The sequence below is a fragment of the Physcomitrium patens genome, chromosome 6 (genome assembly GCF_059467195.1).
Source record: "Physcomitrium patens ecotype Gransden chromosome 6, ASM5946719v1, whole genome shotgun sequence".
Taxonomy (NCBI): domain Eukaryota; kingdom Viridiplantae; phylum Streptophyta; class Bryopsida; order Funariales; family Funariaceae; genus Physcomitrium; species Physcomitrium patens.
The window spans coordinates 12680875-12825053 of NC_143415.1; the positions used below are offsets into that span (position 1 = coordinate 12680875).

Sequence of the window (144179 nt, forward strand, 5' to 3'; positions counted from 1 at the left end):
TGTTATCAGTTATCTTTAACTTTTTCTTTTTTGACGGTCACCGTTTATTTCTTATAATTTATTTCCGTCATTGTATTCTGTTCATCTGCATAGTGTTGCTCTATGAATAATTTTAGTGCGTCTATGTATTTTTGGGGTTGAATAGTTGATTTGGTGTGATTCTCCCCTGAATTGATGAATGAGATATTCTTTATTTATTTTTATTGTTATTTAAATGATATTGGTTTCTTACATGGTGATTTTTATCAACCTGATTTTTATCAACCTCCCACAAGAGTCTCAGAAATGATAATACTCGTCACTTGTCTATGATTTATTTATTTATTATGGTTATATATGTATATTGATGATAATTTTATTGCTTCCTTTAGAAAATATAAAATTATTTTTTTACATTAAATATAATCCATTTGCATTAATTATAATAAAAATTATTCTAAATATTCATGTCACTTATATATATATATATATATATATATATATTTATTTTAATAGTTATTTAGGTTATATGAAAAGATAAAAATAAATAAAAATATATTAATTTCATAATATTTTATAAAAGAAGCTTTCTAAAAGCTTTATAGACACAATTTCACCTTTATACATGTCTATAGGTGATTGATAGATTAAAAACTTGGCCAACAAATTAGCCAAGTGTTGCATGTATTGATAGGTTGTAGTACAAGCTAACCATGTGGCACACATACAAGAAACTTGTTTTTGTAAGTTAAGACATGTGTCTTGTAAATTAGATACATATTGGAGGTCCTGTAGAACATTGCCGCATACCTCTTAGATAGATGGTATATATAGAGGCAAAAGTAAAGCCTTCTTTATTCTTATCAATTCTTTTCTTGCTTCTAGTCTAATTTTCTTGTCTTTTAGCAGTAGTCATTCTAATTTTTTTTAATATACATAATTTTTTATTTCTATTTAGTCATCTTTCTTTGAGAATGGTCTCACTTTTTTTTATTTATATTCATGAAATTCTTATCTTTAATAAATTGACAAGAATATACTTATAATATCAAAGCTTTGTCTCTTTTTAATTAAAAGTAGATTATATATTTTTAATAAGACATAAGAATATTAAAAGGTACGGATTGTACATGTTTAAACTCATATTATTTAAAAAAAAAAAAAAAAAAAAAAAAAAAAAAATCTCTAATCCTTTCTTTTATTTATCTTGAGCAATATTAGACAATTTTTTTTTTCTATTACATAATTATGGTGGAGCTTGCTAAAATAAAGAATACAATCGCACAAATACAAGAGGAATTAAAGAAGTGTCATCGACATATACATGTAAACCAATAATTACCTATATGATCAGATAAAAGTACGTAAAAGTAAGTTAATTCTATAATATCTTCTATAAAAGCTTCTTAGATGCTTCATAGATACTTCTTTGACTTTATAAGTGTCTATAATTGACTTTTTAGGTTAAAAACGTAGTCAACAAGTTGGCCATATGCCACACATGCTGGTAGCTTGAAGAATAAGTTAACTATGTGGTCTACACATAGAACACTTGCTTTGTAAGCTAAAGCATATGTCCACGAAAGTCAATACATATTAGAGATTATATAGAATATTGCTATTGCTACGTAGCTCCTAGTTAGATAGTATATATAGAGGCAAGAGTGAAGCTTTCTACATTCTTCTCAACTCTTTTCTTGCTTCTACTCTAGATTTAAGAGTCTTTAGTTTTCTTGTCTTTTGGCAAAAACCATTCTAGTTTCCTTTTAATATACATATTACTTTATTGTTATTTTGTCATTTTTTTTTTAACATAAATTTTTTAAGTTTATACATCTTCTTCCAGTTCATATTTTTAAAAGATTGACAAGAGTACACTTATAATATTAGAGCTTTGTCTTCTCTTGATTAAGAGTGAATTACTCTTTTTTATTGATAAGACATAAGTGTATTAGAAGTTATAAATTACCCTCTTCTAAACTAATATTATTTTTAGTATCTTCTTTTTTTTTAATTCCCCTCTTCTGCTTGTCTTAAGCAATATTAGATATTTATTTTCTAATTATTATGATGGTAGAGCTTGTTGAAATAAAGAATGTAATAGCACAAATACAAGAGCAATTGAAGGAGTTAATGCTTGCAATGAATCAACTCAATTAACCACCTTAACGAGCAACAAGAATGGCAAGAAGTGAAGATATAGATATGATTGAAGCTCCTTCAACATCTGCATCCAATCATATCTCTTCTCCTACGATAAAACATCCTTCGAATATTAGAGAACTAAAAATTACCTTGCTTGAGAAGTTTGATGGTACAAGATCCAAGTTTTGAGGATTTATCAATCAAGTATAACTTGTGATTGAAGCTCAATTCCAAAGCTATCCAACTCCACGATCACAAGTTAGATTCATTGATACACCTCTTTTTGATTCAGTATTATCATAGTTTTCATGTTTTCTTAAACAACAAGATTCAATATTGGATAATTTGGAGGCTTTTTTAGCAAAGTTTTGATCCATGTATAGAGAACATGATACAACTCATGTTGTAACTAACAAGATTCATATTTTACGAGAAGACAATCGATCCATAATATTATATATTTTACAATTTCGATAATTTGTAACTAATATTATGTAGAATGATGCTACACTTATTAGCCAATTTCTTTATGAATTATAATATGATATAAAGAAATTGATGCTCAACTTACATAATCTTCAAACATTGAGTCAAGTAATTGATTTTGCTGTGAAGTGTGATAATTGACTTTTCAAATTTTGATTTGAGAGTTGGACAAGTGGGCCTCAACGTTACTATAGTTCAATGGCAACACCAATGCATCCTCAACAAATATATTCAGAAGTAGAAGATATGCAAATTGATATGATATGTTTCAAACTTCTTATTGAGCAAAAAAATATTCATTGCCATTAAGAAGATTTGTGCTTATATTGTAGAGAACCTGAGCACATTGCTCAATATTATCCAAAGAAGTGACACAATTATAAATGATGAGTATGAATGTCAAAAAAGACAATATATTGAAAAACAAGTTTGCTCAGTTATAATAAGAACCATGCAGTTGGAACCTTATACAATACCTAATGAAGGTCATATTCTCTCTTCAAAACCTTCTCCTTGTTTTACATTAAACATTATTTTAGAACTTATACATTACAAAGCCTCTGTCTTCTTAGATTCAAGAGCCTCAATATGTTTCTTAGATGAAGAATTTGCTAAAAAACTTAGCATATTTTTAGTGAGAAAAACTAAACTTGTTTATGTAGAAGTCATAGATAGTCATCCATTATCTTTTGGAGATGTTACTTACAAAATCCTTCCTATAAAAGTAATAATTAATGGTCATAATAGTTTTATGGTATTTAATATTATTAAATCTCCATCTAATTTAATCATTTTAGGCTTATCTTGATTAAAAAAATACAACCCTCAAGTACATTGGATTTCTTATATTCTCAACTTTTCTAAAAGTATAACTAAGAGTGTAGTTAATCAAATAAAAAATCACAAATCTAGTACAATTAAACCTATGTTTGTAAGTGCAAGAGCTTTCTTGCACGCTGCAAAAGAAAGATCACTTTATGTCATTTATGCCACACTCATCTTTAATGGTATAAAGACTTCAAGTGGCATTCTAAGCCAATATCAAGAATTTCAAGATGTATTTGAAAAAAAAAATGTGGATACTCAAGAAGGAGCACAACTGCTCAATTGATCTTCAAGAAAGAATACAACCACTGTCAAGGTAGAGAGAGTTTGCCTCAAGAAAAGGCTGGTCTTCTGGCTGTCACTAATTATTCGATCAAGCTTGAAAATAAGAAAAGCCCTAAATTTATATATAATTTTTCTCTTTTTGAGTAATTACACTAAGTACACAACCCTCAAGTAACCCACAACTTCCAAAATATAATAAAATCTTCTAAAACCTTGTTTATTCTTAAGTGGAGAATTTTCCAAACTTCAACACCTCATATCTCCTAATCCGACCGTCCAAACAAACTCAAATTTTACATGAGGTACTGATGTATTCTTATTAACTTTTACAACAATTTTCAACTGCAAATTCGTTGCAGATCTTGAGATATCTTGAAAATCCTAACAATCGCTTCAAACCCTTGTCTTTATATACCCGTGTGTAATTTTCTTCATATCTTACAAAATATAAGTTCAAATTCCACGAAATTTGTATGTATAGCTTCTTAACAAAAACATTTACATTTTCCAAAAAGTTTGAGCCAAAAATTCATCCAAACACTCAAGTTATGGCTCCAACCATTACTACAAACAAAACCGCTTACTTACTACCTTTGATTTGGAAGCGCCACCTTCAACTCCTTATAACTCCTTCATATAAACTCTAAAAGTAATAATTCTTTTATAAAAGATGTAGGCCTTGAAATCACCGTTCCAGTCGCACCTTTCGATCTTCAAAAGCTACTATAAAACTCCTTGTATCCTCAAATGAGGAACAAGATATCTTTAATTAACACCTTAACTTCAAATGGCTATAACTTCTTCACCCTAACTCCAAATCTTCTAATTTTTGCACAAAAATTGTATCTCAAACCCTAAACTTTATAGTCCTAGCTTCTAATCTGTAAATGCTCTCTTTGAAGTCGCCGAAACCCTTCTTAAGGTAGCCTCCTCAAAGCCCATTGGGCATGGTATTCGACCAATAGGGATGAAGTTCTCCATTCCTTGCCTTCATCCGACCAAGCCTTGCTTTCATCCCTTTCAATTAGCCTCCTACTAGTTTAGATTTTTATCCTTAGGTTTCCACCTTCTCCCAAGGCTTCATACTAAACATTTAGGTCCTATATATATATATATATATATATATATATTTTAATGTCAAAATCAAAAGAAGTAAAGAAACAAAGTAAAGTTTCTTATATCAACTCCTTTTAATTTAATCTACTAGCCACTCTAACATACATCTAGATTTATCAACATATAATATTTTTTAACTAATTTTTACATACTGTAAGTATTTACAGTATGACACTGCCATTTGGAACAATCTATAATTTATCACAAAATAAATTAGCTAAATTCAAGGAGTATATTAAAGAGAATCTAGCTAAAGACTTCATATGCCATTTCAAATCTCCATCTTGAGTCCCAATTCTATTTATGAAGAAAAAAGATGGATCATTGTAGATGTATATTGATTATTAAAGACTCAATAAGATCACCATCAAGAACATTCTTTTTTTCAGTTGAATCAAGCTAAAATCTATACAAAAATAGATCTACGAGGAACATTTAATCTGATACATATCAAAGAAAGAGATGAATAGAAGACTACATTTTGAACCAAGTACGGATATTTTGAACATAATATCATGCCTTTTGGACTTACACTTATACCATCAGCTCTTCAACATCTTATGAATGAGGTTTTTTGAGAGTTTTTAGATGATTTTGTTGTCTATTACCTAAACAACATCTTGATCTATTCTAAGAATATAAAAGAATATGAATTTCATATTTATTATGTATTGTAAAAATTAAGACATGTAGGACTCTATGCTAAGATAGAAAAGTATGCATTCTATATTAATCAAGTTAAATTTTTAAGTTACATCATTTCAAATGATGGACTTATGATGGATCCTAAGAAAATTCAAATTATTATGGATTGAAAGATCCTAAAAATGATCCAAGATGTTTAATATTTTTTAGGATTTTTTAACTACTATCAAATCTTTATCAAAGACCTTTCTTAAATTGTAGCTCTACTTACACATTTTACTTGTAAAGAAAAACTTCAATAGAATCAAGAAACAGAAGCAACATTTGAAGCTTTAAAAATAGTCTTTATTTTTGCATCAATTTTATATTGCGTTGACTTTTCTAAGGCATTCTTTACAGAAATAAATGCATTGGACTTTGCTTTAGGTGCTGTATTATCACAAATAAAAATAGATGATAAACTTCATCTGTAGCTTTTTATTCTACAAAATTTTTAGTAGTTGAGATTAATAATGAGATCCACAAAAAGAGCTTCTTGCAATTATGGATTCTTTTTAAGAAAGGTGTCATTATCTAAAAGGCACTTCTAATTCAGTCACCATATATATGGATTATAAAAATCTCAAATATTATATATTAGCTCGTGTTTTGAATTGTTATCAAGCTCATTGGACCATATCTTTATCAAGATTTGAATTCAGTATCACTTATTGGATAAAAAAATAACAACATTTGATCAATGCCTTTTTCAGATGTTCTTATCTTGTACCTAAAGAAAGAGATGCAGCTTTTGATCAACAAAAGATAATTTTATTAAATCCAAAATAATTTTATCTTTGAGCAATCAAATCAACATTGATTATTGATTCAATTTTTTTCAAACAAATTCAATCAATTATGTCCTTTCATCCTCATGTTCATAATATTAAGCATACTTCTTCTAAGTCTTGTGATACTTCTAAGTTTAAATTCAAAAATAACTTACTTTATTTTAAAAAATACTTATATGTGCCAAAAAGAGAAGTACATTTACATGTTTTTCAAATACGTCATGATTTTCCAGCAGCAAGACATTTTGGATACAATAAGACTTTAGAGCTAATATCCAAAGATTTATAGTAGCCGCAAATGTGGAAGGTTGTAAAAGTCTTTGTTCAATCATATGACAATTTTTCAAGGTCAAAAACTCCTCGACATCAACCTTATCAACTTCTTCAGCCATTATTTATTTCAGAACAATCATTGTGTTTTATTTCTATGGATTTTATTATGGAACTTTCAATCTCAAGATTGTATGATTCTATATTTGTGATAGTAGATTGTTTTATCAAAATGGCATATTTTGTATCATGCACAAAATCTATAATAGATGAAAAAATTGCCAAGCTTTTTCTTAAAAATATCTATCGATATGATGGATTGCTGAAAAATATTATATTGGATAGAAGAACTTAATTTGTACCATGATTTTGAAGAATTCTTTTTAAGATTCTAAAGATAGATATAAAGCTTTCTTCGGTCTCTCATCTTTAAATTGATGAACAAACAAAGTATATAAACCAATTTTTGGAGCAATACTTAAGGTGTGCCATCAATTATCAATAAAATGATTGGAGAATTTTCTTGCCATTAGTAGAGTTTTCTTATAATAATACAATGCATTCTTCTACACAACAAATACTTTTCTTTGTCAATTATGGTTATTATTCATAATTTGATATTTTTGACTTTTCAAATGTTGATAATCTTATAGCAAAAGATTTGGCAAATTATTTGTCAGAGGTACATGCAACAATGAAGGTGCAATTAAAGAAAGCTTAAGAATGACAAAAGATCAATGCTGATGCCTATCGAAAGGAACAACCACAATTTAATGTAGGTGATAAGATATGATTACTTCATCATAATATCAAGACTACTTATCCTTATGATAAGTTGAACTACTGCAGGCTTGTATCTTTTCTTATTTGTATACAAATGAATCTTATCAATTACATCTATCAAAGTCAATGAAAATCCATCTTGTCTTCTACATATCTCTTCTTGAACCATATAAGACTGTAAACATTTCTTTTATAGAAGTGGACAATAATGAAAAGTTTGAAGTAAAAGAAATTCTAGATTCAAGGCAATGCCAAAATAAATTGAAATGTCTTATCTATTAGTGTGGATATGATATTAGTGAATACTTATGGGAGCCAATAAAAAATCTAGAAAATACAACAAAGGCAATGGAAGCTTTTCATTGACAACATCTATCAAAATTAAGATGAAAAATAATAAATCTTTGCTATAAAAGAAATAAGGTCCAAAGAAGATTGCATTTTATTTTCTATCCTTGTTTAAGGTTTTTGTATATTTATGACATTAAAGAAATAGAGAATAAAAAACTAGCGGATTTAACTCAAGAGCCTTTGTTTGTTGATTTTTCAAAGGAAAAATCACAATTGTCACAACCTTCAAGATGATGCAATTGAAATGAAGATCCTCAAGAATGACATATTTTTTCTCAAATAGATGGCAAGATACAATGCATTTGATATTACGACCTTGGAAGGGACTCTCGATGTTCGGTGATTTTACATGAGGTAGGAATAATACTTGACAATGTTCCAAATATTTTATTTGAAGGAAGTTATGAAGGCCTCAACAACAATCAAATAATTGGGTGGTCTTCCCATCTAGACATGAGACACTATCAATGGTTGAGAGGTCTTATCAACCATCTTCAAAGAGAACAAAGATCACAATATGTAACAAATATAATTTGTCTTATTTTAGATTTCTTCAACACATGATGACTGCTCTTTATGGAACTTGTTTCTTGAAAGAAAGGTAATGTCACAGACATATACATGTAAATAAATAATTACCTATATGATTAGATAAAAGTATATAAAAGTAGATTAATTCCATAATATCTTCTATAGAAGCTTCTTAGAAGGTTTATAGATATTTTTTTTACTTCATAGTTATTTATAATTAACTTTTTAGATTAAAAACGTGGTCAACAAGTTGGCCATATGCCACACATGTTGGTAGCTTGAAAAATAAGTTAATTATATAGCCCTCATGTAGAAAACTTACCTTCTAAGCTAAAGCATGTATTGTGCAAAGTCAACACATATTAGAAGTCCTATAGAACATCATCACGTAGCTCCTAGTTAGATAGTATATATAGAGACAAGAATGAAACCTTCTTCACTGTTGTCAACTCTTTTCTTGCTTCTACTCTAGATTTAAGAGTCTCTAATTTCCTTGTCTTTTAGCAAAAGCCATTCTAGTTTCCTTTTAATATACATATTACTTTATTTTTATTTTTTCACTTTTCTTTTCACACAAATTTTTCAACTTTATACATCTTCTTTTAGTTCATGTCCTTGATAAGAAGTTAATGTTTTTTATGCATCAACTCAATTTACCACCACAAATAGTAACAAAATTGATAAGTAATTAAAATATAGAAATAATTGAAGCTCTTTTAATATCTATACCAAATGATGCTACTTCTCTTATATTGGAATACTATTTAAGCATTAAAAAATCAAAAATTGTATTATTCAAGAAGTTTGATGGTACAAGATCAAAATTTCAAGGACTCATCAATTAAATACAATTAGGAACTAAACTTCAATCTTTAATTTCTTTAACTCTAGGATTAGAAGTTAAGTTTATTGGTATACTTCTTTTAGGTTCTACAATGTCGAGATAGAAAAAGTTTGCCTCAAAAACACAATAGGCTTTTGGCTATCACTAATTATTCAATCAAATTTTAAAATAAGAAAATATTAAGTTTATATATAAAACAGTTCTTATAAAGGCAATTACATCAATATATAAGCCCTAAGTATCAAAGAACATCCAAAATGTCATAAAAATATTTTAAAAACTTATTTATCTTTAAAGAAATTATTTTTCAAACTTCAACAACTCATATCTCACAAATGGATCATTCAAAAAAATTCAAATTTTACATGAAGTAGTAATATACTTTAAAAAACTACCAAAACAAATTTCAACTACAAATTGATTATAAATCTTGAAATATTGCCAAAATCCTAACAATGGCTTCAAACCTTTTTTTACATAAATCTACATGCAACTTTCTTCATATTTCACAAAATAATCACTTAAATACCACAAAAAATTTTATGTAGCTTTTTAACCTAATAACTCATATTTTTAATAAATTTGATCTAAAAATTCATCTAAAAAATCAATATAAAGCTTCAATTATTACTATCAACAAAATAGTTCACTTATTGTCTTTGAATTACTTGTACTATCTTCAATTTCCTATAATTCCTTCATACAAACTTTAAATATACTAATTCTTTTATGAAAGATATAAATCTTAAAATTGCCTTTATAATTGCACCTTTTAATCTCTAAAATCTATTGTACAATTCTTTATATCTTTAAGCAAGTAATAATATGTCTTAAAAGATCTTTAACTTCAAATGGCTAGAATTTCTTCATCCTAACTCCAAATCCTCTAAATTTTGTATCCTCTAAATTTTATATTATAAATTATAGCTCAAATCCTGAATCTTATAATTTATGCTTTTTATCCTCAAATGCTCTTTTTGAAGTCATTGAAATCCTTATTATGGTTAAGGATAGCCTACTAAAAGCCTATTGGTCATAACCTTTGATCAATAGGAATGAAGACCTTCACTCTTTTTTTTCAACTATCTATACTTTGCTTTCAGCTTTCCAAATAAGCTTTTTAATAGTTTGGATCTTCATCTTTGAGCTCCAATTTCCTCTTAAAACTTTATACTAAATATCTAAATCTTATATAATTTAAACACTATAATCAAAATACGTAAATTTTAAATAAAATTATTTACATCAACTATCTTTAAATTAACCTATTAACCACTTTAATATACATCAAGACTTATAAATATATTATATATTCTAATTAAATTTAATATATTATAAATAATTATAATATGAAAATTTTATTATGATTTTTATCTTTTTTTGAATGATGTAATCTAGTATTGGATAATTTAAAGGTTTTTTTGGTAGAATTTTGATCCATATATGGAAAATATGATACAATTTATGCTGTAACAAATAAAATACGTATATTACAATAAGAAAATTGATCCATAATATTATATGCTTCACAAATTTAATAACTTGCAATTGATATTAAATAGAATAATACTATACTTATTAGCCAATTTTTTAATAAATTATAATATAAAATAAATAAATTGATTTTTAATTTACCTAATCTTCAAACATTAAGTCAAGCAATTGACTTTATTGTGAAGTGTGATAACCAAATTTTTGAATTTCAATCCAAAAGTTGCATAAAAAGGCCTTAATATTATTTCAATTCAATGGTAATATCAATGTCTTTTCAACATATACATTAAAAAATAGAAGATATATAAATTAATATAATATATTTTAAACCTCTCACTAAGTAAGAAAAGACTTGTTAATGTCAAAAAGGATTGTACTTATATTATAGAGAATCTAAGCACAATATTCAACATTATCCAAAGAAGCAATATAACTACAAAATGGAGACTATGGCTGTCAAATAAGATAATATGTTGGAAAATGAGTTTATCCAACTACAATAAGAAATATGTATCTGGAACCTTATACAATACCTAGTGAAGGTCTTATTCTCTTCTCAAAATCCTCTTCTTGTTTTACAATAGATATTAGCTTAGGACCTAAAAATTACAAAGCCTCTACCTTGCTAGATTCAAGAGTCTTATCTTGTTTCTTATATGAAGAACTTATTAAAAAATATAACATACTTTTAATACAAAAAACTAAATTTATTCATGTAAAAGTCATATATAATTGTCTATTGTCTTTTAGACATATTATCCATAAAATCTTTCCTATATAACTAGCAATTAATGGTTATAGTAGCTTTCTAATATTTAATACGAATAGATTTTTTTCTAATCTAATTATTTCAGATTTATTGTAGCCAAAAAAGTATAACCTTCAAATAGATTGGATTTTTCATAGTTTTGATTTTTTTAGGAATATAATTAAGAATATTTTTAACTAAATAGAAAGTCAAATACAACCAAATCCATATTTGTAGGTTTAAGAGCTTTCTTGTATGCTGTAAAAAAATAATTACCTTATATTATTTATGCTACTTATTTTTTTAAATGTAAAAAGCCTTCAAATGGCATTTTAAGCCAATATCAAGATTTTTAAGATGTTCTTGAAAAAAAGAATGTAAATATTCTTTTAAAATATTCAATTGATTTTTGAGAAGAAGCTCAATTACTATTTGGACTAATTTATAGTTTATCATAAAATAAGTTATTTTAATTTAAGAGCTACATTGAAAAAAATTTAGTTAAGAATTTCATATGCCACTTCAAATCTCCAACAAGAGCTTTAATTTTATTTATAAAGAAAAAATATTGATTATTATAGATGTATATTATTTATTCAGGATTCAGAAAGATTATCAAAAATATGTACCATTTACCTTTGATATCTAAATTTTTTAATCAATTAAATCAAGCTAAGATTTATAAAAAAATAGATCTATAGAGAGCATACAATTTGATATACACCAAAGAAGGAGATGAATGGAAGACTTCATTTTGCACTATGTATGGACATTTTGAATACAATGTCATGTCTTTTGAATTTACAAATACACTACCAACTTTTCAACATCTAATGAATGATATATTTTAAAAGTTTTTAAATAATTTTTTTGTTTATTATTTAAAAAAATTAATCTATTCTAAAAAGGCAAAAGAATATAAACTTTGTATTTGTTATGTATTTTAAAAAATTAGGAGATACAAGGCTCTATACTAAGATAAAAAAGTATATATTATACATTACTCAAAATGACTTTTTATGATTTATCATTATAAATAATGAACTCCTAATAGATCTTAAGAAAGATCAAATCATTATGAATTTATTACAAATATATACATTTATTCCAATAATTACTTATATGATTAAATAGAAATAAATATATATAGATTAATTTTATAATATCTTTGAAAAAAGCTTCGTACAAGCTTCATAGATGTTACTTTGACTTTACACATATTTATAATTAATTAATAGATTAAAAATTCGGTCAAAAAATTAGCCACATGTCACATATATTAATAGCTTCTAAAATAAATTAACTATGTAGTGTACATTGTTGTATGGCGTGATTTGCAATCTGAAAATATACAAGGTATTTAGCTATAGAGAGTTTAGTTTTAACTTATTGACTAAGATCTAATTAGTGATTTATTCTACCTTTAACTTATATACAAAGTCGTGGCTTCCTAGACCTCTTCACTTTATATAAAATGCCTAAATTTTAGCAAAGCCCTTCAAAACATATTTTTTCCATAAAAAAAAATTTCTTTCAAAAAATTTAAAAAATCATGTTTTTATATCCAACTATTCAATTTCTTTTAAATTATTAGATATTGTAGCACTTATTTTTAAGTTTTATCATAAAAAAATAAAAAAAAAAAAAAAAAAAACCATAAATTCACTATCAATCTTCTAGCATCTAAGAAATCTTAGAAGATATTGTAAACCCTAATCTACAAGCTTCCAAGTACTATTTTTTTTGTATCTTCAAAATCCAAAACTCAAATACTACAAAATTTATGCATTAAATTTAATAACATGATTATATACATTTTTAAAAATTTTGAACCAAAATCTTGTCAAATTTCTTAAGACATAATTCAAAATACAACCACTAGTAAATTGAGTTACTTATAATCTTTAGATTTGAAGTATTGAATTCAACCTCTAATATTTCTTTTATTCTAACTTGAAATTCATCAAAAAAATACAAAAAGTATAGTCAAGAAAGTGTTCTCTTCAACTCTAATTGCCGATCTTTCTTTGCTTTCAGTATGCATGCATTATATTCAAAAAAATGATAGTAAGTACAAAATCATCATCTTAACTTTGAGCATCCATATTTCTTTTATATAAACTCCAAATTACACAAAATATGTATCAAAATCATAGCCAAAATCCTAAACTTGTTGATCATAGCCTCTAAAGCTTAAATTACCTCAAAAGAGTAATCCTAATTCCTAATAAGGCTTCAAGCATTCTCTTTGAAGCCCATTGAGCATGATTTTTGGCCAATAGGAATAGAGATTTTTACCATCTATCTCCATGCATCCAGTATTAAGATTTTTAAAATATTTTTAAAAAGAAAAATGTAGATATTCTTTCAAAGCATCAATTATATGATTGTTCAATTGATTTGCAAGAAGGAGCTCAACCACCATTCAAACCAATCTACAAATTATTACAAAATAAATTAGTTATATTAAAAGCGTATATTGATGAGAACTTGGCTAAGAATTTCATATGTCATTTGAAATCTCCAATAAGAGCTCCTACCTTATTTTTAAAGAAAAATGATGGATTTCGATGGATGTGTATAGATTATCAAGGACTCAATAGGATTACCATCAAGAATATGCATTCTTTATCTTTGATTTTAAGATTTTATGACCAATTCAATCAAGTAAAGATCTATATAAAAATAGATCTATAAGAATCATACAACTTGATTTACATTAAAAAAAAAGATGAATAGAAGATTTTTTTTAAACTAAATTTAGATATTTCAAATATAATGTCATACATTTTGTATTTATAAATACACTAACCACCTTTCATCATCTCATAAATGATATTTTTTTTGAGTTTTTTTCATAATTTTGTTGTATAATAATTAAAAAATATTCTAATCTATTCTAAAAATATTAAAGAATATAAATTCATGTTTGATATGTATTACAAAAACTTAGAGATATAGGATTATAGGCCAAGATGAAAAAAGTATATATTCTACATAATTTAATTTGACTTTTTAGAATACATTATTTCCAATAAAAGATTAATAATAGATCCAAAGAAGATCCAAACTATCATAGATTGAATGATCTTAAAAAAAGTTAAAGATGTACAATATTTTTTGAGATTTATTAATTATTATAAGATCTTCATCAAGAAATTTTTTCAAGTTGTAGCTCTTCTTATATGCTTGACATGTAAAGATAAACTTTAGGTGGAGCAAAGAAGTTGAAGCATCTTTTGAAGCCATAAAGACATCATTTTTTTTTGCACCAATTTTGTATAGCATTAATTTTTTCAAGACATTTTTCATGGAAACAAAAACATCAAATTTTGCTATAATTATTATTTTTTTGCAAATGGGAGTAGATAACAAGCTCTATTCCATAGCTTTCTATTCAAAAAATATTTCAATAACCAAGATTAAGTATGAAATCTATAATACAAAGCTTCTTGCAATTCTCAATTCATTTCAAAAATAACATCATTCTTTAGAAGGTGCTTTTAGTCTAGTCATCATATTTATGGATTACAAGAACCTCAAGTATTTCATATTGACATGAATTTTGAATTGTTGCCAAACTTGTTAGATCATATTTTTATCAAGCTTTGATTTCAAGATCACTTATTGACTTAGAAAATAAGGTTTTTTAGACATCCTTTTTAGATTTTTTTATCTTATATTAAAAGAAGGAGATGCATCTATTGATCAACAAAGAATGATTTTCGAGAGGCCAATATATTTTCATCTTCAAGCAATAAAATCAATGTTGATTATTGATTCAACTTTTATCAAGAAAATTCAATCAAGTATGTCCTCTAATCTTCTTGTTCATAAAATCAAGAATAATTCATTTAAGTCTTATGATACTTTTAAATTTAGATTTAAAATAATCTATTCTATTTTGAATAATAGTTGTATATTTCAAAAAGTAAGGTACAAGTACATATTCTTCAAGCTTATCATGACTTTCTAACAACCGAACATTTTGGATACAACAAGATTTTAGAACTAATATTTAAAGATTTTCTGTGGCTTTAAATATGGAAGATACTCAAAGATTTTCTAAAATCATGTAATATTTGTTTAAGATCCAAAACTTTTCATCATTGATCTTACATACTTTTTTAGCCATTACTTATTTTAAAACAACCATTATCTATTATTTCTATAGATTTTATTACAAAACTTTGAATCTCAAATTTATATGTTTTTATATTTATGATGGTAATTTGTTTTACCAAAATGGCATATTTTGTACCATATACAAAATCTATCATAGGTAAAATAAAAAATTAAGTTTTTTCTTGATAATATCTATTGCTATCATGGATTATTCAAGGATATTATATTAGATAAGAAGATTTAATTTATATTAATTTTTTAAATATAGAGATAAAGCTTTCTTTGGCTTTTTATCTTCAAACTAATAAACAAATAAAACAAGTGAATCAAATTTTAGAGCAATATTTGAGGTATACCATCAATTATCATTGAAATGATTGGAGAATTTTTTTTATCATTGATATAGTTTTTGTACAATGATTTGGTATATTTTTATATTCAATAAATACCTTTCTTTATCAATTATGGTTATCATCCATAACTTGATACTTTTGACATTTCAAAAGCTGATAATCCTACAGCAAAAGATTTGATAAATTATTTATTAGAATTACATACAACAATGAAGATATAGTTAAAAGAAGCTCAATAATGATAAAAGATCAATAGAGATGCCTATTGCAAGGAACAATCAAAATTCACCATAGATAACAAGATATAGTTATTTTGTTATAATATCAAAGATATTCATTTTTATAATAAGTTGGACTATCATAGGCTTGAATCTTTTTCTATTTGTGAATAAGTCGATTCTATTACTTATTAATTACATCTATTGGAGTCTATGAAGATCCATCATGTATTCTACATGATTCTTTTTGAGCCATACAAGACAATGAATATCTCAAGAAGAAGACAAATGCCATCTCTTTTTATAGAAGTAGATAATAATCAAAAATTTGAAATGGAAGAAGTCTTAGATTTAAGGTGACACCAAAATAGATTGGATTATTTTGTTTATTAGTAAAAATATGATATTAATGAATGTACACGAGAGCCACCAAAAAATCTAATAAATATAGTAATGAAGGTTGACGCTTTTTATTGATGACATCTATCAAAATTAAAATGAAGAATAGAAAATCTTTGCTATAAAAGAAACAAGATCAATGAAAGATAGCATTCTACCTTCTACTCTTATTTAAAGCTTTTATATATTTGTGGTGCTAAGAAGATAGAAAACTTACAACCAATAGATTCAACTCAAGAGCTATTTTTTGATGATTTATTAGATGAAACATTACAATTGTCACAGACTTAAAGTTGATGTAATCAAGATGAAGATCCTTAAGAACAACATTTCTTTCTTCAAATAGATGACAAGATACAATATATTTGATATCACAATCTTAGAAGATATTTTTGATGCTTGGTAATTTTATTAGAAATAGGAACAATTCTTAATATTATTTCAAATGTTTTATTTGAATGTCAAGGATATATATATTTATTCTAATGATTACCTATATAATTAAGTAAAAGTAGATAAAATTAGGTTAATTTCATAATATCTTCTAGAGAAGCTTTTTAAAATCTTAATAGATGTTGTTTTGATTTTATATGTATTGTACTTAATTAGTAGGTTAAAAACTTGATTAACAAATTAGCCACGTATTATGCTCATTAATAGCTTATGAAATAAGCTAAGTATATGGCATACATAAAAAAAAAAAAACTTACATTTTAAGTTAAGACATGTATCTCACAAAGTCAACATGTGTTAGAGGTCTTATAGATTATTGCGACATAATTATTAATTCGAGAGTATATATGGAGGCAAGAGTAAAGCCTTCTTTACTCTTATCAATGTCTTTTTAGTCCTTAGTCTTATTTCAAGTCTTTCTATTCTTCTTATCTTTGGCAATAGCCATTTTATTTTAATATTATATCATCTTTAAGTGATTTTTTAGTCTTTTTGAATGATATAAGAATGTATTGACTTTTTAGTTCTTTGATGTTCATATCTTTGACATCCAATTGCTTATTAATTATATCAATTAAATTCTATGAAGATCCATCAAGCATTTTATGTGTCTCTATTTGAGCCATATAAGAAAAATAAATATCTTGAAAAGCAAACAAATACCACCGCCTCTTATAGAAATAGATAATTATTAAAAAATTGAAGTGAAAGAAGTCTTAAATTTAAGGTAGTGCCAAAATAGATTGAAATATTTCGTATATTGGCACAAATATAATATTAATAAATACATATGGAAGCTAATAAAAAATCTTGCAAATACAATAGAGAAGGTTAAAACTTTTTATTAATGACATCTTTCAAAATCAAGATAAAGAGTTAAGTAATTCTTTACTATAAAGTAAAATATGTTCAATGTAGATTGATTTCTATCTTCTATCTTTGATTGTGAATTTTTTATATTTTGTAATACTAACAAGATAGAAAATTTTAAATTAAAAAATTCAACTCAAGAACCATCATTTGCTAAGTTACCAAGCAAGATATTGTAATCATTACAACTTTCAAGACAACATAATTGAGATGAAGATTCTCAAGAATGACATGTTCTTTCTCAAATAAATGGCAAGAAATAATGCATATGGTATCACAACTTTGAAAGAGACTTCTAGTATTTGATAATATTATTAGAGGTAAGAATGATTCTTGATGATATAATAAATGTTTTGTTTGAAAGAAGTTATAAAGGCCTCAATAACAATCAAATAATAGAGTAATCTTCTTACCGTAGAATGAAATATTATTAATGGCTAAGAAGACCTATCAATTACCTTTAAAATAAACAAAGATGAAAGTATGTTGCAAATACAATTTATTGCATCTTGGACTTTATCAATACGTAATTACTATTCTTTATGAAAATCGGCTTTAGAAGAGAAAATAATATCATGAACATATATATTTATTCTAATAATTATTTAAGTAATATAAATAGGTAGAAATACATAAAAATAGATTAATTTCATAATATCTCTTTAAAAAGCTTTATAGATGCAATTTCTCTTTTATACATGTTTATAGGTGATTGGTAGATTAAAAACTTGGCCAACAAGTTAGCCACATGTTGTATGTATTGATAGCTTGTTGTTCAAATTAACCATGTGATGCATATATAAGAAACTTGCCTTATAAATTAAGATATGTGTCTTGTAAATTGGACACATATTGGAGATCTTTAGAATGTCACCAAATAATTCTAAGGTAGCTAGTTGTGAAGGTAAATTTTTCTCTCAATCTAAGGATATAAGAAACATGTAAATCCAAATTATTATAAGTATTTTATAAAATTTTAAAGATATGAAGTAAATAATTAAAAAATTAAGTAAAAATATTTTATATTGAGGATAATTTGCTTATAGATCATGGATTTGAGCCTCACCAAGGCTCACATATAATGCATATGGGGTATCAACAAAGGCCATAAGGCCTTAGTCTTATCTTCCTAACTCTATTCAAGGTGCTACAATCTATATGGAACTTGTACACCTCCTTTTTTACAAGGACTAGACTAGCTGTAAATCCTCCTATTTTTTACTAATAAAACTTATATTTTTTCATTTTTGACTTCACCACAGTGTTTAAGAATATCCAAACAGCCTACAAACCTTGTATGGCCTTCAAATCTTATTCTATTTTTTCATAATGGCTCCCAAAGAGATAAAACTTAATTTTATCAAAATCTTAAAATCTTCTCTAAAAATTCCTAAATAATTCTAAATAAATTCTAAACAAATCCTAAAAAACCTTATAATATTTATTTAAATTTATATTTTTTATATTGATGATTTTTTTATTAATAAAATAAATTTAAGTCTACTAAAAATTATATTTTTTATACGATTAACTAAAAAAAATGATTTTTATTTTATGCTTCTTTTAACTACTAACTAATCATTAATAGGATTTTTATAAGTAATATATGTAGTTAAGAGGCTATGAACCCCATATTCACCACTCATTAAATTGATGCCACACAACATGTTTAGAAGGTAGAATGGAGGGACTATCAATTGTGAAATTGTTGAATTAATTTAAATGAAGATGTTTGTAGTTCAATTCAAATTAATGCCTTCCAAGCAATGATTACCGATATTAAATTTAAATTTTAAATAAAATTTACTATACAAATATAATAAAAATAATTAACTAAGTTGTTACTATTAATTGACTATAAGAATAAAAACTTAAGTTTGAATTAAAAATTAAGTTAAAATTTAAAGTTAAAATTAAAGTTAAAAGTTAAATTTAAAAAATTAAGTTAAAATTTAAAATTAAAATTTTGAGTTAAAAGTTAAAATTAGAAGGTTAAGTTAAAAAGTTAAAATAAAAAATTAAATTTAAGAGTTAAAATTAAAAGCTAATTTTAAAAATTAAAGTTAAAAGTTAAAGTGAGAATATTAAAGGTTAAAATTTAAACTTAAAATTTATTAGCCAAAAGGTGAAATTTCGAGATTACAAGTCACTATGAAGATGATAGTAAAAATAAAGTAAGAGAAGTGAAAGCAAAGGTACCTTGACAACATGCAAGGATTGAAGGCAGCGACTCCCTTCTATTCCAAAATTTTCCAAAATTTTTAATCATCTTTGATTTGAATGGTTCTTAGCTTATTGCAAGACTAACTTAAAGGCGCTTCTGATCTAATAATTCTTGTTGCAATCTAATGATCCAATCGTAAGAATCCCTCCTTTAAAGTTGAGTGATCTAAACTACCATGGTGACCAACCCTCTTCACTTAGAAATTCACTAAAAATCCATATTGTCTTCAAATCCAACAAAACTTGTGCCTTTCAAAGCTTAGCTTATAAATCTCGATGTTTCCAAAAATTTCAAATAAAGCCAATTATCAGGCACTGAGAAGTACCTTTCCAAACTTGATTGATTCAAACTGCGAAGGTAGTCAACTCCCTCAAATTCGAGAATTCACCAAAAATTCCTTCTTACTCCAAATCAAATAAGTCTTATCTTGTCAAAAAGCTAACAACAAAAGCTACAACCATTTAGAATTTCACATTGAAATAAAAGAAATTGAGTAACTGATTGAGGAAAATCCGTGGCCCTTAAAACCCTTGGAATATTTGGAAGGCCGAGGAGCTATCTACCTCAATGAAGCATATTTTAAAACTTAATGACCATCCTTCATAATTCAAAATCCATACATACACAATCACAAGGTTCACAATGAGATTTAAAATCTAAATAAAATTAAGATTAGGATTTTGGCCAAATTTTGGCTTGGCTTCGCCCTTCACTCAAAAGAAATGAGAGTGAGGGCTTGGAAAACCAAGCCTCTCTTATATAATTGAGTGGAGGCTCATAGAAAGGTGGCTAAATCTCCACCCTTGATTTTTAAGATCCCTAATCTAGATCTACGGCCTTCATTCATCTAAGAACCAATCTCGTTATCAAGTTGATGGCTCTTGTAAGTAGTCAAGAAAGCATTTTTTTGGTTAATCTAACTTCACTATTGTGTTCAAAACACCTTTTTAAGCTAAAATCAACTACTCACATGCCTCAATCCATGCTCAATTATAATTTTCATGGAAGTTTTTACTTACAAGGATCTTGGCAATTTTTTATAAAATTCTTCAAAATGAGAATTTCATTGCTTCACTTGTATTTTAAAGGAGAGGATGCTGATCTTGTTTTCTTCACTCCACGGGATAAATCTGGTGCCACCATTGCATTAAAAAAACTTCTATTAATTAGAAGAACCACCATGCCACTTGAATTTGTCAAATTTGGAAGAAAACTCAAAATTATCATTGCTAACTTCCCTAAATCTTTTAGAGAATTATAAATCCAACTCCTACATCATGTGAATGATTATAGGTGCACTCATAGGCTTTTAATCAATCCTCATGGTAATGACTGATAACATCTAAATTATTAAACTAACTAAGTTGCTATTCTAATTTTTTTTAACTCTTATCACTTTAGTCCTAACTAACCTAATTCAAGGAATTATGCTATAATTTATACCATCAATGGTTGTAATCCTAAAAATTCTATAAAACTAAATTCCACTCATATAAATCCTAATCTAACATGCCTAATTATCATAAAATAGGAAAATAACAAAAATTTAGACTCTAAAGTATAATTGAGAGCTCACAGAGGCCAATAAAGATATTGGTCTCAATAATTAATCCTTAATACTTAACAATAAGTAAAAATACTAAATCAACTAAGATAATTGCTTCTACAACTTACTAAGATTCTATTTTTATAGCTTTTCTTTTAATAAGACTTTTGTAACTTATAAATACTTCTAATTATAATAAATACTTAAATAATCAAAAAAACTTTTTAATCTTAATATTTATATAATGAAATGATTTAAAACTATGCTTTTAACCAATTCATCAATTAAAGTGCATTGGTAGGACTCACATATGACAACCATCTGGGACTATTTGTAAGAATAGAGAAAATCCAACTCTTATTTTTAACTCGGTCTATAAAAAAGTAAATATATATATATATATATATATATATCTTTAGTATATTGTATATTGTATACTAAAGATATAAATAACTTATAGGTTTGATTTAGAACTACTAAAAAAAATGACAATATACATTAATATTGGAGCCAATGTTTATACCATGTATTTTTTAAAATGACTTCCATTAGTTTAAAATATTTAAACTAATTTGCTTGTGTGTTGTTTAAAATGTTTTGATTTAAGTACTTATTAATTTTCTTAAAATTAATGACAAAATTTCCTAGTTTTGCAAAATAATACAACTACAATATTACATTGCATTTAGAATTCATCCATTTCAAATGATTTCTTAACCTTAAACTTACTAAACGCATAGCACCATTTGCAATTGATCCCTTTCAAACAATTGTAAGCACAAACCTCTATTCCAAACCCCAAAACACTACTTTGTGGATTTGTGAAGTAATCCAAATCCACTCTTGACTAGTGCTTCATTCATCATCAAAATTCTTTGGTCAACCCTTCAATTCTTTCAGATGAGGCATGCCTTGCCCCTTGAGGTTTAGGGTTCATTGTTGGCAAATTTGTTGCAGTGTGAGTGTGCTTCCATCTGGTGCTGGTGTCTACAGATGGCCAGAGTCAGGGAGTCAGGCATTGCCCCAAAGAGAGTGAGCAACTGGGCATAAGTGAACATTGCAATGACAACTTTAGCAGTATTGCAAATAGCATACATCTATGGAAGCAAAGTTTTAGAAATAGCAGAGCTAACGTTCACCATTTACTTGGTTGGAAATTATGATCGAAGCACAACCTGATGATCTTAATAAACGTGATATCTAGAATAGACTAAGGTGTTTATCTCCCAATATGTGGACGGAGTAGTAGGTACATGAACAAAACATACAGGAAAACGTGATTTTCACCTGGTAACCTTTTCATTGACGTAGCGTTTATCACAAATCTTTGAGCAAGACTATTAGGATTAGATGAATAACTCCTGATGAGCTGAGCTTGATGCTCAACGACAACGGTCTGCTTTGAAGTGGTAGAAACAAGAAACACTGAACGAAAATGGGTCATGACTAAGTGAACTATATTGAGATAACATAGAGTGACTATCAAGCGGAAAGTCAGGTAGTCACTCTGAAAGGAGGATCGAATTCACCAATACATCCGATTCCTCATACATTCTCCTACAAATGCCTATCACAAGAGAAAAGCAACAGCCCAGGAACAGCTGACTGCCTAATAATTTCCATCCGGACAAGAAAATGTCTTCACGACAACTTAAGAAGACAATGAGTAGGTTGTCAAACAGAACAGACCGAGCGATTGTAAAAGTGGATCGTAAAGAAGAAAGAAAAAGAAAAGAAACTTCTAATTATAAATATATTAAGTGCATTTTCTGCGCACTAAGAGCAGTGAACAAAAGCGGCCACACTCTCCCCTGCTCCACCAGGAAGGAAGCTGGAAAAGGTCCAACTTCGTCCCAATTTGTTTTCCAAAATGGTACAGCGAATTATCCCTTCAAGATGGTTCTTCAGGAAACTGAAATGAGTGACACTACGCGTATGACATGTACAGCCAATATGCTACTTTCTACTCAGACCTAGCAGCAAAACGTTCAACCTTCTTGTTACTGAGATTGATACCCACCATTGCTTCACCAAGGTTTTCACTAACTTCCGCAAGGACATGAGCATCGTTGTAATGTGTAACAGCTTCCACAATAGCGCGCGCACGCTTCGCAGGATCGCCACTCTTAAAAATCCCTGAACCTACAAACACTCCATCACATCCGAGTTGCATCATCAAGGCTGCATCTGCAGGAGTAGCCACTCCTCCAGCGGCGAAGTTGACAACTGGTAATCTTCCAAGCTGCTTGGTCTGTCTCACAAGCTCATAAGGTGCAGCAATTTCCTTGGCGAAAGAGAAGACCTCATCATCGTCTAAGCTCTGCAATCGCCGGATCTCGCCCAACACTGACCTCGTGTGTCTTACAGCCTCCACAACATTACCAGTGCCAGCCTCTCCCTTGGTTCGGATCATGGCAGCACCCTCCGCAATGCGACGCAAGGCCTCTCCTAGATTGCGGCATCCACACACAAATGGGATCCTATAGTTGTGCTTGTTGATGTGGTTAACGTCATCAGCTGGTGTCAAGACTTCACTCTCGTCTATGTAATCCACACCGATTGCCTCAAGAATTTGAGCCTCCACAAAGTGCCCTGCTCAATAAATTACGTTTCAAGGTTAGAACTCATTTCCTAATTGAACGAAAGCAGCGTGTAAGAAGGTCGTCCTACTTTGGCAAGAAGCTAACCCCTGACTTCCAAGTAAACCCGATCGATTATGCAACTATTTCATTTCCAAACATTGGAGACCGCATGGACGAACCTCATCATGATAAAAGAACATTTCTTGAGGGCTTACAAAAGAGTTAAATTACCATCCCTCAAGAAAGTTACGAGATCGCACCGACCAGAAAACCAACGAAGTACAGATCACAGGATGCTAAACTAGATTTATGTGCATACATTCTGAAGAGACGCATCGGAAACTTCTAAGAAAATAGTTCTAACTAACACTGGTGCCGCAGCTAGACGAAAAAAATTATGTAACCCCTAAACCCTCACAAAGATTCGGGGCATAATCCCTAGAAAACAAGTACTAAAGACGATTCCAAACTACATAACGATTTAATACACATTATAGAAGCCATTAACGAGCTAAAAACTTGCATTACAGATAAACCCAAATGCAATGTAAGACCAGGCGAGCGAGTAGCTTACCAATTCGGGCCTTCGCCATAACGGGAATGGTAACGGCTTTCTTGATCTCCTTGATCATCGCGGGATCGCTCATGCGGGCAACGCCTCCCTCCGCACGAATATCTGCCGGCACGCGCTCCAACGCCATGACGGCCACCGCCCCAGCTTCCTCAGCAATCCTGGCCTGATTGGCGTCCACCACGTCCATGATCACACCACCACGCAGCATTTGCGCCAAACCAACCTTCACAGCATACGAGACTGACTTCTTGCTATTGTTGTTCTCCAACAACCCATTTCCATTGTTACGATAAATCGCAACAACGCCATTCCCCTCCATCTCTGCCTCCCTCTCGTCCTCCTCTCACCACTCCAAAATGCTCCAAACTCCTCGCCAATCCTCCCGTCTCTCGCACTTTCAGCTATAACCCACAAGCTACACCAAAAATCACTTCAAACCCAAAGCATTTTCCGACATTCAGAGCTCGTCAGGGCTCCGATCAGCACCTCGAAACCGGAAGAGAACTGCCTAAAGAGGCGTCGCAACGGATTGCGGCAGAAAGCTCTGGATCCTTCTCCAACAGTCTCGCCCATTCCGGTCAGTCTCGCCCCCCATAATTCCCAATTGGTGGGGTCGGGCAGTAGTTGACCGGAACATCAGGTTACGGGCAGGAAAGGGGCTCTGGGAAGAAACTATTGTGTTCAGCCACGGGTCTAGGATACTCGGTTACCGGCTATTCACGCGGGGATAGCAGGTGGCCGCCGTAGGCATCTCCACCACGATTCTATAACCGCACAGCTCTTCACAATAGTCATTGTGGAAGTGGGTTAGGTACGGCCATGGGGTTTGACCGTTCAACCCCCTGTGACCACACCCACCATAATCACTGTGGATAGCGGAGATAGCCAATGCCCGTGCCCCAAGCAAACTTTTCATGAATTTTGCAAATATATAATATTTAAGTAGTAGTAGCTAAGGTATAATTTTAAATAAAGGTAATTTAAAAAAAAAAAAAAAAAAAAAAAAAAAAAACTTTGTAAATCCATTTTCAAAGCATGGAACACTGTTCCAAAATGGGAACCTATGTCCTCATTTCATGATCGTGTGCATTAAAATTCTCAAAAGAATTCAATTTTTAAAAATTTACTAGTAGATATAATATTATTAAAGCTAAATTACAATTTATATTTATATATATATATATATATATATATATATAATACACCTAATATGTTTTGAAAAAAGATCATAATTCTTCAAAACAAATAAATTAAAAAAAATGTATATAAATATTTAGTTAATTAATCAATTAAAATATTTTAAAATATACATTAAGATATATATTTGAAAAGATAAAAACTCTAGATTCTAATCTTATAACATTTCAAAAAATAAAGATAATTTTTAATTAAAAAGCTATATAACTTTTTTTGAATTATTTAAAAAATACAAAAATTATTTTTATTTATTGATTATATAAATAAAACAATTCATAAATTTTTTGTTACAAATATTTTTATGTAAATTTATAATTCTTATTAATATTTTTTTGCATCCAACATATTTTTAGATGCAAAATTATTTGTCAAATGCAAAAATACTAATATTTTTATAAATCTATTCAAATCTATGCAATAAAAATATCTTCATGGACTTAATCTACTTTAAAAATGTAACTATCCTGCTATCTTTTTATTTAAAAAATTATTTTACTTTTATTTGTTATTATGAGATAATTTCTAAGATGATAGTTTAACTAAAAAGATCTCCTTTTAGCATTGTTTGCTATAAAGTTAGCAACTTTTAGGATTTAAAAGATTAAAATACCTCATCAAATAACTCATATGGCAAAATGACAATCAAAATTAGTTTTAAAGTTTTCAAAATAAATTCTAATATTTTAAAAAATCCATATAAATAAATAAATCTTCAATATAGTAGTATTTATAAAGTCTCATAATATTTTTTTATTTCAATTATTTTTTATTTTTTTATCTTTGTATGTGTATAAAATATATATATATATATATATATATATATAATGTTTCATATTTCTAATATGTTTATATCTTATTTATGTAAGTAAAAATTACATATTTTTATGGTTTTTGTATCAATATTATAAAGATATCACATTTCTAAATTTTAGAATGTCTTAAAAATATCTCATTTTAACTACTTAATATTCTTGGAGTACATTATATCACATTATTATTTTTAAAGTACATTCTTTAGTTAATCTAAAACTTCACTCTTATATTGATAAATCAATTATTTATTGATATTCTTGGTTTAAAGGAAATTAAGTTATTCAAGCTTATTTCTTTGTTGAAAAAAGATACTTTTAGTCTCAACTATCATTCCAAGATCTCTTTTGTTTGTTTGTTATTGTAATTTTTTTTTAATTTTATAATTTCATAATCTATGTTTTATACCAATATAATGACTTTATTTTTAAAATATTAGAATGACATTGAATAATAATTATTTAAAATAGTGATTTGAATTGGTTTTTAGATTTTATCTTTTTTTTGAAAGAATATGAAAATTTTTAATTTTTAATTTAATGTATCTTTTATTAAAAATATATAATTTATTTTTAAAAATTATTTATCCAATTCAGAAAGAAACTAAAAAATATATTATGTAAATTTATTATCCCAATAGATCTATCAGTTGAATATACTTACTTCTTATCAAATAATAGTGATAATAATAATAAGTTTTTAGTATTAACGTGGTGTCAAAATCATATTTATTTTATTATATATGATCTTGAAGAGCTTAATGATGTTAGTAAAGAAGTTACATTGGGGTAGAAGATTTTCATGTCTTTCTATTGAAAAAAGCTAAAATATCACAATAGTCTTGTAACAAGCATTAAGAGTAAAACACTTAATTAATTAGTTAATAAATAACATTTATACACATTGGTAATGACTATTATATTCGAAATACAATGTTGCAATTTTTTTGTTGCAAGTACAAATCTAAAGGTTTCATATTTTTATTAGTAGAAGTAATTTTCTAAAAGAAGTTTCTATGGAAATACAAGAGTCTCAAAGCATTGAAAGAAACTTAAAAAATTGTTGGTTGGCCTCTATAACACTTCTTAAAAAATAAATATTTAATTGCAATAATATATAAGATATCACCTTAGAAAACACTTATGCACTTAAATACTAGGAGATAGAATATTTTAATATTAATGATAATTCTTTTTATCCAAAGTTAGTACTTAATTTAGTAATAAATACAAGTTATAGTTCATTAATAGAAGACTTCAGATTTTTCTTAATTAATATTTTATATTTAGAAGTTTCCAAAAATAATTATATATTAAAATCCTTTTAAATTTAGCTTCTCTAAAAGAAAATCAAGTTATAATTAAAATAAAGTAGTAGCAATACTTCAAGTAAAGAGTAGTTTATTGCCTTGACAATATAGAGGAACAAATCTAAATAATAAATGATTGGATAGCTACAAAATTTGTTGATTCCAAAACCAAATAAACTAAATTTTCAATAAACCAAAAAATAACAAATTTAAAATTGGAAAGAAATGGCAAAATTTATTTGAATTATATGGATAATTCAAATATGAATAGACAAAAGACAAAAATATTTTGGATAGAAGGTTTGAAACTACTTTTTTTCAATGCTTGGTTGGCGGTCTCTCTTCAAAAAGGCACCTCTTTTTTTAAATAGTTTTCTTCCTCTCATTGCATTCTTCTTTTTTCTATTGTAACTTAATCTTGTATTTCTGGTTTATCTATTTTATTTCTTTTCACTTAACTGGTACTTGTAAAATGAGATCTAAGCCAAAAAAAATCTTTATTTTTTAACCTTAATTTAAAACTATAGTTGGCCAAATATTGTTAGTTTTATGTTAATAGTATTAAATTATTAGTTGGCTAATTTTTATTAGAATGCATCAAAATTCTCCCACTAAATCTATTAGTATTTTGGATTTTGGGATCAAATTTTGTGAGTACAATCCTTTCTAAATACATTAACTAATGAGCTATGAATAATTGTATTTTGAGATAGAACAAAATCCTTACAAAGATTTAAGCAAAGAGTGATATACTACCTTAATTGTCTAGATTATCAAACTTTAGATGAATGCTTTTCCATGATCAACGAGAGAATTCTTATAAGTTTTAGCAGTAGTAAATTCTCATAGGGCATCTTTTTAATCAGCCAAGAATTAATAAATTTGGAGAATTAAGAATATAAAGGAGGTTGTTTAAAAGAAAGATAGTTCTTAAGCTAGCATCATGGTTAAAAGCAAGAGAATTCTACTTCTCTTTTTTGTATAATTATCTTAGCCATATTTTTTACATCATGAAATCTCATTTCAAATTAGTTTGGTAAAGAGTATACTTACACTACAATTGGATTTATTTTAACTATTAACAAGTTCTTCTATTTATAAAATTCAAGTGGTTGTATATGTTTTCTTTTGTTTTCACCTAAAATTAATACTTTGATAACTTTTTAAGTTCCAAATTTATTACAAATGAAAATAAAAATGAAACAGAAAAATATATATAATAAAATAACAAAATAACAAAATGAAAATAAAAATAAAACTATTTTTTACATATATATAACTCTAAATACATAATATTAAAAAATATATAAATTTATTTTATAATTATAAATCAATTAATAGTTAAATAATTATGTGCATATATGTATATATATATATATATATATATATACACACACACAAACACATTCAACTATGGATATTTATATTAATTAATGTTAAGTAATAATAAAGAGCTGAATACAATGCTTTTCTTTTTTCTTTTATTTATATTAAAAAACATTTTTTCATTTAAAATTAATTTGTTTTCACTTTTGTTAATTCGACTTGTAAGCATTATTTTTCTTTATCTTCTAAAGTTGTTGAAATTTTCATTTAATTCTCTTGCTTCCTCTTCCATGAGAAAATCCCAACTTCTGTTGCTGTGCAGTTTATGTCTTTCATGTTGGCTGAAGTTGATGAAGTTGAAGCCGGATTGCTTAAGTTGGGCATACAATGAAACTCAGAGAATATAACAAAAAAACTGACTACTTATGGAGGATAGATGTAGAAGCATCAAACCCTGGTTTATGGGTGGCTTTGGCACGCCATTGAGACAGAACAAAGGCTTTTTCGCAATTCTCCACTTTCATTAATCACAAGTTTTGTTGCATAGAAATTCAGTCGTCTTGGTGAATCAGAATCTGGAATTTCCATTTTGGCCATTCATTGTGAGGATTGGAATGATTTCAGCTGGAGGTCATTGTTGAAATACTCTTTCAGGAAACAAGAGCGTTACCACTCTTGACACTGGCTTCCTGGATGCGCAAACATTGTTGGCTTTGAGGGTCAGAAGTTATGGTGCTTGCACTTGATGAAATATTGCTTAACTTGATAACTTCGATGGATTACTGTACTTCCCAAAACGGTCCATCATTCAGATCGTGCCAGTGTTCATTGACGAGGGTTCGTTCCTTGCGAAACCGCTGAGAATTAGAACCGACATTAGAATCTGCAGGGATTCTGGCAATCCGCAACTTAAAAAATGGTTTCATGCTCTTTGTGCTTTTTGATCTCAGAAGGTTCTTCATGAGTGGATTAATCTTTATCATTGGCACGAGGAGTCAATGCTTTCAATTCAGCTTGATCTGAGGATCGCATCAGAACCTGGGTCTCATAATTTTACAAGAAACCAAGCTTTCATGTGTTGGATATTTCTCACTTCACGTTGACCATGCTCAAATCCCACAGTTCCACTTTCTGCTGTAATTTTTTAAGTACCGACGATTCAGATTTTACAGTTACCAGTTTAAAACAGACAGGCACACCACTTTACGTAACGGCCATCTTATTCACTATCTTCAGTTTATGTATTTTTATTTTGTGCTGGTTACTGCAAGGGAAACATTCTGTTCAGGTACAAGTGTTCAACTAGCTTTGTTTGAGAACGAAAAAATTGGCTTCCCACGTCATTGTTTGCAAACGAGGACCAGAAAGCTCCAGAGCGGAGATGATACGAACTTTACTGTAGCCAAGGTCACATTGAATTAATAACACCCATCTTCACCAAATTGACTCCCCGGTCATCGCCAGAAAAAAAGCAATGATTCTTCGCAAATCGGGAGCTGTCAAACATTTTCATCAAAAACTGCGAGTTAAGAACCTTCTTGAGTCCTATCATCAACTTGCCTTTGTGACACAGATCTTACAATTGTAAAAAAATAAAAATAGAAGCCATGACTCAAAACTTTTTGTCCCAAACACACTGTTCCACTGATGCATACATGAGAGCAGCAGAACACTCGGTCCCTCATCCTACTGCTCTAAATGTTCAGGCGATTGTGTGAAAGCATGAAATTATTAAAGTCGAAATGTGAGAATGGCGATAGCGATGCACCATTTTGAGCGTGGTCGTCATTAATTCAGTCTGCTGAAGTCATCGACAGGAACGTCACCATAGTTACAGTTCAGCTGCAGCGCACATGAGGCACATACGGCTCGGTAGACCTTGCAATGAGAAAGGATTTTACATCCATCGTTCTCACACATCGTCTCCATCCCAAGGGGACGCGCAGTTAATGACTCGTGCAGTGCGCCCACCATTTCCAAACGAGAATGTCGATCGATGAGACAAATGACATGGTCAGATGATCAAGGTCAGTTTTGTCGAGATGCTCAGCTAGTCGAACATGGTTCTTAGATTTCCTAGTTTACGGCCGCGAAACGCCATCACCGTCCCAACTAGGTCGCTCTGTGAAGATCACCTTCAAGCCAGAGCTGACAGCCCCATTGCCTTGCACGCACATCATATTCCAACCTTTGATGTAAATGACCTACATTTCCCCAATGCTGCAATCCAAAGTTTAAAAAGATCCACCGAAATGTCCACACTGCCACAATCTGTTGCCGTTGCAGGTGAAAGGACCTCCACGAGCGGTGTCCAAAATGCGGAGCACAGGTTGTCATCCTCACGTATGTCCTTCGAACGACGTGGGCGACCGAGATTTGCAGCAAAAAAAAAAACTCCAAAGGCGCTACCAGAGATGCCGTGAACAACTGTCTGTTGACACCAGTTGAAGCGTAATTCCAGGACTTAAGCATATTCACGTGAGATAGACATGCTGTGGTCCCAATCCAATTCATTAGTTAGAAAAAGAGCAGACCAGGTGTATGTGCTGTCGCATTGGAGGTCAACAGTCATGGACCTCCGCGATGGCAATGCACAAAAAACACACACACCCACACACAACAGTGCTCGGAAATTGACCCTAGTTAAAAAACCCTGAGAGACCTTTTTAGCTACAGTCAAGCCTAAAACTCCTGCATCTTTTTCTACCTGAATCCAACCAACCCAACGTAGATTAAACTGTGTCGTGGCTCTCTCTCTGTGTGAAGAGAAAACACTTCCCCACACACGCAGATTTCCTGACAAACACACCCAGATTTTCATGAGCAATACGAAGCATTCAAGCCAGAAGCATGAACACTCACTCCGCAGCTTTCCTCCTCAGTGATGGTGCTCTCACTCATGTGCAGCTCTGGTCCCTTCTCAATACAGATGGTGCCCGGAAGTGATGGAGAGGGCTATAGAAGGCCAGGAGGTTCTGATGTGAGCGCCATCTTTGAAGGACAACAACAACAAGTCTGCTTCCTCCTCACAGTCCAGAAGAAGAAGAAGAAGCAGAAGTACCCACTTCATGCAATACTGTTGTTGTAGTTGTTGTTGCTCCATTTTGCATAACTCCTCTTCCTCCAGAGCTTTTATTTTACAGGGTTGAGCAGCCCCTTTGCACTATGAAACCACACACCTTGGTCTGCTCCTGTCTCTTCTTCTTCCAGGCAACTCGCGTGGATTGATTGTGTGAAAACCCATGTGTGGGTTTAAGAAGAAGAAAGAGGGTCAGTTTCCATTGTTTTTGCCTTCAAAACCCCCATTTTAGTTGCCGAAAGTGTCACTACAAAATTGGTAATTGCGTGTACTGTGGGAAATGCTTTGGGCTGCAAATCTTGTAGAAGTGAGGTTTCTATTTTTGTTTTCTTTGTTTCGCCTTGAGCCTTCAAACATGCCAGTGTTGAATATCTTTGATAAATTGACATGGGACTGTTACTTGTTGATTTATTCTAATTAATAAGTTTGCAATGTATTTTGCAATTGAAGTGAGTTAACAAGCACAAATTTTACAGCCATGCAATCTCAAATATGATGTGTGTTTGAATGTGCATATATATATATATATATATATGTATGTGTGTGTGTGTGTGTGTGTTAAGGTTTTAGTATTATATTGATTTATATTAGAACCTTAATGATTAATAAATCCTGGTAAACAAACTCTTTCGAACTCTTTTAGAAGAAAATTTTGAGATTTTTTGGATTCAAAAATTGTAGTATAATATAATATGATGTTTTTTTGTGGGTAAAAAACTTGCCAAAAATTCTTATGCTTGTGTGAGGAAGTTAATAGTGATATTTACAATGTTTTTTGGTACTGTATACAATAATTCCTTTGGTTGATCCTACATTTCTAATTCATTTTTTTCTTTTCCCTGCTAAATAGGTTCTAGAAAGATTGACAAAACTCAACAATATTACCAAACTATTATGTCTAGATTACAAGCCACAGAATAAATAAATGAATAAAAACGTTCACAAAACTATATTTTGTGACCACATGTATATTAATTTTTTAAAAATTAAATTTCAGACCTAATTTTTATAATTGAGATGATTTTACCCAGGCATAGATGTGATTTATTGTATGTAATTTTTAAAGTTATAATTTATTTTTAGTTTTGAACAATAAATCATCAGTAATTCAAAAATTGTATTTAAAACATAATAAGGTATTGAATTCAAATTCAAATACATATTTTCTACTGAACTTTGAATCTGAAATTTGATAGCACATGAGAAGTCTAATTGTGTAAACTTTTAATAGAAAACTTTCATTTCCAGAATACTTATCGGGACTCAGGTAATGTATTAAAGAATTGATTGAGTACAAATCTGGTTGAACTATTAACAACTACTACTAAATAACACTAAATATGTAAGACATTATTATTATTATTATTATTAATGTGGTTGTTATTACATAAAATGGGACATATAAGAAAATATCCAATGAAAATGATGTGCTCTTGTACAATGGCTTGAAGTGAGTATGTGCAAAAACCTTACATATCAACTGTGTGAATGTTTTATTTTGTTTTTAAAAAATAATATAAATATACAAATAAATATGGTGCAACAAAACACAAAACAAAGTTGGCAACAACTCAACTATCAGCTTACTTCTTGTTGTTGTTGTTGCTTTTTCTTTTTCTTTTTCTTCTCATGTGATATTTTATTTCCCACAAATGCAAACATTGTTAGCTTCTCATGCCAAAATAAGACCATCATCATATTTTTTTCTATTTCATTTTGCTCTTTTTAAACAAATGAGAGATAATATTGGCACCATGTACTCAAATCTTTACTTTTATTATTTTCCCACAGATTTCTTACATTCTGATAAACAACTTTTGATCTTCATTAATCAGACATATGCAACATATATATATATATATATATATGTATAATTACCACTATATTTTAAAAAGCAGTATTTCCTTCGATCCAAGAGTAAAAAGATTATTTTGTACTTTTTTTCTTTTCTTTACCTTTTCTTTTTCTTTGTTATTATTTTTAATACTTTGCATTCCCATTCATTGTATGTGCCAACTTCCAAATGAAGAGAAGTGATGAGATGCTCTTTGCAATAATAGTGTGGGAATGTGGCCTTTGAGGGGTTTCAAAGCACCATCCGTGTGTTAACATATATGCATGCACCACCACCACCCATCCATCCATCCATCCATTTCATTCATTTACTTTCATCCAAACAAGTATGCTCATCCATCCATGAAAGAGGAGTAACAATTGGGTGGGGGGGGGGGAGACCAAGGAAAGGAATCTAGAATGATGGATAATGAGAAGGAATGGCTCCCAAGGACAACACAATCCATGATCACAATAGCACTTCTTCCATTACTTCTATTACTACTACTATCACTATTACTACTATTATTACTATTATTACTAATACTAATACTACTATTATTACTAATATTACTAATACTACTATTATTACTATTTCCACTTAATTCATGTCCACCTCCTTCTTTCTTATGCCTTGCAGCTTTTTTATCTTTTTTTTAGTATGATTTATTTCTTTTTGAAGTATTTATATTTAAATTATTATTATTATTTATTCCATAATTAAGTGGATTTTTTATGTTCTAAATCTGATTGGTATTTTTTTTGGTATTGCATTGATAGAAGATATTACTGAAGATACTTTCAACAAGGACAATCACATGTTCCTTCTCTGTAGTCATAATTTAACGCTCTATTAGAACTCGAGAACTATCATGCCTTCTAGATTCCTTGCTTGATTGCTTCCTGTGTATTTTACATTATAGTTAGATGGAGTGTTTTTATTTATTTATTTTGGTTCTTAAAATAATAGATAAGAAGATGACATGTGTTATTTTGTAAGTTGGTTTGGAATATTAGTTTGATAATTGTTTATTATTTTATGGGATAGTAAATAAACATAAAGAAGAATTATTGCAAGGGTTTTACCTTGCATAGATCTCTCTTCTTAGTTGACTAGTTTATTATTATGAATTAATTTGCACTTAAAAAGATTTAAAAAAAAAAATTATGATGTAATTTTATACAACTCAATTTTTTTTTCATTGTTTCATATTTATATACAAATTTCTTGCAAAACCCTTGACTCTTTCATACTTAAATTTTATGTTTTAGATTTGAATAAATACATGCATTTTAACAAGAAAAAAACATAAAAATATTATAAGAAGTTAAAAAAAAAACTAAAACTAAAACTAAATATGACCTATATGGTACATAAGACCATTTCAACTCAACATTGGTGTCTTCACTAATAAAAAAAAAAAGATCGAAATAAAAGTAAATAACAAAACTTTGGCCACTATTCTACTAACAAAGGTGTTAAAGATTTCTAAAAATGCTAATAGATTGAGAAACCATGAAACAACATCTTGTTCACTGAGGGAGAACATTGAGGGAAGCCACAATATGTATACATACATTTATGCAGTCATACACATACATATATACATATGTATATTATTATATATAGTATTTAACGCCATTGCCACCACAATCTCGGAGTATGTTCCGATGCTTGCTTGCTGCTGTTTCTGTTGTTTCGTGAAGGATGAGCCACAATAAATGAATGAGATACTGTAATATATATATATATATATATATATATGTATAGATTTGTGCTGTTCTGTTATAATTCTGTGGAGTAGTAGAGTGAGAAGGGAAGGGAATGGGAAGGGAAGTGAACTGCTGCTGCAGCGTCGTCGTCGTCGTCGTCGTGGTGTCCTGTGAGACCGACCATCAATTACACTACCAAGTCACGCAATCGATCAATCTCGTGTACAGTTCCGGTGATGATGACGACGACGACGACGACGACGCTGCGTCCAGCCCCTCCATGCAAAATGCCGTTGCAGTCAATCTTAACTGAATAATAATAAGAATAATAATCATAATTATAACATTTCATCGACAGAGAGCAAAGCAAAGCAAAGAAAAGAAAAGAAAAAGAACAGGGTGAAGAAGTGGGGGTGAGGGAGGGCAACAGACAGACAGCAACAACAACGCGGGACTGCCTGACTCTGCATGCAAAGGAAAGGAGAGAGGAAGGGAGAGGCAGACAGACAGACAGAGGCAGGGAGGGAGATTGCTAGATACACTACACTACACTACCACACAATACAATACATGAGCATTATATAATGTGCCAGACTGCGCCTGAGTGAGCTCTTGGAAATGATTTTCTTCCTCCCTCCTCCTCCTCCCTCCCCTTCTGAGGTTGTTGCCTTGTGTCTTTCAGTTTGTGCAATCCCCTCTCGCTCTCTCTCTCTCTCTCTCTCTCTCCCCCTTCCTTCCTTCCTTATTAGTTCACTCAGGCATCTATCGTGATTATCCTGATTCCTGGTAGTGGTATCTGATGCCGCAAGTCCCTTTGAAATTGACAGGTACGAAGACGTCATCCTTATCCTACACTGTCCTACTGGTTCGTTACCCAGAAAATGAAAGTCTATCCCCCCCCCCCCACCCACTTGCTCGTGCGCTCTTAAAAGTTTGCGGCCGTGTGCAGAGAGCGAACAGAAGAAAGAATAAAAAGCCGAGTGTCGAGCAGTTGGCGCTAAGTGTTGTAGACCTGCAGCAGAGAGCAGAGTTCGGTTGCAGACGAAGGTTTCGGTGGAGTTGCTTGCTCTTCACTGTGAGTCCAGGTGTGGATTGTACCACTTTTTCATCAGAGCAGACTCGAGCGAGAGGGAACTTGCGGCGGCAAACATGGGTCACGTTGATTTCAAAGTAATTCTTGGAGTCTTGGGTAATGCCTCGAGCCCTCTGTGTTTTGGAGACGGGTTGTACCTTGAAGTTGGTGATAAGTTGTGGACCTGTGGTGCCTTCGATTCGCATTTTGTGGAGTGTTTAGGCAGAATAATTTTTTGCACGTAGTGATACTTCTTGCCATGAATTGAGCTTGATTTCTGTCGCAGCAACCACTCACATGCTGATCATGGAAACTTATGGCTGCTTTCATGGTTTTGGCTTGGAAACGTGTTGTGTCCAGGGAACATCACTGCGATCTGTCTATTTACGTCGCCAATGTAAGCATCTTCTCTAAGTAGAACTCGGGCACCCTTCGTTCTTTTGCAACTCACGTAAGATGCATGAAACTTAATACAGCGTTAGAATATTGCTGTATGTTGCAGCGGACAAAATTAAGCATGAGTTGGAGATCTGGGAGTTTGTCACGTACCTGTAAAATAATCACACTGTATGCGAAGTTCATACACAGTGACAAACAAATGTCTTCGATCAAACTGAATGGACTTTTGTACTGGAATGTTTGCAGCCCCACTTTCATCAAAATTGTCAAGAAGAAAACTGTGGCAGATTACTCTGGCTTTCCGTATGTGTGTACATTGCTCAATTGCCTACTGTGGGTTGTATATGGCCTTCCGGTGGTGGAGTTTCAAGTGCTAGTTGTGACCATCAATGCAGCTGGCTGTTTCATTGAGTTTTTATTCCTCACATTATATTTGCTGAATGCAGAAAAGAAAATAAGGGTAAGGTTTACTTTTAGTAATTTCATCTAAATTTTATTCGAAGTTATTTTATCACCCATTTTTTTATGATGAATTCTTCTAAATTTTATTTTTAATGCACTGATTTATGTATATTTCGTTTGTTTGTTATTTTTTGACAGATGAAGGTCATGAAGCTCTTAATGTTAGTTCTGGTTTCTTTTATTGCGGTGACGGTTCTTGTATTGGAATTGATAGAGGACAAGAAGAAACGCAAGACTGTCATTGGGACTCTTTGTGCTGTTTTTGCGGTAGGGATGTATGCGTCTCCTCTCTCTATCATGGTACGTTTCCAACTTATTCTTACATTTACTTTGTAATAATATTTTAACATATATGTTGTTTGTTATTTTTTATGTACAAAATACTACTGAAATTATTATAAATAAGGTTTTGATTATTACATACATTTGGTTATTGCAGAGAATGGTAATTCAAACCCGAAGTGTAAAGTACATGCCATTTTTGCTTTCATTGTTCAATTTTATCAATGGACTTGTGTGGTTTGGATACGCATTTATTGGTGGAGTGGACATCTACATTGCTGTAAGTATCAATTTTCATAAATCTTATTTTGATTCAACTGATAATTATTATTATTTTTACATTTGATAAATGTAATTTTCACTAATTAAATTGTATGTCTTTGTTTAGATTCCCAATGGATTGGGTGCTGCATCCGGTATTGCCCAATTAGCCTTATATGCTTTTTATAGAAATGCAACACCAAGAGATGGAGATGAGAAAGGCAATCCTACTAAGGCTACAAACAACAATTTTGCTTCAATAGAGTTGGAAAAGAATGGTGCACAAAAACAATCTAGTCATGTTTCTAAAAGCCAAACAAATGAAATAGTTTAATATGATCTTTAGACTAAATCAAGTACGATCTACCTGAATTGGCTTTAACTTTGTATAAATTTTATGTTTTCAATAAAATTGTTGCAAAACAAAAATTAAAATTAAAATTACGTACTTCCATTTTTTTAAAACAAAAAATGTATGTATGAATTTTATCATTATTTTATTGTTTATTATAAATAATATATTATGCCGTGCTTAATATTTATATTAACTTAATGTGCAAATTTGTGATGTTAATAAAAAAAAACTTCTCACTTAGTTTTTTTGGTTGGTATTTTTAAAAGTTAATGCATGCAATTAAAAATTATTTTTTCTTTTTATTACTTTGTATAAACATCTTAATTCTTAAAAAATAATAAAGATCAAAGAATTTTTTTATACAACAATAATAAAACAAAATGTAGTTTTTATATTGTATGATTTTTTCTACCAGTGATAAAATATTAATTAAATTTTGATATTTTCTAAATGGCTACAAGAGGCTATTAAGATACATGTTCAATTTTTTGAATACTTATAAAAAGTGTAATTATACATGCATTGCTGTTTGTTTCAATTTATTTAGTAATTGAAGTTTTAAAAATAAGATATAAAAGTTCTTATGTATAATTGGAAAAATGAAATGTTGTTCTTACCACTAATGCCTTATATATATTTTTATATTTCATAAGCATTTTGTTAGTCAACAATAAACCATTTAATAATTCCATTTGCTATGACATACTCATAGAGATTTTTTATTTTTATATTTTATTTATAAGGATCTATGGTAAAAAATAAGATTATATTTTACTTAATATTTTTAGTGCAATAAAATTTTAAATTACACAATTAGATGTAAATTTTCTTATTGACATTTGAATTCATTACTACATTTAATTTCAATAGATAAATCTTTAAAAAATGTATAAGATATTTAGAATATAAACTTATAGTAGTTATATATTAAAGATGTAATAATCTTAATAAAATAAATAAATACGTGGTGCTTTTAATTTTTGCACCTTGTTAGCTATATTTATGCAATGATTTGATTTTTTTTATATAACATCACAAAATTTTTATTAATATATAGGCAACTTGCTTATTTATTTTTACAATAGACAAATGGTTAGTAGAACTTCTAAACAATGCTCAAGATATTAAAAATTAACCTTCTTTTGATTATTTTTCAACATTCATTTAAAAAATAGTGGTGAAAGATCATATTCCATTTGTGGTGGAGAATAACATAAGAACTATATATAAAAGTGTACTATTTGAATAAATTTAAATGGTTAAAAAATAAAAAAAATAAAAAAAAAGAAGAAAGAAAGAGCAAAAAACAAAAAAACTATGATAGTATTAGAATTTCTAAAGAAACTGTATTGATTTTAGAAGACACTCGTTTGCATATCTTATTTGGTGCTTTAAAAACCAATATTGAAATTTTATATTCAATTGTATAATAATCATATAATTAATAAATTAATGCATGCATAAAAAAATTATATACTTGACGATGCTTCAAAAACAATCATATTTTATTTATACACATAATTTATTTTATAATAGTTTTTCTAATTTCTTCAAATACTACACCAAAATTATGAATTATTTTACTAATAAAATATAACTTCAAGTCAAATTAGTAGACATCCATACAACTTGCTTTTAATTTTGACAAATATTAGGAGATAACAAGAATTTTTAAAATTATTAAGTTATACATTAGGAGATAACGATAATTTTTAGGAGATAAATATAATATATATACTAAAAATTATTGTTCATATATTTATTTGAAATTAAATTTTATAACACTCTTAAATGTATGTTTAAAATCTATCTTATTAAAAGACCTTAAAACTTATCAAATTTGATACATAAAGTGTACAAAGAATGGTTGCTCTATACTCTTAGGAAAATAAAAGAAAAATCTAAGATTGGTGATTTTGAGTAGCCTAAAATCCTTCTTGACTTGTTATTATCATTTTAACCTAAATATCTCATAATTTTTCATTGCAATGTTTTTCTTAATATGATCCATGTTTTAATCTCTTATTAATATTATCATTATTTTATTCATTTCATAAAATTTTAATTATTTATATATATATATATATATATAAACCATATATTATTAGCAAGAAAATTATATCATTATTATTTCCTAAAAAAGCTATCTCTAGAAGGAGGATTTTAAAAGTGTATATATTATATTATTCCTAATTTTAAGTATCTTTTAACTTTATAATATATGTGGTTTAAAGTTATGGTAATATTTAAAAGAAATGATAGTTGTTGCAACAAGTGAATCAATATATTTCTTGTGGATGATATTATACTAAAAACATTGATATTTTTAAATATATATATATATATATATATATATATATAAATATAAAGTAGAAAAAAACACACTTAAATAAAATATTTATGATTAAATGTTTATTGAATATTATTATTATTTTAAAAACGTAATAATATTTTAATCTGGATCTAAATTAATTAAAAAAATACTTGATATTATTCTCTTATGATTTGAAATATTTTCTAATACCTTCATCATCATTTTTGAATATTACAATAGTTTCAAAGGATAGTCCTTGAAACCTACCACCAACCTTTGAACATTCTTTGGAAATAATATTAGATTGGAACAATAAAATGTTTGTTTTTGGACACAACTTATCTTCAATAGCTTCTTTTAAGTTTCTTAATATAATCTAGTATGTTCTTGCAACTCCTAATATTTGCACTGATATTGCTTGCTATGCTTTGGCTCATCTAAAATTTAGAATCTTATTACTGGCCTTATGCAATAAATAGCCTTGTGCAAGTAATAGTCAATGATTTATTATTTTAAAATTCAAATTTGATTAATTTATTTATTTTGTGAATTTTATATATTTTATTTAAATTTTGAATTAGATATAAATATTATAAAATCTACGCATAAGATTTTTATTTCTTATTTCTTATTTTTATTTTTTCTTGTTGTTGCTCTTATATTTTTATATTGTTGTCATGTTTATTTGATATGTTGAAAAATCATAGTTTATATATATATATATATATATATATATTTGCAAACATACAAACATGTGAGTTATTGTATTCCTTAAAAATTTAAAGAAAAAGTATGATACATTTTTTTAATAGGAATGGAAGGTTGTGCGGTTCAATTGAATGGGAATCATGAAAGATGTATTGGGAACGGGGAGAGAAGGGGAACGGAGAGAGAGAGAGCAGGGGAACGGAGGTGAAACGGTGTTCCCCTGAGGGAAGCGCAACACCTCGCACAGTCTCTCTCTCTCAGTGGGAAGAAGAACGAGGAACAGCAACAGCTGGAATCTCTCTCTCTCTCTCTCTCTCTCTCTCTCAATTTAACGCGAGGAGGGGAAACCCTAATTTCAGAGGAGAGACAGAGGGATTCATTCATCATCCCAAACAAACACACACACTTCCCGACATCGCAGCACCAGCTGCAGACCCTTCCCCATTCCATTGCAGTGCTGAGCTGCGCTGTGTGCACCGCAGCCTCAAACCGCGTCTCGGGAGGGATTTCGGAACCCAGTCTCTCTCTCTTTCTCTCGCTCTCTCACTCACTCTCCCACTCACTCACCCACGTCCTCACACGAACCCCTCGAACGAACCCTAGCGTCCTCCTCTTCCCAGCATGGCAGACGGAAATCCTCGTGAGCTCCTCTTCTCTTCTCTCCTCTTCTCTTCTCTCCTCTTCTCTTCCCTTTGTGCCTTCTTTACGTGTCTGTCTTGGTACATTTAGAGCTGCCTTTCAGTGCTTTAGTGGCTTTAGGGTTTGGGCTTAGCATCCTTTGCGGAGACGGTGCCATGTTGTCTTGTTTTGATGACGCTTTGCTCCCTCTTCTTCGTTTTTATATTTACTTTATATTTTATTTGATTGAAATAGAAGTAATTGGATCCCTTCGCTGATTGTGATGGCAGCCCCGTTGCGTTCCTTCGCCCAGGCGGCCCAGGCGGAGGTAGAAGTACAGCCTCTAAGGGTTGTGCAGATTGAAGGCTTGGTATGATGCCCCTTTTTTTAACTACTCGGTATCAGAGAACTGAATTCACGTGTTTTTATCATGTGTTGCATCTTTACATGGAAGGTTTGTTAGTTGTCAGGAGCAGGGGCGGTTTAGGTTTATATTTAGTTTTTCCCCTGCAGGTTGCATTGAAGATCATCAAGCACTGCAAGGAGTGCATGCCGGCACTAGTGACGGGTCAGCTGCTTGGGCTTGATATTGGAAGCATTCTTGAAGTCACTAACTGCTTTCCTTTCCCAGTAAGTTTCCAGCGTTCTTGCTCGTTTTCCTCGCAAGCGCCTAATGGATGTAAATTGGAGTCCGATGGATTACTCTGGCATGTCGAATGTTCTATCCCTCGCTATCTCTATCATATGGGACATATATATTCCTTGTGCCCGTGTTATCGTAGATTTAAGTAATATTCTGATGGATTTCTGAATGCTTCAGTTCCTCATGCATGGCTTAGAAGAACGCTTTGCATATCCTAGTCGATTAAACACGGCCTTTTAAGTGGTCGATGAAGCTCTTCCACCCGAGCTTGTAGTTCACAGCAGCATAGGCTGGAGCCCAGGCGTTGTTCCTGTTGCTAGTGTAACGGCTGTTGTCATAAATCCGTGGGCTTTGGTCGTCTCACGTCAGTAGTATATGGAAACAAGTATATAGAACCGTTCACACTCTGGCTTTTCCCATGAAAGAGGTTGTCTTCCAGTGAGAGCTCAGTATAATTTGCTGCGTCTAGAATAACCTATAATTCTGTATTGACTGGCACATATTGTTGGAGTGGCTATAGAGCCGCGGTGGAGAGGATGAAGACGAGTTAGATACTGATGGGGCTAATTACCAACTGGAGATGATGCGCTGCCTGCGTGAAGTTAACGTTGACAACAACACTGTTGGCTGGTATACTAAAATTTCTGCTCTAAACTTATTCACCATTAGGTGTCTGAAGTAGTAACTTCCCTTTCCTTGTCTTTGTGACGCTGTTGTTTCAGAACGGGTTTTTTCTTTTCTTTTTTCAAGACGTAAATCTGTCTTTGTTTGTTGGATTACAGGTACCAATCAACTTACATGGGTTCGTTTCAAACTGTGGAGCTTATTGAGACCTTTTTAAATTATCAGGTGAGTTTTTAAACGGAATTCTTCGGTTTTTCAAATTAGATTCATCAACAATCCTATATCTCACAATGGTCTTTGCAGGAGAACATCAAGCGATGTGTCTGCATAATTTATGATCCTGTTCGTTCTGGCCAAGGGGTGTTGGCATTGAAGGCTTTAAAGCTATCCGAGGATTTCATGGAGCTCTATCGCTCCCAAAGCCTCTCTGGAGAGAAGTGAGTGGATTTGTTTGCGCTTTTTTGCTGATATCCCGACACGCTTTTGAAATCACCCAATTTTTAGCTACTTTAGATCTCTTCAATACTGAATTACTGTTCTTAGTGATCGTTCGTGACAACCCATGTTTTGTTATATTACAGGTTAAGGGAGAAGAATATGGCCTGGACCCACATTTTCGAGGAAATTCCTGTAAGTCGCTAGGTTCATCTGATTTATGCATGTTATTGTAGGTGCTCATATTTTATTTTAACGAATATCTTGTATGTGTTCTCTTAATCTGATTTGCAGGTGAAGATTTCAAATTCTGCTCTCGTGAGTTCCTTGATGACTGAGCTAGAACCTGAGGCCCCGGCTACTCAAGTAAGTTTGCCCGTGTCACTTTTTTCCCATTGCTAACTGGTCCCCGTTGTTGATCCATAGTTATAAGCAGAACAGATGTTGAAAGGACAGATCATTTGCTGTTGCTTGTTGAGACTTCAGAAATAATATTAATTATTACCGAAAGTAGCACTGATATTCTGTTGAATTGGTGAACGTGTTCAGTGCGACTTTGACAGACTTGTCTTGTCCACAAACCCTTTTATGGAAAAGAATTTGGAATTCCTAATTGAGTGCATGGACGATCTTTCTATGGAACAGCAAAAGGTATCTTTAGTTATGTCGGGTGCATCGATCTCTATGTTTGTCATACTTCTAGCTATTTCTGTATTGCTAATGATATGCATTTCGATGATTCTGAAGATCCTGAATCATTGAGTAAGGATTTAGAAAATATGGAGGGGACCAGACTAAATTGGTACCACCATCTTTTTTCAACTAGACCATTCAAGTCACTTCCAAAGGAAGTGGTGAATTGATTCGTCAACATGGATTTGTGCAGTTTCAATATTATTATCGTAATCTGTCAAGACAGCAAGCACAGCAACAAGCCTGGCTGCAAAAGAGAAGGTACTTTCTGTTTCTGATCTGTTGGTGATTTTTTCAGGTGCCAGGTTTGTGACCTTGTGTGATTGATTTCTTATTTAGAGTTTTGGTTGGAAATTTTATGAACATTGTCAAGGCAATGTGTAACGTCCTCACTTTTTGCAGAACCGAAAACGCTGCCCGAAGAGCGTCTGGTGAAGAGCCACTCCCAGAAGAAGAACCCAACAATCCTGTTTTCAAGATCTTACCCGAGCCTTCACGGCTTGACAGCTACTTGATCACGAACCAGATTTCCAACTACTGCAGTCAAGTGAATGGGTATGGGCTCTACACTTCTTTCACGCATGAATACTGTCTGCATATAAAACTGAAGGGACTTTCTTTGATGTGCTTGTTATCTTGAAACTAGGTGTTCGAAACGTGCTGCTGAGGTTCGATTCGTTTGATGAATGCCTCCTCTGTGATCGCTTATATACATTTAAATGTCAGTGCTTAGCTGCGTGATCTGCTCTCAAATTATGGTTGGTTATCAATTCCTAACCTCGCGGTTGGTTCTTTGAAACAGGTTTGCTGGACAGAGTCTCAGTAAATTGTATCTGATGGACGCCTTTCATGAAGATTAGGTTATGTAGTACTATTGCCAGTTAAAAATCTCTTTCATTTCTAGTCAGGCTACGTTGGGTGAAAATGAAAGTAGACATTAGAATTGTAAGCTCAGAAAAGGCTTCGGCAGGGTTGATTGTTGTTCATTAATATGTTATTATGCAAAAGTGAGCATCTAATCACCTCAACTTTCTGCGTCATTTTTTGATAGAGAAGTTGTTCTGTATTAATCTATGGTTTCGACGTTACGTGAATTCCCTGAGTTGATCGTTTATTTGATGGAAAAGCTTGAGATTCTCCAGTTCCCTGTGCTGGCTCTTTGTGTCCAGAATATGACCATGTATTAAATAAACGACGACATGTTTCATGTGTGCTCTCCACTCATACATGGCTATTTTGGTTGATATTTTAAATGTAACAGAAACTTTCGCAGTAGAGAATTGCTAGACATGTACATATCAGGACGTGGTTCTTGAGTGTACTCATGCAAATCATTTATTGAATAAATTCCTTAATACATCGCGTTTATAAGCCTTATTATACTGCTTTTAGAGTTTGGCTTTACGTTATGTTCTTTTAGATGTAATGATTCGTAAGATTTTATTATATTCAGAGTTGAGATTAGGCGTTTTGTACAGTAGGGGCCCTTCCTCCATGTGTGTTTTTTTACCTTCCATTTCAATTTAAAACTACTAGCAATTTTGTGTTCTACGTGACACAATTGTGGAGAACTGCAATAGTTTAAATTATGGCAAGTTGAAATTTGTTCCGTGGAGGATCGCAGTATTTAGTGGGGATCATATCGCAAGAAATTTAAAGTTGAATGATAAAACGACATCGACAATCTACTCATACTGTAGACGAAAACAATTACATCTTGTGAACCATCTTGAGGTGTCAATTCGACCACCAACTGCATGCCAGGAATCGAGCGAGCAAGCTCACCAAAGCTCCAAAACATGAGAGAGGTGGCGGATGATGGATTTGTTACCGTTGTTGAAACCCCCTGCGCGGTAAAATCTAAGGAAATTAAAATGGGGGAAATCGGACACGTTCGCTGAAACAGAATATTATCGGAAACAATGATGCACAGGGGGAACTGGAGTAGTGGTGGCGGTATCGAGAGAGGTGGTCCAGGTCACGGCGGCTGTGATATCTTCATAAGTAACGCAAAGGTATGGATTAAATTCGTGGGTCAATGGAGGGCGAGGTCCACAGAGACGTCACAAGAACATCAAAATACAAAGTGTGGGAATCAGAGACGGAAGAATAACAACAATTGTAAACATGACGTCGATTACAAGTCCAAGTGCATCAAAGCCACCGATGACGAGGTAGAGAGAGCTACACAGCAAGTCAGAGGCTCAACGAAACAAGGTATTACAACTGCGGACTAAAACCTTAAAGTCATGAAACTTAAAATTCCTGAATCAAGTCAATTAGAAAATTCAGAGGCGGAGCTCTAACCACTTAGACATACTAATCCATGAGCAACAAGGAACTTACGAGAAGTGGGCATCAAATTAGAAGCAACACAATGCCTCACAACTAATGCATAACTCCAAACAGACTTCAATCAAGACAAATTACGAGCAATTTAGGGTAAACGAGTGAAAACTGAAGTGAGTGGGAAGCGTTGGTTGTGGTTGGGTTTTGAGGGATGAGGTCCCATGACCGTGGCCTTTACTTTGACCGTGTTCAGACCACCCTAAACCCTAAACCCTGAGATCACGCGAGGAAGTGAATGAAGCTGGGGTGAGCGTGAAATCAAGCTCTGGAGTATAGGATTTGAAGCTTTCTGGTTGGAATTAGGGTTTTGGGGCGGAGATCGAAGTATTTTAGCAAGTAATGCCGGCAGTTATGGAGAGGAATCGTAAGAAAAACAGCCGCTCTGGGACCGTTGTTGCTGATGAGAAGCTCGGTCCTGCGAAGAAGGTTTTCAAAACACGGCCGTTGACGAAGAAGAAGGCGCAGGCGAAGGCAAATCTGAAAGCGTCGAGTGATGGTGATAAGCAAGGGAGCGAAGTAGCTGTAGTTGACAAAAGCGGTGTGCAATGGAGGCCCCGGACAGAGCAGACTGAGTGGTTCACAGCCACTTTCCACTCTGTGTTTGGCGCTCTGCTTTCTGCAGCCGAGAAGGAACCTATTCCAGGTTTGATTGCTAATGGCTTTCTGACAGGGAGAGACTGATGGTAGCATTTGGGTTAGTGAGTTTGGACTCTTAAGCCTGAGTACAAGCTTGTACTCAGGCTTAAAAATTCAAGCATGCCTGTATTTGAGAAGAAAAAACCCAATGCTTCGTCAAGATTTGGTCTTTGTTAAGAGCAGGTTTGAGCGAAGTAGTGTTCAGTGAGTCTTGTTTGGTGAGTTAGGCTTCAGTTATGAAATTGCGTCAATTGTAGTAGAAGGCGATCTTGCTTTGTGGGACTACGCTAAGGGTGGAGTTGGTCTCCATTAGTGGAAACTTATCCGTTCATGGAGGTTTTCCTCGGTATGGATTAGCATCTTGTGAATGCGATTCCTAGTTCTGCAGAATGTGATTTTTTATGGTTATTTTTCTTTTTGTTTAAAAAAATCCATTCCTTATATCAAGCTAGAATTTGCATAAGCCAGTAGTTTTTTTTTTTCTATTTTTTAGTTAGTTTAGTTTTTCTCTAACTGCATTATCTGTGTGGTGAGGCAGATGACAGGATTGTGGAGCTGACCGAGGAAATAGATCGAAGCACGGAAAAATTAGGATCGCATGTAAAACGTGTAATTGGCCCTATTTGGAAGGAGTCTCTCTGTACTGTCGATAAAGATGGTGATGCTGGGAGCCCTGTTGTCTTGGTTCTCTGCAGCTCTGCTATTCGTTGTGTGGAGCTCCTTAGGTGAGAAATAGATCGTCAAGCCCAAGTTCACCGTTACATGGGTCGCTTTTGCAGCCATGTTGCGCAGCTTGTTTTGCTTCTCAGCTGGGTTTCACTCACGCGTTACCACTCTCGTTTTACTTTTTTACTTTTTAAAAATTGATAGAAGTCCTTACTTTTGTTTTTTGGTGTGATCAGGGGAATGAAAGCATTCATAGGAAAGGTGAAACCTGCCAAACTTTTCGCCAAACATATCAAAGTGGATGAACAGGTATAGATTGCGTACTTTACCTCCAAGATCTGCAGATATTGTCGGGATTTTTGGAGTTATGATGACCCCTTACAGATAAGTAAAATATAAGAGATTAGTCAATGACGTGTTCTTTCTCAGTACAGGAAGGTGTATATAACTTGGCCAAATGATCTATGTCTCAGGTAGCGCTTCTAAAGGAACACGTAAACATAGCTGCTGGAACTCCTAACAGGTACGTCTGTGAACACTTTCTTATCACCATACTTGATCATTTCAGCTTCTCTCTGAGCAGTAATACTAGTTCTCATGGCATTATTCACATTTAAAAGCCGTGAAACAGACTTTTTTATGTTATAGAATTCTGCTCATCAAATGGGAACTGTGTGGATTGTCTTCGAGACTTTTGGAGTTCTTGATGAAGTTTCTTGAGTCTATTTGAAACATTTGCCCACAAAGAAGCTATTGACTCAAGGTTGTTTTCAGGGTGCGGAAGTTGATCGACATAGGGGCACTGGGGACTAGCTGCTTACGTCTTATAATTTTGGACATGCATGCTGATGCAAAAGGCTTGACAATCTTAAGTGTTCCTCAAGTCATGTATGTTAAGATTTCATTGATCTTCTACTTCGTTATATCCATTTACTAAATTTACCAACTAAGCGAAGCAAAAACATCGTGTTGAGGGGAAATAAATGGTCTTTTGGCAACACATGTTAGAATAGATTTTGTGATTTGTTGCAGTAATGTGATGTCTCAGGGTCCTGACATGTTTGGTTGGGTGTTTGATTCAGGGCCGAGTTTTGGGAGTTTTATAGAGCACACTTGCATCAGCTTTTTCTTACCAAACAGACGCAGCTAATGTTGTATTGAAAGCACAACATTGTTCTCATGAACCATGCACATTGGGTGACTCTCATTTAATGGTTCGTAGTTCTTTTCACAAGCTCGTACATGCTCTATTCGAGCAATCATGGGTATCAGCAAGGTGAGAGACGGCTGCGCTTTAACTAGGCCTGCCGTGGAATGTGTTGTACCAATCAGGTAGCAACATACATTCATTTGAAAATTTCTCTGGGTGCTGTTCATATAAGCCAAAACTAAGCAAGAGATTCCCAGTGGTAGATATCTTGGCAACTCCGCTGATGTTCCAAAAGTGTTTTCGTAGATAATTACATGTTTTCGACTAATTCTTTCCAGATACAGATGTAAGTCTTCACACAGGCTTGCAAGATGCATTAAAGAGATGTGTAGAACAGCGGAAATTTTTTATTCGATGGTCCCTGGAAAAGTGTCATTTCGTTTTGTATAACAAGTGTCTTCAGACTTGGCCCACCCTGTATCTTATGTCTGTTCTTTGGCAGTTTGGCATTAAGTATGATGAGCCTCATGATGTTAATTTTGTTTTTTTAATGAATCTGATTTTTCAGTGAGACATTTTAGAGATTTTTTTTCTTTTGATGCATTAACTAATGCACCAGACAACAGGAATTGTAACAGGTCCTCGGAAGAAGAGATGTACCTGCCAAGTCAGAATAGGAAACGAACATACATACAATGTTGATTTGCCAGTAAAACTGCATTGTTACAAATGAAACAGTACAATTACTAGCCGGACTGATTCAGGCCAGCATAATCAGTATGTAGATCAGATTCGCCCCTGATCCCTCACGTGGTTCCTTGCACTTTCAATGCTTCAAATTTCAACATCATCTCATTTTCGAGACGCCTTAGGACGAATAACTCCTTCGGTGTTATGAAGCTCGTCACAGTCCCCAGCTCCTCAGTAATTGGTTGACGGCCTGTGCGCCCAGCGCGGTGGATGTACGAAGTTACTGAAGGCGGCCACTCAAAATTGTAGACGTGACTTACTTCCGGCAAATCAAGCCCCCTAGCAGCCAGTTCTGTGGCTACTAGTAAGCATCTGCCGTCCCGGAAATCCTGTACCAAAGTAATGGAAATTTAGAGCTAGCTAAATGGTCATCCATGTATCCTGGTAGAGTACAGACCAATCTAAGACTCCAAATTTCTAACTACCTCAGGCTCTGTTGATAGACAAGGCATTTCACTTACAGCAAGCGTAGCAGCACGAGCATTGACGTGTGATTCTTCTTCCAGAACTAGTGGTTCCCATAGGGCATCGTCAGAAGAAAACTTCATTTTTGCGATATAATCTGCAACTGTTATTGTTGTTGGAGTGTTCCCTGCTCTCTTCGCTTTCTCCGACTGAAAACATATCCACAATTATTGAGTAAAATAGCATGCATGTAAACTAAACATCATGAACAAATGCTTAAATGAAATTGTTTATTATAAGTCTCTCTGCGCATATCATTCCTGAAGTCCTTAACAAGGTGCAATAATAGAGGTTTACAATCTCAACACGTCTGTACTCAAAGAGTTGTTCTAGCTGTAGCCATTGCATCGGAAAGCTACAAAATGCCGAGTGCAAGAACGATAGCGCACCTGATCGTTTACAAAGATAATTGCTGCTCTTGGAGCATCTGATTGCAGCAATGACAACAAAGCTGGCAACCTATCGTCCTTCTCGCAGACCTGTTCTCACAAACGCTCTACAGTTAGTTATGAAATGATGTATCGAACAAATCCACCTTACAAGCGATCTTGCACTTGTCAATAATACATCACATATCCATGATGTCATAAATTGAAGGCATTACCACATAACGGTGATGAAGATACGAGGGCATCTTATCCTCTGGGCGAACATGGATATGCATTACGTCTTCCTGTAGCACATTGCAAGCAAAATCGTCACTCCACCAACCAAAATTATATCAACTTGTATGAGTTCAAACCTCTAAATATGGCTAAAAGCAACAAAACAACGCTTATTAATGCAACTGAACCATTTTAAATGCCACCTGCAGTGGATAATGTCGAAGAGTCACTTAACAACGGACAAAAAGCTACCTTGACCCACTTATTCTGGATACAGTCATTCAAGAACCGCCGATGTTGAGGAATGGTAGCGCTGGCAAGTATGGTTTGACGTTGTTGGGGACGTGTGTACTCACTTAGCAACTTGTGCAGATGACCGCCTTCTTTTGCAGCTCCCATCATAGCATCCACCTGCTCTGCACAAACTGTACATCACTGTAAGTACAAAAATAAATAGATAAATAGATAAATGAATAAATGAATAAATAAAAACCGAACTTCAGGGCGTAGACAAGTCATATGGTTTCATAAAGTTTCAGCTGATACAGATGGGTGCCTTTACAACTTTCAGGAACTGATCCTAAAACAGTGGGTGTGGAATTACTTAGAACGAGGGAAAATTACATCACACACCATAAAGATACAGAAGTAGGAAGAACAAGGGGAGTAGCAGATAGAGGCACGAAAAAGGGAGAGAACCTCATCAATAACGATAGTGTTGACAGCATTGGTGCGTAGATTCTTAGTTTCAATCATGCGAGCGATTCGTTCCAGCGTACCAACAACAATTTGAGGTGGCTCCGCCTGTCATGGCAACGTCGATGTTAGGAAAGAAGCAACTCTACATAGAAGTAGTTGAACTTGAAAACTTGCTGAAGAGGGATGAGTCCTTCTAATAAGAAACATACAAAAGCATACCTTGAGCCAGGCTTTCTGACGACTATTGGTTCCGCCTTCCAACAAGGTCATCACCATGACAGTACCTTTCTCCTTTGGCGCCTTGCCGTCCTCTTCAGAACCTCCCTTTCCGGCTAACTTGCGCGCAACTTTTGCCACCTGTGAAGAGATGCCAACCGATGAATTGTTTTGAACAATGTTGCTCCGCACTGAAAATTGAATCAAGGCTGCACCAAGTGTGAAATTGCAAACAAACAGTTTGCAGACAACTGTTCTAAAAGAAACTTTACGCTAAGCAATCTTTCTAAATCACCATCCATGTCCTGCGCATATGAAGAGCTTACCTGCATACCTAACTCTCGAGTAGGAACAACCACAATCGCTTGCACAGCAGCCCGTGCAGGAAGAATCTTTGCAAAAATTGGCAGGAGATATGCCAGCGTCTTACCAGAGCCTGTCTGCAGAAGGCATATTCGACACATTCGTCAATACTTCTGGTACACTCACACGTACCAACGTGATTGAAATTAACATAGCCAAAGGGATCTTTTTGCATCATCTTAATCAATCTTGCTACTTAAGAAACTCTCCGAAAGTGACATAGCGTCTCGAATTTTACCTGTGCGTGGAGGATACAATCACGGCCAGAAAGGAGGACTGGCAATGCCTCTTGTTGGACAAGAGTGGGCACAGAATACCCCACCTCTTCTGCCCTGCATTACGATTAGACAGATATGAAACTGGAAAAGAAAGAAAAAAGAAAAAAAAAAAAAAAAAAACAAACAAACAAACAAACAAAGCAAAACAAAACAAAACAAACAAACAACAAACAGTCAGACAGACAAACACTGGAATCTGTTCTATTTGTATTCCGAAGTTATCTGTCCGAGAATTGTAATCCAAGTAACTAATTGGCAGGGCTCAAAGACATTCCTTAACTCCTATGGGTTCGAGGGATAACAATTACTTTCGCAGCACGTATTCCGGCACCTTGTTCATGCACAACTTGCTCAATGGACTCATACCATCCTCCTGGCCGCCATTATGTTCATGTTCCAATGCCCCTACTCCACTTGCGTCTTCCTCCACTTTTTCACCAGATGCAACAAGGGGGGAGAAGCTAGAATCTGACGAGAGAACCCGAACCTGTTGAGAGGAAATCCTCTCAAATTGCGCCAAAGAACTCAGCCCAGCTTTACAAAAATTGTTACAACTGATGCTAATTCTAGCAGATGTTGAGACGGTTACACATTTCCACGCTCTCTCATGCGTAATTTTCTGAAAATGTAACAAGGGTGCAGCCACAAAACCCAACGAAGTTCGTGAAGCTCTAAGCATGGTCCAACCTATCATGTCCGCCATAACTCAAATTCTAGAGCGCCCTAAGCTAACTGAAACTCACACAAACCATGGAATTCAAGGTCAGAAGCAACGATTGCCCGCGCTCAACAGTGTCAAGCTTGAGCATAAACTTTCAGACGCTCCACCTCAAAAACCTCAAAACCCACTCTTCAACTGAGATCATCCGCATCATGGGTTCAGCTGAGCATCGTCATCCAGACTTTGCCATCCAGCAACCGCATCTCGGATTTTCCTCTTCACATCCCCAAAAAACTTTGTGCGTGGAGCTCCCATTCGGATTTCCAAACTCCTGCAGGATTGCTATGACATGCTACGATCTGACACAGGAGAAAGCCTTGTTGGGACCTGAGGTGTATGTCTCAGCTTCTTCCAAAACCCTCCAGACTTCGGAACTCTTTGGGCATTTTAGAAACTTGCTGATGCGATTCTAGCCACTGACACCCATTCAATACCCAATCCCAGAATCCAATTTTTATCGATTAACTGAACCCTAATCTGAGCAAGACGATCGAGCATGGATAGAGCAACGAAGTTTTGGGTTGAGGTCTGGTGTGCTATCACAACTGCTTCGGTTTGCTCTCCCCCTATTCTTCTCAGCTTGTTCGTTAGCTTGTTAGTTTGTTTTGTTTTGTTTTGTTTTTTTTTTGTGAAAAGCTATTATTCCCTCCTCCCTGACAATAGATGGCGGAAGAGGAGATTTCTCTGGCTCATCAGGTTATCATTCAAGTACCGACCTGTTTTCAATAGAGGAAAAAGGAAACTTGTTGTGTGGGAAATACGAAAATGAATTGTTGGGAAATAAATATTTGGGAGAAAGGTGCAATTGCTGCCGAGGATGCGTCGCAGAGGGTGGCAGTTTGTGTGATCAATGGCCCAAATATATGTTTTGTTTGAAGTTGGTGATAAATTATCACCCCTTGGCAGTGAATTTGGGGGAAGATGGGATGATAAGGAACAAATGAACCTAAGCAAGAGTTTGAAAAAACATATTGCAGCTACTTAAGAGAAAACAATCCCACAATGTCACAAAAATTGTAGACTTAATTGAAACTATGATGAATTTATATAGATGGATTATGAAAATAAATAGTATATCAAATAATTTTTGGAATGCACCATTGTGTTTGGATGAAATTTCAGTAAAACATTTTCCAGATACACATCTTAAAATTTGATCGATATACCTTCATAAGCAAATTCATTTTCACTCCACATGTACTATAACAACCTACAATTGTTTATCTATAAGAAATGGCAATCAGATGAGTTGGTAATAGTCCTTAGATAAATAATTATAATTTGTCAAATTATAGCATTAGATAACTATCATAGCCGAGTCACAGATAACTTGTACGAGGTTCATCCATTCAATTCTCCTCCACATAGAAATCGAACAAATTCTAATGTACACAACCAACAGAAAATATAATTTACACATGGACAGGTTAAATTGTAGATATTAACTATTTCAACATATAATTCCAGAAACTCAAAAATTTGTTGGTCAGATCATTGAATTACAACATCTCTGCTCATATCAAGTGAAACATGCACCTTTAGGAAGGAGGATTTCCAGGGACAAAAATATTGCCCAGCGATGAATAATCATTTTCAAGCAGCAGCGCTGCGAACCTAGGATATTCAAACAAACTTGAATGGGATATTATTACTAACGCTATCCTAATGAACTAAGCAGATGAATGTAGCTACTATTTACATACAGCTTGATCCTCAACATAATAAACTGGCATGAGAATTTATAAATCACTGTAAGAAACAAAAAAATGAGGGTTTGGGAAGCACATCATGTCGGCACCAAGTAGTAATCTGTTGGAGTTTGGAGCACCGTTGCAAGGGCCAAGCTGATCGGAACAGCAACAACGACGCATAGGGAGCCTTTCAGAACTACTTCAGCTATGGACATGATCTTTGAGCAACCTCTCTTGGCAGAGTTCAGCAATGAGATATTGCTCCACAACTTGGCTGAGACATCATCAACCCAGACAGCCTTCTCGCATACAGGCACGTCCACACAGGACTCGCCTGCTTGGCTGAAGATGCTGGTTGAGTTGATCATTTCCTGCTCATTGCTTCGATCATCTGTTGTTCGGTCCACTTCCAGTTTTAGGCCCCGCTCTCGAGACTTAAGAGCGGGCCTCTTGTGCTTAGACTCTGGGCATGGCGTGCAAACTTTGTCTGCCTCTGGAACTACAACCAGGGCTCCACACGGTCTTGAGGTGTGGAGGTGTACGGCTGCATCGTCAATTTCAAGGCTTCCTTGTTGAACCGTCTGAGAGGTATTGACAATTTCTGACTCGTGGGTCGGCGGTGAGATTGCTCTACTTGTAGGGGTAACACCTGCGACGTTCTGGATCTTTCTAGGAAGAGCTAAGCCATCGTGGATCTCATCATGCGTTTCCATATTCTGAGGGCTACTTTCCGCAGCTGTAGACTCATCAGAGGCAATTGGATTGTCTCTTACACTCCAACCCGAGTCACTAGAACTTTCAACTTCCATATCTGGTTCTTCAATGAAGTCGATCCTCTTTATAGTCCCGTAGTCAATGCTTCTCACTGCATCCTCGTTGATGTCAGTGATTTTACCTGCCCTGTTGTCGATCCTTACCACATCCTCTTGACCCACTTCATCACCCGGGCTTAAGAATTGAGATTGAAGTGATAACACCAATCTCCGTGGAGTTGTGTAAGGCATGAAATCCGCTGCGGTGATCAGCACCCTTGGCTTCTGCAAAATGTCAGGTAGTTTAGAATGCTGAAACACTGCATGGTCGAGTACCGAAATTAGATCTTTGTATACAACCCTTCTCGCATGATGTAAACTGTAGATAAAATTTCAGACGCAGTGGAAAACAAACTGCACTACTAGGCGAAGTCACTATATACAAAGAAAAGAAGCATCATGGGTCAGCTACCATGGAACTGTAGCCGTCTTCTGGAGAGTTGGACAAGTTTTCGAGTTTCATATACTGTGCATGAGAGATCCAATCGTCAAGGTTACATGCATTGGGGTATCCAGCTGTCAATGCTTGCAGAGACCCCATGTAGGGCATCTGCTTGTTCTCTAAGACATCAACAACCTTTCCAGTTATGTTATTGCTGATGCAACCCTTCATGCCAAGTACTGCGATACTATCTGCGTCGGAGTCGTTACTTTGCATGCCTATACAGGAAACCGTGTTGCTCTGTACACTGTCCTCCATATACTCAGGGGTCTGAGAATCCAGCCTAAATTTCCCCATTGAAATTGACCACCTTGAATTGCCACCGGAACGCATCCCGTTATTACCACATATGCGTCCATCTAAGTCAGCTGAACCCCCGGATAAAATTTCTTCATCCTCGGCCATTAGATCTCCATCTGCCTCACAGAATGATCGGGTGATAAGTGCCTCAAAGGGACTGAATCGAGACTCAACTTTCCCTTTTGGATGATCCTGCGTTACAGTTGGAGTGAGTTCTGTCTCGCCGAGTAGCTCTTCCTTTTTATGTTGCATGCCTGGTGATACTTGGTCACATACCAGCGGGTCGTTGAAATGAGAGGCGGGAACGAGATACGCCGACATACCAGTGTGGGAAACTGTGACATCTCCACATACAGTCGAAGAAGATACATACTCCTTGTCCGCTGCACAGAGAACCAATGACCAAGATTCAGACAGGGTTCTTTGCAAAAATTGTTTTCATTGAAAGGACTTGTGATTGCATGAAGGAGTGGCACCAAAGCTTACAGATACTCTCGTGATTCTTGTAAAGTCCCACGGCGAAAGGTGGACCTGGAAAGCAAGGCGAATGGTCTATTGTCTTTGACGAAAACATAAGAGACCGCTTCATCCAGCTTGTTGAGTCGGTACTAGAGGCCGAGGAGGAATCAAAGACAGCAGAGTCACATGATGCAGGAGGAGGCGTGTAAGAAGATAGATTGTAAGTGTCCTGTGAACTTGGGCAGAAGTTGTTTGGACTCCAGTTTCTCTGCTGGGGTGTATGCTTCTTAGAATCAAAAGATTTCAATCCTCGGTGATCCCCTCCATTTTTTTCTTTAGTCGACCCACCACTCCTTTTGGCCGTCTGGAGAGCTTCACAAGCTGCAGTGCGGACCTCAGGCATAGTGTCGTGATTACAGTTCTCTAGAGCCTGTGAGCCCCAACAATGAACCACTTGCAAGTCAGTTTCAGATGCAGGGAATTTGTGCTGCACATAAGAGTGCCAATACCATGTGGAAAGTCTCAAAAACAACAGGGGATCGTAGTCATTGCTACATTGACCATGCTTATTGTGAGGGATCGAATCGTTTTACATGAATACCACTGGGAGTCTGATTTGTACTTCAGATTGGTCGAACTGCCGTGTTACAAAGTCGATTCAAAGATCTACACATGACCTGAACATTTAAGCTACAACTGACGAGAGAACGCTTGAAGACCACTTAATTCTGTTGTAAGGAACACCAACCTGTGTTATTGAGTTCAGTACCAAGTCGAGAGCCTTTCTGTCCACAATTTCAAGAATGGACTGTGCCATCTCTGCGGCACTCTTCCGTAGCTGCCAAGAGTAGGTACTGTCGCTCAAGACTTCTTGTGCGACATTGAGCAATCGAGCTCCATACACATGGCAAGATTCAGGGTTCATGATCGATAATGAACGCGCGAGCTGCATCTGAGCAACTGTCCGGGTTGATTTGTCGCCCAAGGCAGTGGTATTCAGATTGCAAACTTCGCTGACCAAGTCCTCTGGCGCAAGCTTCCACTTCTCAGATTCAGTAATTGCTTGCAAGCATGTTGCTGCCCCCGCCACCACATGCTCCAAATTGCCTACACGATACAAGGCAACCTCCAATATCACAAGATAAGCCTCAACACAATGTGAACTAATCACTATTTCCACACAAACTACAACAGTACCACTCTCCTTGATACAAGGATAAAACACAATGTGCTAGCGGAAAACCACCTGCTAGTAGATCGACTAACGGTCGGGAGACCTCCTTGAGAATTTCTCCCGCATCAGCTACGCTTGTGTCCGCGTCAACGGAATAACGAACCCAAGCCGTAGCCGCTTTGGCACAAGCTTGGTGTAAATCTGGTGAATTCCCGCTCGAAGACAGTGAACGAGTCACAGTAGCCATAAGCTGGCCAATATGCGGAATGATAAGCTTCCCGTGGACTCGTGCGACCTCTTCGTAAAGGACTAAAGCGTTTAAGCGCGAGCCTTCAGTGTCTATTGACTCGGAAACCTGTAATGCAAACCCAAAATCTTCAGAGAATTTTCAGAGAATCCCCTCAAATCTGCTCCAAAAGATTAAAACTGCGATTACGAGAACAACAGGGCAATTTCGGAATAGTAGTGATGCGGTGTGTCGTATAATGGTGTTAAATTTTGACAAGAAAAATTAGTGCAAGGTGATTTTACACCTACGCGGTGTAGAAGGTACAATGCGAGTTCAAAGGCAAAACCTTCGCAAACACTGAAAGCTCTACCTGACATGCTTACCTCAAGGGTCACGCGCACTACTTCAAGGCCAACTCTCTAGCTGAGAGACTTAAGGCGGGGGAATCGAAACAGCAAACAAGGTCGATCTAAAATCCAGAACTTCGAACCTCTGGCTCTTTATGCTGTGAAAATGGTAGACAGAGTGATCGGTCGCATGACAATGTGAAGGGCGGTGATCAGTGCATGAACAGCAGTAAAGCCTCACCTGGGCCAGGAATTGAGGGATAGAACCAAGTTCCAGCTTCTCCACTTCTTGACTGAGCGCGTGAGAGGGCACACGACGACTCTCGCCGTCTTTTCCAGTTTTGGCAAGATCCTGCTTCACCAGCGGACTCATATACTCCCCTGCGCACTCCTCTGCCCTCATCGTGCTGGCTTGGTAGAGAACACAATGCAGCTTTCACTTGACCATTAACTAGAATCGAAAGACGTTATCAGAGGATACTGAAACGTGAATTCCCTGGACCATTCGACACACAACCTCAACGCTGAACATATCCACCACGGTATACGCCTCTCACGTTCTCGCACATTAGAGCGAAGCAATAATGCAACAACAAACGAAATTGATGCCAAGAAGCAACGACGGCGGCAACCACTGAGCACAACCTCGGTTCCTCAAAACATACACACTCCCGCGCGACTTCCTGCAACGCACCACGCATGTCGGCGAGCCGTTGGGGACTGCAAACCAAAATTGGTACAAATCCAAACGGGTCGATACGAGAAAGTTGCTACATCCAGTGCAGCGGTGGATGAAAGAAGCCGTGGGCCCCGAGCAAAGGGACAAGACTTGCCAACGACACAGCCACAGTTTCCTCAAAGGTTTTCCAAACGTCGTGTACGAATTTCGAACAGCTCGAGAAATGCGGCCGTCTCATGTCGAAAGAAGTACCCACGCAGGGCAGTTACAGTACCCTCTCAGACGTAACATCAGACGGTGATCCACCTCCACACCAACAACACCCAACACTCAAAAAAGAAGTTTTGCCTCAAATTTTCGTCGACGTGAGGAGTTGAGAGCGAGCATGGGCGTGTGGTGAACGTGCTGGTGCAGTAGGGCAGGGGCGATATGCAATGGTGGGGAGGCGAGATTCAGAGCTATCTTGAGCTATCATGAATCCATCCTCATTTGGCTCCTGGAACCTTGGCTGGCAAGATTTGGCCTCGTCGCGGGATCGGCGATGGCGAGATTCTTCAGACCTTCACTTGCTGATGCATATTCACTTCTCTTGAAAACATCAAAGCAATTTTGATGTTGCATATTACTTTCTCTCAATTTGATATTGTCTTTGGAATATCATTTTTTGCATGATTTTATTGTCTACTTTTTAGTGCTTACCATATCAAAAATATTATAAATAAAAAGTATAAAAATACAATTATAGAAACAAATAAGTACTTTGATTCTCACAACATAGTTTTATTTTCCACCAAAACCAAAAGAAAAATTGATTTGTCACAAAGACTTACAGATGGTATCTATAATTCTGCCTCCTCAAGTGATCATTCCTACCAAAAAATAAGCATAAAAACTTAATTACATCAATTAAAAATATAGGCATAGAAATTCTGAAAAATTAAGTGGTAATGGATTTAAATTTCGAAAATTGATTTATAAAAGAAATTCCGATCACAAAGCTTTTAAACTCCAAATTTTGATAAATAAAATTTATGAAAAAATTATTTAGTGGCCATGTTCTATCTCAGTAATATATATACATATATATATATATATATATATATATTCATATATGTGTGTGTGTATGTGTTTCTCGTATCAAATAAATTATTTTGAATCTATATATGCTATATGATTTCAACAACTAGCCATTAATATATAAAAGTAGAAGATAATATCATGTTTATTAATCAATTACTTTACAAATTATAGTATAATGTCAAAATAAAATAATGACAATAATAATAATAATAATAATCATCATTTTTTATTTTTAAATGTTTCGGTAATAAAATATTTTATATCAAATATAATAATAAATTTTATTCTTTTGAAGAAAATCAAATAATTATTCTTTAGTATTTCTACAATCTTCTAATAAATGCTCTAAGTATTCAAATTTTATAATATATATATATATATATATATATATATATATATATATATATATATATATATATTCATTAGTATAGTGCAACTAAAACTTCTTTTAGAATAAGAAAAATTCAACATTGACAAGATGACTTTTACTTCTATAGTAGAGAACTTAAACATAAATCTAAATATTATTCAAAAAATAACCTAATTAGAAGCAAAAGAACAATAGTCTCTATAAGTCCTCTAAAAATAAAATGTGAGTTTTTTTTTTTTTTTTTTTTTTTTTTTTTTTTTTTCTATTCTTGAATCTATAATCAAAAGCTAAAGGTTAGAAGATAGAGATAATTTCTTCTTTTAAGAAGACATTCTTTTCTATAAAGATATTGAGAAAGAGAAGAAGAGAGAAGAAAGAAAGATAAGAAACCATGTATAAATATGTATACTATTAAGAATACATATTGATTGATTATTTTTAATTTTCTTTTTATAAAGAAGAGTGTAGGTAAGGTGTTTAATTGTTGTAGTATTAATATTAATTAAGATTGTTAAGTATTAGTAGTTGATTATTTGATGTTAAAATTTTCTTTTAGGATTTCAATAGATAAAGTGTGCATTGTGTTCTAGGCACATGCAATGATTACCATGATTGGAGCTACTATCCAACCTCTATTTTAATATCATGAACTAAAGGTCGATAAATATCAATTTTTCTTTGAATTAATTTGATTAGAAATCTGCTATTAGTGTAGGTAAATTTGATGAATTATACTATAGTATTTAAAAATACTTTGTTTGATAGGAAACTATGGTAAGGTTTATGAGTTAAGGATAATATGGTTGACTTAAGTCTTGCTTATAATAGCATTTATGTGTAAGAAAAGTACATGATAATAGCCATTTTGAAAATTGTATTTTTTGGTAGGTAATTATTAATTTTTTTAGAAATCCATGTATTAATTTATATGATTTTTATATATAAAATAAATTGATTAGAAGAGATATTATCTATATTTTGGTCTCTTATTTATTTATTTATTCGAGTTTTAAATTTATTTTACTAATACTCTTACATAATTTTTTATTAGTATATTTTATTAAGTAGCATTAAAAATATCTTATGGGACCTTTCTAATATATCTATTGCACTTCTATGCACCTATCTTTGTAGAAATAGTAGGATTTAGAGTGTGCATATTTGTGTGAAAAGAATAGTAATAGGTATCCTTTATTGTAGCCTTCTTTGATAAGTGCATATGCCATTATGTTACTATCTATGTTTGTATAAAATCTTATTTTATATATAGATAATAAATGCTTTCTTTATTGGAGCATAGTAACTATTTTAAATAATAATATATTATTTGGATGATGTTTATGTAATTTTGCATGTTTAATTTGAGTATTGATGAAGTATATGAAGTTTAAATTGTTGATAAATATATATATACTAATTCATCTTATCAATATCTTACACTAAATTTGGATAAATGTGAAAAATGTTAATGATTTTTTTCTTAAGATATTATATAATCTTAGAAGGCATTTTGAGATTCATAGATATTTTATTGAATTGTAGATTTTATGTGAAGTAATTTATTCTTTCGAAATACTTTTAGTCATTTTTTTTGGAAGGTAGAATAATCCATTAGTATAGTAATTATATCTTAGATTTTTTTAAAGAGAATATTTTGTTTTAATTTGGTGAGAGAAGAGGTAGAATGTTAATATAATTTAGATTGATGAGATATATAAGATTATTCTAGTTTTTTTATGTTTTTAACTTTGGTTTGAGGTGATGTATGTGGTGCATTTTGTATAAGATATGATGGCAAATTACATAAGGTTGATATTGTTGCAAATCTTTGCTACATATTGATGTTGCACATTATGTTATTTTGGTGGTGTATACATAGTATTTTTATTACTTTGAGGTTTGTTTTGGATTCATTTATTTTAGGTGGAAGTAAAGATTTATAGTACTTTAATGTGTTGAGTAAGTAAAATTCTATAACATGTAGGTCTTAGAATTTTATAGTATGTAGAATGGTATTAAAATATTGATTTTTATTTTGATTGATGAGAATAATTAAGGTTGAGGGATTTTTTTTTAGTGCATATCTTGTCCAAAATATTGTTGGTTCAAGGTATATAAAGATAGAGTAGGCATAATTAGTACTATTCTATTTGTTTTAAAAAATATATATTTAAATAATATAAATTTTATATTTCTTGTAAAAAATAAATAATATAATTTTAGTATGATTGAGCATATGATAAAAAATGATAAGTAAAAAAAAAGTTATTTTGAAGATCTTTTTAATTGAGTTAAGTAATGTTGTTTTTAGGGAGTGATGTACAAATTTAAGTTGATAATTTTTAAAACAATATATTTATATCTTTAACATAAATATACACTGTTTGTTTCAAAGTTTTAAGTGGTGGTTTAAGGATTGGTATTATTGATATTGCTTTACAATATTGATTTCATAGCCATTTTATTCTAAAAATTAAAATAGTGATAATATGTTGTTTATTTTTTTCATATATAAATTTTATATATAGATTTTTTCTTCTTACATTATATTTATTTCATTATTATATCATATATTTTATAAGATTTTACTCATGAGTAGATATATAAATCAGTTTTATAATATGAGTGATTTTCCATAAATTAGATATATGGATGTGATTGTATTAATATATTTTTTAGATGTTGATCAATTGTGTAAATAGATTTTGTATACTTTGTGATAATGAATCTAAAAGTATGTTGCATTTATTTGGATCAAGGCTTACTATAACAACTAATACATATAATATACAAGAAGGTAGAGGATTTATATTGTTTTGTATAAATTTGACTAAAAATAGATATATATATATATATATATATATATTATATCAAATTATAATTTGGGTATATATTTATTGATTGTGGAACAAAGATATTTTTTATGTTTTGATATTTTGATTTTAATTATATTATGATGCTTATAATGTTATTTTTTTAATATTCTTATAAAATTAAATACTTTGTGGTAGAATATAAGATTGGTCTTGATATCTCTTCATAATAATATGAGAGTTTCTAAGTTTTTGGTATAATATAGTAATAAAATAATTATGTAGTTACTTTGTTTTTAGAATTGGATTAAAGGAATAGAGAATATAAGCCTTTTAGTTTTAAATTATTAATTTTGGTGTTTTTAATACTAATATGAGTTGGAGAGTAGATTTAATTTAAGAAGTATGAATATTTTTTTGTTTGACATATGTTTGTATGTTTTGTCCTAGAGAATTTTTAATTTAATGTAATTTTTTCTACTTGTTGATGAAATAGTTTTTAGGTGATTTGAAGTTGATTTATTTATCCACCATTTATTCTAGATTCACTTTAAATATTTTTTTTTATTTTATATTTATCTAGATATATATATATATATATATATATATATATATTATAAATTGAATTTTTATTATTTAGAATTGATAAGGCTTAAAAGCCAATGCCATTAAGATTTGTTTTGTGTCTTTTGAATTAGATTATACTTGAAAAATTGATTTGGTTGATTTTTATTTTATTTTATTTTTGCCATTGAAATCTAATTTTATAATATATTTGTTTTAAATTATTGAGAATTATGAATTTTGAACAAGCTAAGATTTCTTTAAACATAAAAAAGAAGATATTGAAGTTAATCCATAAAAAAAATTATAAGCATAGAAGTTTTAAAAATTATATAAATAATATATAATTATCTATTAAAAAAATGAATTAATTAGATCTATTAACTAATTATAGATATCAAGAATTTATTTACTTCAAGTTAATATTGAAGTTAAGAATTATTCAAAGTCATTGATATCATTTTACATCTAATTTATCTTTTAGTTTTTTAATCATATAATTGATATAAGTTAGGATTTTGGAGGTGATGGTTGTAAATAATCTAGCCATGTCTTTCTAAAGCTCATCTTTAATTTCTTAATTTCTTTTATTAAATAATTTGGTGACTTAAGCCATGGTCATGGCAGATTATCTAAACTATCTTGGCTCATTTTCTATAGCCTCCATAACTTTAATAATGATATTTCTAATATTACAAAAACCAAAATTTCAGAGCAATTTTACATTTATAAGATGCTTGTCAAGGTTGTGTAAGCAAGGCCTAAATTTGACATAAAATTTAAGGATTTTGATTGTTTTGTTGAAGAATTTTTTGTAAATTATTTTATTTAACATCTCTAAATTGCAAAAGTTGTCATGTATATTATTTTTAGAAATTCTATCAATATAATAATTTTATGTTATATTCTTACATTTGAGTTTTGCATTTAGGATTTGGATGATGACACTAACAAAGTATATAATGTTGCATTTTTTTACAATTAGAATAAGGCCATATTTCTTTTTAATATATTTTTTAAAATATTGACTTAATGCATAATTATAGATTAAAAGAGTTATTTGTTGAATATAAGTTTATCTATCAATATCTTTTGTTTTTATTTCAAGAACATTACTATTAAATATATAACTTTATTAGTTATAGTTTTGTTGACATGATTGATTTTAAACTCTTATTTTTTTTTTAAAACTTATTTCTATAATGTCAATCAATAGGTTGTGAGCTATAATATTCTTTTGATTAGTATTAGTTTTTTTTTGAACTAAATTGATTATTATAGGCCATGTTATTGAAATCCTTGTCTATTTTGGCTATTTTCTTTTTTCTATTCAAGGTTAGTATAAAGAAGCCTTTGCATGCAAGTATTGATCTTTTTTTTATTAATATTTGAATTTTAAAGTTAAATCTGATCATATTGTTTCATATTCTTTAGCCTTTAGCTTTACATGAGAATGCAATTGATTTTAATATAATATTTGGTTATATCTTAGTTTATTTAAAATAGATAAAAATATTATTTAAATTTAATATCTTTTTTCATCAATTACTAATATTATTGTGAGACTTGAACAAACAATTCCTTTACTTATAAAATTTTAATAGATTCATCTTGTAGCACCTTTATTTGTTTATACTATTTGGTCAAATTAATCTTGTATAGTTTAAATTGAGCTATTTCAATAATTATTTCTATTATAAGATAGCTAAATCAAAGATCGAGAAATAAATATATTAGGTTTTGATGAGCAATAAGATTTGAAATATATAGTTTTTCTTAGCTAAGTTGATTCTTTTTTTTATTGATATTTTATCTTTTGCATGTATTTGTATCAATGACATAAATCTTAAAGAACTTGAAAGATCAAGACACTCTTGTGTCACTTGAAAAGACTAAATAATTACGTAAAGATGATATGATATTAAATTAGAATGATTAATGCCAAAGATAAGAAGTTTAAAAAGTATTGAAATAAGACTAAAGACTAAAAAGGCCTTGATAAGGATGAAGAAGGCTTCATTCTTGCCTCAATATATACTATCTAAGTAAGATCTATGTAGCAATGTTCTATAGGACCTCCAATATGTGTTGACTTTGCAAGACATATGTCTTAACTTGTAAGAAAAGTTTTTTATTTGTGTGACGTATAGTTTGCTTATTCCACAAGCTACCAACATGTGTAATATGTGATTAACTTATTGACCATGTTTTTGACCTACCAATCAACTACAAATACATGTAAAGTCAAAATCATGTCTATGAAGCTTCTAAGAAGCTTTTTTAGAAGATACTATGAAATTAATCTACTTTTATTTACTTCTACATAATCATATAGATAATTATTGGAATAAATATATATGTCAATGATATTACCTCTCCTTCTAGGAATGAATTCCATGAAGAGCAATCATTATCTTTGATAAATCTTGCTATTCTTCGTCTTAATTCGATGGATATAATTGATGAAAAGTCTTAACCTTCTTTGTTGCATTTGAAAGATTCTTTACTAGCTTCTATGAACGTTTATTAATATCATATAAGTGCCGATGAACAAGATATTTCAACCTATTTTAGTATTACTTTGAATTTAAGACCACTTTGAATTCAAATTCTTAATTACTATGTACTTTTATAAAGAAAGATGACATTTGTCTTCTTCTCAAGATATTCATTATTTTATATAACTTAAGAAGAGATATGTAGAATATAAGATAGATCTTTATAGACTCTAGTAGATGTAATCAATAAGTAACTATATTGACTTATTTACATATAGAAAATGATCTAAGCCTATAATAATCCAACTTATAACAAGGGTGGCTAGTCTTAATATTATAACAAAGTAACTATATCTTGATGCCAACAAAAAATCCATGTTGCTCCTTATGATAGGTATCTACGTTGATCTTTTTTCATTCTTAAACTTCTTTTAGTTGTGTCTTCATGATTATATATAGCTCAGATAAATAATTTACCAAATCTTTTGTCACAAGATTATCAACTTTTGGAAAGTCAAAAGCATCAAGACATGGATGGTAATTATAATTAGCAAAGAGAGGTATTTTTTGCATAAAAAAATGTACCATATTATTATAAGCAAACTTTGCTAATATCAAAAGAATTATCTAATTATCTTATTGATAATTGATAGTACATGTCAAATATTATTCTAAAACTTATCTTACGTGCTTTCTTTGTCTATCAATTTAAAGATAAAAAGCCAAAAAGAGCTTTATATCTACTTTTAGAATCTTAAAAAATATTCTTTAAAATCTTGATACAAATTGAGTTTTTCTATCTAATATGATATCCTCAAGTAATCCATGATAATAATAGATATTTTAAAAAAAAAAACTTAATCATTTCTTTACTTGTAATAGATTTTGTTTATAATATAAAATTTTCTATCTTGATAAAATGATCTACTATTACAAATATAAAATCATACAAAATGAAACTAAAATATTTGTGATAAAATCCATAAAAATATAGAACCATGGTTGTTTTGAAATAAATAATGGCTGAAGAAGTCCATAAGGTCAATGATGAGGAGTTTTTGATCTTGAACAAATGTCATATGATTATACAAAGTTTTTGACTACCTTTTTATATTTGAAGACATTAAAAATCTCTAGATATTAGTCCTAAAGTCTTATTCTATCCAAAATATTTGATTGCAAAAAAGTCATGATGACCTTGAAGAATACATAATTATAGTTTGTCTTCTAAAATATATAATTGTCGTCCAAAATAGAGTAGGTTGTTTTTAAATTTTAATTTAGAAGTATTATAAAACTTAAAAGAATTATTTTGAATATCTTAAATGAGACAATCAAAGGATGTACTTAATTGAACTTACTTGAAAAAATTTGAATCAATAGTTAATATATCACAAATATATACTTATTGTAATTGTTAGCTAGAGAGGTGGAATTGTATAAAAGTTGATTAATTTCATGATATCTTCTAGAAAAACTTCTTAAAAACTTTCTAGATGCTATTTTGATTTTATATATGTTTGTAGTTGATTGGTAGGTTCGAAATTTGGTTAACAAGCTACCTATGTACTACATGTGTTGGTAGCTTGTGAAACAAGGTAATTATGTGGCAACCATATAGAAAACTTGCCTTGCAAGTTAAGATATGTATCATGCAAAGTTAATACGTTTTTAGAGGTTATATAGAATGTCACCACATAGATCCTAAGTAGATAGTATATATAGAAGTAAGAGTGAAGCCTTCTTTACTCTTTTCAACTCCTTTCTTGCTTCTACTCTAGATTTAAGAGTCTCTAGTTTCTTTGTCTTTTGGCAATAACCATTACAATTTCTGTTTAATATACATACTATTTTATTTTTATTTTGTCACTTTTCTTTTGATATAGATTTCTTAGATTTATGCATCTTCTTCTAATTCATGTCCTTAACACAATATTGCTTTCATTGCTCAAAATTAAAAATGTTTCGGCTTTAAGAAAATCACTCTTTATTAATCAAAAGTTGTATTTTTTTTTTTTATTCAAGATAAGAATATCTACAAAGAGTGTCTGATAAAACTTATTAATCATAAGTTGTATCTTCTTTTGGTATAAAATAAAAATATTTAGAAAGAGCATCAATAAACCTTATTATTTTTTCAGTCAAAAAGTAATCTTAAAATCAAATCTCAATGACATGCTCCAACAGACTTGATAATGTTTCAAAATATGTGCTGACATGAAGTACTTGAGGTTCTTATAATTTATACATATTTTAATTGGACTAAAAGTACCTTCTATATAATGATACCATTCTTGAAATGAATCTACAATTATAAGAAGCTTTTTGTTGTGGATCTTGTAATTAATTCCAACTTTTAAAAATTTCTTGGAATAAAAAGATATATGGTAGAACTTGTCATTTATTCCTATTGGTAACAAAACAACATCCATAATAAAGTGTGATGTGTTTGTTTCTATGAAAAATGGTTTAAGAAAGTCAATGCAATACAAAATTGGTGCAAATATAAATGATATCTTCAAGGCTTCAAAAGAAGCTTCTACATCTTTATTCCATTTAATTTTGTCTTTACATATGAAATGTATATAAAGAGCGACAACTTGAAAAAAAATCTTAATGAAGATTTGGTAATAATTGAAATTTTTTAAAATACATTGCTTATTTTTAATTATTTTTAGAATCTTCCAATCCATGATTGTTTAGACCTTCTTAGCATTTATTATGAGACCATTTTTTGAGATAATATATCTTAACAAGTCAACTTGAGTAGTATGAAATACACACTTTTTCATCTGGGTATATAATCCTACATCTCTTAGCTTTTATAACACATGATAAATATAAAGTTTATACTCTTTTGTATTCTTAGAATAGATTAAGATGTTGTCTAAATAACGGGTGACAAAATCATACAAAAATTCATGAAAGACATCATTTGTTAGATATTAAAATGAAGTTGGTACATTTGTGAATTCAAAAGATATAACATTATATTTAAAATATCCATACTTGATTTGAAATGAAAATTTTCATTTAATTCTTTAATGCGTATCAAGTTGTGAAGAAAAAAGTTAAATCTTTGCAGATATTTGTAGACTATTGAAGACTTAAGAAGATCACTATTAAGAATAGATATCCTCTATTTTTGATTTTAAGATTTTTTGATCAATTAAATCAATTATAAATCTAAATAAAAATATATCTATAAAGAGACTTAGTTGAAAATTTAGAATAGCATATGAAGTTCTTAGCCAAATTTTCATCAATATATTCTTTAAATGCAATCAATTTGTTGTATGATAGGCTATAGATTGGTCTGAATGGTGGTTAAGTTCATTCTTAAAGATCGATAGAACAATCATAAAGATAATGTTTTCAAAGAATATTTATATTTTAAAAAAAAAAACATCTTAATAATCTTAGTATTAGCTTAGAATGCTATTTGAAATCTTTTTTCTATCAACAATAGATATGGCGTATATAGCAAAATTTGACCCTTCTTTTACATCATGCATGAAAGGTCTTGCACCTATCAATAATTGTTTGGATGTATTGGTCTTATAGATTTCTACTAGCCTAGCAAAATCTTGGGCTAAACTAGAAGAAAAATCAAGGTTATGAGAAATTCATTCTATTTGAGGATTATACTTTTTTAGCCACAATAATCTTAAAATAATTAAATTAAAAAGAGATCTATTCACATTAAATATTACTAAAGTATTATGACCAATTGTTGCTATATCTAAAAGAAAAAAATTCTTCTATAACATTTTTAAAAGACAACAAAAAACCATCTATTACTTCTATATGTATAAATTTGGTTTTCTTAATTGAAAATATTTTTTATTTTTCGATAAAATCTTTGCCTATAAAACAAGATGATGCTTCTAAATCTAAGAAGGCTTAGACTTTGTGATTTTTTTGTCCTAAATAAACTTCTATTGTAAAACAAGGTGAGGAATTTGAAGAAAGAATATGACCTTTATTAAGTACTATGTAAGATTTAAGGTGCATAGTTCCTATTGTATTAGAAAAACTAGTTTTCTAATAGATTATCTTCTTTGGCAATGATTTTCATTATTTTGTGATTGTATTATTTTTTTGGATAATATTAGGCAGTGTGCTTAGATTCTCCATAATATAAGCACAAACTTTGTTTGACAACAATGAGTATTTTTTTGTTCAAAAAGAAGTTTAAAATATACCAAGTCAATTTACATAGGTTCTAGCTTGGATAATTAAGCTTTCAAAAACTAAGAAGATATTACTATGACTTGACTTATATCTCTGTAATCAAATCTTTGCTTTTAGCATTTTTCAATGAATTGAGTATCACATGTAATTGCTTGAGCAATAAATTGCTCTAATGAATCTATTCTTGATATTGTTAATAAATAAATTTTTGATATTATCTTTCAACTTATATGAAAATTGATTGATAAAAACTTTGTCATTCCAATCCATATCGTAAGTAAGATTTTAGAATTCAATAGCATATGTAGTAATTAATTGTGATCCTTTTCATAGAAATATAAGTTTGGTCTCTACTATTCTTCCTCAATCACTTCTTTCAAATGTAGCCATAAGTATTTTCAAGAATGAATTTAAATCATAAAATAGTTAAGTATCTTTTTCTATCAAAAGTACAAATCAAAAAATAACATTTTTAGATAGAAGTGTTCCTATGAATCTAACTTAAGTAAATCCATCAAAGAATTAAAAATGATGCAATCATAGATAGAGCTTTACTTAATGTAGAAATCTTCAAAAATTTGATTTTATTCCATCAAACTGCTTGGAAATATTTATTGTCACTTCTTTTATACTTGTATTCATAAAACTTTTTGAATTTAGTTATGAATTTGATCTACTTGCTTCTTTTAATTATATAACTTCTTGGCCTAGACTTTGAACTTCATTATTGACTTCTTTTGTAGGCATAGGAATAGTACCTCTAAGGTTCATATTGAAAATATATAAGAGTTCTACTCTTAGAGTATTAAAAAACTTGTGAAGATCTATAATAGTTATAAATTTATTTTCACTTTTGTTGAGAGTAGCATTCATAATCTTTCTTTCTATAAACAACTCAAATAAATTCAAAAAATTAAATTAGATGAGGCTAATCTATAACATCTAATATCAAATAAAAATTTCTACAAAGAGGGATAATCCATTTTCTTTAAAGAAAAAATCAGTGTTAGAAAACTAAAAATCAATGTATAAAACCTCTAATAAGTATTGACTTTGCAAGATACATATCTTAATTTACAAGAAAGTTTTCTATATGTGCCCTACATAGTTAGCTTATTCCACAAGTTACTAACACATTGTTGTGTTGTAGTTTGGCTATCATATGAAAATAATGAATATATATATATATATATATTTAATATGTAATAAAATTAAATCCATATTATTAGATTTTAATTGGTTACAAAATGTAATTAGATTATTATTTTGAAGTAGTTAGTTTAAAAGGCTATTATTGAGGTTGATTTTATCTTGATAATAATTTTTATATATTTAGAGTTACCTTAATTAGATATTGGTGATTCTTAATTTTTTTTTTCTTATATTTGGCATTTAAGACACATATTATATAAAAATTATTAAATAAATGATTAAAAAAATATTTTTGTGTAAAAAAGAGTAAATAGACCAATCATATAGATGAATGGAGATAGATGATGAAAATCTTTATTCCTATTGGACTTCAAGGAGGTTGCCTAAGGCCTTATTAGGAACTAGGGTTATTCTTTCAAAACCATTTGAACATCAAAGGTTCAAATCATCAATTTTAGGATTTTAAATATGATTTTGTTGAAAATTTTGTATGATTTGGAGTTTTTATAAAAGATATATAGGCGCTCAAAATCAAGGTGTTGATTTTGTACCTATTCTCATTCTTTGAGGCATAATGCATACGTATAAAAGATTTTTGAAGGTTAAATTGTGCAATTGAAAATTTGGTTTAAAAGACTACATTTTACATACAGAAAGAAAAAGGTTTGGAGTTGATTTAAAGGAGCAATGATTGCTTAAAGATAGCACTTCCAAATTGAATTTTGTTAGTAAACCAATTTCATGAGAGATTCAAATCTAGCCATATCTTAGGTATTTGGATGAATCTTTAGCTAAAATTTTCTACAAATGTACATTACTATGTTATAAAGTTATATATCAAATTTTATGATATTTAAAATTTGGATTTTTGAAATATGAAGAAAATAGTACTTAAGTACTTGTAAATTGGAATTTAGAACACCAACTAGGATTTCTAAGATGCCAAACGATCTATAGTAAATTTACAATGTATTTTTTTGTGGAAAAGCCTAAGAATAAATACTAAATTATCTAGAAATTTGAAAAAAAATGAATAGTTGGATCAAGAGATATAAAATTCTAAAATTTGAGAAATAAAATATTTTTGAGAAAAAAAATGTTTTGAAAAGATTTTGTTATAATTTGAATATTTTATAAAAAATAAAGGGATTTTGGAATCTAAGACTTCATATATATATATGCTAAAAATAGAGATATAGAGCTATAATAAAATTATGATATAAATATGGAATTTTAAAAAGAGATTATGTATTTTTTTGGAATTATTGAAAATCTAACTTAACAACAAATGATTAATTATGACTTAATATAGCAAAGGATGTTAGAAATTTTTTAGATTCTCTAGAAAGCCTTATATACAAACCTTATTAAATATAAAAGGATTTTATTAGTAGAATATCTTTTGATATTATTGCATTTATTTATCTTTTATAATAAGAATATATCACTTATTGGAGCTTAGCCAGTAAGTTAAAGTTAAAATCTCTATAGTGAGGTACCCAATGTATTTTCAAATCATAAATCACACCATAAGACAACTTGTAACATGTGGTTAATTTATTGATTAAGTTTCTAACTTATCAAATAACTACAAATACATGTAGGGTCAAAATTGCATCTATAAAGCTTCTAAGAAGCTTTTCTAGAAGACATTATAAAATTAATCTACTTTTACTTACTTCTACCTAATCATATAGATAATTATTGAAATAAATATGTATGTGATAGTTTGATTCAATAATTTTGATAGCATAATCTTTATTAATGATCAATTTATTTGGTGTAAAAATATTTGTGGTGTGAATGTTGTTTGCAAATAATTTCCTATTCATATTAAATGTTCTTTGTTCTTTTTGATGTTGTACCATGGTTATTGTCTCAGACTTTTTAATAATTATTGTTGTAATTTTAGTTGAGCAAGTATGATGAGTATCAAATCCACTAATCCTTAATAAGTAGATTTATAGTGATGAGTTAGCAAGTGGGGCATTAGTTGTAAATCTTGGAATATGCATTGTATTGTAGAATAAATATCAGATTCATTATAATTTAGTAAACTATATGGAGATGTGCATTTTTTAGAAATTCATTAGTATATTTTTTTTATGTTGATTTTGAATAAGCTTAAAATATAGAATTAGAATTAAGATAGTGGATCCATATTGAATCATATTGTATTATTATTACTAAATCTATTCTACATAATTAATTAAGATAGAGGCAATTTTTACTTCTTTACTTGGTTGGTGATTTTTTGTGGCTAATTTGTATATAAACTATTTTTCAATTTTATATTGACCAAAGCATCCAATGCTTGTTTTTAGTAGATATCTTGAAATGCAATAGATTAACATCGAAATGATATAGTAGATAATTAATACATATGGTTTTTATTGTATTTCTATTATAGATTTTTGAAGTATGTAGATTCATTTTTTATATATAATGTATAGAAGTTTTTAATGCATTTTTGTTGTTTAAAGGTATAATGTGACAATATGTGGATTTTTGTGATAAATATAAGTATTGAATATTGTATTTTAATCTACATCTTAACATTAAATGCAAGGTAATAACAAAAATATATAATAAAATATATTATAGATTTAATGATGAATTGATTGTGTTTATTATGTGTTGATATGACATATGTTTATTCATGTTAATATAGTGTATATTTATATTATTGTTGATATTCTATTTACTATTTATTGATATCTATAGTTGTATTGAGTTTGAATTATTGTAGTAAGTGCATGTTGGTATCAATGTGGTTTATATTTGTTTATGTCTATGTAGATATTAAGGCTTGCATTCTTTTATGTCTAATGCTATGTGTAACCTGGTTAAGGACGTCTATGGTGTAAAAAGGCTTTCTTTTTGTAATAATGGCATTGGACTTTTATCTTTAGACTATAAATCTATTCCTTTATGTACTTTATTGAATATTAGTACAGATCCAAGTCTGGATTGGACCAACAAAAATCCAACATGCCTTACATTAATTTTTTCACTAATTTTTAAATCACATTATGATTGTTGTATTTAGAATTATGTCAATTTAATTGTATTCCTTCTAACACAATGTTTGGTACTATAATTCAAAGTAGCAATTAACATGTGCAGCCTTTGAAACTAGTAGCAAACAGTACTTATAATATAGTATTCATAGTACACCACCTTATATAAATATTACATTCCAAACACCCAAAACCACTTATTTATATTCTCTTGGCACTTTCAATTTTGCATTGCAATTATATGTAATTACACATAGCTTAGCAATATAATTATAATGTAGGTTTTTTGGTTACACAAGATTTTTTTTAAATAAAATAAAAATGACTCAATTAACTTATAAATATAATATATGCTTTATAAAACCTTTTTTATGATATAAATTTATTTAAAATCTAAAAACCTAGAGTTATTTTTCTTCATAAAATTTTAAAATTAATTTTTTTAATAAAATATTTTTATTTTTATTTTATAATATCCTTAATCCAAAAGTTAATTTTTACATCTAAGAATTATGCGTAGTTAACTCTTGCCTTTTAAAGAGATTACATGTTAACTTCTGCATGATCTTTTAGTTAATTATTGTAAATAGATGCAAGATAATAGTCTTCTTAAGATTTTTCAATACTTTTTTTATAATCTAACCTTACTTCAAGGTTGTCTAGTCTTATTTACACTTAAAATATTTTTTTTCTTCATCTTTTAACTTACACATGCACATACACACACACACACACATATATATATATATATATATATATATAAATACACATATAATTACTTACATAAAATATATTTATTTAGATTTGTATCTTTGACAAAATCAAAATGAAGTAATTACAAAAGAAAAAAGAAAATAAATTATATATATATATATATATATATATATGTATAGATACATATATATATGTATAGATATATATATATATATATATATAATTATATATAGATATATAATTATCTATAACTTTATAGAAATTAATAATTTAATTAAAGTGCAAAATATTTATAATCTATAGAGTTTTTAACTTACATTACTTAATATTGGAGAAAAAAATAAGATAGAAGATTGTAATAGAGATGTAGAAATTTATATTTTTTAATATATATATATATATATATATATATATATTTCTTTGAATAAATGAATTTAAAAAAAATTGCAAGGAAATTCAATTGTTAAATAGAAGAAATAAAATATAGAGAATAGAATAAAATAAAATCAATGAAATGTCAACATTAACAAAAACAATAGCAATCATTATATCAAACATTACATTTTGTATTCAGAAAGGATTTTGTTCAGGTTGATTAATAAGTTTACATTATTAATGAAGAATTTGGTAAGTGTAATAAAGTTGATACCAATGTCTAAAGTTTTTATATAATCAAATAAAAAGTATCCCAAGAGATACAATTAAAGACTCTTATCAAATTCAGTTTCAAACATAATGAAGGTGTAGATTTAGAAGGCAAACAAAAAAATCCTAAAGTAAAAAACAACATTATTAAGAATGCATCCACTTTAAAGATAGATAGATTTTATGAAGTAAATAATTTAAGAAATAATTGATTAACTGCATTCTTGAAGAAATTTAACTTAAATTTAATACATATGTTTTTAGAAAACTTCAAGATATAAGTTATTTTACAAGACATAAACTTATTTTTAAATGAATACAAATTATTCTTCAACTAATGTATTTAAATAATATAATTACAAAATTTTAAAGATTCTAATTTCAAAAAATCATTTTAAATTTTGAAAAAGATTTAAATGATGTTAAGATATTAAAGGACTTTGTTAAACATCATGTACCATCAGAAGAAAAAGTATGTAGTGTTTTATCAAGTTTTTAGAAAAGTTAAAGATGCCAAAAGGTGAGATTATTATTACTAAAAATATTATTAAAATTACATTCTTCATAAAAAAAATCTTGGATAAATTAGACAGTTAATAAAGATTTAAAATGTACATTAATTATTTAAAATTTTACAAAAATTAGTAAACATTTGTTTAAATTATCATGAATTATTTATTTTGATGTTTTGACATTTTAGGCATAAAAATCATAGAAAATTAAGTAATATTCTATTTTTTAAAATACATGTTACATAAAAGTGAATGAACAACTACATATTATTTATAAAATAAGAACAAAGTTAAGATTTAGTAGCATATATAATGATCAGTATTTTAAAGGAAGTTGTTAGAATTTAGAAACGAATACCAAACGTGCCCACTTAAATTTAAAATTCCATCTATTTAAAATTATATTTCAAAAGTTGGTAGGTAATGTAATTGACATCCAATGTGTGTGTTCCAAATGAAGTCCTTGACGACAAACCCTAAACGAAACATCCACAAGCATCATGGCCATGAGAAATTAGAGTTTCCTGGCACGTCCGCCCTCAACCTCGTGCCCTCTCCCGTCTTACTCGTCGGGTTGCTCACTCCCAGTGGTCGTGAGCCATTCATCGGTGTGGCGTGGAAGACGTGGCGCACTTATCAACACATTCCATCGCTGCTCTTCTTCTTACTTTCAGGCCAATTTTTGAAACTGTGTGTTAATTGTTGTGCTTGAGCGATTGTGTCTTCTTCGTTCAGTTCGCAGTTGTTGAAAGTTCGCTGTTGTTTTGTTCCTCGGAGCTTTGTTTGTTGTTGGTTTGGTTATGTTTCTCGGTTAGGTGGGGGGAGGCGAATTTTAGGTTTGTGGAGGAGAGGACAGGAGAGTGGAGCCTTGTGTTTTCACTTTTTATTGTTGTCGTAGTGTTTCAAAGTTGGTCGTGCTTGTGTGAGAGTTTTGTCTTCCTCTCCTGAGGGGAAAAGTAGATGGCAGGTATGCCGGGTCTTGAAATCCAGAGAAGGGGCGAAGAGGAGGATATTTTTGATTCCACAGTTCACCTTGAAGGTTCACACTTTGAGCAAGGGTTTCAGGATGGTTTTCGGGATGGTGTCGAACTCGGGAAGGTAGAGGGGAGGGAAGTAGGGCTGAAGACAGGATTTGAACTCGGGGAAGAAATTGGATTCTTCAGAGGCTGCGTGAATATTTGGAACGCCGTCTTGCAGAAGGATCCGTCTGCATTTTCTGCCAGAGCTCAGCGAAATATTCGTGTGTTTGATCAGCAGCTGAATAATTATCCTCTTAAAGATCCTCAGGACGAAAGGCTTCAAGATTCGCTGGACTCCTTACGGTCTAAATTTCGTCTCATTATGTCCTTATTGTCAATACAACTTGATTACCAGGGTTTAGCCAAGGTGGATCATACAGAAGACTCACTATTTTAAATATAGAATGGAACCTTGTTGAGTTCATTGTCTTTACTTTTGTTTAGGGCAATCGATACTCAAGTAGGAAAAGCCACTTCGCGAATTCACAGGGCTTCAGTATCTGATTCTGAAACCAAGATTTTGTATACCAGAACCTCCACCATGCGTTCGAACAGTGACTCAGTGATTAGCTCTTGTAATGGAGAAGGTTTACTGGAGATAGGATAACTTGATAGCGAACACATGCAGAAGAATTTTAGAATTTTCTGCATCTTCAATACATATGATGATTGTTACAGTGATGACGGATAAGTCATAGAAGGCAAGATGAGAAGCAAGGAACACGAACATAACCTCGAATGTGATCATGCTAACGATGGGGCGAATGACTCCATCCAGCCTCCTAACAACTGAGATATCGTAGATTGGACTGCTGGATATGTCAATTAAGTATTTTTCGGGCTTTCATGTTCTGGAAGAGAGACCCAACCTCAACGTAGCTGCATGGGAAACGAGAGTCAGGTACGGGTGTTACACAGAGCCAAGGCTTTGTTCAAAATGGTAGTTGGGTAGTCGGTTTCTCGTTTTGGAGTAAACCCCTACTCTATACTGTCGGCTTGCAACCCCTGTGTCCATGATGTACTACTTTACAGTATAAAATGAACGGATCTTGGGGTTACATCACTATGTTTTTTTTCCAAAGGTTGCTGCTATCAAATCTCCCGAGATAACTGGTCTACTTTCAGGTAGAACCTTGATGGACTCAGATTCACCTCGATGGTTTGAAAATCTTTTCAATTGCCATTGTCGAAGGCAATCGGGAAGTCGCATCTCATGATACTTCAGATGGCTTCGTATTTGACTGGGTCCTTTTGTTTTTGGGATTATTATCAAGTTTAAATGACTTTTCTTCCGGATTGATTTCGCACATTTGCTTCAGTTGGCGTGGTTTGTCTGAAAATGTCGAGAACAGTAATTTGTATTGTCTGATCATCGTGCTTTTCGGCACTTGGTGTGGGCACGTTTGATCTGGCATTGACGTTGATACATACCTATTATTCCTGGTGAGCAGAATATGCACATTGCTTAGTCTATGCACTAATTAGGAGCCCTGATTCTCAATTACAACCAAGCTCAAGTTAAGTGTATGCATTTGCACAACAGAGCACGGAGGGTCGAGATGATGAAAAATTGAATTGCAAAGTGTGCGAATTATGTAGACGATGCCTTACATTCCTACTAAGGGACTATGTGTTCATACATTTAGATTTTATTAGTAATTGAACGTTGTCACTTAAAATGTGTAGTCACTGTGAGCTGAACTGTTTTAAATCTATGCTTGGTTCTTCATATAGTGTGGGTTTCTTTTGGACGTGGTTACTTCAGTAATGATATTACTTATCGATTTGCAGTGATCACATAACCTTTGTTTCTGAGATGTCACTTGGGGAATTCCATTTGGAGCACCAGAATCAAGTATTATACCATATCGGAATCTGGATGGCTGGCCCGCTTCGTCCGAAATATAACTGATAACAGAATGTGGCAACGAAATAATTCCAAAGAAAAGGGCTTCATGAGTTGTAGATCTAACGATGCAAAGACATCGAATTATGAAACTAATATTTCCATTGTCAATTGTAGACTTGCACCCTTTCAAAAGTCTACTACTACACGGACCACCAGTGCTTTCTATATTGAAATGGTCGCTCAAAGCTTGGATAAATATTGCCAGTCCAAATGTCAAGATGCTGAATGCTTGGTTCAGAGTGTTTCTGACAAAGTCTTTTTGAGCAGATTGTACCCAACCCTTGTATGAACAAAGATCTGCAAGTTTGATAAATTGCAAATACCTAGGTCACAAGCCTAGATTGCTCAGCCTTTTACAGGTGAAAACGGTGTCGGATAATATACTCAACCTAGTTCGGCTGCTTTACCCCAAACTTGCATAGAAAAGATGGGAATATTTCATGCTTGCTATTTAATGTTATACAATACAAGATAACTTCACGAAAGCCTTGCCGATTTTACCGGCAGGTAAGTATCTGTTCCAATACTTTGACTGTTGAGGAAAAAGGAGCACGGAATTTTGCTTGACAAATAAAAGTTTGCAATTTTGTTTGAGTATGTAATCATCTCACAAATGCTTTCTGGTACAGGCTTGCGTGAGATAGATTGAAGTTGGCTTACTCTACCTATGTGCTACATGAAGAAAAACATTCTCTTCAACTAGGTATGGCATTGTAGCGCGTACAATAGGGATGATGTCATGAAAAATGACTCATCATTCGAGTGAAAGCCACTGGTGTTTGTCGACCACTTTCCTGGTTTCCACAACTTACTTTCTTTTGCAGAATTTCAATGACGCCCACGCTCCCTCTTCTGCCATGAAGCTCCGTTGTACAACTCCTACCTCAGCTCGTTCCCCCTCCATCGTCAGAGTGCTTGCATGCACGAATTATTGAGCAGCTTGTCTTTGGTTTTGTGATGCTTCGTAATAGCTTTGGCTGATCCAACCTCACAAGACTTCTGGGAGCTGGAGTGCTTATGTGATCACTGTCGCTGTGAATAGTCTGAGTTCTCTAGGAACCTCGCAGCACCGATTTGTTGGCCTCACAGACTTAGCAGGTTGGACAACCATGTCGAATCTAATGACGGAGGTGAGTGCAGTAAAATGGTGACACTGTTAACATAGTAACGTGGTCTGTGTGTTGAGGTGATGTTGGGTCGACTGTAAAGCCACCAAAGTACTCCTTGCAGTGTCACAGGAATTGGAGACTATCCTGAACGTTTCTGTCTGCGCTGAAGCTCTTCTCGAGCATGCCATCATTAGAATGTGCACATGACATTGAGCTTTTGTCCGAAATAATTTTCACTTCAAGTTTAAGAATTCAAGATGCTACCTTCTCTTTGTCAGGTCTCGTCTTACTCATTGCTTGTGTAGAATATAAATTCTACCAATTAGAAGAAAATGACGCAATTCATGTCTGTCCACAGCTGTTCTATGGCAAGCCGGAGCCTGTGTGGGAGATTAATAGCCGGCGAAGGAACATGGGAGTCGCCGCAGATCCTTATTATCCGACCAGTGTGGCTTCCAGGGTGTACAGCAGTCGCGGAACATCTCACATGCCAGTAAAACTCTTCTGTTCCAGTTTCAAAACTCCATATCATCCTGTCAGCTTTGGTCACCCACACAGCCTCAAAGTTGCCCAACCTTTTTCTCAAACCAGAGCTTGAGCTGTGATTGATTTCTCCTCCGAATCTGGGAAGAAATTTCTCAGTGTATTTATCTCTCATGACGTTTCTCTTTTGGCTGTGCAGGATGTGACAGTGAAAACTCCTCTGTATGGCATGGCCGACGTTCCAGAATTAAAAATGTCTTGTACGTTGAAGGTGAGTGAAGATCCTTTCATCAGTTTTCAATCCTGTTTCTCTTCTTTTATTTCTCATAACAGTGACTTGAATCTTTCTAAATCAACATGTTGGATGGGTGGTATGGCAGGTGTCTACGACGTGGTCTGCGATGTTACCCAGCAAACGGTGACCGTGTCGTCCAACCTTTCCCCACGAGTAATTGTGGCGCTTATCCGTCAAGGGATGGGGAGTGCGGACATCATCGACTACCTCGACCCTCTGCAGCCCACTTTCGAAGCCCCGCCCAACAGAACCCGATACTTGTCATACGACGATTCATACTCCTACGATGGCCGCACCGGTTACACTCCAGCGTACACTGCTCCTTACAACGGCAGATCTTATGACAATGAGTTCCGTCCTAGTGACTATGGCGGCCGTCGCGGCAGTTATGGCAGAGACTACCACTGAGCAACGCCAGTGTTGACGAAGGTCATAATTTATGTTCAGGTGAAGCACAGGCTTCCGTAGGAAATTGGGCACAAATTGGCATCTTATGGGTAGTACCATTCACCTCATGGTCAAATTTTGTAAATAGGACAAAAGGATTTTGTGAATTATTCCTCATCATTTTGATGTAGGGCTGTATCTGTATTGAAGGTTAGGTCTTGAAGGCAGCTCTGCTGATCATTCGCTGTGATCACTAACTGATCAATAAACACTATTAGTCAGATAAGGTTAAGGTTTTAAGTATTGATTCGTTGCACTCAAAATATAGAACACGGGAGTATTCTTCTATCGTTGAGTACAAAATAGGTCTATGTGGTAATAACAGGAGTCTCCTCCGGTGCAGAAGTATAAGTAGCTGCCTGTAAACTGTAAAGTATGCCTTAGAATAGAGAACAAGTAGAAGTATTAATGTGCGTCGATAGCATCACACCTGTGCACAAAGAAGCCTTCGCATGTCAAATGAATAAAATTCAAACCCGAGACGAGCTGCAGTGGAAGCGGAGGCATTAAGTAATTTTTAAACTATATTGATGGTACTACTACAACATTGAAGGAGATATGACATGATTTTCTAAGGGGGATTACATGAAGTTTCGCATGATTGTCATCGATAATCAGTGTAAGACTTTTAATCAGAAAAGACTCTCCAAATGATCCTGGCTTAAACTCTACGTGATAAGTGGATCGTATAAACATCCCAAGTAATCTGGAAGCGAAGAGTGCTACTTGAAATGTCGTTCTGCTACCACAGCAATCTGCCCAAGTCGAGAAAAGTAGACTCACAGATGTGGACACACTGAAGGCATTATGGTACAGGGGTGGCACATGTTACCTTTCGTTATTGAGAATCACGCACCACTATCACCATACAGCAACTAGTGCATTGACTCGACGAAGATATTCTTCAGAAACAACCCAAACACAAGATGCACTGAAATGAGCCCAGACTGAAGCAAACCGTGAAGGGTGGGTTCACAAGGTGAGCATCAGCCAGTTCGTCCTGTTGAGAAAAACGTTGAATGTAGGTTCAACGCTCTTGGAAACCTTTTGCAAACTCATTCTATCATGCAGAAATGAAGTGGTACATGAAACAATGGCGAAATCCACAATTAAAAATATAAATGACCAAAGATGAACCAAGTCACATGAAATGAAATCACCTAAAAGTGCTTGCATCCCCCTAAAGAAGTCTACCACTAAACGTATGTAAATTATCTAAATGCACAAGTGTTAATCAAAATGTGAACAAAAGGTAAAAAACCCCACCCCAGCGGCTACACCAAATTTCTGACCATGAAGTTCAGCCCCAGTATGTCGTAGGTGAAGAATCAGCCCAGTTGTGAAGCGTTTGAAAGAATCAGTGATGGATCAGACTGTATGCCAACACCCAAGCGAGCAAAAAGAGTATCACCGATGCGAACAAGCCCTCTAGCAGGAGAGTACCATCGCCACCAAATTCTTCAGCATTCACCCTCAAATAAAGCGCGTAAACACCGTAAATGATCGCAGATGATAACGTGAGAAATACAATGATCCAACCCACTCCCGTCAGAGGTATTAACCCCCACACGATGCCACAAATGACTGCAATTGCTTGCCTGAGCCAGTGGAACACGTCACCAAGTTGATCCCGATCCCAAAACAAGTTTCTATTCATCAGCTTCTTAAATGCGGTATTGCTCGTGTCACTATCCTGATGCTGCCTCTCGCCTTTGACGTTATCCCACGACTGCACCATCTTCAACTGATTCCTGGAGCTGGGTTGGCTCAAGCTGGATGCCGCACGACGACTGATAACCCTAAATGCTGTTCTCGCAGAACTAAACCCTAAACCCAAACGAGGAATGTAGAAATGAAGACTCAAGAAGCTATCCACATTTACCACTTTCGAGCTGAGTCTGATAGTATGTAAATTTAAGAATCGGAAATAAAGATCTCAGAAGACAAATTAAGCCTCTGCGGAAGTGATAGAGTTGGAATAATAGTTACACTTTCTGGCAATGTCCTGGTGGCAGTGCGTGCTCTGCGCTATTCGGGCACGAATTGCAGGATCTGAGTATTTCTTAAGCTTTTGGCGTGCTGGAGATTGATTTGCGAAAGCTTTCTTCGCATAAAATGTGAGGTGCGTAGAATTCTGTCAGAGTATCCCCAAATGAATCATGATAGCTCTCTCATTCTACAGAGAGCAGCAGTCAATTACAGAAAAGTCTCTACCTCGTTCAACGGAAACCTGTGGGCGTATCTGCGTACAGGGAGTTGCTCTGCCGGAGGCAATGCGACTCGCTCGAATTGGAATTAATGTGTGCAAATGTTGAACTCGTTATTTAAAATAGATCAATTTTGTTGTCCATGTGGGAATAATCTCGTTTCTCATTCCAAGACCCAATCTATCGCAGAATACTCTTGAAGCATGTGTTGTTCTGATGGTGTATAATGTTCGGTTTGTAACAAGGAGATAACATTCCATGCCTAAATGAAGAATCTGTAGCATTCAGTGTATATATTGTCCATCGGTGGTTGACACAGGTTTTGCAAACAGAGTAAATGGCATCGAGGCTGAAATTTTGCTGCTCACTTTTGTGAGGGTCTTATTTCCACGACGCTCTTCACAGACTTTTGAATTTTGACTTGACCGGGATTGGCCTAGCATCATGGAAGTGACGACTGTGGGTGGCTGGCCAATTTCTGAAAGCATTGGGCTCTACACGAGGGAGCTCAGTATAGCTTCGATTCTCGGTGTCAGACCAGTATATCCCTAGCATTTCTTCTTCTGATTAGGATCGTTGAGTAGCTATCATCATGGTATTCTTACTTCGCTTGCAAGAGCTCTTCTCAAGTCGACATGTCTGCAAGTTAGTGGAGTTGCTGACCTTTTCAAGGAAAAACAGTTCAACATACTTTCTATTGAGTTGAGTGGAGAGCATCTTACAATGGAGCATTTTGGTTCTTATCGAATAAAGTGCGTAGATGTTGAACCTTCACTTTTATGTCACGAGTCTATTTCTTCACGCATTTAGCTCTGGTGCAGGTGAAGTCGTTCTGGATTTTTTTTTTTTTTTTTTTTTTTTTTTTCTGTGTTGTGAAGAACGGCATACACTTTAACTTCCATAAAGCGTGTTTTACGCGTGTCTGGCGTGCATCGAGGCTATGAGTTGCAGGCAACAAAGTCATGGGCGAGGCAACCTTTTAAGGCGGCATCTTTTACCCAAGCCTCATAGGGCACCAAGATGTTCTATCAAAGGTTGGCTTGGATTCCATCATAATCCTGATGGGATCCATCGAACCTTCGGTAAGTTTTATTGACCGTCCTTACCTTTGAAATCTTGCGTTTCTGTCACTTTTGATGTTTAATACACTTTGTACTGGTGCTACGCATCACGTGATACGTCTTTTGAGCAATTGGGGTCCTTTCACTCTGTCATAAGGGCGTCAGAAGAATGGAACTGGTTGTTCCATAGCTTCGACAAGATCAGTGAGGCATTCCAAAATCCTATTGAGTTGAGCGCCAACACAATGTGCGAGCATCCATGATTGCAACGTGTTTTGGAAACGACAGAACTGTCCGGATTCACCCATTTGTAAGAACTTTGTGATCGTACCAAGTGTGACATCGTGTCTGGTTCGTTGGCGTCACTATATCTCCAAAGGTTATCCTTGACATTAATGAAGTGTGAATGCTTTCTCATCAACATGCTGCTTCACTACAATTCTCTTCAGACTTGCCCATGACTGTTGCCTCTCTCGAAAGTTTGACTGAATAACTTAATTTCGAGAACATTTGGCTGGCTTTGCGGCAATGAAAGGAATGCAAGATATTGGTGCCTCAATTTTTGCGTCATACATGAGAGACATTTCAGGGAGCCTTAAGCAGCTTTTCGCATTTTGTGTTCGTTTTTGTTTTATGGAACTGAATTCACGTGTTTATCCACGACTGAATCTAATTATGTGACCATCACAGGCTACTGTCTACGAACACTAAGCAAGACGTGTCGTTAAATATTTACACATAGTTGTTTGTTGAAAGTAATGTACTACATGTTTCGCCGAGTTCTTTTGGGTGAGTCACTTAGGGGCAGCTTTCAGCAACTTTGCAAGATAATTGCAGGGCACTGCTTGTTTGTAAACGGAAATTTGGCAAAGTCGGTGTCTAGGTTTTATAATCTTCATGAAAAGACTGCAGTTTTGCGATTGTCGAGCATTTTCGTATTGGATACGGTATGGAGTTTCCTACCAAAAGCGCTGATAAGTCCAGTTTCTTGAGTTGATTTTTACGGACTCATGCGAATTGATAGTTTTGCAACGGGACGTCGATGGTGCTGGCGTTGAACTTAATCACGAGCAACACCATATTATTGTTCTTACACCTTCAAACATTGTGGATACCTTTTAATTGATACAAATGAATTAGTATGCAATGAGGTTGTTGTGTAAAATGGAAGCATGTGCAGCATTAACAGCAAGCTTATAAAACATGCTTGTGTCACGAGTTCTTCAAGTTTACTTCCATTATGTTCTGAATTGAAGCAAGATAATTGCAGGTGCCGAATGAGACCAGGACAATTTTATGCAGTGCCGATTGTCGAAGGCCTCGAATGATTACACCAGAAGTTAAAGTCTTTCTGAGTCACTGTGAAGCTCTTAAAGCAAGGCTGGCTCCTGACTTCAATGAAATACTTGCACAAGAGACATTCATGTAGAATGAACTTCTGAGTGTAAGTGTGTTTGCTTTACACCTTTTCTTTTCTTTTTTTCATATTTTTGAGCGTTGGGCAATGATGTAAAACCTTTTTGGACACACAAAAATGAGGAGGCAAACGATATCATCATTCTCGCATCGTCTCTTCTTTCTTTCTTTCTTTCTTTCTTTCTTTCTGTTTTTTTCTCTTCCGACGTGAAATTTGAGGGTGTGTGTTTGTTGTCATCTGACTTGTCACTGTCTCTTCTCCTCCTCTTGATTTAGATATTTTTTTCAAATAAAAAAAATCACCTCCATACTTGTCCCATTCTGAGATCTAAGAAATCCAGCTGACCCGACTTACTTGTATTTGGTGATCGACGGGAACGTTTATACAAAAACCCAATTTCGCAGCAAAGATTGATTGCCGTTCATCATCCAATTTTTCTTCACTTCCGATTTTATCTCTCTTGGGTTTTAATCTTGTCAAGGTTTAAAAAAATACTGAGTTACTGAAATAATGGAGAATTCTCACCATCTTGCAACAGAAGCGATCCTTATTACTTTCCCAAAAGAAGAAGACTAGTAACAATGTAACCTTGAATTTTCACCCAGATTCATATGCAGTGTATTGTTGAACTGCCCGAACAAAACGTATTTCAACTGCAAACCACCAACCCAAACGCTATTCCCTCGGGAAACACATTACATCGGAGTGTACAGTTTCGCAACAACTTCAGAGAGCATTAGCACAGAAGAACAGCCTGTTTTATAATGTACGAGATATGGGTTTTAAAGGTGCTCTATTCTATGAAACATATACCTCATGGTGGCGAAGCCTTAGTGTCTCACATAATTATGTGCAAGGTACTCACACCGAATAAACTTGATTTTTACACAAGCATGTCTTGGACAGGAGGAACCACATGACCTGCCAAGATAATCATTAGCCAGTCAGCGAAGGTACAATCTCCAATCCACGTTTTTTTATATTTTTTTGTTCAAATATACATCGGGGGGGGGGGAAAAAGAAAAAAAAAAAGGGATGTAGAACAGTCGTTGGGATATTATATTAGGTATGTGCATCTGAAGACTCATTATATTACTGACCGTTAGAGTAGCAATTCTCCGCTATCTAAACATGTCATTCGAAGAACTAAATTTCCTATTTAAGAAAAAAAAAAAAAAAAAAAAAACATCAAAACAAATATCAAAATATGCAAAGAGTCTCGATATCCTTATAACTTTAGCGTTACCGAGAGGCTATCCTTTCAGCATGACACATGCCCTCAAGTTCTCTATTGCTTGAAGTGCAGTTGACTTTCTAGTCTTCCACAATGAAATTCATGTAGAGAGTGCAACTGGTCCATGTACGACACGAAGTTCAAATACTTCAGCTTTCAGTTTGTGGGTGCACCGGAAATGACTCCAAGCAAGTGGAACATTACTGCCCACCACGGTAAGGGGAGCGGTTCCCAGTGTGGGCGTGATTAGCAAGAGGACAACATAAAGGTAAAAATAAAGGCGAGAATTTTCTGACATGGTGACGCATTGTGGCTACGAAGGAGGGTGACGCAAGCAGGGAAAACCGGACAGAAATGTTGTCAGCTCCTAAAGGTACGGAACACCCAAAACGCGAAAACACCTGAGCGCAAGTGGCCATGAAAAGGGCTCGGCTTGAAGAAGAAGATGCTATTGTGATCAAATATCCTATTCTAGACACCAGCTTGGGTCACACCCTTGACGGGGTCCTACAATCCTAGCCAGCAATTTTCAACTCCTTAAAACGCTAAAACTAGACCTCGTTTGTGTTGCCATCACTGCGTAGTCTGCAAGATACTACAAGCCAGCGGCGTGTCAATGGAAATCCCAGGTTTCCAGTCAATGAGGATGGGAGAATAATTAATTTGAAAAATAAAAAGAGGAGGAGAAAACCGTCGGCATTTTTTCTCTTACGCTTTTCGTTGCAAAGTTTTACCTACTACAGGGAACTCCAAACGTGGCTTCGGAATAGAAAACATTATAGACCTTTCTGGTGGGTGCCCGAAGAATTTATTTTCTTTTTGTAGCCCGTGGTTAGAATAAAATCGATAAACTTAACATTGTATATAGGCTTATATAATATGTATGTTTAGCTACGTTATTGGTCAGTGACGCGTTTGGCCAATCTCGAAAGCCCACACACCCGGTGCCTTCATTATGTTGGAGCCATATATAGGCATGCTGCAAGTGGGCTACGAGAATTCAGCTCAAAGGCCAGCACCAAATCCAGATTTGATCAATCAGTGCAAGCGCCAGCAACCATGCCATTGGAGCCTCTCGGTCCCTCCGGATGGATCTGTCGTTCCGGAGGTTTCAGTGTGGAGGAGTCGCAGTGGTTTGGGAGGCTTTATTTCCCGTTGATCTGCGCGTGCCCAAAGCTAATTGGTTTTAGAGCAGTCAAATATGGACCAAGAGGATTTCGGTACGGCTCACCATGCTTGGTCCAACCCGGATGCGCTGATTATAAAAATAAAAAAATAAAAAAAAATAAAAAAAGAGTTTGTGATCGATTTACCGTCCTGCTTTCCTTCGCGACCTCTTTCCAGTGCTACATATTCCAGGTAGGCCAACAGAGTTCTCCACTGCACCAGAAGCCCAGGCCAAAGTAAAAACCAGAATTGCATGCATTCAACTAACACGGTGTCGATCTGCAAAACTAGGAGATAATCCAGTTCAACCCTGTAGTTCCTGAACCAGTTGCAGTTTTCGAGCTACGACAACTCTCAAGCTTTCAGTCTGTTATGAGTGGACACCGTGCTGCGAGGAATCGTCGTTTTCGGAGCTAAAGATTGAGCAATGATTCCCAAGCTCACAACAAGTTGGTATTTTTGGATCCCCACCCAATTAATGGAATCGACGATCGGACATCGAGGTCAGACATCGAGGTTTGAATTGTGGGTTGCGGACTTTCCTGCTTTTCAGAGCCTTTTTTTTTTTTTTTTTTTTTTTTTTTTGCAAACGGGCATGGGAAGCTCAACAGTGAACCCATTCAAACCATCAGAAAAAAAGTTGGGTTCTAGTTGGAGGGTTTAGGGACTTCATCACAACAGTTCCACGTGTGCATTTTCTCTTTTATTTTGCATTCTAATAACATGGTTGCTTTTCACTCAATTTGACCTTTTGCTGAAACTCTGTTGACGACTTCTCTATTTCCACGGTGGGGTTGGAGAACTACCATCGCTACCCACCAGTTGGATTTTTTACCGTAAGAACTATGTTACTAAATCTAATTAAGTTGTGCATGAATGCAATTAATTCTTCATACACATTTTGATTAGTGTTTTTATCAACCAATATATGAGAAGTTACTAACTTAATGTTATACGCAAATCGCACATTTTGACTTGTTAAGAGAACTATTTGAGACGATATATTTTAAGAAAAACCAAAACCTTTTCAATTTGAACTAATCTGTTATCTTAAATAACAAGTAAATATAAAATCCCCATAAGAGAAAATCATAACTAGTCTTTAAATTTGAAATGACAATTTTTACACTTTTAGCATTCATTATCTGTTTCAATTTTTTTATTTTACTGCTTTGAATCGTAAAACAGTATAAGAAAAACAATGCAAATTTGTAAACTTATAATCTCCATTTTTGAATTTTTGAACTATTTTTCAAATAGCCATAACAATACACTTGTAGAACACAAGTTGCAACCCCTCCCCCCCCTCACTAATTTGAGAAACACCGCTCAAGATAACATGGAATTGTAGAACACACACACACACACACACATATATATATATATATATCCACATATATATCCATATAGATATTAAAGCATGAATGCATTGGAGAGATAAGGTAAGAAAATGGGAATAGGATAGAAATCCACCCTTGGTGGGTGAAGGGTAGTATAGTATAGTAGTAGCTATAATAACAAAGCAATGCAGTTGCCATGCTGTGTGACGTGGAGTCAACCCCAACTTGAGCCCAAAGGAAGGAGGAGGGGAAGAGGGGGTCTTCGGCAAGGGTGTGGCCCTAAGACACTTCCACTAGATATGAGCCCCACAACTCTCTCAAATTCCCCTTGCTACAACGGGACAAACGTAGCTGGGGAACCTTTCATCCAAAAGTTTATCCATCCATACATGCAGCTAATATCCATCCATATGCCCTTTTAACCATCCATTCATGTATCCATCCATACATGCAGCTAATATCCATCCATATGCCCTTTTAACCATCCATTCATGTATCCATCCATCCAAGGCTAATGGAGCGGACGATGTCTAGAGGGGGCCATATCCGAAGTCTAGTCCTCCTGCTACTGCTACTACTCTTTGCCTCGTGGGCCTAGTTCCGACTGGCTCTGCTGCTCTGAGCGGGGCGGGGATAGTTGGGTGCTTGCCAGCCACCAATTGCTGCTGCCCCGATTGAAACCACTCTGCATTGCCTCATAATCGCTCCTACCCCACTGAATAATAATGCATCGTAAATTTCCTTCGTGAAAGGAGGAGGAAATTGAAACCCCGCAGTGCTGCAGGGCTGTGTGTGTGTGTGTGTGTGTGTCTGTCTGTCTCTTTCTGTTTCCAGCCATTCTTCCTAACTGAAAGCGAGGAGTAACTTTCTCCTGGGAATTGGGTATTGGGAACCGGGGATTTCGGAAGACGCAGAGCTGCGGAGGCGAATGAGAAATGGCAAGTGGCAATGCTGATGATGGCGAAAGCCTGCCATCGGGATGGATTCAATGCTAGCGTACAAAGAGTACCGCCACTGCACACACAGGTAGAGAGGGAGTAGGGTGCGGTAATAATTGAGGGGGAGAGTGAGCGAGCGAGCGAGAGAGAGCGAGAAAGGAGAAGATGAAGACCATGGGACTTGCTTTGCTTTGCTTTGCGCAGGGATGAAAGGGTGCCCGATGTAGCCGCAGGTCAGACTCATGGTGGGGCTACTATTTACCACGGCTGTGGGGTCGGGAACAGTGACCGTGAGTAGCCTGTGCCAGGGCAAGGGCAGTTGCCGAGGGTACTGTAGGTTGTTGGAGGCTGGAATCTGGTGCAGGGAGTTGGTGCGGGGAAGCTTGTCTCTTGATGGGAGCTAGTTGCTACTGCTGCTTCGTTTGCTGCGGTGGATATTTGCTAGTTGTAGCAGTAGCGTAGTGTCGAGCCTGTAGACCTATTGTCCATTTCGATGTCATGCAACAACCTTCCTGCCAGTGCATCCCTTGTCACCCCGCTGCACGCCTGTTATTGCCACTTGCGTGCGGCATGCTCATCTCGCACCATCGTCGCTCTCCCGCGCGGTGGCGAGTTTGCACTCGTCGGACTGGTCTCTTGACCATGGCGTGGGCACTGTAGTTGTGCGTGGCGAAATGGTGAATCGTAAAGTTTGTTGCTGGTGTGGGCGCTGTGAAAAGGTAAAGACTGTTTTGTCTTTGGTGGGGGTTATGCATCCCGCAGAGGTGGCTTAGGCCAGGAGAATCCTTTGTTTTGGCGGATTTGTGGTCTTTTGTTTAGAAGAGAGAGGGATTCTGGAATGTTTTCGGAGTTTTGAAGAAATGCGAGGTGGTAGAGGATGCTGGAGTAATTTTCAGGCCAGTTTTGAGGTTCGGGATAAGGGGCGAGGGACGAGAGTCGTCATGATCGCATGAGTTTGGAAGTGTCGCGTCTTTGATAAGGAAGGGCTGTCGACTAATGTCCGGTTAAAATTAGAAGGGTTGTAGCGTGTATCGTGTTGGGAGTTCAGCGTTGCCGCCAATCTGGTAGTTGGTGGAATACTAGGATGGCTTTCAATCGCTCGCTCGCTGTCGACTCCCTGCGTGTTCTTGGTCCTGTGTGTCTTGATGGATTTTTTTCGAAGTTAATTGGACATTGTCGGATGAGTTCGGGAGGACCCTCTTGCTGCTTTCTTGACCCTCCTAAGAACTTGTCCAGCACAGAATATTCCCATTGGCATTGGAGAGCATGCTGTATTTTCTTTTTTCAACATGTGAGGTTGTATTACTTGAAGTTCTCCGAGCATGAAATCCGAGGCAGGGGCTCCTTGATCCCTCCCTAGATGGATCTGCAGACACAAGTTTTTGGTGCAGCATTCTGTTGCAGAGTGTCCGTTTCTTAGGTTTGGAGTCTCATCATTTGTGTCGTTGTCGCTGTGTCCAGGGTCTGGGTCTCCATCAGAAGCGTAGAATCAATCACAAGGAGAGGAGGCCCTGGCCTGAGGTTTTTGGACCGCGCGTTTAAGGATTAGCGCGATGTGGAGTTTGAATAAGGGTGATTTAGCTAGGAAGCAGGTAGGATTGCTCATTTCCCACAAGGAGGTAACGGTGAAGGGTTGGGCGGCCCTATAATCCTAGTAGCATAATGGTAGAAAATGGTTCAGGATGCCTGTAACTTGGCTCACCAAACACAGAATTTAGTAGTCCAGACTACAATGCTGGAATCTCAGCCGAATATTGACCAAGTATATCCAGAGGGAAAAGGATTGGGAAGGCTTGTGTGTTCCTCGAGAAAGGATGTTGGTGGTAGTGACTCCAGTGCAATGGACGACTCAGTTACAGATGATGTCCATGGATGTACCAGGGACGTGTCGGGTATGTCAGGTACCTCACCTCGGTCTTGGAAAGATACTCGTGAAAGATTTAGCACCGAGACGATCAGGTGTTGTGCTGATTTGGGCAGCGAATTGTTTGTGCAAACATGGAGAGAACGCCCTAGGGATGCCTCAAGCTTTTTTGGACTTCTTCTCCACAACGTGGTAGCATTCACTCTGGTATTGTTGAGTGGAATCATAACATGGGAAAGCTCCGTGAATGAACTACGTAGTAGAATCGACCGAACTATCGTGTTCCCGCTGTATCTCCCACATTCAGTGGCGCTTGCGGTGGCATGCATTTGGACAACTGCTGCCGCTCCTGGGAATCTGGTGGGTTTGTACCTGGTTAGGATGTACATGATTTGGAGGGGTCACCTGGGATTTACTAGTTTGAATACCACAGTCATGTTTCTGGCGGCATTTTTAGCGACACTTCAAAGCCACATAGGTGCATATTTTCTGCGGAAGTTTCTGTGTGCGGTTAGCTTAAAGAGATTTCCCACGATCGACTCTGCGAAAGAAGCAGTGTGGTACTTGATCACAGTCTTCTTTCTTTCCTTAGTGTTTAGCACAGTCATCTCTTTGTGCATTGCGATTACCCCTCTCTTACAATGGACTAGCTTCTGGACATACTGGGGAACCTGGTGGCTTGGGGTTCTGGCAACTATGATCACTGTCACACCACTTCTCACGCATCTCTTAGCTTGGGAATATGAATCTAGCTTAAGGAGCCCTGGGAATCTACTGGAGTGCTTATTGTGTGTTGTGGCCACATCAGCCATCATGGCGATTGTGTTCTTCGTCAACTTTGAAAACTTCCGGGTGCTGCCCTATCTGTGTTTCCCTCTCATCACGTGGACTGCTTTTCGATTTAATAGAGTGGGCTGGGCAATCACCGTCAGCACTGTTGCTTACTGTTGTGCTTTAGGAACCGTCCGCAGGACGGGCGCTCTTTATAACCTAAGAGCGCCAGCTTCACCTTCTTCCCCCGAGCTCATTATTCAGGTGAGAATTGTTTTTGAGAAAAGTTGGACTTTGTTCCTGTGTCTTTTCTGTTATACAGGTGACTTGATTTAGTCACGACGAAGCAACAATTTCGAATAGCGGAATTCTGTTTTGACTGATGTTCAACTTGTTTATGCATGTATCAATTAAGTGATTGGGCTTTTATTTTTCAGGTTGAACTTTTCAGCTGTGTGGTGGGAATAATCAGCATAATATTGGCCGCAGCAGTGAAAGAGAAAAAAGTCCTCACTCAAAAACTACATCAGTTGAACATTGAGCTGGAACAAACAGTTGACTTAAGAACATTGGAGCTTCGTAAAGCGAATGAGGAACTTCAAGTTTCGCAGAGGAAAGCTGTACAAGCTAGCCATGCTAAATCAGATTTTCTCGCAAACATGAGTCACGAAATCAGGTATTAATGAATCCTTCGCTCGTTTCAAAGTCCTCTGAATTGATACCCTTCAAATTATCATCTGTTAGCCTTCAAAGAATGACCATGTAAGAAATCACCAGTCAGTAATACCTTTGAATGTCCCTCTTGTGACTGGTGACTCTGGTCCTTACGCGAGTGGCACCACTTCGACCCCAGCTCCTAGAGCTTATTGGTTGCCTGTTCTGTGTCGCATCCTCCCGCCTCTTTTTGTTTGTAGTTCCATTGATGAAATCAATATCATTTGACTTGATTCAAGGATGATTAGGTTACTGATCATTTTCATATGGGTTTGATTAGGACACCAATCCATGGGATCCTGGGCTTGACTGCATTGCTCTTGGAGTCCGAGCTCACTCCAGACCAGACGGAGAGTTTAGAGTCCGTTAAGGAATGTGCGGATCTTCTTTTGCATATTATCAACAGCGTTCTAGATCTTGCTAAGATTGAGGCAGGACGCTTGGAGGTAGAGAAAGTTCCATTTAACATTCGGAAAATGGTATCAAGTACTTTTCGCATGCTGCAAGCACGGGCACAACAGCGTGGCTTGAAGCTGTTATGGGAGGTTGATAAATGCGTGCCTCAGACCTTGGTGGGCGATGTTGGAAAGCTACAGCAATGTTTATTGAACTTAGGTCTGTCTGGACTGTTCATGCCCATTTTATGCTTATTTATCTTTAATTTACGAACAATATGTTACGCTTCAGTGATTTGCATTTTCACAAATTTATTGAGTACCAAGGATAATGTTGCTATGTTGAGTACGGGTCAAATTTTCAAAGAAACAAAACAAACATTTCATCGTCATGTGGAGATTTGCAAGTATTAGGTATTTATATTTTCGTCACTGGGTGTGATTTTGCAGTTGGCAATTCGCTGAAATTTACGCACAAAGGATTGGTAACTGTGAGTGTAAGATTAGCAGCTGATCAAACGACCATGCCCCTTGACATAAACGATGGTAAGTACGAGGATGTTTTGCTGAATTATACATCTGTTTACGATCAGTTACGCACGATTGTGTGATTCTATTTAGTATCTTCTGCTAATTATCTGGTGATGTGGGCACCTCAGAATCTGCAAAAAATGTGGTTGGAGCATCTGGTGACAAGTCTTCAGAGGGCTCTTTAAACCAGGAAGCTCCAGGCAGGGTGAACGTTGAATTTGAGGTTCGGGATACTGGAATTGGAATCAGTCAAGAGAAATTACTGGACATGTTCAAGCCATTCACGCAGGCTGAGGCATCCACTTCGCGTTTGTATGGTGGAACTGGGCTTGGCCTTTGCATAGTTCAGAGGTATGAAATTTAGAAATGTTTTGGCCTACTTAAAGCTTCAAGTAGTGGTCTAATTTTATTTAACTCTTAACGATTGGGTTACAGACTTGATACTCTTGTTAGAATTACAAATGATTGGCACAATGTGTCCTTTTCTACATCTGCATACTCGAACCTTGAATTGAACTTGTTTTGCATTATATAGGTGTGTTATACTCGTCTCAATCACGCCAGACTTATGTTTTCCTTGTGAGGCAATGATATGAAACATAGCACTACTTTGTGTTTATTTTTGCAGATTCGTTGAGCTTTTAGGAGGCACTATATCGGCTGAAAGCGAACTTGGCAAAGGGAGCGCCTTCTACATTCGTTTGCCCTTCTACCCGAACAAACCAGCAGAGAGTTCATCAGTATCGTCTCCAAAAGTTTTTCCAGGTTTTTATATTAATCCTGCTTACGACTCTATGGATTTAGGACTGACAGGAATGAAGGGATAAGTCATTACGTCAGAGCAGCTCTCGTTAAAGAGTGGTGTTAGTTTATCGAACCTTGGAGCTTGCGTTTGATGCATTACTAAGATTTCTTCATGCAGATAAAATTCATGGTCGTCAATCCTGGAGTCTTATGGGAGGTTTGATCTTCAACCCATCTGGCAAGTACCAGAATGAATCAAATCAGCTAGAATCTGGAGCACATACTTGGAATTCGAATTTAGCTGCAAGGGTTCGAACAACCAATGATCTTTTAGGACTGTTCAAGGACAACAAAGGCGCTGGTTTGGGTAATTTTGACGGCATCGATTCGTCCGCTGTGAATGGATACTCACCAGATTTTCAAGGCTCTAAATATAGACTTGGAGCAGTGCGGAAAGGTAGTTATGGTCCAGAACATTATGCGTGGGCTGCACCTGAACTCGTGCAGGGTGGATCTAATCCAGTCGTTGAAGATCAGCTAGTAGAGAAGACACTGTCAGATCCAGCTAGTGCATTAAATGAATGCAACATGCCTCTGAAGTGGGATTCTGTCCGTAGTGATCGAGGCGCAAGCAGTGAAGTCACGCAGTTGTTACAACCGGAGTCTCTCTTGAATCGAGTCAATAGTGGTAACCCAGAATCGTGGGAGCTAGTCCAGTCACAGAACTTCGTGTCGGTTTCTTCACAAACATCTTCTACTTTCTCAGATTGGGGAGTAGGAACTGCTTTCTTAAGGCCACATGAAGGTTCTATGGATTCCGACCCTCCAGAAGGAGAAGAAGCCCTGCACGGGGCCATGGAACGTGAAAGAGGAAATGTGATAGGATTAGCGGGCAATTTGTCAGTAGTAGTAGGGGCACATTATCCACGTGGGGAGTCGACCTCGGTAAGATCAGATCTTAGTAGAGAATCATCTGCAGAGTTGGAGAAGTTGTTAGATGGCAAGGTTAGTCTAAATATACTGCTGGCGGAAGACAACGCCATTAATCAAAAGGTGGCCAGCCGACAACTCGAGAAACATGGACATGTTGTCACCATTGTAGGCGATGGTCAGCAAGCCCTGGAGGCCATTATTAGTCGTCACGACGAGTTCGACCTCGTGCTGATGGATGTTCAGGTACTGAACACTCCCATTCTCAGTGAACTCGTTAATCGTTTGCTCTGTGCAGCAAGGTGGTGGTCCTGGTAGGCTGATGTGATGAAGAAAGTTCAGAGTTATTATGGATCAGTAGGGGAAACTCATTATAGTCTTTTGATGATTTCAAAGAAACTTGTAATGTTGTGGTACGTTGGGTGTAGCTGCGGGGCTTAGGGAGGGGCATTAATTTCGTTTAAGTTTTGTTTTGAGTCTTTTTTCAGAGACATACGAGTTGAGTGCTAAGGTCTACACAAAATGTTCTTAATCCAGGTTCTAGACATTTCTCGTCTTAGAAAGTGGCAATATGCTCATGGTAGTTATGTTTTGTTTTGCAGATGCCAACAATGGATGGATTAAGGGCTACAGACCTCATACGAAAAGCTGAACGTGAGAATAGCTGGACGCGGGTTCCTGTATTGGGGCTTACCGCGCATGCTATTCAGGGTTACCAAGAAACATGCCTACAACATGGAATGGATGGCTACCTTGGCAAACCTTTTGATATTCACCAGCTGCTAAAAACTATTGGTCATTTGTTGCCACCTGATAGGCTTGGCCAGCGGCCGTGACCTTTTGTTTGTACATTATTTCTATGCTGGTTAGAGGAAATCACTACACTGAACAATTTTTGCTGGAATTGACCCTTGCCTTGGTTTCCATGATCTCAGCCACGACGAGGCATTCATCCTGTATCATGTTTCTTTTCCATTGATTGCCGCATATTTAGGGCTTGTATATTTCATGGTACATTATTTTGTTGCAAATTTTTGTAAAGCATGCAACTTTTCCTCACGCAATTCTTTGCAGTCTTTAGGGTTGCAGTTCTGATAGATTAACTAACTTCTGCTTGTTTAAATAAGTTTTCCATGGTCGTCGAAAATTGTTGTCTTTAAATTCTGCTTCTGATTACCCTCCTAACGCCTGACACGTCCGTAAACCTCGATATTTTTCTTCAAGTCACTGTAGAAAGTGTTCAAATCCCAAAGTCTCCGAGGTTTCCTAGATCATATAAATTTTATTTTCTTAAAAGTGAATTCTAATTGTCTTTGGGAAGTTTATTCAACAACATTGCGATGAAATAAAGCACAATTTTCAGTGGACTTTCCTGATTACAGAGCTGCAAGATGAACAGAGTGCCCTTGTTATCCACAACGGATTCTTGGACAATTATTGACTGATCGTAACAGCGATGTACCGGAGAGTGAAAGAAAGCCAGACTGATAAATGCTAGGTCTCTTGGAAAATGGAGTGGGTAAAGCTCTTCAACCGCTGCTTGTTTCTGTCTTTCCATCTGCGTATCAATCGAGCTCCAACTGCAATTACGCTGCTCCTCTGGCACCGCACAGACACCCTTATCCATGGACTGGCAAGTTTGTGGAAATACAAAGTTGATCCTCAGCAGATGCTTCCAACATGAATCCGATCCCTTGCAACTATTTCATGAAAACATGACAGACTGATCCAAATGCACTCCAAGGCTCTCATTGCAAGCTTCCCTTCAGTCAGAAGGAACGGGGCACAGTCTCTGCGTGTTGTTTTTTGTTTCTTTGTTTGTTTTTTTTTGTTTTTTTTTTGTTTTGTTTTTTTTTATTGAGCTGCAGCTTTGCTCTGCTGCACACCTGCTTACAACAATCAATCGTCAGTTACAACTATGTTCCATCAGCCTGTTCTTCATCACTAGGTGAAGATGACCCAACGTAAACTTTTCTGTAGCATTCGACACACCCAGAAGTGTGTCATTTCCTTGAGAGCTTCCACTGCTGATCATGTACAGTGGGCCTTCCTCCTCGTCGAACTCTGAGCCGTTGCAATTGTTCCAGATTCAACCATGGCTAATGGAGGGTCCAAGGTTTGCAGCTTTGTTTTAACTTCTGACAAAGATCTGTTTACAATTCTCCACATCATATGATCAGTAAACCTGAACGGTCATTCTCTGTTCTGTAATCCATATCTGAGACGATGCTGTGAGTTAGGATAACGTTGAGGTGACCGCTGCCACAGTGATCAAATCAGTGGGTCATGTTCAGGAGGCATCTAAAGTACCAAAGATCTTCTGTAAAAACAAAGACCCACAAATCAAAATTGCTATAGATCCTTTACTCATAGAAGTGGAGTTAAGCTTTTGGCATAGGTTGTGAAGGTGAACACATTAAAAATTACTACACTACTATCGTACTGGGTTTATCATACCGTTATTCTAAGCACCCTGTTATAGTTTACTGTTGGATTCTATGTAGTATATTGCCACCTTTGGTCAAAACAGTGGAAGTTTATTCTTATTTTTATTTTGTTCAAGGAATTAGGTTGTTTTGTTGATGAAATGCGTGTGGCATTGCAATGTGATCATGCTATTGTATGCAATTGACATTTTTTTTTTTTTTTTTTTTTTTTTTTCTTTTCTTCTTTTGTTGCAAGTGAATTTCTTGGACAGAATTTTCTTATTTGAATAATTGAAGTAAGAAACTGTAATTTGTGAACATTTGGTTTGGTATTATTGTTAGTAGATAAAAATGATGATGCTCTTTAATGATTAAAGAATTGAAAATAAATATATAAATATACATGCATATATATATATATATATATATATATATATATATCACAGTCAATTTATTATTTTGCAAATTAAATATTTTGTGATTATAAAGAATATTGGTCATAGATTTAAAAGACACAAAAGATTTATTTTATTTTATTTTAATTAGAGCTTTAGTACTTTCTTTGAATTTTTCAATACACAATAGCAAAACCAACCCTTAGAAGAAAATCCAAATACAATAAAAATTGAAACAAAACATCCTTGTATATTGTACAACAATGATTATATTTTGAAGTAATTTGAATAAAACACATGATATCTTTAGGTTTGGAATTTATTTATTTTTGGAAAAAATAATCAATTAGCTTTTTTTTAATGAAATTCTACGATTTTAAGATTTTGAACTTTAAAATTCTCCAAAATTAAAATTTCCAAATTCTATGATACAAGAAGGATATTTATATCAATCGCAACAAACAAACAAAAACAAACGAACGTCGATTGGCGAACGAACGAACGAAGCAACGAACTGACGAACGATGGGCGGCGTCGTCAGTCCGACGGAGGACAGGGTTGACGGACGAAACCTCACCCCGTGATCGACGCTGCTCGCCCATCGTTTGTTTCTTTGTTTTTTTGTTATTTTTTGTTATTTTTTCCTCGCACGACATGAATTTTTCTATTCAAAGCGTTGCAGATTTCTGGTCGTCGGGTCCGATGCGGATTCCCATCGCGTCGGCGATCCTGAATTGGGTATCCTTGGGGAATCCTCTGAAGGCAGTATTCGCTTCATAGCCTGCTGGATTCGTTGTTGCAGAGGAAGTTTGCCATGGGATATCACGTTGGTTTCATGGGTGTGTGAAGGAGCTGCGGAAATGCTCGATAATTGGAACCGGGAATTGAATTACAGGAAGCTGATGGACGGCGGTAGGGGAGCTGGGGCAGGAGATGGAGCAGTACCAGCAGCAGCAGCAGCAGAAGCGGTGACTGTGGATTTGAGCATGTGCAACCAGTGTGGGAATCTTATAGAAAACACGGTGACCTATTGTCATGCCTGCTACGACCTGCGATCGGAGAGCGATTTCCGAAACGAGCGGCGATGGCGTGAACTCGAGGGCGATTTCATGGTGGTGGAGGCGGATTTGCACAAGGAGAGGGCTGCCACCAAGCGTTTGGAGGGGGCGTTGCAATCTTTCAGGCATATGCTGTTGCAAGGTATCCATGCCGATGTGACGATCGAGACGGGAGAATTCGATAGAACACCTGCTCATCGTGCTGTTCTTGTAAGCATGTACATGGCTATCTCTGTTAATTTTTCGGCTCTGAAGTTCAGGGCTGGGTCTGTTTGTTACCCAGAATTTCGTTCTTGCTGGAGCAATAAATATGCATCTTGCAATATTGTACTGTTTGTGGTGAGGCTCCGATTTCAATTCACATGGTTTTGATCGGAGGTGGAAAAGTTATATGCTTGGAGCTGCCTCAACGGTTATACATTCACATTGTGTGTAATCTCGTCGCTGTCTTAGTTTTCTGGGTGTTTGTTTCGCATTGCTTCCGATCTGATCTTACTGCATGAGCTTAAATGAATTTCTCTGTGGTTTACTAGACTTTCTGCCCTTTCCTGTGTTTCTGTAGTTCAAGTTTGTGTGGTGATGAAGTATTTTGCCAGTCACACTGATCTGTACCTGGAGTAAGTTTTTGGAATGTGGCAAGTGTTTTTGAAAACGCTTTGAATCTGTTTATTTGGTCTTCTCTCATGTTGAATACTTCACAACCCACTTTGTAAATTTGTAGTGTTTGTGCAGGAATTTGGAGATTTCCTTTCCTGTATAAGGTAGCTGCATCTATGTTGTGGTTTAGAGCCCTCTAAAGTTCACTGAAGCATTTTTTTTTTTTTTTTTTTTTTTTTTTTTTTGTTCAAGCTCTTTTGTGTTCTTATCCCGAAAGTGGATTTGTTTGTGTTCAGGCTAGCAGGTCACCAGTCTTTAGAGCAATGTTCGAACATGAACTGAAGGAAAAGACGTGTGCCCACATACATGTCGCTGATGTGTCCACTCCGGCCATGCGTGCTCTGCTGCTCTATCTCTACACAGGTAAGGACTAGTAGCTTGTGTTCATTTTTCTCAAAGTAAGGGGATTGAACGGAGAGGACCTGACCGTAATTGATATATATTAGTGTATAGACTTGACAGACTTTAGAGTCGATGAGAATTGTAACCCAGGTAGAAAGTCAAGGATGAAATAACCACTGGAAGTACAACTGTTAAAAAGGGGTTTAAACGAGTCCAATTTCTTAGGCGTTGCACTTTTATACTATGACGTACTAAGGCGCAGGACCTCTGTTTCTCAGGAGATCATGACACAAAAGTCATGAAGGAACACGGCATGGCTCTATTGACTGCTGCACATAAGTACGACATTCCTGATCTGAAGAGGGTGTGTGAAACGGCAGTTGCAAATTCAGTTAAACCTTCCAATGTGATCGAGACCCTACAACAAGCACGATTATACGATGCAACTTGGGTTAAAAGAGCTTGTGTTGACTGCATTGCTCAAAACTTGGAGAAGGTAGCATTCACTGAGGAGTTTCGTAACCTTATATTTAGAAACGATGATCCAGAAGCTATATTAGACACCATACAAAGCATTGCTGCTCTTCAATAATCTCTCCTTCTCTTCCCTTCGTGTTTTCGACTCTTTCGAGCTTGTGGAAAAGGAAGGAATGCACTGTCCAAGCTTTTTCAATTCTTTTTGTTCTCAAAGCTGAGCCTCAGCGTGGACAGAGTTGCTTTTGTAGCCCAACTTATTTATTTACTTATTTATTATCTTTTCTGTGAACAGAGAAAGGTTCTGAACTGCCAATTGAGAGAAAATGTCGTGGTGTTGCAGAGCAACTTGTGGCACCATTTCTGCAGCTTGTATAAAGACCCGCAGCATAAACTGCTTTGTGGCTGAGTTATTCAATTCCACTTATTGCAGCATCACTATGTATGTATGAATGAATGATAACATTCTTCACACCCAACCAGCCTTGGGGGGCATTGCTTCAGTTTGGGAGTAGTATTTGAATATCTTAAGTTTCAATAATATCTTAGACAATAGTTATTGTATTTGTAATTAATCATAATTAATTACAATTAACAAATAAGATATTTATGTTTTGAGAAAATTCTTTGTACATAAAAGAATTCCTTTTTATGAATAGAATCTTCATTTCAAAGATTCCTTTACAAATTTTAGTTTTATTTATTTATTTATTGTTCATTTTGAAAATGCTGTTTAACATCATTTGCATCAAACCATATCCTTGCAAAATTCTAATTAAATCCCAATATCTTCAAATCGTTTAAAAATAAGAATAATTAATAACGTTGTTTATTGTAATTTTTCTCTACAACTTTTAGTAATATTCATCATTGTAATTACTTTGTCTTTTAGTCTATAATTATTGTTAAAAGATACTTAGGTAAGTACACATTTTCTATAATTTTATATTTCAATCTATATTTTAAAAGATGGATATTTTTGCACCTACAATATTCTTTGTTGTATGCAATAAATAAATAACTATTGAAAAAAATTTCCAAATTGGAAACTAAAAAAGATCAATGTATATATATAAAAATAACATATTTAATTAAAAAACTTAGGCAAGTTTGAAATATTTTGAAATGACTATTTACTTTGGTAGTGCAAGTGATGTTAGAGAATCAATAGTGACAAAAGTAGCTTAAGTGAATATAATTTTAAAACAATGTGTTATATATAAAATCATGTGGTGAAGAAAATTGAAGAAATGGACCTTATTATCGTTTTAAGTTTGAATTTGTTCTCTAATCCTTGAAAAAGATATTATTTTTTCTACTACATTAGTCTTTCTAATACATATTTTGTTTTAAAAAACTAGTAATATGTATACAAACATACCTCATTGTATTAAGATGTTTTTAATATAAGAAAAAGAGTTGGAAACAACTTCTTACCTATTAATGTATTCATGACGTTATTTTTGCAAAAATATTTGTTAAAGTAAAATGAAGGAAGATAAATTTTTTTTGAAAGAAATTAATGATTTGACCATTATTGAATATATATTTTAAGAAGATAATTTGTTGACTAAAAAGAAACCAAAGAGTCTTAAATTATGATTAAAAAACTATAAAAGTTGTAAAAACTTAACAAGTTTCTCAATCCTAGACCTATATATATATGTATATATTAACTCATACAAATGTCATGTGAAAAAATAATAAAGACCACATAATTTGAAAGATAAATATCCAACTAGTGGAATGTTTCTATTGTAGATTTTGAAATCTAAAAAAGGTTGAAATTAATTTTTAGTTGATATATTGAACATCAAAAAAAACTTGTAAAATCTAATCTATATGTTAGAATTTTTTTAAATAATAAATAAAAAATATAATAATAATTTAATTAATTTTTATATTTTTTATTAATATATCTAATAAAAATAATTCTAACACTAATTCTTTCTTGATTATTATCTAACTAAAGAAACAAATTATAAATAATTCTTAAGAAAAAAGCATCACAAGTTGATAAAATTTAAAGCATATCAATTACTATTTGACACAATTTTTTTTTTTATTCCAATACAAACATTAATAATTTCTTTAAATCATTATTAATGGTATGTCAATAAGCACATAACAAAGTTTATTTTAATAGACACAAAACTAATGCTTTAAGATAAAAAAAATTTTATTTCTTAAATAAAGATGTTTATTATACATTGCTAACAATGATAATCATTTAGTATTATTACAAAAAGGATTCTAAATACTACCTATCAAAGAAACAACAAACTATTAAATTATTAAATCTAATCCACTATACATATATATATATATATATATATATATATATTAAATCTAATCCACTATACATATATATATATATATATATATATATATATATATAAACTTTTAAAAAAACTCACAAGAACTTGAAAGGGAAGAATAAAATAAATGCTTTATCCTAGTCATTTCTTTTTTAAGGATTTTGTTATAAGAAATATTCCTTCTTCATTTATTTTATAAACTTATATAAATAAAAATAATTTAAAACATAAATTTCACTTCAAGAAAATTTGAAAAAAAATAAATAAAAAGATAACGTTTCAACATCCATTCAAACAACTAAATACATAACAACCATAGGTTTCAAAAGAACTTCCAATTCTCTTGAAGTTACATTGCTACAGAGCATTATGACTAAAGAGCCTTTGTTTGCGCACCTGCCGGATAAGACATTGCGATTGTTTTAACCTTCAAGATGACGCAATTGAGATGAAGATCCTCAAGGACGACATGTTCTCCCTCAAATAAATGGTGAGATATAATGTGTTTGATATCACAGCCTTAGAAGAGATTCTTGATATTTGATAATTTTATTAGAAATAAAAACAACTCTTGACTATATTCCAAATGATTTAATTGAAAGAAATTGTGAAGGCCGTAACAATAATCAAATAATAAGGTAGTCTTTCGGCCTTAGTATAGGACACTATTAATGGCTGAGAGGGCCTATCAATTATCTTCAAAGAGAACAAAGATTGGAGTATGTAGCAAATAGAATTGCCTCATCTTTGATTTCCTCAACATATGAAGACCACTCCTCATGGACCTCATTCCTAGAAGGGAGAGTAATGTCACGAACATACACATGTAAACTAATAATTATTTATATGATTTAGATGATAGTAGATAAAAGTAGGTCAATTCCATAATATCTTCTAAAGAAGCTTCTCAAAAGCTTCATAGACGTTGCTTTGACTTTATAGGTGTCTTTAATTGATTTTTTAGGTTAAAAACGTTATCAAAAAGTTGGCCATGTGCCACACATGTTGATAGCTTGAAGAATAAGCTAAGTATGTAGCCCACACGTAGAAAACTTGTCTTGTAAGCTAAAGCATATGTCTTGCAAAGTCAACCCATATTAGAGGTCTTATAGAACATTGCCACATAGCTCCTAGTTAGATAGTATATATAGAAGCAAGAGTAAAGCCCTCTTCACTCTTGTCAAGTTTTTTCTTACTTCTAGTCTAGTTTCAAGAGTCTCAAGTTTTCTTATCTTTTGGCAATAAGCCATTCTAGTTTCTTTTTAATATACCTACTTCCTTATTTCTATTTTGTTACTTTTTCTTTGACACGGATTTCATTGATTTGTGCATCATCTTCTAGTTCATGTCCTTATCATAGTGTCCTATAGGATCTCCAAAGCGTGTTGACTATTCAAGACACATATCTTAACTTGTAAGGCAAGTTTTTTATATGTGCACTACATAGTTAGCTTGTTTCGCAAGCTATCAACACATGATTAAATTTTTGACCAAGTTTTTAACCTACTAATTAACTATAAATATATATAAAATCAAAGTAGTATCTATAAAACTTCTAAGAAGCTATTCTAAAAAATATCATAAAATAAATTTACTTTTATTTACTTCTATTTAATCATATAGATAAATATTAAAATAAATATGTATGTCCATAACAACCAGCCATGAATTTTGATTCTTTAATCAAATAATATCAAACATAAGAATCAAAAATTTGTAATACCATCCAAATCATTAAAAATAGAAAAAATACTATGTGTTGTTATTTTTTTGTGGTTAATAGGAAGAATAATCTAATTCAAAAATAATGCAACAATCACCACAATTGACAATGATAGAAGTCAAGGTATATTTTCCATAGTTAATTGGAAGTTGAGTGATAATTTGTGGGCAATATTGCTCAACATTAAAAAAAATCACAACAAAAAAAAAAAAAAAAAAAAAAAAAAATTGAACTTAGACTTCTATCATACAAAAGGAATAAAACAAAAAATAAATAAAAATTAGAATAACTATTAGAATACTTTTAATTACTTCTAATTATTAATAATATGGCTACAAATCAAGGTAATAAAGAATACACCATGTAAATAGTGATTAAGAAAGAAGATACATAAAACTCAAATAACAAGAGTGTGAATCATCAAATTGACTTGTAGTTTTCAAAAAACAAATTGTACTTATATTTTTAGTCTCATAAGAAAAAACAGTGACATTATTAATGTGGTTAGTATTTAGTAAAAAATAAAATAAAATAAAATAAAATAATTATTAAATAAAAAAACAAAAATAACAAACAAATTTATAAAAATAATATAATGCTTTAATTAATTTCTAAATTAAAAAATTATCAAAATATATCTATTATTTTATAATTATTAAAAAAATTCTTATATATGTATATATATATATATATTTATAAAACACAAATATGACACAAAATTATACTTTCAAATTCTATCTTTATTTTTATTAAAATTTTATTTTGGCTTAGAATATTTTTTATTAAAACTTTAAATTAAAAAATATATATAAATATATACATATAAATTAATAATATGATGGTTTTATTTATTTATTTATTTATTTACTACGATTCTATTTATATCATAATATTAACAGAATAATACATAAACTTATTTTAAAATGTGATCAACAAACCACATATATGAACTAAAAGTAATAAAACATTTTGAAGACTTAAATCATCTAACAACTAAAGTTAATATTGCAATTCAACAACAATGTATAAAATCACTAAGTATAAAAAAATAAGTAAGCTAATTATAATATTAGAAAAATTTTAAATAACTTATAAGATAATATAATAGGAATTTAACAATTACATGCAAGATAGAAAGATAACATATAATAGAATAAAGATTAACAATCAACTTGATATACTAAATATGAAATAAAAAAAAGAAAGAAAGAAAGAAAAAAAAAAACAAACAAACAAAAATAACAACATTAATCAAAACCATAACCAAAAGAATTTAATTATACAAATAACACTTTTCTATTCAAGATTTGTTATCATTTTGAGTTATAAGTAATTAAAAAGAGTATAAGAGCAAAATTATCAATTCGTATGTAAATAAGTGCTTAACAATACTATGATTAAATACATAAGATCTACTTAGACTAAGGACCAAACTCATCCTTTAAGACAAAAATTATGTCACTTCTTAAATATAGGGGTCTATTGTAGTTTGTTAACAATCATAATCATTTAATATAGTTACAAAAGAAGATTATAAATACTTATCAAGAAAGCAATGGAATTATTAACTCTTATCCACCAAAACAATATATAAAAAAATTACACCCATACAAATTCACAAGAATTCCAAATAGAAGAATAAAATAAATTAATTAAATATTAGAATGAATCAACAATGCTTAAAGTAATAAAATGTGCTTTTTCCTAGTCATTTCTTTTTTAAGGATTTAGTTACAAGAGATATTCCTTCTTCATTTTTTTTTTGTAAACTTATACAAATAAAATTAATTTAAAACATAACTTTCACTTCAAGAAAATTTGGGAAAAAATAAATAAAAAGATAACGTTTCAACATCCATTCAAACAACTAAATACACAACCAATGCGCAACAGCCATAGGTTTCTGAAGAACTTCCAATTCTCCTGAAGTTATGCACCATGCATGATTTCGCCATGACTCCATGATTGAACCCGAGCAGCTACCTCGCTGAAGATCGATTCTCAAACTAAGCTGCAAAAAACACACAATTCTGGTTGAACATTCCTCAAAACATAATCATAAAAACTGGGTCGGGAAAGTTTCTCCATCGGCGAACTGCGCAAGAAAGCACTCAATGCCATTAATGGAGTGGCTCCGAAAAATCTCGTAAACGTGACACCAAAACACATCAGCCTAATTTCTCGTCACCAGCAGCGCGCCTGCGCATGTGGGATGAAGCTCGCATCGGTCACAACACCTGCCTCATCGATTATTCGCTCGGATGCTTACACTTCGGACCACTGAAAGCGAATCAGAGGGAAAACGGACACGAACCTGAAGAGGAATCAGCGACGCGAAAATCATGCAAGTATTTTCTCTCAACATCCCGACATCAGACTCAGCGCACTGTCTAATAATTACGCGCAGCCTATTAAATCTGCAACATGCATGCTGCTCTCAAAACAGAAACTGGTTTCGAAGTTAACTGCTCCGTGTATAAATAGCAGCCCAATCCATTTCAGGGCGGAAGAACCTTCCAGCCCCCGATCCCTTTCGCCCCCAACAACTTGCTTGCATCGATGCAACGTCACACTGAGTCGTGGTTTCTGACATGAAACGCCCTGCCTGCCCGTCGATGGGTGTGGTTCTCGGCGCTGGCGAAGGGAAAGCCCTTCATTGCACCCGCATGGCATTGAAGGAACAAGTGAACAATGAATATAATTTACATTACTAACTGTTAAAGTACACGAAGAGCCTCAATATATACTGAGGTTTACTGGTAGTATCCTACTAGGAATGCAGGATTCTGTCCATAATGAATGAGAGGATACTTTACTGTGGACGAGGAGTAATATCTAATAGCCTCCCTTACTCCGAGGCAACTGTGAACAAAAAGAATGGAATGTGAGCGATGAGTCAGCTATCTGGACGGTAATGAGATCTTGCACAAAGTATTACATTTTTACTATGGAGATTCCCGTGGTCTTGGTGGTGTTGATTCCTTTGCGTTTGATCTTGAGTTCCCCTGTGATAGTGTTCATAACAGTGTCCGAGCGCTTTGTTTGGATTATTTTGTTGATCTTGAACTGGTATCAAAATTTCACCGTTTTGCGTAGCTTAGGTTGTGCTTGTAATTTAATTGATTTGGCTGGAGAAGATTGGTCTGGTTTTTCTGAGGTTGAGTCATTTGTTTTGGAGTCATTGTCTTCTGGAGATTGTAGCCTTTTAAGGACAGGCAAGATTGATGCAGATCAGGATGATTCTATTTTAGCTAGTGAGAAAGAGAAGGAAGTAGGGTGTTTGATTGAGAAAAGAGATATTCTACTCAGTGTTGTAAGCAAGATATGAGAGGAGTTTGCATATTTGTGCAGGGTTCCTCTTGAGGCTATGGATAAGGCCATATTTCTCCACCTATGTGTTCAAGTCATTGCCATTGATTGTATCTATAGGTTTGCAAGGAAATTAGGATTTAATTAGGATGTGTTAAGAAAATGTGGCATCAAATTCTATAGGTCTATGAACTTCAAATGGAAGAAGTACCATTTCAACAGAGTTTTGGAGAAGCAGAGAAGATGATTAGTTATGGTATTAGAAAGAAAGGACTATTTGGAGAGCAAGATTATGAGATAGATGAGAGATGGATCTCTTGGTTGTCTATTGCATGATGACTAATTTACTTGATTGTAATTGTATAGGCTTAATTTATTTCTAAAATTTTCAAATAAAATTTTGGTTAAAGGTTTCGTGAAGAAATCTATATTCTATTCCACTAATGGCACATATTCCAAATAAATCTCTTTGCTTGTAATTTGCTTTCTTATGAAATGATAGTAAGCAAAAATATACTTTGTTTGAGAATTAATATCAAAGTTGTTTGCCATCTTTATGCTTGATTCATTATCACAATGGATTTGGACAAGTTTTTAAATTGTGAGTCATAGATCCTTTGTTAGCTTATCTAGCTAAGTAGACTCCCTTACAACAATAGAAAGTACCATATATTCTACCTTGGGTGAGCTTAGTGCAATAGGTGCTTATTTCTTCAATGACCATGTAATTAGTCTATCCTAAAGATAGAATACAAATACCATGGTAGAACAACCATCTTCTAGATTGCTTGCTCCATCCGCATTGATGTATCTTTTGAATTGAAGATTAACATCATAATTGTAGAGAATTTTATAATTAATTATTTTAGCCAAATAATGCAAAATCCTTTTGATAACTTGAAGGTACAATACTTATGGCTACACCATAAATGAACTCATTACACATGTTAAGTAAAACATATCAAATCTCATGTGTGTAAGATGTATTAATTTATATATTAATGAGAAATATTGTTTGGAGTTGCAATGAGAGGCTTGCATGTATGTAAAGAGCTTTAGTTTTTCTACCATTGGTATAGAAATTAGTTAGCAAGACGTCATCTCAAAGAAGTCAAGAATTAGAAACAAATAGATGTATTGGATAAAAAAGATGCCTCATTTTACTTGAATGCCTTCAATTTTTAAGAACAAAATCATATCACCTTTGCTAAGATCAGACATCTCAAAGCATATTTTTAATTGGATTTTAAGCCATGCAATCTATATTGAATAGTTTTTAATAATAAATAAATTATTGATACATAATAATAATAATAATAATAATAATAAGTATGAAATTTTATTGTTAGAATGGACAACGTATAGGTTGTAATCACCATTTTTTTGGATGAATCCTTATTCCAATAAAGATATGTTGATATTGGTGTACCAAATCTTTGCTATTTGTATCAACCTATAAAGAGCCTTGTGCAACTTGCACACTTGATGTTCTTGTCTAATTACTTCAAAACTTTGTAGCTAAGATATATATACTTCTTGTCCCAAAATTCCATATAAGAAGGAAATTTTCACATCCATATGAAACTATAACCAATTTATTTTGGCAGTAAATATAAGTAGCAGTCGAATTGTGCCTCATTTCATAACCATAGAAAACATGTCTTTTTTGTCTATTTCTACATGTTGTTTAAAGCCTCGTGCTACAAAATAAGTTTATTTATTTATTTATTTATATTTTTTTCCTTCTATAGAGTGTCATCCACTTTGAGTTTGGATTTGCAAATCTACTTAGTTGAAATCAAAATCTTATTTGGTAGTAGTGCAATAAGTATCCATAATTATTTCTTGTGAATCAATGCTATCTATTCTTATATAGCCTTATACCAAGTATGATCTTAAATGGCTTCATAAAAAATATTTGGCTCTAATGGTAGCTCATAAAGATCCACAAAATAATTATAGAATCAAGTAGGTTGATTTTCCAAATGTTGTCTTATGCAAGTAGTTCGATTAAACTGAGCTGAGGTGTTGAAGTCCTAGTATGTATGATGTTTGTTAAGTACACTTGATAATTTTGATAGTGATGTAAAGTTGTTGTTACTATTATTAGTTGGCTAATTTGCTATGTTGTCAAAGATAGAGTAGTATGAACCAAAGTTGGGTGTAGTCAATCTTATTAATGGCAAATATTCTAGCTCATATGAAAATTGTGATGTTGAATAATATTATATTGCATTTATTTTGGTGACTATAGAAACAAATAGGATATCTTTGTTAGTACTTTGAAAATTAGACAAGAGATTCAGAAGTTCCATTTTGGAGTCTTTGTTATATTGTAATGTTCGAATATCATCAATAGATTGATATACAAAAAGAATATTTAGCAAAAATGATGTATCTTGATTAATGGCAGAGTTGGTCGAAAGTATGTTAAGAAAATAGGTTTTATCAAAAATGATATCTCAAGTAATTAGGATTTTTTGCCTTAATAGTATATATATCTAATAAGCCTTGGATTTTTGATCAAGACCTATGTGGTAGCTAAATATAAATTGCTTCTTAAATTTATCATGTTTGGCCTTGTTTAAATGAATATAGCTAATACATTTAAAGACTTAAATTTTTTCTAAATCATGTTTGTATTTCCAAAAAATACCTTGATAGAAATGACTCTTATATTAGATTTAGTTAAAGTGGCGTTAATAAAATACACTACAATTCGTGTAACTTTTGTCCATAGGATTTTTGGTACATATTCTTTAATTAACATGGCTTAAATCATATTCAAAATAGAGTAGTTCTTGCACTCTAACACATTGTTTTACTTTGATGTGCAAGCAATTGTTAATTTCCAAATGATTCTATGATCTTAATAATAGTTGTTGAATTTCTTTGAGAAAAATTTACTTCTCTTGTCATACATAAGAGTTAAGATTTTATATTAAATTTATTTTTTGATAATGAAGCAAAATTGTTTGAAGTGGTTGACGGCTTTGTCCTTATATTGCATGAAATAAATCCAAAAATGTCAATTGAAATCATTAGTAAAAAAAATATAAAATACTTAAACTTACATAATAATGCTATAAGTAATTTCTTACATAGGTTGATGTAAACAAAGGCTAGAAGTACAATAGTTTGGAAGAAAGATTGTTTAAAAAAATAATTACATATTTGATTACCGTATTGGCAAGTGGTGGAGATTTAAGGTACCATAGAAAATGATGATATATTTGTAACTAGTTGTTGTTTGTTAAGTAAGACAAGACTTGAAAAATTTATATGCCTAAGTCTACAATGTCACAACTTTGAAAACCTAGTAAATAATGTTTATTTCCAAAATAAGCCTTGTTTTAAAATAATTTTATAAATATATTTATTTATTTAGATAAGAAATACTAAGTAGAAGATAAATATATATAGATTTGATATTATCATATATCAAAGATTTTTAAAAGCTTCATAGATGTGTATTTGACTTTATACATATTTATAGTTGATTGATGGATTAGAAACTTGGCTAATAAGTTAGTCATGTATTGTACATGTGGATAGCTTGTGGTATAAGCTAATCATAAGGAACACATATAAAATTTTTTTTTTATAAGCTTCTACATGTGACTCACAAATTAGACATGTGTTGGAGGTCCTATAGCTATTTTAGTTTAATAATATACCATCTTTGAGTGATTCTTCAGTCTTTTTGAGTGATATAAGAATGTATTGATCTTTTAATTTCCTAAGATTTATGGTTTTGACAAGAAGTGCCTTGGACAAGAGAATTAACTTTAAAACTATGAACTAATGATTTTTTAATGGTTGTAAGTTTGTATAAACCATTCAATTTTGATCTTTTCTACAAAGTGAATATTGGATGTGGTTTGATTTTGGTAAAAATTATACATGTGGTTGAATCAAAAAATTCTATATGCCTCAAATTTGTGAATTTTTTTATGGACACATAGTATATAGTAAAGGTTCTTAGAGGCTTTTATTTCACTAGAAGAAAAAGATATCCAAGCAAAGTCTTGTCATTTAATTATATATGCTTGATCTTTCATTAAGATCATAAAATTGGCTTAAGGTAGATCTAAAAATTGAAATAAGTTTCTTTCTCTTAAAAAGTGGATTGAGGCATTAGAATCAAAGATTTAGATTCTTGAGTTAAGACTGGATTCTAAACTAAGTACATCAAGTGCACCCTCAATCATTTCTTTAGAAGATATATGAGATGAATAGGGCTCACTATGTGTTTCCTCTAGCATCTTAGTGCCATGAATGACATTAAATCATTAGTGCTGCTTCAAACAAAATAAAATTTTATAATTATGATGCTAGTTAAAGTATGCCCCTATCAATCTTAATTTTTATGAGGGTGGTACAAATTTAATAAGTATTAGTGTTAGATAATACTGAGAAATATGTCCTTGCTTCTTGAACTTGTTCCAAATAAACTCATCAAGATTAATTTACAATTGATGTTGATAGATACTTAGGAGATGCCTTCAAAGTCAAAAGCCGAATATGTTATGAGGTTTATAATAACCTTGAATCAAACTTTGAATTCTCATCATGAGAGTTTTATTGAGTTCATTTTTTTGCATAAAGATAAAATGTTCTTCATTATAGAGTTGTATAGTTAGATTATTTAGAGTTATAATAGATCTTTCATTTTGAATGTGTCAAGCTAGTTGTTGGAAGTAGAGTGATAATTAATTTAAAATGCAATGAACTATGATTATATTCAATTGAAATTAGTCAAAAGCAATCATCTTAGGTTGGATTTCATGTACTATTGTAATGAAAGTATACATGTCCATTTGCTTCATCATGTAAATAGTACTCCATTTATTAAGCACCAACATTATATCAGCAATTGTAATTATTTGATATATTCATACCATGCACTTCCAAGCAATCCTAAGATCAAAGATGTTGCTAATATAAACAAAAAATTTAAGTTGAATCAAAAGTTCAATATATGACTTTGCTCGGATTTGCTATCACCTAAGTATATTATTGATAAAAGATGACATTTTTGTATTAGCTAGTATAGCTAAGATGACAATAGTACTTAAAAATAGTAGTTAAGTCATAAAGTTCTAATGTTGATGTCTCTATTGTTAGAAATGTCTCTTAATTAACCACATTCAATAGGTTGTCTCTCTTGAAGATAGATATAAAACTATCTTTGGTATTCCATCCTCAAATTAATGGACAAACAAAGCAAGTGAATCAAATTTTGGAGCAATATTTGAGATGTACTATCAACTACCAACAAGATAATTCAACATCTCTTTTTTTATTGATAGAATTTGCTTATAATAATATAATATATTTTTTTATTCAATAAACACTTTTTATTTTTGTTAATTATGCTTATCATCCATAACTTATTATTTTTGACTTTTTAAAAGTTGATAATCTTATAATAAAAGATTTGGCAAATCATTTGTTAGAGCTATATGCAATAATAAATGTATAATTTAAAAACACTCAAGAATGATAAAAGATCAATGCGGATGCTTATTACAACAAACAACTTCAATTCCATATTGACAATAAAATATGGTTACTTTGTTGTAATATCAAGACTATTTGTCTATGTGACAAGTTGAATTACTATAGATTTAGACCATTTCTTATATATGAACAAATTAATCTAATAACTTATTGAATGTACTTATTAGAATCAATAAAAATCCACCTTATATTCCATGTGTCTCTCTTTGAATTATATAAGATAATAGATATATGAAGAAGATGACAAATACGACCTTTTCTTATAAAATTGATAATAACCAAAAGTATGAGATTGAAGAAGTCTTAAATTTATGGCTGTACCAAAATAGATTAAATTATCTTGTTTATTGGTACGGATTTGAAACTATTGAATGCACATTAAAAAAAAGCTAAGAATCTTACAAATACAACAAAGAAGGTTGATGCTTTCATCAATGATATCCATTGAAATTAAGATGAAAGATAACAAATCTTTATTATAAAAGAAACATGGTTCAAAAAAGATTATTTTCTACCTTCTATCATTTTTTGTAATTTTTGTATATTAATGGTACTAAAGAAATGGAGAATCAATATTGAGCAGATTAAACTAAAGAACTATTTTTTGTTGAGTTATCAAACGAGACATTGTAATTGTCACAACCTTTAAGATGATACAATAGAGATGAAGATCCTCAAGAACAATATGTGGTTCTTCAAATAAATGGTGATATACAATATATTTGATATCACGACCTTGAAAGAGACTCTCAATGCTTAGTGATAGTATTAGAGGTAGGAACCTACTCCAATAATGCTCTAAATATTTTATTTGAAAGAAATTATAAAGGCCTCAATAATAATCAAATAAAAAGGTGATTTTCTTAGCCTAGTATGAGACACTATTGATGGCTAAAAAGACTTATCAACCACCTTCAAAGAGATCAAAGATTAGATTATGTAGAAAATACAATTTGACGTATTTTAAACTTCTTCAACATATGATGGCTACTCTTTATGGAACTCATCTAAAGAAAGGGATGTAATATCTCAAACATACATATGTATTTATATAAAAAATATTAGATAGAAAATAAATATAAGTAGAATTGATGTTATCTTTTGGCAAAGCTTTTTAGAAGCTTCATAGATGCATATTTGTTTTTAGACATGTTTGTAGCTGATTGATAGGTTAGAAACTTGGCCAACAAGTTAATCATATATCACATGTACCAATAGCTTGTAGAATAAGCTAACTATATGGCACACATATTTGAAACTTGTCTTATAAGTTAGACATATATTTGTATCTTACAAGTTGGACATGCTTTGGAAGTCCTATGAAACATTGCCATGTAGCTTGTAATTAGATAGTATATATGAAGGCAAGAGTGAAGTCTTTTTTACTCTAATCAATGCCTTTCTAATTCTAAGTCTTGTTTGAACACATTTTAATCTTCTTATCTTTATCAATATTATATTAATTTTGAGTGAATATACATTCTTTTTGAATTATATAAGAATTTATTGAATTTTTGGTTCTTAAAGATTTATATCTTTAATATAAGAGGAAATTGGAAATTTTTGAAAAATAGGATGGACAAGTCAAACTTCCAAGAATTAATACCTTTGCTTCACAAAATTCAATTGTTTAAAAATTTAACACAAACCTTAAAGATATAAGATTACTTCTTAGCATTGAATCAAATGAGTTTTAATTTGAATAATCACCATAGGAGCAAGTTCAGAGCCATAGCCTTATTGGACTATGTATATACCTTCACAAAACAAAGAAACTAATCTACCAATACCACATATCACATTTTAGAAGACAATAGTCATTGTAACTATCTCTCAGTCTAGAGATAGGTGATCTTGACTTGAGAGTCTAAAAGAAGTTCTTTTTATGTCATAAATCCAATCTATTTACATAATTAAGTAATTCAATTTCATATCTATAGAATTTAAATAACGTATAATAATCTATCTTATTTTAGTAAACTAAGAAGATGTATCAAATTTTATAGAAGTTAGAATGTTTAAATATCAAAAGAGTAACACATCGAAAAGACCAGACTATAGAGAATCTTAGCCTGTAGAGTTATAAAATTCTAGTGCAATCCAAGCAATCTTCAATTTTTGGACAACATATTTATGCATTGATTGGTTAAAGATAATTGAAGAGAATAAAATCAAAAGTAAATTCTTATGAAATTAAATCAATTGGCATCTAATAGACAATCAATGTTTAAAGGATTTTTTTTTTTTTTTAAAATTTTTAAATTTTTAATTTTTTTATCAACATAAAGCATTTTTTAGGCTTCTTCAACATAAAGCTCAAGGATGATTTAGAATAGGCTCACTTAAGCCAACTCACTATAGCATCCATTTATTTGAAATATTGTAGATAGTTATAGATAGCAACAACAATTATTATAACATTATAAGAAGCAAAAGAGCAAGCATTCCATTCTTTTGAAATATAGCTTGACCTAAAAACATAGCATCAACTAAAAACTCCCATCTCATTATAATAAATGATTTAAGTCCTTCAAGTTATGACATGAGATAAATCTATAAGGTTCAATAGAATTATTTTAGAATTTTATTTAATATTATGAAATATATTTGGATATGAGTACATCAATATGGTCCAAAAAAGTATGAACATAAGAGGCTTCCCTCCCAAAATTACCAACAATGCCATTATACTGATACACAAGCATAGATATAGAGAATCTTTAGTAAATTGGAAGCAATCACCCTCCTTAACTTAAATTATAAGAACTTGGCTAAAGTATTGTAATTATGGATGCAACTTATTTTCATGGACATCATCAAGTTGGACCAATCAATTTCATTATCAATACAGTTTATCTTGCACAAATTCTTTTTTAAATAAGAAATAATAGCATTTGCTAAATATTATAGGTAGCTTTTTTTCTTCCTTAAGCTTGATTTTTCAAAAGTAAATGATATGATAGAATATATATTTTAATTTTTAGCAATGGTAGTATTAGGCTTCTTAAAAAAATTTAGAAAAATAATTTGATTCCTACTTGGCAATGCGTTGGCTTGTGTAATAGTCAATAGACCATTATCAAAGCCCTTTTCAATCTCAAGAAGGATACAACAAAGATGTCCATTTGCTTAATATCTATTTTAATTGTGGTTGAAGTAATAAATTCTATGGTGGTAAAAGATGTTGCAAATAGCACTATTTAAAGGATCCAATTTCCTACTATGGGCAACCAACAAGTTTTAGTACAATATGTAGATGATACATTCCTCACCCTTCTAACAGAAGAAACCTCAGTAAGATGTACATTCTTAATTTCTTCTATTTAGCATTGAAGTTGGTGTTGAATTGGCAAAAATCAAATGGATATTGGAAGTATAACCATACTCCTATTCAAACTACATAGACAAAATAAATGAAGATAATTTGGACAAATACTGAAGAAGTTAGTAAGCTATCAGAAGCTTCATTTAGGTCTTCTTTATATCATCAAATGTGGATATATTTTTGTACAAATACATATAAAAGATATTATCTTATTGATGTACAATTAAAGTCAATGCAATCGATAGAAGCATAGTGGTTAATTGTATTTTATAATTAGCATTATTTTACTTTTTATCCATTTGGAGAGGTACTAAATGTGAAATCATAAGAATCAAAGCAGCTTTAGGAAATCATTTTATAGTTGATTCATTCTAATGATTGCATACAAAGATGTGATGGATTCAAAGTTGTAATTAAAAATATAAAAGTCAAATGGACTCAAAGTTGTTAATCAAAATTCAAAGATCAAATGGATTCAAAGTTACCAACTAAAATACAAAGGTGGAATTTACTTGATCTATTTTAGAGACGCAATGACTATCTTATTAACAAAATAGATCATCAAAGCAATAGAACTTTTATAGATCAATCTATATCACATGTTTGAATTTTGGCTAAGCAATGTTCAACCTCATCAAATAAAGAAGTGGCATCACATCTCAAAATATTTCATCACCTTCCACTATAAAAGTAAAACTAGATCTTTGGTGTGGAATTGAGTTGTCAAGGCCCTTAAATGAAGCACTCTTAGAAGAATAATATTCATTACCAATTTGCTAAAAAAAACTCATGTGTACTAATTTTTGGCATTTCCTTAAGGAAGAGTGCACTAAATTGGGCTTTTTGAAGAATTGGGCAACCGCATTACATAGAACAAGGTTACGCTATCATATTGTAATTGATTACAATATGTAAAAATTAACTAGAATATATAATATGTTCATAAGTCTTGGTATGTATTAGAATGGTTAATAGGTTAATTTAAAGAGAGTAGATATAAGAAATTTTATTTATTTTAATTATGGCATTTAGAAAATTATAGGACCTAAATATTTAGTATGAAGCCTTGGGAGAAGATGGAAGCCTAAGAATGAAAATCTAAACTAGTAGGAGGTTAATTGGGAGGGATAAAAGCAAGGCATGGTCCGATGAAGGCAAGGAATGGAGAACTTCATCCCTATTGATCAAATACCATGCCTAATGGACTTTGAGGAAGCTACTTGTGACCTTAATAACTGTTTTGGGTACTTCAAAGAAGGCATTCGGAAATAAGAAGCTAAGATTATAAAGTTTAAGATTTGGAATGCAAATTGTGTATAAAAATTAGAAAATTTGGAGTTAAACTAAATAACATATAGCCGTTTGAAATTAAGGTATTAATTTAAGATATATTGTTATTCTTTTGACAATACAAGGAGTTGTACAATAAGTTTTGAGGATCAAAAGATGCAATTAAAATAGCAATTTCAAAGCCTACATGTTTCATGAAAGAATTATTGCTTTTGAAATTCATGTGAAGGAGTTATAGGGAGTTGAAGGCGGCACTTCTAAATCAAAGGTAGTAATTATTGGTTTTGTTTATAGTAATGGTTTGAGCCATAACTTGAAATTTTGGACAAATTATTGGATCAAATATTTTGAAAAATATAACATTTTGTGTTAAAGAGCTATATATATAAATTTTGTGGTATTTAAGCTTATATTTTGTGAGATATGAAGAAGGTTGCATGCAGGTGTATGAAGACAAGGGTTTAAAGTGACTATTAGGATTTTCAAGATATCTCAAGGTCTGCAATGAATTTGCAATTGAAATTTATTGTAGAAGTTAATAACAATATATAAATACATCATATAAAATTTGAATTTGTTTGAACAATCGGATTAGGAAATAGAAGGCATTGAAGTTTGGAAAAATTTCCACGTAAGGATATACAAGGTTTTAGAGGATTTTATCATATTTTGGATGTTGTTGGTTACTTGAGACTTGTATATTTGGTGTAATTGCTCAAAAAGGGAAATTTTATATATAAACTTAGGGCTTCTCTTATTTTGAAGCTTGATTGAAGAATTAGTGATAGCTAGAAGCCTAATATTTTCTTGAGGCAAATTCTCTCTGTCTCGACAATGCAAATACAAAGAAGTGCTCTGGGAGACTAACTTCTTATCTTATATTGAGGTACACAACAAGTTCAGACTACGGGAGCAGAAAGCTAGTGCATGGTCAGCACTCACCAATGCCATATACCAAAAATGGCTAGCAATGTTGTATCTTAACTACTGCCAACTGAACCTATGAGAGTAGGTGGATTTATTTGACAAAGCAGACTTAGAGATTCCATTGATTAAAATATGACAAACAATACCTGAACAAAGCTTGGTAGTAGGTTTTCTTAACCACCTTCTATTAATGCAATGCAAAGTCTTTACAACTAATCTAAATTCTAGTTAGTTGACGCCAATCTCCTTTGTACTTCAACAAAGTGGTTATATGGAGGTAGACATACAAAATAGAGATGAAATGTAGATTATAGGCCAACTTCATAGAATTCAAAATAGATATGAAATGTAGATTGTAGGCTAACTATATAGAATCTAGGTGGTCAAAAAAAAAAGGAGGGGCAAAAAAAATGAGAAGATTCTATTATACTACGGGCACGTCGATAGGTTGGAGTGAGATCCCAAAAAGTACAAGTTGGAACATAAACGTCCCTTTTATGAACTATACATCAGCACACGATCGAGCTTTACTAATAAAACGTCACAAAATCCTTTCAACGACCCAGACAAAGTGGATGGAGATTTTATCCCGAAATTTCAGCACACGATCGAGCTTTACTGATAAAACGTCACTAAATCCTTTCAACGACCCAGACAAAGTGGATGGAGATTTTATCCCGAAATTTCAAGCTCAAGTGGAGGAATGTCTAGGACTCGGAGAGGATCACGAAGGAGGCCGGATTACTTTAGCTAATATGGCATCGGGCAATCTCGGTTAATGCATGGCAGGGACTAATTGATGGGCAGGTGGACCAAAGCTGTGCTGTTTTCTTGACCGACACTCGGGAGATGATTCTTCACTGCTTTTGGGAGTGCTTGTCAGTCCAAAGAGCATAGAAACACGGTATTCACGGTATTCAAATTTTACCTCAGATCACACCACAACCCAATACTTCCCTCCATGGCAGACGTATGGATCTTGATTCCACGGCAGTAATAGGAGGCCATAGGAGGAGTAACAACAACACCAGGAGAACGGGAACATTCAGTTGTGTCAACCCTAGGGGCTAGCTTGCCAGACAAGACACAAGATTCACACACTTTCTACCTAGCTGGAAGAATTGTAACTTTGCATAAAAAAACACCACGTCGACTACGCAAAATCAGTCGAATATGATTGCTACTAAGAGGAACAATCTCATGGTTGTTATGGATAGAACAAAATGGCGTTGTCTTTAACGAAATCCATTGACATCCTCAGAAAATGCATAATAGGATTTGGTTGAACTTGATAGATTACAGTCGTGTAGCCTGGTTACACACAGAGTGAAAATGTGCCAGGTATCCGGAGAGTTGAGATAACCGGTTAGAGGAATTCAAGCACCAATGGTGCACCAACAACGTACTGGCCTCGTGGATACGAGATAGACCTCACTGGAACCTAGTTGAGCTTAGCCCAGATCAGTAAGAAACATTTTAAGTTAGAATTAGGGACCTTAATGACCTGGCCGGACCTGGCTGGGAATACTATATAACAATTTTTCTTCTGCAATAGAAAAAACCTCTATTTGTGTCAAAAAATAAAATAAAATAAAACAAAACAACGTCACACTGAGTCGTGGTTTCCGACATGAAACGCCCTGCCTGCCCGCCGACGGGTGTGGTTCTCGGCGCTGGCGAATGGAAAGCCCTTGATTGCACCCGCGTGGCATAGCTACCTGAAAGCCAAACGACGGCTTCCATTCAGCTCCGCAGTGGTTTTGCGGTTTCAGGATTGGGCAACGACATACCAGTTCAGATTGTTTGGAATGTCACATGAGACCTCTCTCAAGCTGCTATTCCAGGTCAATCGTACGTGACATTAGACTTGACCTCAGGAAATCGAACTTCCGGTGCTCGCTGTTCAAGAATAGCAACACCCGTCGCTGGGCGCCAGTAGTAATTTATGCTCCAGAAATGATCGTCATCGATCCTCGACAGTCCCGAATTCCCGAGACTTCTTCACTCTCAACCAACACCACCAGTTCCAGGATAAACATGGGATTGGAACTGCCACAATGCCTGCGAAGCTATCCTCCAGAATTCACAGCCCTTGACAACTTACCGCACGTAATCGTGTGGGCTGCTGAACGCTACGCATACACAGTGAGCCGAGAAAAGGAAATGCTCGCGGGATGCCCGAAACACCACGGTTTCATATGCGTCATCCAACAGCCGCAAGCAAGTCCTTCCTCCTTCCGCGCGTCCCCACAAGTTCTCGAACCATCCTTGAACGAGCTCAAGTCCGAGATATGCGGGCCCTTCACGAGCCTGTCAGAGTTCCGCGGCATTGTCGAGCATGCATTCTGGAGTGCATGTGATATCCTGATCTCTCTGTGATACCGGAGCGATGCCGCGCGACTTGGCGCAGCTCGAGGCCTCACCATCTCGGTACATAACCCCTCCCCCTACCCACAACCAGGTGAGCGACCACCTCCAAGATCAGCAGTCGCTTCTGCTCGCTTCCGCATATCTGCTCCTTCTCCGTATCAGCCGTGATTCGATCACGCACCATGGCCAAGCTTTTGTTTCTCGTTGCTGTTCTCGTCGTGGCAGCAGCCGTGGCGGCTGATGCTCACGTATCACCTCTTCCTCCCCCCCCACCCAAGGCTGCTGCGCCTGCTCCGGTTCCCGCTCCTAGTCGCAGCCCCATCGTGAAGAAGGTTTCGACCTTCTCTCTGAAGTGCGTCATTCACAACGTGGCGACGAGGGCCATATCGGTGAAGCTGATCGTTCGGGGCAAGGATGCGGCGAAGGCTGTGGTGGCAAAGGCTGGGCAGTGGACCGCCATCGGGCCCGTGAAGGTGGAGTGCTCCGTTCCGGTGGTGCACGTGTGGGTGTCAGTGAAGAACAACAAGGGCTTGACTGTGACGAAGACCTTCCCGATCAAGTTGGCCGAGTTTCTGAAGAACATCGTGCCCAAGTGCTCGAAGGTGCTGGCGTTGACGGCATTTGAGAAGGGGAAGGGGAGTGAGAAGAGTCTGGTGGTGAAGGTCGGCAAGAAGGAGGTGCTCACCGTGAAGTACTAGATCCCAGTCAAGTCAAGGTACGTGCGCGAGATGACGATGCATTGCATGGCATTTGGCGGAGTTTGGGGTTTCGGGAGGCTGGTGAAGAGTAGTGCGTATGAGTTGGTTGTGATCGAACATTACCGGGGAAAGCTCACGTTGGCTTGCATTGAATTTCCTGGTACGGTGCGCAGGATTGTGGACCTATTCGAGTCGCTGCAATCGGGCTATGAGAATCAGGACATGCTGTCCAGTTGGGGAGTTGATCCGAGGGGGATGGATGCTGCTACCACCCAAAGTCTTGGTTAAGAGATGTTGTTTGAGCACTGCCGGATGCACATTGCATGAATTGTAGAAGTAGATAATTACAGCTGCGTCGGAAGCGACTCAGTTCGAGACGTCGAGGACGTCGACATCTTGAGATTTGATCGAGCACCAGTTCGATAGTCATCATAATGTGCATTAGTTGGGGCTCGCGTTCATTCTTGCGACGCTGAATGCCACAACCTGCAAACTTATTGGACCTTATTGGTCATATGCGTGGTGTGTATTGTTTCCTGAGGAGTTGGCTGTGTGCCGATCTGATTACAAGTCATCTCTTTTCAAACGTGCAATGAAGTTGTATGGACAACCGCCTGAAGTTGTGAGTGCTAGAAATGGAAGCAATGCGGTTCATTATTTACTGATTTGACCCGTCTCACTTTCTAGTTCCTTAGACTTGACGCACTGATGCACTCTCTACCTTGAAGTTGGTGATTTCGTTCTAGGTTTAATCAAGCTCATCTGGAAAGGTGAATGACCCTTGGCTGATTTCCTCGAGAGCCTTGAGAGCTTGGTTTACAGTTATTTACTGATCTTATACGATGTTTTGTTCGGCTATGAGTGGTTTGTGTGTTAACAAAAACAAATTCAACAAAAAGGAGATAGAAAACATATAGAATAGTCTTACAGGATTGGTTTAAATTGTATAATTATATCCGAAAAGATGACAATGGATGTTGAATTCCAGAGTGAAAGACGAATTTTATGTACAAACAAACAGATAAACCCAAAAGAATTTTACGGGTCTTGTAACTCTACATGACAAGACAACAAGAGGTGGTGGTTGTAATTAATTTCATGATATTAAGTGTGTTTGTACTAAACTGCAAAATGCATGACAAGAAGGGAATAAACAAAATCCGGTGGTGATATTGACCTCGTGCTGCTTAGGTTGGCTGGCGAGAGGACTCAAAACTCACAAAACTACCCTTGCCAAAGCGGTCTATGGCATTCTGTCATTTCCATAACTTGTAGCAGCTTGTCTTACCGAGCCCAACCAAATAAGGCTCTGTCGCTGAAAAACGGACAAGAAGGTGTCAACCGAGGGTGACGACACAACACTGACAAGATTAAAAAAATCTAGAAGGGATGCCAAGAAGGGTGTGAGGTGTCTACAAGGGACTGCTGCGAGTTCCCTTCTAGGCTGAGTTCTATGTACGGATTTTTGAGCTTTGGGATTTCCGCTCAAGTTCTTGTGGTTAAAGACGATGGTGTTGCTGTTATTTTTCCTGCTAGAGGCCAATGCACACCGCATGATTGGATTTTTGGGCGATTGGTGTTGCCCTATTATTATCCAACTTTTGTTTGTTCTGGTGTCCATATCGTTGTCGTTGATAGCCTTTGGTTGCTTCTTGTTTTCTTGGAGTTATTTTATTTTATTTGTTTTATTTTATTATTATCTTGTTGCAGTTTTTTTATTTAATTTATTTAATTTTATTATTATCTTATTGGAGTTTTGGCAAAGGAGATTAGAGGTTGGACGTGTTGTGCAAAGATTTATTTTTTTCTATTGAGCAACAACCCTTTGTAACAACGTTTGCAAATTTAGTGATTGTTGGCATTAATACTTGTTTTCAATGTAAAAGAATTGTCTCAAGTTGTAGAGATTCGGAGCTAGTGTCTTGATAATAGTTGATTGCAAAGTTGTAGATGTGTGATCTTTTTGATATGAAAGAGCTTTTTATGAGTTATAACTATCTCCTACTAGTTGGTAGTTTATTCTTACTTACAAAAGAACTCCTCATGCATAAGTATTTAACAAATTACATTTGTTTGTGAATCAAATCCAACTAATTTTAATTTTCAATTTCCTCAATTTAATTCAATCAAAATAAGAAATGAAGATCACCTCAATTCATAATGGCAACCGACAATAGCATGAAGATCACCTCCATTCATAATGGTTGACAAGGGCAACAACAAAGTATTATGTCACAATTAATTCAAAATTATCAAGGATTGCATCAACTTGAATTTCAAAATTGAGTTGATCAATTAACCAATTTGTTTTAAATTGCATCTAATGACTATAATTTTTATAATCTTAATATAAATATGTAACTTAAATTATAACTTTATATTCATATTGTTTAAAATTCTAAACCAAGAATTAACTTTAAAATATTGAATCTTCAACTAAAATAATTTAAATTATATATCTACAATAATAGTTTTTTTTATTTATAATTAAAATATTATTTTATTATTTTTTCTTTTTTTTATAACTATAATTCTTCTAATTTTTTCAAAAAAAAATACTTTGTCACTTATAAAGATATTTCTTTGTATTTATATCAAATTTAATTTTTATTTAATTAAATTTATATTTTATTTGATTTAATAACATGAGCTTTATTTTGTATCAAAATCCAATTTACAACAAACTTTCAAAAGATATTTATGAAAATTATCTTCAATTAAATGTTTTATTTTTAATTAATTTTATTTATATAAATTTATAAAAAAGTAAAGAAAGAATATCTTTTATAATTAAATCCTTAAAAGAAGAAATGACTTGGATAATACACATTATATCATATCATTTTAAGTATTGATAATTCATTCTAATATATAATTTTTTTATTTTATACTCCTACTTTAACAAATTATTAATTTATATAAGTTTTTTATTTATATTTTTTATTAATAGGTATTATTTTGTAAATAAGATTTAATAATGTTCTTATATTTTTGATAGTAAGTATTTATAATCTCTTTTTTTTTTTAATATAATTCAATAATCATAATTATAAACAATCTATGATAGACACTTCTATTTTAAAAATGACATAATTATTGTCTTAAAGCATAATTTTGGTCCATAGCTTTAATAGGTTTTATCCATTAAATTAAAATATTGTTGTACATTTAATTACATACCAACTAGTAGTTTTGCTCTTACACTCTTATTAATTATTTATAATTGAAAATAATCATTTAAACTAAATTCTGAAAAATCTTTAATAAAATAAGTGTTAATTACTTTTATGGACAAGAACTTGAAGAATATAAATAAATAAGTGAATTGTTTCTCAAAGAAAGATGAAAAAATGTGCAACATGTGCAATAAGTAGCCAACTAGTTCATTAAGTTTTTAACCTATCAATCACCTATAGACATGTATAAAGACAAAGTCAAATCTATGAAGCTTCTAAGAAGCTAGTCTACAAGATATTATCAAATTTATCCACTTTTACATACTCATATAATTTAGATAAATATTGAGATAAGTATGTATGTCCATTTCGTGATTTTCTTTTTATCTTTCTAACAACGTGAAAAATATCAAAATCTAGGTTGTTATAAATAATTTATTATAAATTAAAACTAAAAAATAAATAATAGAAAAATTAAGCAAATATGTTTTATTTCAAGAATAAATTGCTTAAGAGATCAAAAACTTAAGCCTCACCAAGGCTTACTAGTAGTGTATAAGAGTATCTTAGATAGGCCACAAGGCCTTAATCTTATCTTTCTACCAACATCTAAGGTGATATAATCCATATGGAACATGTATATTTGCCTTGCTATAACTACTACACTAGTTGTTGATTATCATATTTTCTACTAATTATTTGATTTGATTTGATTTGATTTGATTTTTTTGTATTTATTACTTTATCATAGTGTTCAAAAACACCCAATTAGTCCAAAAACCTATAAGGACCTTTAAATCTTGCTCCAATTCTTTATAATGGCCTCCCAAGGTAGTAAAAGGCATTTTTATCAAAGTCTTAAAAATTTCTTTAAAACTTTATTAATAATTCTAAATAAATCCTAAATGGAATTTTAATAACCTTTCTAATTTTTTTATAATGCTCATATTAATTTAAAATTATTATTTCTTATTTTTATTATTTTTTTATAATAATATAATTAATTTAAATCAATATTTTTTAAAATTATTTTTATATAAATAGCTAAAAAGAAATGAAATTATTTCTTATGCTTCTTTTTTTTATTAATTAAAAATTATAGATTTTTTATATAAATTAAATATATGTAAATTAAAGGCCAATTTAGACATCAATCTTAATAATTATATATTATTTTTTATAATTAAATAAATTATATTAAATCAAATAAAATGATTATCTTTAAGACTCACTAAGATTCTATTTTTGTTATTTTTTCTCAAATAAGATTCTTCTAACTTATAAACTCTTCTAAATTCTAATGAATAATTGATTAATTAATAGAATCTTTAATATTAATTTTTTTGTACCTAAATAGCTTTGAATTATATTTTTAATAGTTCTACCAATTAAAAGCTATTGGTGGAATTTACAAATAGTGACTATTCGGAATAATTTATAAAAATAGAAAAGACCATGTTCTTGCCTTTGACACAATCAATAAAAGAAGTTAATAAAGTTGAGATTGTATGAACTAATATAATACTGCTTTAGTTGATAGCTTATTAAACCTCATAAGCCTTTATTTTAGTCAAATATTCCAATTAATTTCATGTGTTGCCTAAATCCTTATGACATATTCTCTTAACTTCTATAATTTAATCTAATTAACATAAAAAATTACTTAAAGTTCATACATGAAGTATCTTTATTTTATAATTTTTGTTTGTGGATAAGAATGCATTTGTAGTAAAAATTTGTTCATAAAAAAAATTTCATCTTGAAATAAATTTTTATCCAATTAAAGCTAATGCAATTATCAAACATTCATCAAAATATAATTTTTTCCTTTTCATTTTAGTTTATCATCAAAATCCAAATATTCATCAATTCTAATGGTTTTGCCTTGGTACTACTTATTTTCTTGCATTGTGTTTATTATGATAGATTTATCTATATCATAGTCAAAATATTATTATATTTGAGACTTTCAAATCTTCAAAAATAAATTTTTGTTGAAAAAATCATTAAATTAAATGCTTTGAGTTGACAACAGTTGCATAGCAATTGATTAATACTTTTGAGTTTAATTATAGATCAAAATTGAGGTTCATGCAATCTTGGAACTAATATCTAGCTAGGATACTTGAACATGATTTATGAATGACTATATAGGTCCTGAAATTTTTTAACTTCTTCCACTAATCAACTAGCTACTAAATTTTGGCACTATGGAAGAATCATCAATTAATATCAAGTTCCAAACCAAGCCATTTCTTAGGCAATGTCAGATGATCCACAATCCAACATTCTAATGCCTATATTTATTTATACAAAGAATGGGTACAACAAGCAATGAGAAAGATAAAGTCTTTTTATTGCTAGAAAAGAATTGTCAATGAAGAAAATAAAAGTAAGAAAAAGAAGAAGTGTAGGAACTACTAGCCATGGACTTTGATGCTTGAATCAAATAGTGTCAAAAATAAGAATTAAAAATCTACAACACCATCCAAATCACTAAAAAGAAAAAAAAAGAAAGAAAAAAAAAAAATGTAAGTATTTTTTGTGGTTACTAGAAAGAATAATCCATGCATTTGTAAGATTCTTTATTGGCTCCTATGTGCATTTACTAATATCATACCTATACTAATAAATAAGATATTCTTGGTACCACCTTGAATCTAAGACTTCTTCCACCTCAAACTTTTGATTACTATCTACATCTATAGGAGAAGGTGGCATTTATCTTCTTCTTGATGTTGTATGGCATGATTTTCTATTTGGAAATATACCAAGTATCTAGCTGTAGAGAATTTAGCTTTAACTTGTTGGACAAATTTCAATAAGTGATGTTTTCTTATTATAGAGGCCAAAGAAATATAATAATATCTAAAGATATTCTATTGATAAAATTCTTTTATATTTAAGAAGCTTTATACATAAGGCTTTCTAAAGTATCTAAAAATGTCTTAATATCCTTTGCTATGCCAAAAAATAACTAACTTTTTGCTGGTAAGTTTGATTTATTATAAGCTCAAAGAAAATTCAAAATTTTCTTACAAATATCCATCTTTATATCATAATTTTGTCATGGCTCTATATCTCTATCTTTAACATATATATAAAGGCTTGGCTTCCAAAAGTCCTTTTACTTTGCATAAAATGTCCAAATTGTAGCAAAATCCTTTTAAAATATATATATATATATATTTTTATAAAGGAGTTTTTCTCTCTAAATTTTAAAAATTCATATCTCTTGATCCAATCATTTTGTTTCTTTAAATTTTTAGATAACATAGATTTTATCCTTAAGCTTTACCATAAAAAAATTAACCATAAATCTATTATAGATTGTCTAATATCTTAAAAATCCTAGCAGGTGCTTTAAACCCTAATTTACAAGTACTTGAGTATTATTTTTTTTATATCTCAAAAATCCAAATTCTAAATGCCACAAAATTTGTGTATAAAGTTTATTAATATGATAATATATATTCTTAGAAATTTAGAAAAAATCTTATCAAATTGCTCAAGATATGGCTCAAAACACAACTACTAATAAATTGGGTCACTTATTGCCTTTAGATTGCAAGCACTAACTTCAACTTCCTATAACTCCTTTATCTCAACTTAGAATTCATCAACCAATAATTAAAAAGTATAGCAAAAAAAGTGTTCTCTCTAATCTCAGTTGCCAATCCTTCATTGCATTCCGTGTGTGTGCATTATATCTAAAAGAGTGATAGTAGGTAAAAAACCCACACCTTAACTTTGAATGCCTATATCTTTTTCGTAAAAATTCCAAAACATCCAAAATTTGCATCAAAATCATAATAAAAAACCTAAAATTTGTGATTTTAGCCTCTTAAGTTCGAATTGCCTCCAAAGAATAATCCTAATCCCTAATAAGGCCTTGGGCAGCCCCCTTGAAGCCCATTGGGCATGCCTTTTGATCAATAGCAATGGAGATTTTCATCTATTCATCCATATAGATGTCCTAACTACTCTTTTTGCTATTAAAACCCCTCTCCAATCCTTTTCCTTATAAGATTTACATAATATATGTCCTAAACACCAAATAAAAGAAAGAAGATAAGATTTTAAGACTCATAAATGTCTAATAAAAGTAGCTTTAAATATATAAAACTATTATCAATTTAAAATCAACTTCAATAATAGCCCTTTTAAACTAACCATTTCAAAGTAGTAATCTAACTATATTTTATAACTAACTAAAATCTAATAATATGGCTCTTATTACATTGTATAGTAAATTGTACATTAAATATTTATGTGCATTATTTTCATATAGTGGTTGAACCACAATACGATATTAAGATATTTATTCTCTTATATCATTCAAAAAGAGACACATAGAATATGTGATAGATCTTCATAGTTTCTAGTAATTTTAATTAATAAGCAATAGAATTGATTATTTCACTAATAGAAAAAGGTCTAAGCAGACAATAGTCTAACTTATCTCAAGGACAAGTAGTCTTGATATTGTGATGAAGTAGCCATACCTTATCACCCATATTAAATTGTGGTTGTTCTTTGCAATAGGCTTTCACATTGATCTTTTATTGTTCTTGAGCTTCTTCTAACTATGCCTTCATTGTTGCATGTAGTTCTGACAAATGATTCACCAAATCTTCTGTTGTAGGATTATCAACTTTTGAAAAGTCAAAAGTATCAAGTTGTGGATGATAACCATAATTAACAAAAAAAGGTATTTTTTGAATAGAAAAATTTACAAAATTATTGTATTCTAACTCTACCAATGGCAAATAAATTGTTCAATCATCTTGATAAGAATTGATGTTATACCTCAAATACTCCTCCAAAATTTAATTCATCTATTTTATTTGTCCATCAGTTTGAGGATAAAAAGCTAAAGAGAGCTTTATATCCACCTTTAATATCTTAAAAAGGATCCTTCAAAATATTGATATAAATTGAGTCTCCTTATTCAATATAATATCCTTAAACAATCCATGATAGTGATAGATATTGTCAAAAAAAAATGTGCCATCTTTATAAAATGATCTACTATCACAAATATAGAATCACATAAATTTAAGATTAAAAGATTTGTGATAAAATTCATAGAAACAAAAGACCATAGTTGTTTTGGAATAGGTAATGGTTGAAGAAGTCCATAAGGTTAATGTTGAGGAGTTTTTAATCTTAAAAAAATATCTCATGGTTGTACAAAATCTTAGACTACCTTCCACATTTGAGGCCACCAAAAATCTCTAAATATTAGTTCTAAAGTCTTATAGTATCCAAAATTTTCAACTATTAGAAAGTCATAATAAGCTTAAAAAATACATAATTATGCTTTGCCTTTTGTAATGTATAATGTCCTTGAAGTAGATTAGATTATTCTTTAACTTGAACTTCGAAGTATCATAAGATTTGAAAGAATTATTCTTGATATCATGAATAAGAAAATCAATAGACATACTTGATTGAATTTGATTGATAAAAGTTGAATCAACAATCAATATTGATTTTATTGCTTGAAGATGAAAATATTCCGGCTTCAAGTGCATTATTTTTTGTTGATCAAAACATGCATTTCTTTCTTTTGATGCAAGATAATAACATCTTAAAAGAATATTTTCTAAATCTTGTTATTTTTTGGGTCTATAGATGATCTTAAAATCAAATCTTGATAAAAGCATATATTAACGAACTTAGCAATGATTCAAAACATGTGCCAACATAAAGTACTTAAGATTCTTATAATTTGTATATACAATAACTGAACTAAAAGTGTCTTTTAGATAATGATGTCATTCTTAAAATGAATCCATAATTACAAAAACCTCTTTGTTATAGATCTTGTAATTAATCTTGGCTGCTAAAAATTTTCTAGAATGAAAAGCTACTAAATGGAGCTTATCATCTGCTTCCATTTGTGATAAAACATCATTCATAGCAAAGTGTGATGGATTTTTTTCTATAAAGAATGCCTTAAAAAAATTAGCACAATACAAAATTGGTATAGAAATAAATGTTATCTTTAAGGCTTCAAAAGATGTTTCAGCTTCTTTGCTTCAATTTAATTTGTCTTTACATGTAAGATGTATAAGAGAAGTCACAACTTGAGAAATTTTTTTGATGAAGATTCGATAATAATTGGCAAATCTCAAAAAAAATTGTACATCTTTAACTGTTTTTAGAACCTTCTAATCCATGATAGTTTGGACCTTATTAGGATTATTATTAATCTTTTGTTATAAATGATATATTTTAGAAAATCAATCTAAATAATATAAAATATATACTTTTTCATCTTTTATATAATCTTGCATCTCTAAATTTTTGTTACATACAACAAACATGAAGTTTATATTCATTTGTGTTCTTAGAATAGATTAGAATGTTATCTTAACAACAAACAATAAAGTCATCAAGAAATTCACAAAAGACATTATTCATGAAATGTTGAAAAGCAGTTGGTGCCTTCAAAGATCCATCTTTTTGCTTCACAAATAAAATAAGAGCTCCAATTGGAGATTTAAAGTGACGTATGAAGTTTTCATCAATGTACTCTTTTAATACATCCAACTCATTTTGCAATAAGCTGTAGATTGGTCCAAATGGTGGTTGAGCTCCTTCTTGTAGATCAATCGAACAATCATAGGATCAATTCTTTGGAAGAATATTTGCGTTTTTCTTTTCAAAAACGTCCTAAAAATCTTAATATTGATTAAGAATATTACTTAACATCCTTTTACTATCAAAAATGGATGTGGCATATGTAGCAAAAGATGACCCTTCTTTTGCAGCATGCATGAAAGCTCTTGTACCTACTAGTAAGGATTTGGATAGACTAGACTTATATATTTCTACTTGACTAATAAGATTTTGAATTAAACTATAAAAAAAAATTAAGATTACAAGTAATTCAATTTATATAAAGATTATATTTTTTTAACCAAGATAATCCTAAAATAATCGGATTGGAAGGAGATCTCATTACATTAAATATTACTATGCTATTACGATCTTAAATTGCTACATCTAAAGGAATAGTTTCATGCATAACATATCCAAAAGATAGAAAATCACCATCTATGACTTCTACATGTATAGATTTAATTTTCTTGGCTAATAATATCTCTTGTTTTTTGACAAAATCTTTGTCTATAAAATAGGCTAAGGCTCTTGAATCTAACAAAGCTAAGACTTATTGATTTTTAGGTCCTAAAGACATATCTATTATAAAATAAGGTGAGGGATTTGAGGAGAGAATGCAACATTTATTAGGTATTACACATGATTTCAGCCACATAATTTTTATTGTAGCTAAAAAAAATCATTTTTTGACACATTGTCTTTGGCAATTGTACTCCTCATTTTGTGATTACGTTGCTTCTTTGGACAAAGTTGAATAGTATGGTTAGCTTCTCCACAATATAAGTACAAATCATTTTATTTCAAGGATTCTACCTTTGGCATTATCATTAATAAATCTTTGATATTATCCTTCAATTCATATCAAATTTGATTGATGAAGGCTTTGTCATTTCAATCTACATTGCAAGCAAGGTTTTGGAATTCAACAATGTATTTGATAGCTGATTAAAATTCTTATTGTAAAGATAAGAGATTGATCTTTATTAGTCCTATTCAATCATTTTTTCCAAATGTGTCCATAAATACTTCTAAAAATGAATCCAAATCATAAAAGAGTTGTGAATTCTTTTCCATTAAAAGTGCAAACTAAGAGAGAGTACTTCCAGATAGAAGTGCACCTATAAATCCAACTTAAGTTAATCCATCAAGATATTAGAATGGATGTAATCTTACATAGAGCTTGATTTGTTACAAAAAATTTCAAAATTTTGATCTTGTTCCATCAAACTTCTTAAGCATACTAGTTGTTGTCCTTGTCAAGCTTATAGAAGCAAAACTTCCTAGATTAGGTTATGAGGTTGATTTACTTTCTTCTTTTAATTGTACAACTTTCTAACATAGACTCTAAACTTCTTCTATAGGTATAGGATTAGTATTTCTATGATTGACTTTCATGATGTATTAAATTTCTATCCTAAAAGTATTGAAAAGTTCTTAAAGATCAACAATAGTTATAAATCTATATTTACTTCTACTAAGTATAGTATCTATGATATTTCCTTTCTATCCAAATAATTTAACAAATCCACAAGTTAAATTATAGGAAGGTAATGTGCAGCCTCTAATATCAAATAAAAATCTCTACAAAGAAGGATAATCTACTCTCTTTAAGGAAGATATCAATGTTAAAAAATTAAATAGTTGGTTTAAAGGTGGATAATTTACAACCTTCAAAATATAATAATAGAAGTGGAATAATTCACTTACTTCTAAAATAAGACAAAAATAACGAGTTAGCACTCTTGCCAAATTGTCAAGGACATGAAGCTCAAAGAAAAAAAATCCTCAATACACTCTTTGTGTCACTCAAAAAAACTAAAAAGTCACTCAAAGATAGTATTGTATTAAACTAGAATGGCTATTGCCAAAGACAAGAAGATTAAAAAGTCTTGAAACAAGACTAAGGACTAAAAAGGCATTAACAAGAGTGAAGAAGACTTCATTCTTATTACTATATATATTCTTATCTAAGAGCTACATGGTAGTGTGTCACAGACATATACATATAAACCAATAATTACTTATATGATTTAAATAATAGTAGATAAAAATAAGTTAATTCTATAATATCTTCTATAAAAGCTTCTTAGAAGCTTGGTAGACACTGCTTTGACTTTATAGGTGTATTTTATTGACTTTTTAGGTTAGAAACGTGGTCAACAAGTTGGCCATGTGCCACACATGTTGATAGCTTGAAGAACAAGCTAACTATATGGCATACACTTAGAAAACTTGCCTTGTAAGCTAAGGCATGAGTCTTAAAAAATCAACATATATTGCCATATAGCTCCTAGTTAGATAATATATATAGAGGCAAGAGTGAAGCCCACTTCACTTTTATCAATTTCTTTCTTGCTTCTAGTGTAGATTTAAGAGTTTCTAATTTCCTTGTCTTTTGGCAATAGCCATTCTATTTTCTTTTTAATATATATATACTACTTTATTGTTATTTTGTCACTTTTGTTTTACCACAAGTTTTTTAGGTTTATGCATCTTCTTTTAGTTCATTCCTTGACAAATTGATAAGAATACACTTATAATATCAAAGCTTTGTCTTGTCTTGATTAAAAATGGATTATTCTTTTTTTATGATATGACATAAATATATTAGAAGTTGTGGATTTCTTTCTTCTAAATTGATATTATTCTTAGTATTTTTTTTGTCCTTAAGTCCTTTCTTCTACTTGTCTTGAGTGGTATTAGACATTTTTTTGAGTGTTATTATGACAAAGCTTATTGAAATGAAGAGTGCAATGGTACAAATATAAGAGCTATTGAAAGAGTTGATGCTTGCCATGCATTAACTTAGCTTACTATCACAAAGATCAACAAGAATGGCAGGAAGTGAGGATATAGAGATGATTAGAGCTACCTCAACATGTGCACTAAATCATGTCCCTTCATCCATGATGAAACATCTTTCAAGTATTAGAGGATCAAGAATTGCCATGCTGGAGAAGTTTGATGGTACAAGATCCAAATTTTGAGGATTTATCAATCAAGTATAACTTGTAATTGAACTTCAACCTCAAAACTATCCAACTTCAAGATCACAAGTTAGATTCATTGATACACTTCTTTCAAATTTAGCACTATTGTGGTTTTTATCTTTTTTTGAATGACGAGATCCAATATTCGATAATGTGAAGGCATTTTTGGCAAAATTTTGGTCCATATATAGAAAATATTATGCATCTTGTGTTGCAACCAATAAGATTTGTACTTTGTAATAAGACAATTGCATTGTAACATTATATGCTTTATAGTTTTGACAACTTGCAATTGATATCAAGTGAGATGATGTTGCACTTATTAGCCAATTTCTCTATAGATTACAATATGAAGTAAAGAAATTGATGTTCATCTTATTTGATCCTCAAACATTGAGTTAAGCAATTGACTTTGTTGTGAAGTGCAACAATTGACTTTTTGAATTTCAATTTGAGAGTTGCACAAGTAGGCTTCAAAGTTACCATAATTCAATGGCAACACCAACATCTCTTTAATACATATGTTCATAAATAGAAAATATGCAAATTGATGTTATACATTTTAAACTTCTTATCGAGCTAGAAAAGACTAATTGTCATCAAGAAAGATTTTGCTTATATTGTGGAGAATCTAAACATACTAGTCAACATTATCCAAAGAAGTGAAAAAACCACAAAATGAGAAGTATAGCTATCAAAGAAGACAATATGTCAAAAAACAAATTTGTCCAACTACAATAAGCATTGTGCGGCTTGAATCTTGTAGAATTTCTAATGAAGATCCTATTCTCTCTTCAAAACCCTCTCCTTATATTATAATAGATATGTATTTAATACCTAATAATTATAAAGCCTCCACCTTGATAAATTCAAGAGCCTCAACTTGTTTCTTAGACATAGAATTTGTTAAAAGTCATAAAATACCGTTAGTACAAAAAACTAAACCTCTTCATGTAGAAGTCATAGATGGTTGTCTACTATCTTTTAGAGATGTTATTCATGAAACACTTTCTGCAGATGTAGTAATAAATAGTCATAGTAGTTGTGTAATCTTTAATATAATTAGATCTCCCTCTAATCTAATTATTTTAGATTTATCATGGTTAAAAAAGTATAATCCTTGCATAGATTGGATTTTTCATACTCTTAACTTCTCTAAAAGTATAACTAAGAGTGAAATTAATCCAGTAGAAAGTCATAAGTTTGGCATAATAAAACTTGTGTTTGTATGTGCAAGAACTTTCTTCCATGTTGCAAAAGAAAGATCATCTTGTATCATTTACGCCACACCTATTTTTAATGATGCAAAGACTTCAAGTGGCATTCCAAGCCAATATCAAGAGTTTCAAGATGTATTTGAAAAGTAGAATGTAGATACTCTTTTAAAACATCGTCCTTATGAGTGTTCAATTGATCTTCAAGAAAGAGCACAACCACCATTTGGACTAATGTATAGTTTATGACAAAATAAATTGGTTGAACTCAAAGAATATATTGAAGAAAATCTAGCCAAGAATTTTATATGCCAGTCCAAATTGCCTACAGGAGCTCCAATCTTATTTGTGAAGAAGAAAGATGGATCATTGCATATGTGTGCTAATTATTGAGGATTCAATAAGATCACTATCAAGAATAGGTACCTTCTACTTTTGATATCTGGACTTCTCGATTAATTGAATCAAGCTAAGATCTACAAAAAATAGATCTACAGGGAGAAAATAATCTATTATGTATTAAAGAAAGAGATGAATCAAAGACTAAGTTTTAAACTAAATATGGATATTTTGAATACAACATCATGTCTTTTAGATTTACAAATGCACTGATAGCTTTTCAACATCTAATGAATGATCTTTTTCAAGAATTCTTGGAAGATTTTATTGTCTATTTTTTGGATGACATCTTAATCAATTCTTAGAATACAAATGAACATGAATATCATATTTGTCATGTGTTACAAAAATTAGGAGATGCAGGATTCTATACTAAAATAAAAAGATGCGTATTCTATACTAATCAAATAAATTTCTTAGAATATATTATTTCTAATGATGGACTTATGATGGATTCTAAAAAAATTTAAATAATTATGGATTAGAAGATTGCAGGATCAGTAAGAGATGTCCAATGCTTTTTAGGCTTTGCCAACTATTATCTGATCTTCATCAAAGACTTCTTTTGAATTATAGCCTCACTTATATATTTGACTTCCAAAGACAAACTTGAGTGGAGCAGAGAAGCTAAAGTATCTTTTAAAGCTTTGAAGTCAGCTTTTATTTTTGTAGCAATCTTATATTGCATTGACCTTTCTAAGATATTATTTTATGAAAATAAATCCATTAGACTTTGCTTTGGGTGCGATATTGTCACAAATGGGAATATATGATAAACTTCACCTAATAGCTTTTTATTCGAAAATATTTAGAGCAGCCAAGATTAACTATGAAATCCATGACAAAGAGCTTTTTGTAATCGTAGATTCATTTCAAGAATGGGATCATTATCTAGAAGGTGCTTCCAATCCAATCATCATGTATATAAACCAAAAGAATCTTGAGTATTTCATGTTAGTTTGTCTTTTGAATCGTTGCCAAGCCTATTGGAGCACATCTTTATCAAGATTTGATTTCAAGATTACATATCGATCCATAAAACAACAAGATTTGTCAAACGTCTTTTCTAGACATTTTTATCTTGCACCAAAAGAAAAAAATGCATCTTTTGATTAATAAAGAACAATTATCATAAAACTAGAGCATTATCATCTTTGAATAATGAAATCAACATTGATTGTTGATTCCATCCTTATGAAACGAATTTAATCAAGTATGTCTTTTGATCCTCTTGTTCATAATATCAAGAATCTTTCTTCTAAGTCTCTAGATACTTCTAGGTTTGAGTTCAAAAATAACCTACTCTATTTCAAAGATTGATTATATGTTCCAAAAGGAGAATTATAATTACGTGTTTTTCAAGCACGTCACAACGTTTCAGCAGTAGGGCATTTTGAATACAAAAAGACTTTGGAGCTTATATCCAAAGATTTCTAGTGGCCCTAAATGTGGAAGGGTATGAAAGACTTTGTTCAACCATGCGACATTTGTTCAAGATCAAAAACTCTCCATCATCAACCTTACGGACTTCTTCAATCATTATCCATTCCAAAACAACCAGGGTCTTCTGTTTCTATGGATTTTATTACGTATCTTTCAATCTCAAGTTCTTATGACTTTATATTCATGATAGTAGATAATTTAACCAAGATGGCATATTTTGTATTATGTATAAAATCTATCATAGATGAAAAAATAGTTAAACTCTTTCTTGACAACATCTATCACTATCATGGATTATCCAAAGATATTATATCGAATATGAGAACTTAGTTTCTATCAAGATTTTGGTGGATTCTTTTTCAAGATTCTAAAATTAGATATAAAACTATCTTTGGTATTCCATCCTCAAATTAATGGACAAACAAAGCATGTTAATGAAGTTTTTGAGCAGTATTTAAGATGTACCATCAACTACAAATAAGATGATTGGACAATTTTTTTCCCATAGGCAAAGTTTGCTTATAATAATAAATTACATTCTTCTATAAAACAAACACCTTTCTTTGTAAATTATGGTTATCATCTAGAACTTGATACTTTTGACTTTTCAAAAGATGATAATCTTGTGGCAGAAGATTTGACAAATCATTTGTCACAGTGACATGCAACAATGAAGGCATAGTAAAAAGAAACTCAAGAACAACAAAAGATCAATGCAGATGTCTATCATAAAAAACAACCACTATTCCACGTGAATGACAAGGTATAGTTACTTCATCACAATATAAAGACTACTTGTCCTTGTGATAAGTTAGACTATCATAGGCTTGCACCATTTCCTACTTTTGCACAAATCAATCTAGTTGCATATTGTTTGCACCTATTGGAGTCAATAAAAATTCATCTAATATTCTACGTGTCTCTTCTTGAACCATACAAGTCAATGGACATATCAAAAAGAAGACAAGTACCACCTTCTCTTATAGAATTGGATAGTAATGAAAAATTTGAAGTGGAAGAAGTCTTAGATTCAAAGTAGTGCCAAAATAGGTTGAAATATTTTATTCATTGGTATGGATATAATATTAGTGAATATACATGAGACCCAACAAAGAATGTTACAAATGCAACAAAGAAGGTGGAGGCTTTTTATCGATCACATCCATCAAAATCAAGATGAAGACCTTACCTATAAAAGAAACAAGATCTAGACAAGATAACATTTTACTTTCAATCTTTGATTGTAATTTCTTTGTATTTGTGATGCTAAAGAGATGGAGAACAAAAAACCAATGGATTTGACTAAAGAGCCTTTGTTTGCTCACTTGTCGGATAAGACATTGTGATTGTTTAAACCTTCAAGATCACGCAATTGAGATGAAGATCCTCAAGAACAACATGTTCTCCCTCAAATAAATGGTGAGAGACAACTCGTTTGATATCACAGCCTTGGAAGAGACTCTTGATGTTTGGTAATTTTATTAGAAATAAAAAAAACTCTTGACAGTATTCCAAATGATTTAATTGAAAGAAATTGTGAAGGCCTTAACAATGATCAAATAACAAGTTGGTCTTTCGGCCTTAGTATAGGACACTATTCATGGCTGAGAGGGCCTATCAATTATCTTCAATGAGAATAAAGATCGGAGTATGTAGCAAATACAATTGCCTCATCTTTGATTTTTTCAACATATGAAGACCACTCCTCGTGGATCTCATTCCTAGAAGGGAGAGTAATGTCACGAACATACACATGTAAACTAATAATTATTTATATGATTTAGATGATAGTAGATAAAAGTAGGTCAATTCCATAATATCTTCTAAAGAAGCTTCCCAAAAGCTTCATAGACATTGCTTTGATTTTATAGGTGTCTTTAATTGATTTTTTAAGTTAGAAACATGGTCAACAAGTTGGCCATGTGCCACACATGTTGATAGCTTGAAGAATAAGCTAAGTATGTAGTCCACACGTAGAAAACTTGTCTTGTAAGCTAAAGTATGTGTCTTGCAAAGTCAACACATATTAGAGGTCCTATAGAACATTGCCACATAGCTCCTAGTTAGATAGTATATATAGAAGCAAGAGTAAAGCCCTCTTCACTCTTGTCAAGTTTTTTCCTACTTCTAGTCTAGTTTCAAGAGTCTCAAGTTTTCTTATCTTTTGGCAATAAGCCATTCTAGTTTCTTTTTAATATACCTACTTCCTTATTTCTATTTTGTTACTTTTTCTTTGACACGGATTTCATTGATTTGTGCATCATCTTCTAGTTCATGTCCTTGTCATAGTGTCCTATAGGATCTCCAAAGCGTTTTGACTTTTCAAGACACATATCTTAACTTGTAAGGCAAGTTTTTTATATGTGCACTACATAGTTAGCTTGTTTCGCAAGCTATCAACACATGATTAAATTTTTGACCAAGTTTTTAACCTACTAATTAACTATAAATATATATAAAATCAAAGTAGTATCTATAAAACTTCTAAGAAGCTATTCTAAAAAATATCATAAAATAAATTTACTTTTATTTACTTCTATTTAATCATATAGATAAATATTAAAATAAATATGTATGTCCATAACAACCAGCCATGAATTTTGATTCTTTAATCAAATAATATCAAACATAAGAATCAAAAATTTGTAATACCATCCAAATCATTAAAAATAGAAAAAATACTATGTATTGTTATTTTTTTGTGGTTAATAGGAAGAATAATCTAATTCAAAAATAATGCAACAATCACCACAATTGACAATGATAGAAGTCAAGGTATATTTTCCATAGTTAATTGGAAGTTGAGTGATAATTTGTGGGCAATATTGCTCAACATTAAAAAAAATCACAACAAAAAAAAAAAAAAAAAAAAAAAAAAAAAAAAATTGAACTTAGACTTCTATCATACAAAAGGAATAAAACAAAAAATAAATAAAAATTAGAATAACTATTAGAATAATTTTAATTACTTCTAATTATTAATAATATGGCTACAAATCAAGGTAATAAAGAATACACCATGTAAATAGTGATTAAGAAAGAAGATACATAAAACTCAAATAACAAGAGTGTGAATCATCAAATTGACTTGTAGTTTTCAAAAAACAAATTGTACTTATATTTTTAGTCTCATAAGAAAAAACAGTGACATTATTAATGTGGTTAGTATTTAGTAAAAAATAAAATAAAATAAAATAAAATAATTATTAAGTAAAAAAACGAAAATAACAAAAAAATTTATAAAAATAATATAATACTTTAATTAAATTTTAAATTAATAAATTATCAAAATATATCTATTATTTTATAATTATTAAAAAAATTCTTATATATATATTTATAAAATACAAATATGATACAAAATTATACTTTCAAATTCTATCTTTATTTTTATTAAAATTTTATTTTGGCTTAGAATATTTTTTATTAAAACTTTAAAATAAAAAAATATATAAATATATACATATAAATTAATAAAGTGATGGTTTTATTTATTTATTTATTTATTTACTACG

The 144179-nt window shown here is 32.5% G+C and overlaps 10 protein-coding genes, 3 long non-coding RNA genes and 1 pseudogene across 17 annotated transcripts; 9 read left to right on the top strand and 5 right to left on the bottom strand.

Annotated features, from left to right (window-relative positions):
* Positions 1-23236: 23236 nt before the first annotated feature.
* LOC112284132 (putative pyridoxal 5'-phosphate synthase subunit PDX1) lies at positions 23237-25148 on the bottom strand. Its single transcript, XM_024523718.3, has 2 exons — positions 24677-25148; positions 23237-24112 (listed from the first exon to the last, which is right to left on the bottom strand). Exons 1-2 carry the CDS (start codon positions 24993-24995, stop codon positions 23484-23486), a joined length of 948 nt encoding a protein of 315 aa, XP_024379486.1. The 5' UTR covers positions 24996-25148; the 3' UTR covers positions 23237-23483.
* A 5405-nt stretch (positions 25149-30553) lies between these two features.
* LOC149989161 (uncharacterized) lies at positions 30554-32623 on the bottom strand. The gene is made up of 2 exons (XR_016503361.1): positions 31087-32623; positions 30554-30814 (listed from the first exon to the last, which is right to left on the bottom strand). It is a non-coding gene; the product is annotated as an uncharacterized LOC149989161 (long non-coding RNA).
* Positions 32624-36406: 3783 nt separating this feature from the next.
* Positions 36407-38860, top strand: LOC112283378 (bidirectional sugar transporter SWEET4). The gene is made up of 7 exons (XM_024521995.3): positions 36407-36770; positions 36893-37132; positions 37376-37412; positions 37661-37874; positions 38015-38176; positions 38316-38438; positions 38547-38860. The coding sequence occupies exons 2-7, from the start codon at positions 37093-37095 to the stop codon at positions 38751-38753; spliced, it is 783 nt and encodes a 260-aa protein (XP_024377763.1). The 5' UTR covers positions 36407-36770; positions 36893-37092; the 3' UTR covers positions 38754-38860.
* Positions 38861-42212: 3352 nt separating this feature from the next.
* LOC112283534 (eukaryotic translation initiation factor 3 subunit H) lies at positions 42213-45903 on the top strand. 2 transcript variants are annotated; one of them, XM_024522341.3, is made up of 12 exons: positions 42213-42436; positions 42705-42784; positions 42928-43044; positions 43578-43687; positions 43840-43906; positions 43985-44118; positions 44263-44311; positions 44411-44482; positions 44666-44767; positions 45003-45070; positions 45212-45364; positions 45612-45903. In XM_024522341.3, the coding sequence occupies exons 1-12, from the start codon at positions 42418-42420 to the stop codon at positions 45667-45669; spliced, it is 1029 nt and encodes a 342-aa protein (XP_024378109.1). In that variant the 5' UTR covers positions 42213-42417; the 3' UTR covers positions 45670-45903. The 2 variants fall into 2 exon arrangements, with proteins under 2 accessions (XP_024378109.1, XP_024378110.1); XM_024522342.3 differs by lacking the exon at positions 44666-44767.
* Positions 45904-47351: 1448 nt separating this feature from the next.
* Positions 47352-50083, top strand: LOC112283535 (uncharacterized). The gene is made up of 6 exons (XM_024522344.3): positions 47352-47801; positions 48333-48519; positions 48697-48769; positions 48934-48983; positions 49235-49348; positions 49543-50083. The coding sequence occupies exons 1-6, from the start codon at positions 47498-47500 to the stop codon at positions 49619-49621; spliced, it is 807 nt and encodes a 268-aa protein (XP_024378112.1). The 5' UTR covers positions 47352-47497; the 3' UTR covers positions 49622-50083.
* A 229-nt stretch (positions 50084-50312) lies between these two features.
* Positions 50313-54242, bottom strand: LOC112283533 (DEAD-box ATP-dependent RNA helicase 58, chloroplastic). The gene is made up of 10 exons (XM_024522340.3): positions 53295-54242; positions 52947-53040; positions 52672-52785; positions 52349-52486; positions 52130-52234; positions 51683-51841; positions 51430-51498; positions 51215-51304; positions 50822-50974; positions 50313-50689 (listed from the first exon to the last, which is right to left on the bottom strand). The coding sequence occupies exons 1-10, from the start codon at positions 53687-53689 to the stop codon at positions 50417-50419; spliced, it is 1590 nt and encodes a 529-aa protein (XP_024378108.1). The 5' UTR covers positions 53690-54242; the 3' UTR covers positions 50313-50416.
* A 926-nt stretch (positions 54243-55168) lies between these two features.
* On the bottom strand, positions 55169-59786 carry LOC112283228 (uncharacterized). Of its 3 annotated transcripts, none has more exons than XM_024521691.3 (6): positions 59403-59786; positions 58658-58940; positions 58160-58518; positions 57484-57841; positions 56623-57335; positions 55169-56435 (listed from the first exon to the last, which is right to left on the bottom strand). In XM_024521691.3, exons 1-6 carry the CDS (start codon positions 59562-59564, stop codon positions 55494-55496), a joined length of 2817 nt encoding a protein of 938 aa, XP_024377459.1. In that variant the 5' UTR covers positions 59565-59786; the 3' UTR covers positions 55169-55493. The 3 variants fall into 3 exon arrangements, with proteins under 3 accessions (XP_024377459.1, XP_024377458.1, XP_024377460.1); XM_024521690.3 differs by having other exon boundaries at positions 57439-57841; positions 59403-59755; XM_024521692.3 differs by lacking the exon at positions 59403-59786 and adding an exon at positions 59198-59334 and having other exon boundaries at positions 57439-57841.
* Positions 59787-77917: 18131 nt separating this feature from the next.
* LOC112283913 (uncharacterized) lies at positions 77918-79484 on the top strand. Its single transcript, XM_024523308.3, has one exon. It carries the CDS (start codon positions 78363-78365, stop codon positions 78816-78818), a length of 456 nt encoding a protein of 151 aa, XP_024379076.1. The 5' UTR covers positions 77918-78362; the 3' UTR covers positions 78819-79484.
* A 1469-nt stretch (positions 79485-80953) lies between these two features.
* On the top strand, positions 80954-83200 carry LOC149989162 (uncharacterized). The gene is made up of 4 exons (XR_016503363.1): positions 80954-81460; positions 81798-81932; positions 82122-82193; positions 82303-83200. It is a non-coding gene; the product is annotated as an uncharacterized LOC149989162 (long non-coding RNA).
* A 543-nt stretch (positions 83201-83743) lies between these two features.
* On the bottom strand, positions 83744-84938 carry LOC112283914 (uncharacterized; annotated as a pseudogene). Its single transcript, XR_016503362.1, has one exon. The product of XR_016503362.1 is annotated as an uncharacterized LOC112283914 (transcript).
* Positions 84939-85036: 98 nt separating this feature from the next.
* Positions 85037-88345, top strand: LOC149989163 (uncharacterized). The gene is made up of 2 exons (XR_016503364.1): positions 85037-85953; positions 87203-88345. It is a non-coding gene; the product is annotated as an uncharacterized LOC149989163 (long non-coding RNA).
* A 3419-nt stretch (positions 88346-91764) lies between these two features.
* LOC112283521 (peroxide stress-activated histidine kinase mak1) lies at positions 91765-98934 on the top strand. The gene is made up of 9 exons (XM_024522289.3): positions 91765-92747; positions 93490-94927; positions 95101-95339; positions 95658-95992; positions 96223-96318; positions 96432-96654; positions 96932-97068; positions 97226-98223; positions 98580-98934. The coding sequence occupies exons 2-9, from the start codon at positions 93701-93703 to the stop codon at positions 98811-98813; spliced, it is 3489 nt and encodes a 1162-aa protein (XP_024378057.1). The 5' UTR covers positions 91765-92747; positions 93490-93700; the 3' UTR covers positions 98814-98934.
* A 2485-nt stretch (positions 98935-101419) lies between these two features.
* Positions 101420-103767, top strand: LOC112283331 (uncharacterized). The gene is made up of 5 exons (XM_090251303.1): positions 101420-101998; positions 102589-102617; positions 102750-102876; positions 103134-103351; positions 103625-103767. Exons 1-5 carry the CDS (start codon positions 101659-101661, stop codon positions 103736-103738), a joined length of 828 nt encoding a protein of 275 aa, XP_090107429.1. The 5' UTR covers positions 101420-101658; the 3' UTR covers positions 103739-103767.
* Positions 103768-124219: 20452 nt separating this feature from the next.
* Positions 124220-125405, top strand: LOC149989164 (uncharacterized). The gene is made up of 2 exons (XM_090251304.1): positions 124220-124829; positions 124986-125405. Exon 1 carries the CDS (start codon positions 124297-124299, stop codon positions 124810-124812), a length of 516 nt encoding a protein of 171 aa, XP_090107430.1. The 5' UTR covers positions 124220-124296; the 3' UTR covers positions 124813-124829; positions 124986-125405.
* Positions 125406-144179: the final 18774 nt, after the last annotated feature.

Coding starts and splice junctions, on each gene's coding strand:
- LOC112283535 (XM_024522344.3), top strand. CDS start 47,498: ATGCCGGCAGTTATGGAGAGGAATCGTAAGAAAAACAGCCGCTCTGGG. Junction 47,802..48,332: donor CGAGAAGGAACCTATTCCAG/GTTTGATTGCTA, acceptor GTGGTGAGGCAG/ATGACAGGATTGTGGAGCTG. Junction 48,520..48,696: donor CGTTGTGTGGAGCTCCTTAG/GTGAGAAATAGA, acceptor TGGTGTGATCAG/GGGAATGAAAGCATTCATAG.
- LOC149989164 (XM_090251304.1), top strand. CDS start 124,297: ATGGCCAAGCTTTTGTTTCTCGTTGCTGTTCTCGTCGTGGCAGCAGCC.
- LOC112283521 (XM_024522289.3), top strand. CDS start 93,701: ATGGTTCAGGATGCCTGTAACTTGGCTCACCAAACACAGAATTTAGTA. Junction 94,928..95,100: donor CCCCCGAGCTCATTATTCAG/GTGAGAATTGTT, acceptor TTTATTTTTCAG/GTTGAACTTTTCAGCTGTGT. Junction 95,340..95,657: donor AACATGAGTCACGAAATCAG/GTATTAATGAAT, acceptor GGGTTTGATTAG/GACACCAATCCATGGGATCC.
- LOC112283534 (XM_024522341.3), top strand. Junction 43,688..43,839: donor GACAACAACACTGTTGGCTG/GTATACTAAAAT, acceptor GTTGGATTACAG/GTACCAATCAACTTACATGG. Junction 44,119..44,262: donor CAAAGCCTCTCTGGAGAGAA/GTGAGTGGATTT, acceptor GTTATATTACAG/GTTAAGGGAGAAGAATATGG.
- LOC112283228 (XM_024521690.3), bottom strand. CDS start 59,564: ATGAGGGCAGAGGAGTGCGCAGGGGAGTATATGAGTCCGCTGGTGAAG. Junction 57,336..57,438: donor CAAGAATCACGAGAGTATCT/GTAAGCTTTGGT, acceptor TTCTCTGTGCAG/CGGACAAGGAGTATGTATCT. Junction 56,436..56,622: donor AAGACGGCTACAGTTCCATG/GTAGCTGACCCA, acceptor GACATTTTGCAG/AAGCCAAGGGTGCTGATCAC.
- LOC112283913 (XM_024523308.3), top strand. CDS start 78,363: ATGGCAGGTATGCCGGGTCTTGAAATCCAGAGAAGGGGCGAAGAGGAG.
- LOC112283331 (XM_090251303.1), top strand. CDS start 101,659: ATGCTCGATAATTGGAACCGGGAATTGAATTACAGGAAGCTGATGGAC. Junction 101,999..102,588: donor CAGGCATATGCTGTTGCAAG/GTATCCATGCCG, acceptor GTGTTTGTGCAG/GAATTTGGAGATTTCCTTTC. Junction 102,618..102,749: donor GATTTCCTTTCCTGTATAAG/GTAGCTGCATCT, acceptor GTTTGTGTTCAG/GCTAGCAGGTCACCAGTCTT.
- LOC112283533 (XM_024522340.3), bottom strand. CDS start 53,689: ATGGCGGACATGATAGGTTGGACCATGCTTAGAGCTTCACGAACTTCG. Junction 53,041..53,294: donor CCGGAATACGTGCTGCGAAA/GTAATTGTTATC, acceptor ATCGTAATGCAG/GGCAGAAGAGGTGGGGTATT. Junction 50,690..50,821: donor CTCGTGCTGCTACGCTTGCT/GTAAGTGAAATG, acceptor ACTTTGGTACAG/GATTTCCGGGACGGCAGATG.
- LOC112284132 (XM_024523718.3), bottom strand. CDS start 24,995: ATGGAGGGGAATGGCGTTGTTGCGATTTATCGTAACAATGGAAATGGG. Junction 24,113..24,676: donor TATGGCGAAGGCCCGAATTG/GTAAGCTACTCG, acceptor TTTATTGAGCAG/GGCACTTTGTGGAGGCTCAA.
- LOC112283378 (XM_024521995.3), top strand. CDS start 37,093: ATGGGTCACGTTGATTTCAAAGTAATTCTTGGAGTCTTGG. Junction 38,177..38,315: donor CGTCTCCTCTCTCTATCATG/GTACGTTTCCAA, acceptor TGGTTATTGCAG/AGAATGGTAATTCAAACCCG. Junction 38,439..38,546: donor GAGTGGACATCTACATTGCT/GTAAGTATCAAT, acceptor GTCTTTGTTTAG/ATTCCCAATGGATTGGGTGC.